Below are 144179 nucleotides of genomic sequence, written 5' to 3' on the forward strand. Positions count from 1 at the left end.
ATTATGCATGGATGGCCACCAAAAAAGTCTAGCAATGGCTTTCCATGTAGCAGTAACACCAGGATGACCATATAATATGGACTCATAAAATTCCTGTAACACCTGCAATCTTAGGTACACAGGCACATTAATTTGGACCCTGGGGAAGCAGAAGGAGTCAATGACTGGACTTTACGAATCTCCTTTTCCAATTCCAAGGTTACCATAGAAACCACAATACCCTGAGGAATAATGAAGGATGGAAGTTCTGGAGGAGAAATTAATTCTAAACTATGAGATAATGCATCAGCTTTCACATTCTTATACCCTGGCCTGAATGTAATAGAAAAATTAAATCAAGAGAAAAACAAGGACCATCTGGCCTGTCTTGAAGTTAACCTTTTAGCCGATTCAATGTAAGCTGAATTCTTGTGATCAGTGATCACCATAACTGGATGAACCGCCCCCTCCAAAAAATGCCTCCATTCCTCAAAGGCCAAGTAACTACAGATTCAATAAAGGACACACAAAAATTTAGTAATTAAATAATTATTATCAAAGGAAGGGGGGAACCTCTCCCTAGTAGACCCTAATGTGTCCCTTCCTGACCGCGGAGGTTGGCACCCTAGTTGTTGACGATGTGGCGCCCCCGCTCAACGTCGGTAGCCCTAAAAACCCTAGATCACCCTAGCAAAACAAAAAAGGGGATACACAGAAAAACACACTCAAACAGATAAACCCGAAAAAAACCTTAATGGGTAGACATGAATACGTCCTTATACAAGGAAAGTGCTGAAGTGCTGTAAACTTATCTCGTAAACAAAAAAGGCTCAAAGAAATAGAAAAAATGCAGCTATAGATAACTTATCTCGTAATTAAAAATACATAAGCTGCAAAAAAAGAAACACAGTCCATGCAGTACATAAACCTTATCTCGTAGCAAAAAATATATCTACTGCAGAGGGACATATACCAATAATATTACCTAAAAAAAAGACTACAATAATAGGTTAAATAACCAACAGCATTAGCAGCAACACTTCTACCGTATAGTTGTAGACCAACAAATGCAGAAAAAACAATCCATAAATAGAGGACCTATTAGTCCATCAAAAAGCACATTTCAATCAGAATTAAATGAATGGCAAGTCATGGCACTATAGATCTACCATCGAGCACAATGGCCCATTATCACCCAGCAATTAGCCTTTTATTTTTCAGTATTATTTAATAAAGGTTTATTTTTAGGGCTCCCTTTCTTCTTTCTTGGTTTTGAAAAAAATTTTTTTGGTCCCTATATATATTTATTCAGAGGTTTTTCTATAACTACAGATTCCCAACATCATAATTTCTCTCTGCCGGTGAAAACTTTTTTAGAAAAAAAAACAACACATGGATGCAGGTTAGTCAGAGTTTTAGGCCCCTGCGATAAGACTGCCCCCACCTCGATCTCTGAAACATCTACCTCCACAATGAACGGTTCTTGGAGATCAGGTTGGATCAGAATGGTTGCAGATGTAAAACAATCTTCAGAAAGCCCTGATAGCACCTAAAGACCAAACCTTGAGATTCGTCCCCTTTCGAGTAAGGTCAATAAAGTGCTTTAGCAATCTGCGTAAACCCCTTGATACATTTTCTATAATAGTTGGCAAATTCCAGAAAATCAATTAGGGCCTGCATCTTCCCAGGGTCCATCTTAAACTCTTTTGCTGACAAGATAAATCCCAAGAAAGAGATTTCCTGAACAGAAAAAAACACATTTCTCTAATTTAGCACACAAAGAGTTCTTCCTCAATCTCTGTAACACAACAAGGACATGTTCCTGGTGAGTGTCCAAATCTGGTGAGAAAATTAGAATGTCATCAAGGTAAATCACAACATATTTTCCAATGCAATCAGAGAAAATATCATTCATAAAATTTGGAAACACAGCAGGTGCATTAGATAATCCAAAAGGCATGACAAGGTTTTCAAAAAGACCCTCAGATGTTAAAAACACTGTTTTCCATTCATCACCCTTCCGGATGAGTATCAAATTGTAGGCCCCTCTAAGATCAAGTTTAGAAATCACTGTGGCCCCCAAAAGCTGATTATATAGGTCGGGGTGAGTGCAAGTGTGTAAGTATTTTTAACTGTGATCTTGTTTAGTTCTCGTAAATCAAGGCAAGGACGGAGACCCTCATCTTTTTTTTAACAAAGAAAAATCCAGCCGCTACAGGGGAGGAGGAAGTAAGAATATGACCATTTTGTAAACTTTCATTAACATATTCTTTCCATTCAGACCCCACAAATTGTAAAGGCAAGCTTTTGTCAATTTGGCGCTAGGAATAAGATCAATAGCACAATCATAGGGACGATGGGGAGGTAGTATCTCCGCCTCTTTCTCCAACAACACATCCTCAAAGTCCTTCAGGTACCCCTCCAGACTAGCAAAGCATATCTGTACGTTTTTTAGACATTTCAATTAGGGCTCCATTTCACAATCTCCTTCTGACACCAATCAATAACAGGATTGTGAATCTGCAACCATTGAAATCCCAGTACCAATCCAGCAGGTAAATTATAAAAACCATGTATAATGGGGCTGTGAAAACATCATACCATGTATGTGGAGGCTGTGAGAATATCAAACTGTATAAAGGGAGCCGTGGTGGACATCATATCCTGTAAAAGGGCTGTGGGAATGTCATTCCACATATGGGTAAATTAAAAATGTGTCATAGTATGTGTCCCTCTTTATAATTTTTTTTTTTTAAGGTGGCAGGTATGATGATGTTCCTATGCATCTCCACAGCACTGGTATGGGGATCGCTTCACTGCAGGCCAGCACTGAGACCATGTTAAACAGTTGAATGAATTTACTATCCTATAAGCTGCTATCAGTGAAATTATGGGAATGTCTTAGAGATCTATGTCTGTATGTATATGTACTTAATAAAGTATTACAATTAATTGTCTTTTTGTCTTTATTTTGGCAGATACCTTTCTGGCTTCTCTGCAGGACTTCTCTGTCACTTCCAAATTCAAAATCAATTATAAGATGTGTTGCACTTTTTTTATATTGAAGAACATGGCAAAAATAAATATATATGCAAATATATGGCATGCACATGATTGAAACTTCTTAAAATCTAAAGCAGTACAACACTAGTCTGGATGTCTCTGTGAAATTGTTGCAGTTCCAGTTTTGATAAATTTTTGGATCACTTTTACTATAGATGAATAAAGCTATCTTCACTTATGACATTTCTCTTCCATGTGGTGCCATTGCTGACAGCGTGAAATGGGAAGGGGTTTTCACTGTCAAGTAACACACATTTACTGTCAACTACTTGACACCTGTTGATTGTTAATGAATAATTAGGCTTAAATGTGGTTGAATTCTTATTCATTGGAATTTTGTAGTCCTCCAGATACTATGGTTTCCAACTGATGTCTTTCCTCTGACACTCCAAAGATGTACTGGCAGGAAATTTAAATTGTGAGCCCCAATGGAAGCAGTGATGATTATGTCTGTAAAGCATTGTGCAATATGATGACGCTATAATAAAAATAAATACTGGAAATTATTGTTGGAAGCAATTATTGCAACCTGTATGTTATCAGTTTATTTAAATTGTTAGTTACAATTAATTGTCAATTTACACTGGACAATAATTGTCAGTCTGTTTAACGCTTATTTCACACACAGCGATTATGCTGCGTCATTTTAGTGTACATCGCTTAATCTTGCAGGGAAACATTGATTTCTCTGCAAAAGTAAGACAAGATATAGGGTTAATCTGCAGGTTAACTGTGCTGCAACGGCACTGAGAGCCCCACTACCAGGAGGAAATTAATTTTACTCACCTCAGCAGCAATCAGCTTCCAGTCATAAGGGCGGAGCCTGCATGGTTTCAGCCACTGCTCAGTATACAATGAGCGGCGGCTGTAACAGCTCCCCCATCGCTAACTGAAAGCAATCACAGCATTAGAGTTGGCTGCCAGTCAATGCAGAGACATGGTTACAGCTGCGGTGATTGAAATTGTGCCAGCGCTACACCTATGACTGGAAGCCGAATGTCATCGGGGTGATAAAGTTCATTGGTACTGCACGGTGTCAGAACCTACAGATTAACCTACAAGTGCTTCTGACAAACTTAGAATATCATCAAAAAGTTAATTTATTTCAGTTCTTCAATACAAAAAGTGAAACTCATATATTATATACCGTTGTGCTCAAAAGTTTACATATCCCGGCAGAATTTTTGCTTTCTTGGTCTTTTTTCAGAGAATATGAATGATAACACCAAAACATTTTCTCCACTCATGGTTAGTGGTTGGGTGAAGCCATTTATTGTCAAACTACTGTGTTTTCTCTTTTTAAATCATAAAGACAACCCAAAACATCCTAATGCTAACATGCACAGAAGTGGACACAAATGGTTTGACTGACTACTAAAGGCAACATTCTTACCTGTGACCTGTTTGATTTTAATCAGTGTGTGTGTATAAAAGCAGAGTGAGTTTCTGGGATGCAGACAGACTCTTGCATCTTTCATCCAGCCACTGACGTTTCTGGATTGTGAGTCATGGGGAAAGTTTTGATGTTATTCATATTCTCTGAAAAAAAGCCAAGAAAGCAAAAATTCTGCCAGGGTATGTAAACTTTTAAGCTCAAAAGTAGAGTCATTACAAACAGAGTGATCTATTTCAAGTGTTTATTTCTGTTAATGTTGATGATTATGGCTTACAGCCAATGAAAACCCAAAAGTCATTATCTCAGTAAATTAGAATACTTTATAACACCAACTTGAAAAATTATTTTAAAATCCAAAATGTTGGCCTACTGAAATGTATGTTCAGTAAATGCACTCAATATTTGGTCGTGGCTCCTTTGGCATCAATTACTGCATCAATGCGGTGTGGCATGGAGGCGATCAGCGTATGGCACTGCTAAGGTGTTATGGAAGACCAGGTTACTTTGCTAGCAGCCTTTAACTCATCTGCATTGCTGGGTCTAGTATCTCTCATTTTCCTCTTGACAATACCCCATAGATTATCTATGGGGTTAAGATCAGGAGAGTTTGCTGGGCAATCAAGCAGAGTGATACTGTTGTTTTTAAACCAGGTTTTGGTACTTTTAGCATTGTGGAGAGGTGCCAAGTCCTACTCGAGAATGAAATTTCCATCTCCAAAAAAGCTTATCAGCAGAGGGAAGCATGAATTGCTCTAAAATTTTCTGGTAGACGGCTGCTCTGATTTTGGTCTTGATAAAACACAGTGGACCGAAAATCACTGATTGGGAAACTTCACTCTAGACCCCGATTGTGTGCCTTTCCAATCTTCCTTCAGGCTCTGGGACCTTGATTTCCAAATGAAATGCAAAATGTACTTCCTCTGGTACTGGAACTTCCCATGGTGGAAGTTGCAAACTACAACGTCTTAGCAGCATTACACACACTTTTTCCTTTCACTAAACTTTCCATTAATATGCTTGGATACAGCACTCTGTGAACAGCCAGTTTTTTTAGCAATAACCTTTTGTGCCAATGACTGCCTTCTGGACATCTGTCAAGTCAGTAGTCTTCCCCATGATTGTGGAGTCTACTGAAGCAGACAAAGGGACCTTTTAAATGTTTAGGAAGCATTTGCAGGTGTTTTTAATTTATTTACTCACTTATATAGCGCCATTAATTCCACAGTGCTTTACATACACTATTGGCACTGTCCCCATTGGGGCTCAGAATCTAGATTCCCTGTCAGTATGTCTTTGGAGTGTGGGTGGAAACCGGAGAACCCAGAAGAAACTCACATAAACCCGGGGAGAACATACAAACTCCTTGCAGGTGTTGTCCTTGATGGGATTTGAACCCAGGACCCCAGCGCTGCAAGGCTGCAGTGCTAACCACTGAGCCACATTGCTGCCCTTATTCTAATTTACTGAGATAATGACTTTTGGTTTTCATTGTCTGTAGTGTTGAGCATTCCGATACCTCAAGTATCGGGTATCGGCCGATATTCGCTGTATCGGAATTCCGATACTTAGTTCCGATACATTTTTCATATCGAATACCGGAATCGGAAGTTCCCATAATGCTATGAGCCCGCTCGATTTGATTCAGCCAATGGGAATCCTCAGAAGTGTGGGCACATCCTGATAGGCATGTAGGCATGTTAACTATTGGCATTGGCTGCTGAAATGATGTCATGATGCACTATAAAAGCCTCCGCCGCCATTTCTGTTCACTCTGCTGTGAATTCAGTTAGGGACAGGCTGCTGTTGAAGACTGTGAGGGACAGTTAGAAATAGCGATTCTCCAAAAAATATTGTGCTTTACCCAGGCTACATAAACCACCACTGTAGCTTTCTGTTGCCTAGCAGCAGTGTTCACAGCTGTCTGCAAGGGCTGTGTGAGTGCAGCTCACGCTGTGTAGTGGATCCTTCAGCCACATCTGGTTGTAGGCCGCCCAGCGTGCATCACTGCTGCCTCATACATATTTTTCTTTTCTAGCTGCTTATTTTTCATAAATTCTATCTAGTGTGCTTCCATCTGTATCCATATACGTTGGTTGCAAACACTAGTAGTAGACAGCGGAGCCTTTCTGCAGCCTTTCAGTGCTGGTGCCCACTTAGCTGCACTGTTCACGGCTGTCTGAGAGGTCTCTGACTGTGTGTCAGTGCAGCTCACGCTGAGTAGTGTGTCCTGCAGCTACGTCTGGTTGTAGACCGCTCAGCGTGCGCCACTGCCTCACACATTTTTCTTTTATTGCAGCTCCTTTTTTTTTCTCCTATTAGTGTGCATCCATCCGTATCCATCTACATTGGTTGGTTGCAAACACTATATAGGAGTAGATAGAAGAGCCTTTTTTTCTGGCTTGTGCCCTTCAGCTGCAGCCAGATTAGTATTACCCAATTTTTTTGGAGCCTCATCTTTCGCATTGTAGGTTACCTGCCTGCATTGTAATAGCTCCAAATCTTTGGTCACATCCTTTTAGTTTTTTTTAAAAAAGAAACAAAATAAAGTTCAACAAACACTACATTTGACAGTTGTGTAGGCCACATTAGCTCATATTAAAGTGTAGTCCACACACACACTTCATAAAATTAGTGTTTCTTATACCTGTTACCAGCTGTTCAGGAATAAGCACACTAAGCCCCCCCTTTGTACTTTTCTGCCTATCTTTATCAGTCTAGCAAGATGAAGAAGGCAGGGAGTAAGGCACGTGGGCGTGGAGTTTCAGCAGGGAGAGGACGTGCGGATCCTGCAGGGAGAGGACGTGGGGATTCTGCAGGGAGAGGATGTGGGGATTCTGTGCCTGCTCTGGCACCAGTGAGTCAGCATCCCCCAGTTTTACCAGGCAACAGTCCTTTATGCGCAGCTTTGTAGGACCTCTCCGTACCCCACTGCTGCGGGAGGAACAAATTGAAGCCGTTGTTGGATGGATGGCAGCTAACGCATCGACTTCAATGACTTCCACGTCCTCTCAAGGCCAGAGCACCGAAAAGCAACCATCTGTCTCTTCACCACCTGCCAAAGTGCCTAGGCAGTCAGAGAGCCCTGGACAGGAGCCATCACAGTCTCTACTTCTGTTCTCTGAATCTGTTGGCTTGGAAAGAGGGGGCCAGCCAAGCAGCATTCAAGAATGTGAAGAAGAGGGAGTATGCAGTGATGCGCAACTTCTTTGTCCCTCGGAATCTGAAGAGGCGGGTGGGCCAGTGCCTATGGTCAGCACACCTCAGTACGCATCAGATGATGACGAGACTCAGTTACCACTTTCTGGTGCGTACGGTGCTGGCGAGACTACCCAGGAGAAGCAGGTGTTTGAAGAGGGGAGTGTAGATGATGAGGTCCTTGACCCATCATGGCGTGAGGAACAGGAAGGTGGTGGGAGCAGCTCTGAGGAAGAGATTCCCCGAACGGCCAAAACAGGAGGGAGAGGGAGAGGGCGGACTTGGTTGCCTGTAGCCTCCACTTTGGCACCTGGTAGGAGCATTCCTCTTTCAAAAGGCAAAACGGGCGCTCCAAAGACTTGCAGTGCATGGTCCTTTTTTGACACAGCTGCAGATGACATTTGCTTTGTCAAATGCAAGCTGTGTCATCAGAAAGTCAAAAGAGGGAAAAATGTCAGCAACCTCAATACCACAAATATGTGGAAACATGTGCGGACCAAGCACGAGGTGGAGTTACACAGACACACAAGACGTAGGCCAACGTACAGCACCACCTACCACCTCTTCAGCTCGTGTTGGGGCCTCTTCCTCTAGCTCACACACAGCTGGTTCGGCTTCCTCACAGGATCGCCAAGGAAGAACCTCTGGCAATGTTGTCTGGAGACCCAGTAAACTTCCACCCACAGCACCACGTTCCCAGTCCTCTTCACACTCCCAGGCCACTCTACAGCCAGCGGTAGCACAGGCATGGGATAAAAGGCGGCCATACTCGGCAAACCATCCCCGAGCACAGGCTCTGAATGCTGGCATTGCCAAGCTACTGGCACTTGAAATGCTCTCATTCAGGCTGGTGGAGACTGACACCTTCCGGAACTTGATGGCATTGGCAGTCCCACAATACACCGTGCCGAGCCGCTTTTATTTCAGCAGGTGATGCGTCCCTGCCCTGCCAAAACATGTGGAGGGAAAAATACAACATGCGCTACTAAATGCCGTCAGCAGCAAGGTCCACCTGACCACCGATGTGTGGACCAGTAACCATGGACAGGGACGATACCTTTCCCTCACTGCCAATTGGGTCAATGTTGTGGAGCTGGGGGTACAGATATGGAGAGTGGCGCTGTACATGTTCTGCCAACTCCACGGATTGCAGGAATCCAGTCTGTACACATTGACTCCTCCTCCTACTCAAGTTCCTCAGAAACAGTGCAACAGGAGCCTGCTATGACCGATATGAGCACAGCCGTGGCCAAACGTCAACAAGCCGTACTCAAATTAATTTCTTTGGGGAATAGAAGCCACACAGCGCAGGAGCTCTGGAATGCCATCAAGCAGGAGAGCGACGTGTGGTTTCTGCCAGCGAATCTCTAGCCGGGCTTGGCAGTGTGTGACAATGGCGGAAATCTGGTGGCAGCTCTTGGCCTAGGCAACCTCACTCACATCTCATGTCTGGCACATGTGCTCAACTTGGTCGTGCAGAGCTTTCTGAGGGACTATCCGGATCTTGATGCACTACTGCACAAGGTCCGCATAGAGTGCGCTCACTTGCAGCGTTCCAGCACGCAAGATCGCGCCTTGCTGTTCTGCAGCGCCGATTACGCCTTCCGGAACATCGCATCATATGTGACCTACCCACCAGGTGGAATTCAACGTTACATATGTTGGAGCGGTTGTGTGAGCAGCAGGCAGCAGTCATGGAGTACCAGCTGCATCAGGCGCAAACAAGTCACACTGTGCGCCGGTCACACTTCAGCACCACTGAGTGGGCCTCTATGAAGGACCTCTGCCTCGTTTTGCGTGCCTTTGATGATTCCACGTGGATGGCGAGTGCAGATGATGCACTAGTCAGCATGACTGTCCCCCTTATCTGCCTGCTACAAAAAACACTGCAAGCACTAAGGGGGGAGGTTTTGGAAGAGGTGGAGGATGAGGAGTCCCAAATGCCATCTGCTTCTGGACAGTCTGCGCTACGTGGTTCCTCACAAAGGCCTAGGCAGGGGACACTTTGTGAGGAGGAGGAGGAGTCGATGGAGGAGGAAGACATCTCTCCAGAGGAGGGAGGTACACAATCCTCTAGTCAGTATGTACAGCGAGGGTTGGGTGATGCAGAGCAGGCAGAGATGACGCATCAAGCAGGGGACAGCGTTTCTTTGGCAGTTGGGAGTCTGCAGCACATGGTTGATTTCATGCTGCAGTGCCTGAGAAACGACCGCCGCATCGATCACATTCTCAACACGACTGAATATTGGGTGTACACCCTCCTAGATCCTCGCTACGGGACAACTTACAAAGCCTCATACCACCGTTGACCCGGGAGTGTAAACTGCGAGAGTACCAAGACACACTGGTGCAGTCCATCATGTTTTCCATTCCACCCGACAGCAGTGGTGCTAGTGCTTTACAAAGCAGCTCTGTGCATCGAAGCAGTGGTGGAAACTTGGCACAAAGAGGGAGCAGAGGCAGCGCCTCAGCACAAGGCAAGACAACTATGGCCCAAATGTGGCAAAGTTTTGTGTGTCCGCCACAATTGTCTACACCATCACTGACGGCTCCAGTCAGCAGGAGGCAACGTTTCCGTCAGATGGTGACAGACTACATGTCTTGCCCTGTGACTGTACTCCCAGATGGCTCTTCCCCCTTCAAGTTTTGGGTCTCTAAGCTGGATACATGGCCAGAGCTTAGCCAGTATGCATTGGAGGTGCTGGCTTGCCCTGCTGCCAGTGTATTATCGGAATGCGTCTTTAGTGCCGCAGGTGGTGTACTAACAGACCGTCGCACGCGACTATCTTCCGATGACGTTGACCAGCTTACTTTTCTGAAAATGAACAAGGCCTGGATCTTGCCAGAATTTGCCAGTCCTCTTCCCGAATAAATAATTGGTTGGCAACAGTATCCAGGTCTCCTGTTGTGTTCATGTTTCTACCACCTGAACTATAATCCCTGGGCTTCAACACAGCCAGTTGTCGCTCAGAAGTGTCGTCTGCACAGAGAAAAACACACAAGCTCCTGTGTTAGTGGGGTTCAGTAATGCCAGCTGCTCCCCTGCTGTGTGGACGGCAAAGTCTCCTGCTCCATCCACATTCAAACTACTACTGATTTTTAACTGTGCTCCACTTAGGCCTGTGGCTCCACTGTCTCTAGTTTTTCCCCTGGCCTCCAACCCCGCCAGTTGCTGCTCTGAAGTGGCATCTGCACAATCCACACTTGTTCCTGTGTTACTGGGGCTCAGTCACGTCAGTTGATCCCCTGATGTGTGTCCGGCAATGTCTCCTGCTCTGTCCACATTCTCATTACTAGTAGTGTGAATGAGGACAGAGCAGGAGACCTTGCCGGACACACATCAGGGGATCAACTCACGTGACAGAGCCCCAGTTACACAGGAACAAGTGTGGATTGTGCAGACGCCACTTCAGAGCTGTAACTGGCGGGGTTGGAGGCCAGGGGAAATACTAGAGACAGTGGAGCCAGAGGCCATAGTGGAGCGCGATTACAATCAGTAGTAGTCTACAACCTATATAAAACCTGCTGCAAGTTCGCCTACTGCCTGCTGCATGCTTCATCCTGGGCTCCAACAACGCCAGTTGGTGTTCAGAAGTGCCGTCTTCACAGAGAAAAACACACAAGCTCCTGTGTTAGTGGGGTTCAGTAATGTCAGCTGTTCCCCTGCTGTGTGGACGGCAATGTCTCCTGCTGCCTCCACATGCCAAAAACATCAGGCCTCAGCCTGCTCAATGCTTCATCCTGGGCTCCTACAACTCCAGTTGGTGTTCAGAAGTGCCGTCTTCACAGAGAAAAATACACTAGATCCTGTGTTAGTGGGGTTCAGTAATGTCTGCTGTTCCCCTGCTGTGTAGACGGCAATGTCTCCTGCTGCCTCCACATGCCAAAAACATCAGGCCTCAGCCTGCTCCATGCTTCATCCTGGGCTCCAACAACGCCAGTTGATGTTCAGAAGTGCCGTCTTCACAGAGAAAAACACACTAGCTTCTGTGTTAGTGGGGTTCAGTAACATCAGCTGTTCCCCTGCTGTGTGGACGGCAATTTCTCCTGCTGCCTCCACATGCCAAAAACATCAGGCCTCAGAATGCTCAATGCTTCATCCTGGGCTCCTACAACGCCAGTTGGTGTTCAGAAGTGCCATCTTCACAGAGAAAAACACACTAGATCCTGTGTTAGTGGGGTTCAGTAATGTCAGCTGTTCCCCTGCTGTGTAGACGACAAAGTCTCCTGCTGCCTCCACATTCACAAACCATCAGGCCCCAGCCTGCTCCATGCTTGATCTTGGGCTCCAACAACGCCAGTTGGTGTTCAGAAGTGCCATCTTCACAGAGAAAAACACACAAGCTCCTGTGTTAGTGAGGTTCAGTAATGTCTGCTGTTCCCCTGCTGTCTAGACGGCAATGTCTCCTGCTGCCTCCCAAATCACACGACATCTTATTTTCTACTTGCTCCAAGTTGGCCTCAGCCAGCTCGGTGATTGATCCTGGGCTTCAACACAGCCAGTTGTTGCTTGGAAGTGCCATCCGAACAGATAGAAACACTCGCTCCGGCGTCAGTGGGGTTCAGTAACGCCAGCTGCTCCCCTGCTGTGTGGATGGCAAAGTCTCCTGCTGCCTACACAGTCACTACTACTACTGATTTTTAACCATGCTCCATTTAGGCCTCTGGCTCCACTGTCTCTAGTATTTCCCCTGGCCTCCAACCCCGCCAGCTGCTGCTCTGAAGTGGCGTCTGCACAATCCACACTTGTTCCTGGGTTACAGGGGCTCTGTCACGTCAGTGGATCCCCTGATGTGTGTCCGGCAAGGTCTCCTGCTCTGTCCACATTCCCATTACTAGTAGTGGAAATGTGGACAGAGCAGGAGACCTTGCCGGACACACATCAGGGGATCCACTGACGTGACAGAGCCCCTGTAACCCAGGAACAAGTGTGGATTGTGCAGACGCCACTTCAGAGCAGCAGCTGGCGGGGTTGGAGACCAGGGGAAATACTAGAGACAGTAGAGCCAGAGGCCTAAGTGGAGCACGGTTACAATCAGTAGTAGTGTACAACCGATCTAAAACTTGCTCCAAGTAGGCCTCAGCCTGCTCCGTGATTGATCCTGGGTCCAACATCGCCAGTTGCTGCTCAGAAGTGTCTTTGGCACGGGTACCCCCTCCTGCCCAGCCTGGTTACAGCGCGCCTGCTTTTTCCGGGTAGTGTCAGGCTGGTTCCGTAGTGCCAATAGGACAAGCACCCCCTGTTGGATTGTGGGTTTCGGTAACTGCGTCCTGCTCACGGCCTTGCAACTTTGTTGATTAGGGGTACCTTGTGCTACCCATCCGGGTTCCAGCACCGTCAGCTGGTTCTCGGCAGAGCCCTTGGCCTAGGTGCCTCCTTCTCGGTATCCGAGTTCCAGCAACGTCTGCTGGTCCTTGGTAGTGCTTTGTAGCACAGGTACCTCGTGCTTATTAACCGTGTTCCAGCACCGTCAGCTGGTCCACGGTTGTGCCATTGGCTCTTATTCCTTCTGCTACCCATCCGGGTTCCAGCACCGTCAGCTGGTTCTCGGAAGTGTCTTTGACACGGGCACTCCCTCCCGCCCAGCCTGGTTCCAGCACGCCTGCTGTTTCCGGGTAGTGTCAACATCACTTTGCCACCAATACGTTGTCCTGTCGTGTTGCCGTGGGGTTAGCCGAGCCTATGGTGCCCGCAGTTTAGGTGCTTCCTATGTGGGCTGCGGGTTCTGGTACTAAAGGCTGGTTCCGTAGTGCCAATAGGACAAGCACCTCCTGTAGGACTGTGGGTTTCGGTAACTGCGGCGGGCTCACGCCCTTGCAACTTTGTCTTTTTCATGGGTACCTTCTGCTACCCATCTGGGTTCCAGCACCGTCAGCTGGCTCTCAGCAGTGCCTTTGGCCTAGGTGCCTCCTTCTTGGTATCCGAGTTCCAGCAACGTCTGCTGGTCCTTGGTAGTGCTTTCTAGCACAGGTACCTCCTGCTTAGTAACCGTGTTCCAGCACCGTCAGCTGGTCCACGGTTGTGCCATTGGCTCTTGTTCCTTCTGCTGCCCCTCCGGGTTCCAGCACCGTCAGCTGGTTCTCGGAAGTGTCTTTGGCATAGGCACTCCCTCCTGCCCAGCCTGGTTCAAGCACGCCTGCTGTTTCCGGGTAGTGTCAACGTCACTTTGCCACCAATACGTTGTCCTGTCGTGTTGTCGTCGGGTTAGCCGAGTCTATGGTGCCTGCAGTTTTGGTGCTTCCTATGTGGGCTGCGGGTTCTGGTAATAAAGGCTGGTTTCATAGTGCCAATAGGACAAGCACCCCCTGTTGGACTGTGGGTTTCGGTAACTGTGTCCTGCTCGCGGCCTTGCAACTTTGTTGATTATGGGTACCTTGTGCTACCCATACGGGTTCCAGCACCGTCAGCTGGTTCTCAGCAGAGCCTTTGGCCTAGTTGCCTCCTTCTTGGTATCCGAGTTCCAGCAACGTCTGCTTGTCCTTGGTAGTGCTTTCTAGCATAGGTACCTCCTGCTTAGTAACCGTGTTCCAGCACCGTCAGCTGTACTATGGTTGTGCCATTGGCTGTTGTTCCTTCTGCTGCCACTCTGGGTTCAAGCACCGTCAGCTGGTTCTCGGTAGTTCCATTGACTCTTGTAGCTTCTGCTACCCATCCGGGTTCCAGCACCGTCAGCTGGTTCTCGGAAGTGTCTTTGACACGGGCACTCCCTCCTGCCCAGCCTGGTTCCAGCACGCCTGCTGTTTCCGGGTAGTGTCAACATCACTTTGCCACCAATACGTTGTCCTGTCGTGTTGCCGTCGGGTTAGCCGAGTCTATGGTGCCTGTAGTTTCATGCTTCCTATGTGGGCTGCGGGTTCTGGTAATAAAGGCTGGTTCCGTAGTGCCAATAGGACAAGCACCCCCTGTTGGATTGTGGGTTTCGGTAACTACGTCCTGCTCACGGCCTTGCAACTTTGTTGATTAGGGGTACCTTGTGCTACCCATCCGGGTTCCAGCACCGTCAGCTGGTTCTCGGCAGAGCCCTTGGCCTAGGTGCCTCCTTCTCGGTATCCGAGTTCCAGCAACGTCTGCTGGTCCTTGGTAGTGCTTTGTAGCACAGGTACCTCGTGCTTATTAACCGTGTTCCAGCACCGTCAGCTGGTCCACGGTTGTGCCATTGGCTCTTATTCCTTCTGCTACCCATCCGGGTTCCAGCACCGTCAGCTGGTTCTCGGAAGTGTCTTTGACACGGGCACTCCCTCCCGCCCAGCCTGGTTCCAGCACGCCTGCTGTTTCCGGGTAGTGTCAACATCACTTTGCCACCAATACGTTGTCCTGTCGTGTTGCCGTCGGGTTAGCCGAGTCTATGGTGCCTGTAGTTTCATGCTTCCTATGTGGGCTGCGGGTTCTGGTAATAAAGGCTGGTTCCGTAGTGCCAATAGGACAAGCACCCCCTGTTGGATTGTGGGTTTCGGTAACTGCGTCCTGCTCACGGCCTTGCAACTTTGTTGATTAGGGGTACCTTGTGCTACTCATCCGGGTTCCAGCACCGTCAGCTGGTTCTCGGCAGAGCCCTTGGCCTAGGTGCCTCCTTCTCGGTATCCGAGTTCCAGCAACGTCTGCTGGTCCTTGATAGTGCTTTGTAGCACAGGTACCTCGTGCTTATTAACCGTGTTCCAGCACCGTCAGCTGGTCCACGGTTGTGCCATTGGCTCTTATTCCTTCTGCTACCCATCCGGGTTCCAGCACCGTCAGCTGGTTCTCGGAAGTGTCTTTGACACGGGCACTCCCTCCCGCCCAGCCTGGTTCCAGCACGCCTGCTGTTTCCGGGTAGTGTCAACATCACTTTGCCACCAATACGTTGTCCTGTCGTGTTGCCGTCGGGTTAGCCGAGTCTATGGTGCCTGTAGTTTCATGCTTCCTATGTGGGCTGCGGGTTCTGGTAATAAAGGCTGGTTCCGTAGTGCCAATAGGACAAGCACCCCCTGTTGGATTGTGGGTTTCGGTAACTGCGTCCTGCTCACGGCCTTGCAACTTTGTTGATTAGGGGTACCTTGTGCTACTCATCCGGGTTCCAGCACCGTCAGCTGGTTCTCGGCAGAGCCCTTGGCCTAGGTGCCTCCTTCTCGGTATCCGAGTTCCAGCAACGTCTGCTGGTCCTTGATAGTGCTTTGTAGCACAGGTACCTCGTGCTTATCAACCGTGTTCCAGCACCATCAGCTGGTCCACGGTTGTGCCATTGGCTCTTATTCCTTCTGCTACCCATCCGGGTTCCAGCACCGTCAGCTGGTTCTCAGCAGAGCCCTTGGCCTAGGTGCCTCCTTCTCGGTATCTGAGTTCCAGCAACGTCTGCTGTTTCCGGGTAGTGTCAACGACACTTTGCCACCAATACGTTGTCCTGTCGTGTTGCCGTCGGGTTAGCCGAGTCTATGGTGCCTGCAGTTTCGGTGCTTCCTATGTGGGCTGCGGGTTCTGGTAATAAAGGCTGGTTCCGTAGTGCCAATAGGACAAGCACCCCCTGTTGGACTGTGGGTTTCGGTAACTGCATCCTGCTCGCGGCCTTGGAACTTTGTTGATTATGGGTACCTTGTGCTACCCATCCGGGTTCCAGCACCGTCAGCTGGTTCTCGGCAGAGCCCTTGGCCTAGGTGCCTCCTTCTCGGTATCCGAGTTCCAGCAACGTCTGCTGGTCCTTGGTTGTGCTTTGTAGCACAGGTACCTCCTGCTTAGTAACCGTGTTCCAGCACCGTCAGCTGGTCCCAGGTTGTGCCATTGGCTCTTGTTCCTTCTGCTGCCCCTACAGGTTCCAGCACCATCAGCTGGTCCTCGCTAGTTTCATTTGCTCTTGCAGCTTCTGCTACCCATCCGGGTTCCAGCACCGTCAGCTGGTTCTCGGCAGAGCCTTTGGCCTAGGTGCCTCCTTCTCGGTATCCGAGTTCCAGCAACATCTGCTGGTCCTTGGTAGTGCTTTGTAGCACAGGTACCTCCTGCTTAGTAACCGTGTTCCAGCACCGTCAGCTGGTCCATGGTTGTGCCATTGGCTCTTGTTCCTTCTGCTGCCCCTCCGGGTTCCAGCACCATCATCTGGTCCTCGCTAGTTTCATTTGCTCTTGCAGCTTCTGCTACCCATCCGGGTTCCAGCACCGTCAGCTGGTTCTCGGCAGTGCCTTTGGCCTAGGTGCCTCCTTCTTGGTATCCGAGTTCCAGCAACGTCTGCTGGTCCTTGGTAGTGCTTTGTAGCACAGGTACCTCCTGCTTAGTAACCTTGTTCCTGAACCGTCAGCTGGTCCACGGTTGTGCCATTGGCTCTTGTTCCTTCTGCTGCCCCTCTGGGTTCCAGCAACGTCAGCTGGTCCTCGCTAGTTCCATTTGCTATTGTTCCTTCTGCTACCCATCCGGGTTCCAGTACTGTCAGCTGGTTCTCGGCAGTTCCTCAGCCTTCTTGTACCTTCTGCTACTTTTCCAAGTTCAAGCTTGTGGAATAGTTTTTTGATTCTCACTCTGGATCTCCCTGACGATGACCCTGAAGACGATGTTCCTGAAGACCACACCGAAGAAGACCAAAAAGATGACCCTCAAGAAGATGACCAAGAGGACAAAGAACATGAAGACAACCACCAAGATGCAGAACAACAAGAGACAGAAGACCAAGAAGCAGAAAAACCAAAAGCAGAAGAACATTAAGCATAAGACTAAAAATAAGAGCAAATGATATTATCTAAATTATAAGCAGAATACACTAAGCAGTGTATGGGGGTGAGTCCATTCCTCCTCATGGTGCCCCTGGAAAATGCCTGCTGCTGCAGGCCAAACTGAACGCGGACAAATCCTGTTGTAAATCTTTTGTGACAGGCAGAACGAAAGGTGTAATCTTCAAACTTTTGTAGATAACAACTACAGGAATACCTGTCACAAATAAGGATATGATGAAGAAGAAGAATAGGAAGAAGATGAAGAAGTAGAATATGAAGAAGAATTATAGCTGAATAAGAAGAATATGAAGAATGTAAAAAAAAAATTATAGGAAGAAGGTGAAGAAGAAGATGAATAAGGTGAAGAAGAAGTTGATGAAAAAGATGCTGCTGCTGAGGATGATGAAGGAGAAAGTGTGGGAGAAGTAAAAAAGAAGGTGAAGAGCATGGAAGTAGTGAAACATACATATGTGACAAAATATAAAAGAGGTTAACATAGTCAATATCTTTGTAACTCCAACCGTCTTTAAAATTAAAAAATTATTACTGCTATTCCATTTGATTGGGCTAAAGCTCTATGGCTTTAATGTCTCCTACACCTCCCACAATACATTCTACATTATTCTTTGTTGTTTTTCTTCATGTAGAATTAACCTACAAGGAAAGAAAGGGGTTTTTTCAATTCCGATATTTCTGTTCCATTGACTTGAACGGGACTTCCGGGATCGGAATCGGCGATACCCCATATTTTTTTTAGATCGGCCTATCCAATCCGATCCGATATTTTTCAATATCGGGTGGTATCGCTCAACACTAATTGTCTGTAAGCCATAATCATCGACATTTACAGAAATAAACACTTGAACTAGATCACGCTGTTTGTAATGACTCTACAGTATATAATATATGAGTTTCAATTTTTGTATTAAAGAATTGAAATAAATTAAAGGGAATCTGTCACCCCTTTATTCGAATATGAGCTGCCGGCACCACCATCAGGGGCTTATCTACAGTATTCTGTAATGCTGCAGATAGGCCCCCGATGTAACCTGAAAGATAAGAAAAAAGTTAAATTATACTCACCCCGGCGTCCATTCCGGTCCGACGTCATCATCCGATTCGGCGCCTCCCATCTTCATACGTTGCAGTCCTCTTCTTTCCTTCCTGTTGTGGCTCCTGAGCAGGTGCACTGCTCTACCCTGTTGAGGGCAGAGCAGAGTCCTGCAGTGTGCAGGTGCCGGTAGAGGTCCTGACGTTGGTGCCGGCAGCTCATATTCGAAAAAAGGGCTGACAGATTCCCTTTAACTTTGTGATGATATTCTAATTTTGTGAGAAGCGCTTGTATTTCTGCAGGTTAATAGTTTTAGTTTACATGAAAGGTTCCCTTTAAATGGAATATGTCATTAGAAAATAGCCTATTGTTTAGATCATATTTTTGTGTTAAAGGGAATCTGTCACCTGGTTTTGGCAGGCTATTTAAATTAGGTCTGTCCAGTCCAATGGGCGGTGTTTCCAATCTTTGCTGCCTCCCCATCCTTGGCCGCCGTCCGCAGTTTTTTCATGAATAGGAGTAGGTGTCTGCCATATTTCGTGCGTGCGCTAAGCATTCTTGGCTCGCGCACGCGCAGTATGCTTTGCCCAACTGCGGGCAAAGCCGAAAAGCCTTACTGCGCATACGCCGGTTAACTAAACCCCGGAAGTATTTTGCTGTGTTCCGGGGCCTAGTTAACCGACACATGCGCAGTAAGGCTTTTCGGCTTTGCCTGCAGTTGGGCAAAGCATACTGCGCGTGCCAAGAATGCTTAGCGCACATGCGAAAGATGGCGGACACCTACTATTCATGAAAAAACTGCGGATGGCGGCCAAGGATGGGGAGGCAGCAAAGATCGGAAACACCGCCCATTGGACCGGGCAGACCTCATTTAAATAGCCCACCAAAACCAAGTGACAGATTCCCTTTAAATGTATTTCTTTTAGCTTTACAACGTTTACAACAACAGTTAAGTTCATGTATTTATTAGCCGCTTTGTACTGACGCATCATGTGTGTATATGTTCATATATTGGCCACATAGTGAATTTGTGCATCTGTAAATTAATTTAATACTAAAGGTGTGTGGGCCCTGTTTTTTTATTATTTTTTTTCTACATTTCACAATACTGTGTCTTAAAATTATAAAAATAAAATCTTGGAACTTAACTTTCACAGTAGCCATTGTTTTTTTTTTTTTTTTTAGACTTTAACCCCTTCATGACTCAGCCTATTTTGACTTTAATGAGCTGGCCATTTTTTGCAATTCTGACCAGTGTCCCTTTATGAGGTAATAACTCAGGAATGCTTGTGATAGTTTATCACAGTGATCAAAATGAATGAATCTGCAGCCGGCAGATTCCGGAAGGGGCGCACTGTGCATGCGCCCACCATTTTGGAAGATGGCGGCGCCCATAATTCGGGATGGCGGGACACCGGGATGGCCAGAGGGACATAGGAGGTACCGGGGGGTGAGGGGGGATCAGAAGGTGGGGGGAGCGGAGGGAAGGGGAGAGGGAGCAGATGATGGTAGCGGCGGCCGGTCAGTGGCATCAGTCGCTGGGGGTCTGATCGGTGTCTCCAGCCATGGCCGATGCTACTGCAGCATCAGCCATGGCTGGATTGTAATATTTCACCCAATTTCTTTGGTGAAATATTACAATTCGCTGATTGGCTGTTTCACTTTTAACAGCTAAACAGAGCAATCGTAGCCATGGTGGGGCTAATCCACCCAATCTGGTGTGAAGTTCAAAGGGTCCTGTGTGTGCATGTCGGGTGACCTTTCAGTGACCTCGGTCACCCGACCCGCAGGGGGGCTATTAATTCATGACGCCACATAGGCGTCATGGGTCGGATTGGTACCGACTTTCATAACGCCTACGTGGCGTCAAAGGTTGGGAAGGGGTTAAAGAAGCACACCTAATATCCAAATTTGCATCATCTTAATATTGCAATCATGTATTATATGGCACTGTGTATTTAGAACTGCTCATTTTGCCTTTCTAACCAGCTAAATCTTTTTTGTCTGCTCTATGTTGAAGCAAGAAGTCTCTTGTCCCTGCAGAAATCATTCCCTTTGCAACTCCTGACCCAGATGCTTCCTCCAGCCCGTCTGCCAAATACTTTTTCAGTTCCTTATGACTCATACAGGGAAAATTTACTGCCTGTTTCTACATGTAGCTTAGAAGAATTCAGCTAGTTATTTTTCATTCACGTGATGTCATAGACCTATTAGAAAAGAGAACAATTAGCTGGGTAGAAAGGCAAAATGCGCAATTGTAAGTACACAGTGCTGTATAATATGATTGCAACATATTGGGATAAACATTTTGCTTCAAGGTTCTAAAGCTTCAGAAAACAACACATTTACATAGCCACAATCATTGGATCACAACCATTTATTTGGTATTGAAAACTCAGATGAGCTTGTGCAAAGTTCATTTTGAAGGGCTGTGAAGCAGGGTCAGGTATGACATTGGATATTGTGATTGGTGGAGCCTTGTTATTAGCTGTATATAGAGGTGTTACCTGTAAATCTAATCCTGTCAATGGTAATAAACAACCTGCTACAAAATCTTATTAAAAAGTATGAATCTAAAAAAAGTCATAGTGGCCAGTATGGAAATTTCAGGATTACTAATTTTATTTTTATTAAAGATCATAATATGGATGAAAACATTTTCTGATTAAACATTTCCTTTAAAAATCATTGTTCTCCTGATGCGCTTGTATAACAGGAGAAAGTGGACCACAAAATATGTTGCACAATTGCTACTGAGTACATCAATACCTCATATGTAGTTGAAAACAACTTTTGAGGCACAGTGCAAAGCTCAGAAAGGAAGGAGCGCAATACGTAGTGCAAATTTAGTGAAATGGTTTGCCTTTGCCATGCCACATTGGCAGTGCCCCTGAGGTGTCAGAAGAGCAGAATGCCTCTATAATTGACCCTATTTTACAAACATCACCTCTCAATTAATTAATCTATGGGTGCAGTGATCATATTGACAAAACAAGTGTGTCAGAGTTTTATACCATTGGGCAGTGAAGAAAAAATATCTATAATTTTACCACAAAAATTGTGCTTTAGCCCCATAATTTACATTGTCACACAGGAAAATGGGTAAAAACAGCACCAAAATTTGTCACATATTTGTTTCTGCTGAATGTGACAATAGCACATATGTAGCTGCACAGTACTGCTCGGGACGTAAGGAGCACTATTGGACAAGAAATCATAGAATAGTTTGCATACAACATATACAGAGCCCTCTAAATGCTAGAAGATCAGAATCATCCTCAAGTGACCCCATTTTGAAAATTACACCACTCTGGGAATTTTTCTACAGATGCAGTGAGGATATTGACTCATGGGTGTTTGCCAGAAACAAGCAGCAGTGAATGATGTAGAGTGGAAACTGTAGTGCCTGCACGTTGCAGTGCCCGTACCTAGTAGTGCTCAGCTTGTGCTTCTGAAGACTTGGACCCCATAAATTAATTTCATCGCTACAGAAATGCCAGACAGGGGTGCTAACGCGACTCAGAACGGAGGGGGCATTTGAGTTTTCGAGCATAGAATTCACTGGCTGTCTTTTGGGGACGAGGAGCCATAACACTTTTTCAGAGCCTTTATGCTACCAGTAACATGGAAGCCCCCTTTATTTTGATTGACGGGTGATGGACCTGAGTGGGGACTTGCTTTTTTTGTGAAATGAGTTGAAGCTTTTATTGCGAACATTTTACATAACATTTAGATAGATCACATTTATCCTTTGCTCTACAATGAGAATGTACATCAGGTTTTCCATCTAAATCTCCAAGGGACGTGATTCAAATGAAACCCCCAAGGGATCCATTCACTATAATGAGGCAGCAGTTACTCTGGACTCCATCTGTCCTCTGTTCAGCGGTGTCCTTCTTTTCAGAGGTGCAGAAAACCGTGGACAACCATACTTTTAAAAAGACGGGCATTCCCGGATTATAGGCCAGGCAAAGTTCACAGTGTTTCCATCTGCCTCATTATAGGGAATCTTCTGCCAGGGGTTGACTGCATCATGTAATTCAGAAACACACAGAAACCTCGATGTAAGCGTTCAGTATAGAACGCAGGATAAAAGTTAGCCAAGCCTTATTGCGATCTTTGTGAAGCAGAGTAAACAAATCAACAGCAGATGAAATGTGTGTTCTATTTATTTTTTTATGACTTCCTCAATTCGTCTAAGTGTTTGGATGACTATTCTTAGGGTTGGTGCGATTACAGCAATTCCAGGTTTATTTTTTTTATGTTTGGTTATTATCACCCACTAAAAACGCCTTTTTTTTTTTGCAAAACAGCTTTTGCGTCGTCATATTTTGAAAGCTACAATTTTGCTATATTTCTGCTGAAAGTAATATTAGGGATTGTTTTTTGAGGTACTTATTGACGTTTTGATTGGTACCATTTTCGGGCACATCAGATTTTTTGATCGCTTTCTAGTCTAATTTTTGGGAGGCAGAATGAGGAAAAACCAGCAATTCAGGAATTATTTTTTTAAATGCCGTTCACAGTGTTGTAATTATGCTAAGAATGCTTTATTTTTCAGATTAGTACGATTATGACGATACCACACTTTTATCATTTATGTTTTGATGCTTTTACCCACAAAAAACTATTCTAGGCCTCTTTCACATGTCCTGGTAATGAAAAAAAAACAGTATCGGAGATATCAGTGGCCATGTGTGGCAACCGTATCAGTATCACACTTATCGGTGCCTAGGAAGCAGCGATACTGTTAGCACTGTTCCCCAGCGCCGGGTGATGAAGACAGCTCACATCATTCTACCCTGCTTGCACTGCAATCAGCATTAGCAAAGGAGAATGTTGAGAGTTGTATTAAACTGATAACAATTAGAGCAGACAGCAGCAGTTGGGAGTATTCATCAGCCGCCGCCTGCCCTATAAAGAAATAATTAAAACAAATAAAGTGGGGCTCCCCTGTATTTTTGATAACCAGCCAGAGAAAACTGACAGGTGTGGGCTGCAACCCTCAGCTGTAGCAAGGTTGGTCAACAAGAATAGAAGTCCCCATGCTGTATTTTTAATTAATTAAATAATTTCAAAAATGGCTTGGGGCCCACCCACATTTTTTGACAACCATCCAAGCTAAAGCAGACAGCTGGGGCCTGGTATTCTCAGGCTGGTAAGGAGCCATTGATATTGCCCCCCCCCAGCCTAAAAATAGCAGGCGGAAATGATACGCCAATTGTGTCACTTTGCCTGGTTCTTCCCACTTGCCCTGTGGTGGTGGCAAGTGGGGTTCATACCTGTGGGGTTGAGGTCACCTTTGTATTATCTGGTGACATCAAGCTCACAGCTTAGCAATGGAGAGGCGTCTATAAGTCACCTATCCATTACTAATCCTATAGTTATATTGTAAATAAATACACAGCAAACAAAGTCATTTATTTGAAATGAAAACAAAACACACATCCTTTTTTTATTTAAAAATAATAAACAGTTAGGATATGTGCACACGATTAAAAATTGCTGCGGGTTTGACGCTGCGTACTTATGCAGTGTCTAACCCGCACCGGCCAGATGTTACAGCATAGTGGATGGGAGACTGACATGCGGAGTCTTTCCACACTGCAGTATGTCAATTTCTCTTGTGGATTCACCTTCGTTCAATAGACGGCAGCGCTTTGAACACAGCGAACATGCTCGGAGTCCAAAGTGCTGTCACTTCCGGATTGTGAGCACCAGGCCTTATACTCGCCTAACACCCATTACATTGAAGCACTCGTCTACTGTAAAACAAAAATAAAAAACAACCATATTGCTCACCTGTCTGTCGTTCTGTTCCACGCCTTAATCCATGTCTGGAAATAGTTTTCAACCAGGACAGCGCAAAGATGCGACTGTGTAGGCTAAGAATCACTGATGAATGAGTTGCTGTGAGCACAGCCTCAGTGAGCAGCGGTGACCTCAGGATTACCGTGGGTCACTGAGGCTGCGTTCCCAGCTGGGTTGAACTGTAGTGACCTCAGCAATGTGACGAAAAAGTCAGTGGAGACAGGTCACTAGGAGAAATTTCTCCTTCTGTTCTTGCAAAGGGGTCTTTTTCAGACTGTGTCCAGCAGCCGTCATTATGTAATAGTATATGATCTCTGCTGCATCCGTTATGCAAGACTAATTTACTCAGAATTTTTTGCAGGCTATAAAGTGCATGGGTTGTCATATAAAGATGACTTTACAATAAATTGGTTGTTGTCTCCTGTTGAATTTCTGCATTTTGACATCTGTACCTATTTTATTCTGTGCTTGTGGTTGATGCCTCAGACTGCCAATTGACTTTCAAATGGGAGAGCAGTCTAAAGGTACTGTCACACTAAGCGATATCGCTAGCAATATCGCTATAACTTGTGACGTTATAGCGATATTGCTAGCGACATGGCTGTGTCTGATACTTACCTACGACCCGCTCCTCCGCTGGTTATCGCTGATCGCGCGAGAACGTTCAGGACCGCTTCTCGTCTTCAGCTTCCTGCGTCGCTTCCTGTGGAGAGACGAGCGACGAGCGTGGAGCCGGGCGGGAGGATGCAGGATCGCCTAGTGTGACAGGTAAGTAGCAACCCCCGTCCCCAGCGATGTCGCTGGTGAGATCTGCCTGTGTGGCAGCTCACTAGCGACCACTTAGCGATGTACCAGCGATCCTGACTGCGTCATATCGCTGCTCGGGATCGCTGGTACATCGCTAAGTGTGACAGTACCTTTAGGCTTTGTTCATACTATCAGTATTTGGTCAGTATTTCACATCAGTATTTGTAAGCCAAAACCAGAAGTGGGTGAAAAATTCAGAAGTGGTGACATGTTTCTTTTATAGTTTTCCTCTGATTGTTCTTCTCCTGGTTTTGACTTAAATACTGATGTAAAATACTGATAGTGTGAAAGTAGCCTTATACTGCTATTGGCAGCCAATTCGTATAGTATTAGCTTATGCAGGATGGCATTGATGTTGCACTAACTTAATCTTATTTTTAAAGCTGAGCATTTAAACCTTTCTGTGTATATGAGATTAGATACTATAATTGTATAGTGTATAATATATGGAGCTGTAATGATCTGATCATCTACACAAACAAGTAAGCATAAGCCAGCTCTACTGCATTCTTTGTTAATTACTTAAGTTGTTTGCATAGGCAGAACACCACTTCAGTTTTAATAACAATAAGGGGTTTATATTTTAAGGAACATCATTTTTTTGTAGTTTGGAGTTTACCAAAGATATTTATATCATATTATAAATAAAATATGACAACACATTCATTAAATTATTTTCTTTTGAAATGAGCAATATGTTCAAGAGAGGGTTCAGATACTGGAAATGAAAAGCGGTTTTAAAATGATCGCTGATTTAAACAATTTTTCATCCTTGTGTGGGATAAAACTTTCAAAAGTGTCAAGCAGTAACATATACGCTACTAAAGGTAGTATACATGCATAGGGTTATAGACATTCATCAAAACTTTTACGCAAGATCTGTAGTAAAGTTGAAAAATGCAGACACAAATTGAGGCTGTGCTAAAATTTAGCATTTTTTGGCACTCACATAATTTTCACCCATCTCCAAAAGATTGGGTTCCTAGCACTTCATCCTGCCCCCACATCCAAGAGTGGCATGAAGATCGCCGGTCTCGATGAATCAGGGCCATAGTCGGTTGATCCAAGAATGTGTGTTGTTGGAGATGGTGGTCAACTTTCCTATTTGTATAAGCACCTTAACCCCTTTACCCCCAAGGGTGGATTGCACATTCATGACCAGGCCAATTTTTACAATTCTGACCACTGTCCCTTTATGAGGTAATAACTCTGAAATGCTTCCATGGATCCCACTGATTCTGACAGTGTTTTCTCGTGAAATATTGTCCTTCATGTTAGTGCTAAAATTTCATTCATATAACTTGCGTTTATTTGTGAAAAAAACAGAAATTTGCTTAAAATTTCGCAATTTTCCAACTTTGAATTTTTATGCCCTTAAATCACAGATATGGCACACAAAAAAACAAGTAACATTTCACATATGTTTACTTTACATCAGCACAATTTTGTAACCAAAATTTTTTTTGTTAGGAAGTTATAAGGGTTAAAAGTTGACCAGTGATTTCTCATTTCTGCAACACCATTTTATTTTTACGGACCACATCACATTTGAAGTCACTTTGAAGGGGTCTGTATGATATAAAATACCCAAAAGTGACACCATTCTAAAAACTGCAACCCTCAAGGTACTCAAAACCACATTCAAGAAGTTTATTAACCCTTCAGGTGCTTCACAGGAATTTTTTGAATGTTTAAAAAAAATGAACATTTAACTTTTTTTTCACAAAAAAAATACTTCAGGTTCAATTTTCTTTATTTTACCAAGGGTAACAGGAGAAATTGGACTGCAAAAGTTGTTGTGCAATTTCTCCTGAGTATGTGATACCTGAAATGTGGGGGGGAACAACTGTTTTGGCGCATGGCAGAGCTCAGAAGGGAAGGAGCGCCGTTTGACTTTTTCAATGCAAAATTGGCTGGAATTCAGATCGGACGCCATGTCATGTTTGGAGAGCCCCTGATGTGCCTAAACAGTGGAAACCCCCCACAAGTGACCCCATTTTGGAAACTAGACCCCCCAAGGAACTTATCAAGCTATGTGGTGAGGACTTTGAACCCACAAGGGCATCACAGAAGTTTATAACGTACAGCCGTACCATTAAAAAATCATATTTTCTCCACAAAAATGATCTTTTCACCCCCAATTTTTATTTTCCCAAGGGTAACAGGACCCTAAAAGTTATTGTGCAATTTGTCCTGAGTACGCCGATACCCTGTATGTGGGTGTAAACGACTATTTGGGCACATGGCAGAGCACGGAAGGGAAGCAGCACCATTTGACTTTTTTGGCTGGATTTGAGATCGGACACCATGTTGCGTTTGGAAAGCCCCTGATGTGCCAAAACAGTGGAAACCCCCCACAAATGACACCATTTTGGAAACTAGACCCCCCCAAGGAACTTATCTAGAAGTGTGGTGAGCACTTTGAACCCTCAAGGGCTTCACAGAAGTTTATAACGGCCGGGCGTGAAAATAAAAAAATCATTTTTTCCACAAACATGATTTTAGTCCCCAATTTTTTTATTTGCCCAAGGGTAACACGAGAAATTGGATCCCAAAAATTGTTGTACAATTTGTCCTGAGTACGCTGATACCCCATATGTTGGAAAAAACTACCGTATGGTCACACTTCGGGGCTCGGAAGGGAAGGGTGTCATTTTGCCTTTGGGGAGCCCCTGATGTACCTAAACAGTGGAAAACCCCACAAGTGACCCCATTTTGGAAACTAGACCCCCTAAGGAACTTATCTAGATGTGTGGTGAGCACTTTGAACTCCCCAGTGCTCCACAGATGTTTATAATGCTCGGGCGTGAAAATAAAAAAATCATTTTTTCCACAAACATGATCTTTTAGTCCCCAATTTTTTTTTATTTTCCCAAGGGTAACAGGAGAAATTGGACCCCAAAAGTTGTTTTGCAATTTGTCCTGAGTAGGCTGATACCCCATATGTGGGGGTAAAACACTGTTTGGGTGCATGGCAGAGCTTGGAAGAGAAGGAGCACCATTTGACTTTTTCAACGCAGAATTGGCTGGAATTGAGATAAGATGCCATGTTGCGTTTGGAGAGCACCTGATGTGCCCAAACAGTTGAACCCCCCCAATTCTAACTCCAACTCTAACCCCAACACCCCCCTAACCCTAATCTCAGTCCTAACCCTAGCACTAACCCGAATGGGAAAATGGAAATAAATACATTTTTTATATTTTATTATTTTTCCAAGGGGGTGATAAAGGGGGGTTTGATTTACTATTTGTGACGGGTTTTTATATTTGGCAGCTGTCGCACGCTAAAAGACGCTTTTTAATGTAAAAAGTTTTTGCATCACCACATTTTGAGAGCTATAATTTTTCCATATTTTGACCCACCGAGTCATGTGAGGTCTTATATTTTTCAGGATGAGTTAACGTTTTTATTGGTACCATTTTCGGGCATGTGACTTTTTTTGTTCACTTTTTATTTCGATTTTTGGGATGCAGAATGGACAAAAAAACAGCATTTCAAGAAATTCTTTTGGGGGGTGCGTTTACACCGTTTCGCGTGCGGTAAAATTGATAAAGCAGTTTTATTCTTCGGGTCAGTACGATACCTCATTTATGTCATTTTTTTATGTTTTGGCGCTTTTATTCACTGAAAACAATTTTATATAAAAAATAATTATTTTTACAATAGCTTTATTCTGCGAGCTATAACTTTTTTATTTTTTCGCTGATGATGCTGTATGGCAGCTCATTTTTTGCGGGACAAGATGACGTTTTCAGCGGTACCATCGTTATTTATATCTTTTTTTTTGATTGCGCGTTATTGCACTTTTTGTTCGGTGGTATGATAATAAAGCATTATTTCTTGCTTTGTTTTTTTTATTTTTTAAGGGGTTCGCTAAAGGGGTTAACTAATGGGACAGTTTTATAGGGCTGGTCGTTACGGATGCGGCAATACTAAATATGTGTACTTGTATTGTTTTTTTATTTCCAAAAAAATGAATTTATTAGAGAACATTTTTTTTTTAATTTATTAGCGATTTTTTATAAATTATTTTTACTCTTTTATTTTTTTAAAGACTTTATTATACTGTCCCAGGGGGGATATCACTCTCATGTGACAGATCGCTGACCTGTCACATCACAGATCGCTGTGACAGATCAGCAATCTGTCACAGGCAGTGCTGGAGGCTTCCTCATGCCGACGCTTTGCAGGCATTAGGAAGCCGGCTCCCTGCAGGCCCCCGCCGCCATATTGGAAGGAGACCCCCGGAGCAGCGCTGCACATTGCGATGCTCCGGGTGGCTCAGGGAAGCACAGAGGGAGCCCCCTCCCTGCCGATGCTTTCCTAAACCCCAAGTACACTGCGATCGTGTTTGATCACAGTGTGTCAGGGGTTAACGTGTCGGGGTGGTCCGTGACCGCCCCTGACACATAGTGCCGGGTGTCAGCTGAGATAATCAGCGCTAGACGTACTATCCCGTCCATGGGCATAAGGGCCCAGGTCCCAGGTCCCATGGACGGGATAGTACGTCTCATGTCAGAAAGGGGTTAAGATGCACAATTCAAGAGGCAAAGGAGTTTTGGTCTTAAAGGGAACCTGTCCCCAGGTTTGGCCAATAAGAGTTACGGCCATCGCCTTTCATGGCTTATCTACAGCATTCTATAATGCTGTAGGATAAGGCCTCTTTCACACTTCAGTTATTTGCATCAATTAAAATCCGCCAAAAAGGCAGACAAGCGGATCCGTTCTCAACTGATGTGAACGGATGGCACTGGATCCGTTTTTAGACGGATCCTGAAAATGAGGAAATTTAAAGGAACCGCTGGCGAGAGAATTTTTTTTTTTTGTCCGGCACCCAGACAGATTTTGGGGTTAATTCAGTGTCTGGAGGATCCGCCGGCCAAAAAAACGTTGCAAGCTCCATTTGGAAATCTTTGAGGATGTTGACGGACACTAACATTGTGGCGGATCCTCAAAAAAACGGATGCAACGGACGGCAATCAGTCAGGATCCGCAAATAATGAAAGTCAATGGGGAAAAAAACGGATCCGCAAAGAAAAATGGCGGATCCGTTTTTTTTCAAAATTGGCAGATCTTGACTGATTGTCAAAAACGGAAGTGTGAAAGAGGCCTAAGCCTCCGATCCGACCTGTAAGGCCTCTTTCACACTTCTGTTTTTTACAATCAGTCACAATCCGCCAGGTTTTGAAAAAAACGGATCCTCAATTTTTTTTTGAGGATCCGTTTTTTTCCCCATTGACTTGCATTACTGGCGGATTGTGACGGATTGCTGTCCGTTGCATCCGTTTTTTGTGAGGATCCGCCAAAAGTTGCTGTCCGTCACCATCCTCAAAGATTTCAAAACGGAGCTTGTAACGTTTTTTTCTCTGGCGGATCCTCCAGACACTCATTTAACCCGAAATTCTTTCTGGGTGCCGGACAAAAAAAAAAAAATTCTCTCTCTCTTCTCTCTCCCCTTCCCGGCCAGCGTTTCCTTTAAATTTCCTCATTTTCAGGATCCGTCTAAAAACGGATCCTGTGCCATCCGTTCACATCAGTTAAGAATGGATCCGCTTGTCTGACTTTTTGGCGGATTTGAACTGATGCAAAAAACTGAAGTGTGAAAGAGGCCTAAGAGAAGAAAACTAACTTATTCTCACTTGCAGGGTGGTCCGGTCCGAGGGGTGTCGCTCTTCTGGGTCCGGCGCCTCCCATCTTCTTGCAGTGCCGTCCCCTTTCTTGGTCTGTGTGGATGCGTCCCTGCATTATCCTGTCTCCCCGGCATCGTACACCTGCGCAGGCGTGCTTATTTGCCCCCTTGAGGGCAAAGTCCTGCAGTGCGCAGGCGAAGAGCCTCTCTGACCTTTCCCGTCGCCTGCGCACCGTCCTTAACAGGGCAGATAAGTATGCCAGTGCAGGAGCGCAATGGCCAGCAGATTGTGTGGATGATGCAGGGAGGCGTCATCCATATGACGCAAGCAGAACGGCTTCGCAAGAAGATGGGAGGCGCCGGAATAATTAGATCAACACCCCTTGGACCAGACCGTCCCGCAGGTGAGTATAATAAAAGGTATTTTTCAGTTCTTCCTGATCGGTTTGGGGGCAGATATACAGGATTATAAAATGGTGTACATAAGCCCTGAAAGGCCGTGGCTGTAACTCGTATCGGTGACAGGTTCACTTTAAGACACCTATACACATTAAAGTCAGAGGGATCAGGCAACAATCTAATGTTTACCGAGGCCTCCAAACTTCTCCCTGGCATATGTGTTTGGGGGAGGGGGCAGGGAAAGGAACCGGCCTGTTGAATATCAAAAGCCGATCCTTTTGTTCTGCACCCAAATAAGATGCTGCCGGAAAAGTCTGGAAAAGGCTCTCCCATAGACATCACAAGAATGTTCAACCAAGCCAAGGGCTCCACATTTTCTTTGCACCAACTTTGAAAATATTTCCCTAATTATTTTTACTATTCATATGATTTCTGAATAGAAGATCCAGCCTCTTGCATGTCAAAGTCATAACTTCACAGAAATGTTTTACAATGGTCATTAGTTGTTCACTGAGAATAGGAAAGACAAGAACTAAGGCATGCTCTTTACTCAATGAGCAATAGTTTTGATAACAGAATATTGATCAGCTAGATGTAATTCAGCTGTTAAAAGGGAATGTGTCTTCAGAAAATTATCTACTGTTTAAATCAGGTTTCTATGTGAATTTTTTTTTTTTTGGCAATTTTTTTCGCCATATCACAATTTTTTATTAAAAAGAAAAAATGTGAAATCTTCCTAAGCTCACACTGACACTTTCTTAAATGGCCTGTCACACTAAGCGATATCGCTAGCAATATCGCTATAACGCCACTGGATTTTGTGACGGTATATCGATATTGCTAGCGATATTGCTATGTCTGATACTTACCTCCGACCGGCTCCCACGCTGGTTATCGCTGATCGTGTGAGAACGTCCTGGGCCGTTTCTCGTCGTCAGGTTCCTGTGGCGCCGACGAGCGACGCGTGGACGCGGGCAGGAGGACGTCATGATCGCCTCGTCTGACAGGTAAGTAACGACCCCCGACCGCTGCTATGTCGCTGGTGAGATCTGCCTGTGTGGCAGCTCACTAGCGACCACTTAGCGATGCACCAGCGATCCTGACCGCGGCATATCGCTGGTCGGGATCGCTGGTGCATCACTAAGTGTGACAGTACCTTTACACTCAAACCTTCTGTGGTTTCAGGAAATTCAAAAAGTACATTAATCACAATGAACAGACACTGACCTCATCTTTTGTATTGAAACATCTACTGAGAATATGCAAAAGTCACTGTGAAGGAAGAGGGAGAAGGGTCAGGTGTGACATCTATTTAGAATGGTGAATCCTGTGTTATCAGCTGTGTACAGAGATGATACCTACCTGTGCTAAGAAAACTGCTGTCATCTCTTCCTGAAAGGAAGCAAGAGTCTAAAAATGATCCCCAGTGTCAAGAGTGAAAATCAAATGATTACTAATTACTTTTAACTCCTTAATGACCAGAGGTATTTCAGCTTTTCCATTTTCATTTTTTACTCCCCTTCTTCCCAGAGCCATAACTTTTTTATTTTTGGGTCAAAATGGCCATGTGAGGGCTTGTTTTTTTGTGGGACAACTTGTACTTTTGAACAACACCATTTGGTGTTGCAGTGAAATTGCAAAAAAATGCAATTCCAAAGCTGGTTAATTTACAAATTTGGTTAAAAAAAAAAAAAGAAAAACAGCGCCATTTTCCGAGACCTGTAGCTTCTCCATTTTTCCTCATCTAGGGTTGGGCAACTGCTTATTTTTTGAGTGCCAAGCTGACATTTTTATTGGTACCATTTTGGTGTAGATACGATCTTTTGATCGCTTGTTATTGCATTTTATTGCAATGTAGCGTAGATCAAAAAACAGAATTCTGACGTTTTGAATTTTTTTTCTCACCACGCCGTTTAGCGATCGGGTTAATTTTTTTTATATTGATAGATCAGGTGGATTCTGAAAGCAGAGATACCAAATGTGTATTTTTTATGGTTTTATTTTGAATGGGGCAAAAGAGGGTGTGATTTGAACTTTTTTTTATATTTTTAAAAACTTTTTTTTAATTTTTTGCATGCTCCAATAGTCTTTATGGGAGATTAGAAGCTGCAGTACTTCGATCGCCTCTGTTACACACAGGCGATGATCAGATCACACTTACCCCCTTGTACAAAGCTCACGCAAAACGCGCGTCGGGGACCTTCACACTTACAGGTCATATGCTCTATCTTTACTTTACCTTTCTAGGTTCTTTATTACTAAACTCATGTGCAATTTGTTCTGCATATCCCAGTTGGATATGCATACAGTCATCTACCTCTCAGCCCACCTTTTCACACCTAGTTATGTATGGTAGTGACAAGTAGTATTTCACCAGTGCTCGAGTTGTTGTAATCATATTTCTAGCCCTGTCCACCCACTGCTTGGTGGAATTATTTTAAATTTTATATTATAGTAAGAGGGCTACACATTGGTGACTTTTTGGCCGTATCACTTATAAATTCTTTGAATCTCTGCTGCATAATTGTTTACAGGTGATGTGCATAGTGTCAGCACTGAGTATATCATTTATATAGTGCATACGTACTCTGTAGTGTGATATTGGATACTCATCTCCTTTTATCTTATATATGTCTTGTCTTTGTGTCTTTTGCATTGATTAAATAAAACGCTAGTATTTTATGGCTATATGCGTCCGCAATTCTTTTTTGATGATAGTTGTGTTGGAAGAGCCACTTTTCTAGGCCTAATTTGTTTGAATAATTGATGATCAGATCTCACCTGTGTGTAGCAAAAATGCTCACTTGCTATGAGTGCCGACCAAAGGGTGGTGCTCATAACAATCCGGCAATGACAACAATAGAGGTCTGCTGGAGACCTCTGGTTGTCATGCCAACCTATCGGAACCCCGCAATCATGTGACACTGTCACCGATGGGTGGGATTAGCAACGCGCTTCCGGTAAAGCTCGAGTTAAGTGCTGCTGTCAGAAATTGACAGTGGCATTTAATTAGTTAGCAGCCGAGGGTGGATTGCGATTCCACCTGCAGCTGTTGAGGACACATGTCAACTGTATAGATCAGCTAGCATGTGTCCAGAAAGGTGCAGGCTGAGCACCGGAGCCCACACCAAACAGGGGGAGTCTGACATCAGTGTACTATTACTTCATATGTACAACCTTTTGTTATTTGGGTGTCAAAAAAATAAGCCTTCCAAACTGTGAGATGCCTGAATGTAGATGGCCTCCGTTAACTGTGTATATGGAAATAAGTTTTGCAAATTAGACTTAATTGTGTCTAGTCATCTCCTAGCATGAAATGTTCTAAAATTATATCTATATTTTTTTTTTATCTATTGTACGGAAGAAAAAATGGTAAATTTTTTTCAACTGGAACAATGTCAAAGATGCATCTGTATGTAGATATTGCTGTCAAAAAGTTGCTATGAAGCCTCCCCGATTCTTGGTCAAAATGTCCACCTTGTGGGTGGTCAGTGCGGTGATCACCTGTGGTCAATAGCTCAGTCCAATCTTCACGATGCTTTTACACAGACAGAAAAGTAAGAGAGCCATTGTGTAGACCAGCCAATACGTTGCAGTTTCTTTTCACCAGCACTGGACACGTCCTTTTTCACATTCGGAAGGGATATTAACAGAGCAGAGTGAGGGTGGGGGTTATAATGGCGATTCCAATTAAAAAACTATTTTGCATGATCAGACATGAATATTCACACGGAGGAAAATTATAATATTTGATGAAAAGCAAATATATTTATTATGCACTTTCATATACATAGGAGTCTTTTGTAGAATATCATACAAGGAATAAAATAAAAAGAAATTTACAATGTTTAATTCAATTTACATAGGATATTTACATTCAAAAACAGAAAATTGTAAAATAAATGTTTTTTTCCATAACAATGGAGCAAAATACATTTGCATAGCAGTGTAAATGATTTGTAAAGTAACATATAGGCAAATGAAATACTGCCGAGTTTAGAAAGCAAAACCACCGATAATAAAGCACATTGGCCGACAGGAAACAATGGATTACATGGAAAGGTCTCAGGTATTTGATTTATTTCCGCTGATACAACTTTCATGAACTTAAATAAAAATTCTAGTGGTTTTACCAATTTAAAATAAAATTTTTAAAAGGGGTGTAGAAAAAAACCCAGCAGATTGGGGTCAGCTAGGTTGTGTGATCATTTACAAGAATGGACTTTAGACTACAGCCCAGTGCAGCATTGTTGCTCTACACTGCGACTATTCCATGTGGGTAAGGCTAGTTTCATACTAGCGTTTTTGAGCGCAGCGACGGCCTGCGCACGGCCGCCGCTAAGCCCCGCCCCTGCCGCGCCTCCGCCTACCGGCGCATGACGCTGCATGCGCCCTGCGTCCCCTATCTTTATCACTGGGGGCGCAGGCCGTGCGCAGTATGCGTTTGGCGGCGCATGCGCTTTTGACGGTGCGCCGGCGCAACCAAACTGCAGCAGGTTGCGTTTGGCGCAGGTCAGCGCACCGTCAAAAGGACGCATGCGCCGCCAGACGCATACTGCGCACGGCCTGCGCCCCCAGTGATAAAGATAGGGGACGCAGGGCGCATGCAGCGTCATGCGCCGGTAGGCTGAGCTACCGGTGGAGGCGGGGCTTAGCGGCGGCCGTGCGCAGGCCGTCGCTGCGCTCAAAAACGCTAGTGTGAAACTAGCCTAAGGGTGCTTTCACATTTACGGACACACTTGGTGACCCCGTCGGGGCATGCGGCTGAACCTCCCCACAATATGGGATTCAGATGTATGCGCAGATGGGGCCATAGCCTGTAATGCAATCGGTAGAGTGAATGTGCGGGGAGCCGTGCATCATTTTCGGGATTGTACGCCTGCAGAAGGTGGACACTTAGATGCAGTCTACTATGTCTGAGTGGTGACTTCCCGTAGGCACACCCCCAAATATGATGCACGCCATAGTGCACGTACTCCCTGCTGGCACCATTACTGCTCATAACCTTCAGACATATGTCCCAATGGGGCCACTGAGCGTGTCCCAAAACGCAATGTGAAAGCACCCTTACCCTGCTTTATATTGCAAGTTATGTCCTACTGGGGAGAAAAACAAAAACTGTGGGGGGGGGGGGGGACTAGAAAACTTATAATCACAAGCTACCAATTTGCTGATAAAAGAAAAATGTTTACGTATTACAAGGCCAGACAGAAATAAAATAAATATTTGATAAAAATCAAAAGGTCAGCAAAAATTGGCAACTTTTCGTGAACGTAAAATGACTTACCAGACCGGTGACTGAGCAGTACAGGAAAGCCGACTGTACTTCCTTTTTATGACTTAATTAGCCATTAGCATTCTTAAGGCTACTAGTTAAGAACTTGTTTTTAATTATTAAGTATATGTCCCACGGGGACAAGAATATTCCAAACTTTGATAACACGTTGCAGTTCCTCAGCAGAGGCGTCACTATTAGATTATTATTACCTTCGAGCGCTGCATGGAAAATAAATATGCATCAATATTACGATGCAGAATCCTATAGTGGATTCAGCTCATACATTTGTATCTGTCCGTGGTGACATCAACAGGCAAATATGGAGTCCTTCCGCTAACTGGACAAAGACAACATAACTGGTTACAAAGTTTCTTTAAATAAGCATCAAGAACATTAACACCAGAAAAATACTTAACACTGAAATCGTCAGTGGTGGATAAATACGGATTGAAGGAAAGTTGAGCTTAATACATTCAACTCCACAGCAAAGGGCTGGGGGATGGGCAGCGCTTGACGCCGACTGTGCAGGGCATGTCTGGGCAAGACGCAGGTTGCTAATTACATCTTGGAGGTAAATACTGCAGAAAAATAGGCTTTTTTCATTTACAAGTCTTGCCTGCTTTGCACAGGCTATATTTTCAGACGCTGTCAGGACTGGACATCTTTCAGCTGAACGGGAGAAACAAGACAAGTGGGGGTGGGAGAGGGGAGTCATACAGTTCATGGCAGGACATGCATATTTATTAGGTTTCACTTCCATCTGAAAAGCGGAAATTCTTTTAAATGGGAAACAAAGGGTTTTAGGTGCAGTTACAAAGTGCATTTCTGTGCACAGAACATCGAACATTTGTACAATTGCGGAGCCTACAGGTAGGCACAATAAAGCAATTTTTCAGTCTATTACACTTCAGATGTTATGGGAGCCAAGAGCGATGGCTTAGCCGTTCTCGGTGCCTTCTTTTCTCGAGTAAGCTATAGGATTGTGCTTTTTTTAACCTGTAAAATAAAAATATGTATTTAGAAAGCCAATCTAAACCCCAGAAAGTAACTGGTTGCTGACTGGCAATAATGGAAGGGTGAAAAGTCCACTCATTATAATAGTCCTGCACGGTAAACTTTTGGCCTTTAGCGAGTTGCATTTTAACATGATGCATGAAATCTACATGGGGTTAAACAATTGAATACAAACACATGGGCCATGCACACAGTGAACAAGTCTGTAGGACAGTGTTCACACCACCAAAAGACAAACACAGAAAAACACAGTATAACAAGCGTATAAAAATACTCTGTAGTAAAAAGATAACAAAACAGGATATTTGGTTGATACTTTTTTGCAAAAAATGCATACTAAGCCGCTCTACTTGGTAGAGAAGCTTAGTATACATTTTTTTTAAAAAAAGGAACCAACCAAATACCGATTTGTTATCTTTTTACTAGCGCTTGCTATACTGTGTTTTTCTGTGTTTCAGTCACGGGGTTAAACAAGTCCATGCTATTTTACAAATATCTCCTAGTTAGGGCGCAGGCAGTTAGACCGCCGTATAAATCTGACTGATATGGGACCGTGGTGCACGGACTGGCCACTGACAAGTCCATGCATTGTAGTCCAAACTGTGTCCAAAATTATACGGCGTTCTGACTTCACCCTTACATAGAACAACAAAAGAAGAAATAAAAAGAAGACCCAGCAACAGTTCCCCAAGGGCTTGGAGCCGTAAAGAATAACAAGTGATACTTACTGGCATCTACCGTCAGTTGGCTGCAGGGGTCAGGTGACTTGATCAGAGTGTCATTATAAAAACATCTGATGATGCGCTGCTCAAGTCATCTGACCACTGCAGCCAATCATAGGACTCAGCAGTCCTGCTGCTGGTGAACAGTGATGTCTTCTCTTCCTGCGTCAGCAAAGACCAAGGATTCTCCCTGCGTTGGATCCAGGTAGGTGTTGCATGAGTATCACAGTTTGCTGGGTTTTTTTACATAGTAACATAGTTTTGAAGGCTGAAGGAAGACTTTATGTCCATCTAGTTCAGCCTATTTTTAGTGCAGCTGTTCTGCATTGCTGATCCTGGGGAAGGCAAAAAACCCACAGAGTAGAAGCTCGTTTTCTCCATAGGGAAAAAAATTCCTTCCCCTAAGCTGGGTCAATCATCTACCTATAATATTATGTAATTCGTAACCTTATATACTGTTACTCACAAGAAAAGCATCCATTCCTTTCTTAAATTCATTCAGTGAGTTGGCCATCACCACTTCCTCAGGAAGAGAATTCCAGAACCTCACTGCTCTTACCGTGAAGAACCCTCTTCTTACAGCTCTAAGTCACTGGGAACTGTTGGTTTTGCCTGGAAAACCCCTTTCAGGATTATGTATACAAGCTGATTATTGGCTCATGTAAATATGCCACTGATTAGTTAATTTATGCCAGCATGAGAATCATCCTTGTTGACAGTACATCATCCAGTGTAAACAGGGGATGTGTTGCTGACAATATGCATGCTGTATAGGGACAGACTGGTCATATTAACAGTTTGTATTGGCCCCATTGATCGCACCATTAAACAAGCACTGATTGGTGTAACTTTAAACATCACTGCTGTGCCTATGCTACCCTGCTCCTCTGCAGGTCTTTGTTTTTCTGGCTCTAATTATGACACATCAACATGACATTTGACCACTGCAGCTAATCACTGCCCACCCACAGTGGTGACGTATCATCACCACTCTTCCCAGTGATTGGAAGTGCAGCAGTCATGCATTGACAAGCTAAATTATCCCTGGAGTCTGGCAACCAGAAATGAGTTAGCCTGGGATTGACAGTAACTGGTAAAGAATTGCTCCTTTTGGTTATGGTATCAAATTTTTAGCGCTTTGTAAAAAAAAAAAAAAAAAAAAAAAATGTTTTCGATTCGTTAACTCTTTAATTGTTGGGGAAAAAATAAGAACAATGTCAAAAATTCCAACTATGGAAATTCTTGTAATTGCGTTTTCTACACATTGATGTAAGCATTATAGGGGTATTCCCATCTCCAAGATCCCAGTATTATCCCAGTATTAGTTGTAATAATAATAGTATTAGCAAATACCCATAATTCGAATTTATTATAGTTTTTCTGATTTGCTGTGTCCCTTTCCTCATGTACAGGTATTGCAAGACCTTAGGTATCCATGGTTACAACCACCGATATAGTGAAAGCTACTTAACTAGCTGCTAGTGGTCGTAACTAGTGATGAGCGAACGTGCTCTGATAACGCAAGTGTTGCGGCTCTTTAACAGCCATGAAGCATGCACCCGCAGGGACTAGTAATAACCATGGATACCTAAGGTCCTGCAATGCCTGCATATGAGGAATGAGACATGGCAAATCAGAAAAACTATACTACATTTCTGATTGAAGGTATTTGCTAATATTACTATTATTACACCTACTACATATTGGGATAGCCTCTTGGAGACTGGAATATCCCTTTAATTCCCGGATTTTAGTTATTTCCCAAGCGTAAACATGCACTTTTTGTGGCCTATTACAGATCTAGCAAATCCCCAAAGAGGCAACATTCTGAAAATATTGAGGTCAGTTTATTACAATATTTAAGTTTACACTGCAAACCAGAAACATTTCATTTTTTTAATGGCTTGATGGGCACTAAAACTAATAAGGCTCACTGGAGATGGGCAGCAAGACAGAGTAAACGTTTCGTTTTTGAGCAGAACTGAATGTTAGGATGTCGAATCCCTTAATTTTTGGGGGGAAATATATAACTCACCAGAACAATGTTTTCTAGCAATATTTCCGACCACTGTGTATCTGGTGTACACACACATTAGTTTTACTACCATATGTAGCGCCATTAATTCCATAGCGCTTTACAGACATTATCACCACTGTCCCCATTGGGGCTCACAATCTAAATTCCCTATCAGTATGTCAGTGTGGGAGGAAACCCAAGCAAACTACGGGGAGAACAATGTCTCTGCAGATGTCGTCTTTGGCGGGACTGGAATCAGTGCATTTTACGTCCAGCGTGCAGTTACTTTTGGAGAAAGTAAAAACTGAGCTGCCCATATGTGGCCACGTCACCATTTACAGAGTCGGTCTCAAAAACAGAGGTAGATCAAAGAGGTAGGAAATGCATCTATCAGACATTTATGGAATCCCCTGTGGATTATGACATAGATGACTGAAATTGTAATATTCCTTTAAGTAAACTGGTGAAATTATGAAAAGTAAAGTTAGGCCACGATTAATTAAGACTGGTGTTGTAAATGCCAGTCTGAATAAAGGGGCATTGCAGAGTAAGAGGAGTCAGAATCATTAAAGGGGTTTTCTCACGGGCAAAAGTTGATTTTACTCAATGGATATTGGAATTATAATAATTTCCACAATTTGATGGGTTTTAAATAAAATGTTCCTGTGCTGAGATAATCTTATAAATGTGCCCCTGTTGTGTACTGTGTAATGGCTGTGTCTGACTGTGCAGGAACATGGTCTGATCATACCACAGCTCCTGGGCGGGGGACACAACAGAGAGGATACAGACATTACAGCAGAAGTAAAACATTGCTTAAAAACAGGCAGGGAAATGTTTTGCCTCACAAAAAGAATAAGCTGCGATTCCAGGCTGTAATGTCTGTATACTCTCTTTTCCTTCCTCCCCTGCCCAGGAGCTGGAGTATGATCAGCCCACATTCCTGCATGGTCAGACACAGCCATTACACAGCACAAGGACACATTTATAAGATTATCTCAGCACAGGAACATTTTATTTAAAACACATCCAGTTGTGGAAATTATTATTCCAAGAGCTATTGATTAAAATAAAGTTTTGTTCACGGTAAAACCCCGTAAAAAGCGCAAGCCCCTTAATGGATCAAGCGCATCAAATTCAATGGCATAGGTAAAGGGGAAAAGGAAAATAGTCAGCTCACCAGTATTCTGCAGGTTTCTCTGAGCACGCACGGAGCCGCCTTGATCAGAGGCGTGGTTCACAATGAAAAATGGAAGAGGAAAAAAAATCTCCAGCGTGTAATCCAATAAAATCAATTCTTTTATTCAAGACATTTTACATGTATCAAAAATACAAATGAACAAAGGAAAGGAAGGATGGGGTCCCCCAAACAAATTGCGCGCATTTCCTTGTGCCTCGCCAGGGACTGGAGTAAGACCTCTGACTTGTATTTCACATCTAGTAATGAATTCACTGGCCAGGAACTGCCTTTCTCACATCCCAGCTCAGCCCATTTTGACAAACCAGGCATGAAAACAATTTTTAAAAAAATTGTGCAATTTCATGTTGCGCAATTTTTTCACTTTTAAACGTGTTTTGCGCCAGAAAACGGGCATAAAACACTAACGTATTTGCTCCTTAGTGATCAAAAGGAAAACCCCAAAATAAAGGACTTTTTGGTAGCAGTTCTTCTGAAAGGACCGTTTTAGAGACTGAAACTAGACATCAATACAGACAGTTCTAGGGTGTATGCTAATGAGTACATGCTGCGTTCGGTGGGCACATCCGCATACAACGCATGTCACTGCGTACACAATGTTAAATTTTTAGGTACGCAAGACGCATGCGGATCTTGAGGAAAGAAGTACGCAGGCCTACGCTGCGTACACAAACACTAATGTGAAACCAGCCTTAAACAGTTGCCTAGCAAGGTATATGGTATAGGGTAAACTACATTTTGTCACTATTCATTTAGGGAAATTAGTGTCTATAGGGTTCTGTACAGCATAGCTTATTTAGTGTTTTAAAACACAAGTAGTATTTTTAAGCCAAATATGGCTTCTTATCACTGGCATTTAAGTAGAGAACTCTTTATTGTTTAAAGGTTATATTCATAAAAAGGGAGTGTCAGTCTAAACTAACAGTGTAATTTGAACAGTCTTGTAGGTGATATATCGCCTTATAAAATTGCATCTTTAATGTTCTAATCATTGCCTACATTATGCAGAAATTAAACAACAAATATGCTAATTGTGGTGCCCACTGCACCCTTGGTGCGATGAAGAGGCTCAGTGCACTGACTATTGTTGCCACCCCTAGCTCTCATTGGTGACATTTTTCTAATAGGTATACGGGTTCATATCCCACAAAGGCCACCATCTGTAAGGAATTTGTATGTTCTCCCCGTGTTTGCGTAGGTTTCCTCAGGGTTCTCTGCTTACCACCCACTCCATAGACAAACAGATAGGAGTTTAGATTGTTAGCCCCATTGGGGACAGTGCCAATAATGTCTTTTAAAGCGCTGTGGAATTAATGGCGCTATACGAGTGAGTAAAATAAATAAATATAGCAAAAAGATATTCGTTATCTACTAGATTCTGTCAAGATTTCAGCTACCATCAATCACACCTTGTCGTAGCAGTAGTAGTAGGACGGGCTATGTAAAGCATGAGACACAGGTCACGACATAGGACTCTACAGTGTCGTGACCTGTCAGGCAGAGTGAATACTCAATCCTCTGTTCAGTCAACCTGACAGGACGCTGAGTGGAGACAGACTAAAGGAGAAGATAACTTGCTTATTTAGCACTGAGAATAAACATCCATCTCAGTTAGCCTGACCCTCTGTCTAGTGCTTCATGTAGTCCCTCCTTCTGCATGTCATGGTAGTTGACATGTATAAAATCCTGACAGAGTGCAGTAGATTAGCAATAATGTATGCTTTAATAAAAAGGTATTTAGAAAAAATGTTTTATATTTAAAAGTGTATTTATTTTATTACATTTCTTGGAGAACCTCTTAATGACTAGCAATGTACATGCATGCTGGTCCACGGCGCGCGTTCAGGAGCCAACCACACACAATTCACAGCAAATAATGGTTGTTTTTCAGCCATCACCTGCCTATAAGTGACGCTAGTCATACTGAGCTCCGCCCACAGCTATCAACCCATTAAATGCTGCTGTCATTCTCAGTGGGAGGGGGTTAAATTATTCTTTGTGACTGCTGGGGTAGCTCTAGTAGCCGTTCATACAAGTATGTTATCTGCTAAAGTAATGCTGTATTATCATCGAGTAATCGAGTGTGATCTAACAAAACATAAAAATAATTATCCCAATTGGCATAAAATACTGGAGAAAAAAAAAAGAAAGACCATAAGTCCATTTTTTTGATTGTCAGAACTGCGCTATTAAAAAACCCCCCAACAAAAAACGCATTCATTAATAAGCAATCAAAATGTTGTACCTATCCTATAGTGGTATGAATAAAAACACCAGGTCGTCTCGCAAAAAAACAAGCCCTCATATAGCTCCAACCACAAAATTAAACCGTTACCAGCGTCAGAATATAGTGACACAACCATGTATCTGGCAATGGCTGCACAATTTCAACCATACTTGTTTCATTCTGAAATGCTGTGGCGTTTCACAGAAAAACATGGTTTAATAGCAACTAGGATCCTTGATGAATGGGAGCCTAGACAGAGTGGTAGGTCCCCGGCAGCTTCTCCCTGTCTGTGTGCATAAAAGGAGAGACCCTCAAAGGCAGTGGGCGAGGAGAAGGTGCCAGGACCCGCCTAACAGACCAGTCTCTCATGTGGTCCCCGGGAGCTATATACTAGGTTTTTCCTCTTAAACATTGTATTTTTCAGCGTTACACATACAGTATATGGCAGAAATAATACAGTCAGTGACTGATACAATGCTGCTGTGGATTGGGTAGCATGTGCCGGCTATGAGGTTCCCATTCGAAGAATAAACTGCAGTAAATGAGGGTACAGTTATTGTGGGCAGTAATGATGAGGCAGAGTATTCACAAGTGCCTTGTTTGATTGCTCTATGCTGCACATTAGCCCCAAATATAGGTAAAATCTGGTGACATCTGCTATGGGCTGCACTTCCAATTTTTGTTTGCAATAGTTTTTATCAGGACTCGTGAAGCTTGCATTTTCGCAAACTATGGGCACAAAAACATAACAATTTTGCACCAAGAACTTACCATTTATAGTGGCGTTTCCTTTTTGTAATTAAAGCTAGGGTCTGTTCCATCAATCTGAAGCTTCAGAGACTGTTTAAGGCCTAACTCTGTTTCTGTTGAAGGGTAGCCATCCAAAACTTCCAGATGTCCTCGACCTTGTACTGAACGTGGCACAGAGACTCTACCAAGGAAAACCTGGTTTCCTTGAAGGTGATAATTGGGATTGGTCATAATTCCATTTCTTTTCTTCTGTTCTGCACTCTGCTGTTGAATAAGGAACTGCTGTTGAGAACGACCAACTTCCTGCTGCACTGAGGTAATTTGAAGTTTTGATGTGTCTTCAGGGATTTGTTTTAGAGGTACATTCATACTAGTTACTGAACTTGGACCGTGCACTCGTTTGTCAAACTGAGTCATTTCATATTCTAATACCTTAGACTGAGAACAGCTGCTTTGCTTGCACTTCTTTGACACAGAATTAGATTTATTTGAAGTTTCTGCCTTGCCTCCTTTACTTGTTTTTGTTGACTTTAAACTAGGCTTGACATGGCTCCATTCAAATTCACTTGTGGGAGAATTATTCTGCCCGACAGAGTGGGTTGTTGAAGAAGGAGATACTATCGACTGTCTACTTCTACTCCGTGGAAGTGAATGTTGTTGAATCTGCTCTGTAAAAGAAAGGCAATGGAAACTATCAATAGGCACAGTTTGAGCAGTTGCTGTAGAAGAGGTTGTTCGAAGAGAAGAGTTTTTAGAACTTTTTAGCGAATTATTCGATAGTGATGACTTGTGTCTGTCAACAGTAGAATCCGGAGATTCTGAAGGAGAACTAAACGCATGAGATGGACCATTGCATAAGCCTCGCATGGTAGGATGTAAATCCCCTCCTCCGGTGCTGGATGAGCTATTGGATTTTATTGTTAAAGACTGCACTTTTGTAGATAACGGGTTTAAGGCTTTTTGCTCCATTGTGTGAACAGGAGATGGGTTGCATCCATTCAGAGTTGAGGCTCCATATTTTTCAAGCAATTTAATTATTTGTGAATGTCCATTTTTAGCTGCAACGCGCATGGCAGTTCTTCCAAACTGATCTGCGTGGTTGGGGTCAGCACCATGTTCTAACAAAACTTGAACAGCATCAGTATGCCCTTCCTGGGCTGCAATGCAAAGTGCAGTGGCTCCTTGGTTACATGCATGGTCAACAAGGGCACCGTGTTCAATTAACAGCTGAACAACTTTAACATGACCTTGCCAAGCAGCAGACTGTAAGGCTGAGCGTTTTTCATTGTCTGAAGCATTGACATCAGCTCTGTAGGTGATAAGGGACTGAACCATCTCTAAATGTCCCTGCCAGCAGGAAACATGTAAAGCTGTCCTTCCTTCAGCATCACTAGCTTCTACATTTGCGCTATTCTCTAAAAAATATTCAGCCATCGTCAACTGATTTTCCAGTGATAATATATAAAGTGTTGGTCTTCCATCAGCATCTTTGGCATTTATGTCTGCACCATGACTTAGAAGTAACTCTGCTATGTCTCTATGTCCTTCAAGTGATGCAACACGCAAAGCATTTTGGCCATCATATCCCTTCTGATCAACTGGAGATTTATTTTCTAAAAGAATTTGCACACAGTCATAATGACCTTCCTGCGCAGCCAGTACTAAGGGGACTCGACCATCATTGTCAATTTCATTTGTTCGAGCACCTTGTTCGATCAATGCTTCACATATCAACCGGTGACCTTCAAATGCAGCCATGTGTAGCGGAGTCCATCCACCGCCATCCCTATGGTTTTCATCTAGGCCTCTATCCAAAAGTGTCCTCACAACTTCAACATTTCCTTGAGCAGAAGATATGCTAAGAACAGTTCTACCTTCACTATCAATGCTATCGATTGCAGCACCCCAAAATAGTAAAGTGTTTACTACAGAAGCATGCCCCATAGAGGCTGCTGCAAGAAGAGGGGTACGGCTATTTTTGTCCGTATGATCAACATCTGCACCACCTTCTAAGAGTAAGTCAACAACATCTACATGTCCCTCATAAGCAGCCACAAGTAATGGAGTCATTAGGTCTTTATCACAATGATCCACTTCTGCTCCCCGTTCAATTAAGAGACTCACTACTGATGCATGACCCTTGCTTGCAGGAACACACAGTGCAGCTACTGATAAAGCAGTTCGTCCATCCACGTCTTCGTGGTCAACTTCTGCACCATGATTTAAAAGATGCTCCACAATTTCTCTATGACCCATGTATGCTGCGGCAATCAAAGCAGTTCTTCCTTCATTGTCAGCTTTATTAACCTCCGCTCCATGCTGTAGCAAATTCAGTACAATATCTTCATGTCCCCCCCAAGATGCTGCCCTTAAAGCTGTTCGACTATCTGCATCTGCACAATCCACTTTTGCTCCAGCATACAATAGTGCAGAAACAACTTCAGTGTGCCCGCCCCAAGCGGCAGATCTTAGAGCTGTCCATCCGTCATGATCACAATGGTTTATATTTGCACCGCATCCAATTAAACAATTTACAACCTTTACATGACCTTGACGAGCAGCTAGAGTAAGTGCTGTTTGTCCATTGGCATCTTCTATTTCAAGATCAGATCCTCTTGAAACGAGTAAGTTGACGACATCAAGATTACCGCTATACGCTGCATTGGCCAACAAGGTTCTTCCATTGGAATCACACTGGTTAACAGAAGCTCCGTTATCTAGTAGAGTTCGGATGGAATCTTCTCTTTCCAAGGCCTGTCGTACAATGCAACAAGTTCTATCGTCTTCACTATCAACATGTGCACCTGCCTTGACCAACAATTGTAGCACCTCTTGTTCCTTTGGTATTACAGTACACAAAGAGTCTTTAACACAAGTCCCATTCCAGATCATCCATAATGCCAATTCAGAGTTTGTTAACTGTAAGTTTGAATGTATGAGATGTAATCCGAACTCTTGAACTTCTACTGGAGTTAGTTCTTTTGCTCGGCATGTGTAACTCATTGCAAGCATTCGATGTCCCTCAGCTGCATTACATAAGTATTTTTGAGTGCAGTGCTTTACATCAAGCAACCATTCAGCAAAACTGTAATGGAAGAGAATTTTAGTGTTTCCTAGTCCATCTACAAGGACTTTAGATAATACATCTAATTTACGTTGAAAATCTTCCATGGTCAATGACATGTTTTTGGTCCATACTGCGTGGAAAAGTTCAGTGGTTGTTAAAGGCCTACATGCAGCCAGAATCACATTTAAGAACGGTTGGACCTTCGCAAACTGTTTTCTTACAAATAGGCGCTGACAGAGCCAGAGGTATAAGCCATTTAAAGTTCCAGGGATGTCACGAATTTCACGAAGCATAATAAAATTCTCTACAACGCCATCCAATACACGTTCCAGGTAAAGAAAGCACCCGCTGCTTTTTATGTGTAGTTGATTTAACATTTCTGCAGTTTCCTTAGTTAAATGTTGCCTTAAAGCTTCTTCTTGGTCTAAACGATGCAGTATATATTGCTGTACATCTTTAACTATGTACGCTTTTCGGAGATCATCCAGACTTATCTTCCGAAAACCTGCAATTTAAAAAAATAAATAATTATAGTCTTAATCTTAGGAAGACAGTACACACAATGCAATTATCTAAAGCAATGCAATGCTATGTATATTTGGCAAAGGATGTGTGAACATAGTCAATTGGTGTCTATTTTTACTAAAAAAAAAAAAATAGATATGTGAATGCCTTTGTCTTACTAAGGAAAAGTTATTCCAATTTCAACAACATTCCAGCATGATTTTAGACAAAGAGCCCCCTCCGAACTTCCTATGTTTATTTTTTACATAACATTCCTTTTCTTGTAGATTTTCCTCATTGTAGTAAAAAACACAATTAAAAGGAATATACAAGTGTTTAACTACAATGACAATAACTTTATACTAATGTTATGTTAATACTAACTAACAAAGCTGAATAAAAGAAAATAAACTAACTGCAGAATAAATACTCAGCACTTGCATTCACGTTGTCACAGATCCCTGATTGGAGCAGACTGGGAAAAGACTTCTGTTAAAGCAACACGCTGTAAAGTTAGACTTAAAGCCGACCACAAGCATATTATAGGCGCAAACCTGGGCTTGACCACAAGTCATAAAGATCTTGAGTGAGACAGCCCAATGATCTGTTCACAGTGCCAATCTGGCTTCTATTTTTAAAGGGTATGTTAAGGACTGATAATTACTGACCTAACCCTATGTGGACATCAATGTGAGGTCAGTGGGAGTTCTATGCAGTCCCATACATTGCTTATTGTCCGCAGCCAAGAATTGCGCTTCACCCACTCAAGTGAAAGAGGGAAAGAGCAGTACTGGGCCCACTAAGCAAGAATGAGAATGTTGAGTTCCACCTTGTACAATTTTGCTGCCAAAGCAAATTTCAGCTAATCAGAGGGAGTAAATGCTGTCGGAGCTCCAGGTATTTCATATTTATGATCGAACCTATAGATAGGTCTTCAACAGGTCGGTGATGGACAACCCCATTATTTCAGTCATGACCTGCACAGGAAGTCCGTGCTAGATGGATCCCTGATATAATGTAGGTGAGCTGACTTTATTTTGCTTTTCTACTAGATGACAGAGGCGAGTGATCCGTTTTTCAAAAGGATCCCAACAAATCTTACCACGCCCTACTGACTTATAATAAAATCTGTACATATTCTGTTGGCGTTCCAGTAGCTTTAATGGCAAAACGACCATGTTAGTCTTTGCTATTCTTGCCCTCATGTACCCAATAAAAAAAGTAAAATAAAATATAGTGTGCATATAGCTTAAGTCCACCAAGCCTCATTTCGGAGCATAATATTTTGCATTCAGTAAGTACTGAAAATTTGTGAGCACTTTACAAGCTTTTATAACTTTTCAGATAAGCAGCCCAGCATTTTCAGGTAATTTTCAATTATATTTGTTTTCATTATTTTTCATCAAATGGCTTTTTATGCGTTCATGATTTGCCTTTTCCTCCAGAACAAATTAAAATTCTATAAGGCAACATATTAAGATTCATTTAATTTATATAAAAGTCGCCTATAAAAGCATTCACCTCCCTTGGACCTTTTTAAGTTTTATTGAGTAGCAACAATGACTAACAGGAGCTTTCATGAGGGTTTTTTTTTTTTTAACAAAAGATCAAAAGAAAAATAGCCTCTAACGTGAATATAAAAACCAAAGTGATATTCATTGACAACAATTAAGAAACACAAAACAAGGTAATGAACAACTATTTAAACCCACCCCTCCCAAATCAAGATTTATTAGAGGCATCTAACGCAGTAGTGTCTACTTTACAGGAAATCTCTACTTTTAACATAAACTAGCTAAGAGGCTGCAGACTGTCCCTACAAGCAAACTTGTGGTCAAAAATGAGCTGGACAATCAAGGTTCACAGATCACTGATGGAAACCATAGCAGAAAGCTACACCATGATGAGGATTTAGGCTCTTCCTTTCACAGTTAATGGAATATCCAAATTATTTGCAGTTTACTGTGAAAATGTCTCAAATATGAGAACTATCAAGAAGGCCACAATGAAACCCTACAAGATGAACATACAAATTTATGTAATAATCATGGAGGGGTTCAAAAGAGTGAACTAAGGAGCCTTCGATAATCGGGTACTCACACTAGAGAATTAGTGTACCTGTCTCAACAGAAGCAAGCCACGCTATCGGTAAACACCATGTCCCTTCCTCAAGTATGAGAATCTTCATTACGTCACGCAACAAACTAATAAGGCAATAACCCCTTTGACAGTCTGATATATAACCTACAATGTTTGTTTTTTCAGGGAAAAGAGTTGATATTGACATCTTATATTACACATTATCTTAAAAGGGGTTATGCAAAATCTAAAAAAAAAAAAAATTCTTGAGAGCCTGATGAACCAAATTAAAGATCTACGGTAATTATAATCCACTTGTTGACAATTCTTCTGGGACTTTTGGCTTGCAGGTGTGCCAAAACGTCAGCAAACTTAGAAGTTCTCCCATTAGCGCTCCTTTGCTTGATAGCCACACCAATAACATATCTGTTCCGATAGCCTGTCTGGATATCCTACTACACCTGTTGGATCTCTGGCCAAACACATGTGCAATGTAGGCAAATTACTGTAGCTTGCCCAAGTACGTGCCACCGTTAGCGAGTACAACAGGCACAGAATCACATATCTACAAACAGCACAGAATATATATGAAATAATAAGGGCTGGGATCACATGAGTTAACAGATAGAAAACAAATTGGTAGGAATCTTTTAATCACATTATATTCTAGAAGTGCTCTGGAATACCTAAGTAGTCTTTATAATGCCAAAATCTTCAGCCAGAAAAAAAACCCTTTAAAAAGTAAAACTTTTACCTGTTTTAATTAGCAAATTAAATTTTCAGTTTTGTAATGAAAACACATATTAAAAGAATTATGCCATCTTCTTATGCCAACTTGAAATAAGAGTTATTGGACAAAAACAGAAAAAAAAAAAAAGTGGTGAAAGTGGTGATTTACTGTTCCAAAGCATCAGTTTTGCAGCCTGGGATTTGTGGTCACAGTACATTACATAGTATATCTCATGTACACACTGGTGAGAATTTGTGTTTTTTCAAATTCTATCACATTTCTATAATATGTCCCACGGTGTAATATCTGGTTCTAGGGCGTTCACCGGTTACAACTACCCCAGGCTACCAGTGCATCTCCTTTTCACTACTGGTAGGATGACTCAATACCTCTTATCCATGCTGCAATGTCCCATAAGAAACATACAGAGATGAAACCCACATTGCACAGCGACCCCCTGCACCACCTAGGAAATACCCTCAAACGCGTGATCTGGGGAATGCAGGGTGAAGTAGCAGAGGGAGGGAGGATACCCTCACCAGCAGTACAAAGGGGCGTCCTTTTCTATTATTTATTAATATAGATAACGTCAACATCCACTTATGTAAGTTGCAGCTATGTACTGAGCAAGAACAAGAGGCCGCTTGTGCCGTCATGGCTCCCAATACGCTGTATTTACAGTCAGGCATGGTGACAACAGGAATTGTGCAGGCTTCACAGCAGTCACAGATGTGTCTCTTCACGCTAAGACAGCAAAAAAATGAAGTTACTGTGCCAGCTGGTTTTTGATCTCAGCAGCCACATCAAAGAGGCTTCAGAGAAATTCCTGTTGTTGAATGTCAATTTACACATCACCAAATCCTGAGCCTCTATTAAATGACAAATTGTATGCATTGAAAGGATGCTCTGTCCCTTCATAGTATATGAAAAGTTAAAGACTGAGCAGGTACCGTAAGTTACAACTGGCAGACTACATGACAGCCACAATATTGCCCACAAACAGTTCACATGCCATGCTAATAGAGAAGTGGAAACGCGCCAGATGTACGCCGACTGTGGAGTCTGTGGTCATTTATGGTGGAGTTGGTAAAAAATGGTCTGACTTCACATGCAAAAATATATACAGTAATCGGGTACAATAGTTCAGTGCAGGGTGTGCTGTCAATTTTTTCATAGGGATTTGGGAAAGTTATAAAATGTCCTAAAAATGTGTGTTCTGTTCCTGATCTAAGGATCTCGGCTTTTAGTGGAGATGAATCTGTGCTGCACTTTATGAACATGCTCAGTAGTGACCAGTGCTGTGGGGTCATAGTAGAGATGAATCTGTGCTGCACTTTATGTACATGCTCAGTAGTGAGGCAGTGCTGTGGAGATGAATCTGTGCTGCTCTTTATGTACATGCTCAGTAGTGAGGCAGTGCTGTGGAGTTGTAGTAGAGATGAATCTGTGCTGCACTTTATGTACATGCTCAGTAGTGAGGCAGTGCTGTGGAGTTGTAGTAGAGATGAATCTGTGCTGCACGTTATGTACATACTCAGTAGTGGGGCAGTGCTGTGGAGTTGTAGTAGAGATGAATCTGTGCTGCACTTTATGTACATGCTCAGTAGTGAGGCAGTGCTGTGGAGTTGTAGTAGAGATGAATCTGTGCTGCACTTTATGTACATGCTCATTAGTGAGGCAGTGCTGTGGAGTTGTAGTAGAGATGAATCTGTGCTGCACTTTATGTACATGCTCAGTAGTGAGGCAGTGCTGTGGAGTTGTAGTAGAGATGAATCTGTGCTGCACTTTATGTACATGCTCAGTAGTGAGGCAGTGCTGTGGAGTTGTAGTAGAGATGAATCTGTGCTGCACTTTATGTACATGCTCAGTAGTGAGGCAGTGCTGTGGAGATGAATCTGTGCTGTACTTTATGTACATGCTCAGTAGTGAGGCAGTGCTGTGGGGTTGTAGTGGAGATGAATCTGTGCTGCACTTTATCTACATGCTCAGTAGTGAGGCAGTGCTGTGGAGATGAATCTGTGCTGCACTTTATGTACATGCTCAGTAGTGAGGCAGTGCTGTGGAGTTGTAGTAGAGATGAATCTGTGCTGCACTTTATGTACATGCTCAGTAGTGAGGCAGTGCTGTGGAGTTGTAGTGGAGATGAATCTGTGCTGCACTTTATGTACATGCTCAGTAGTGAGGCAGTGCTGTGGGGTTGTAGTGGAGATGAATCTGTGCTGCACTTTATGCACATGCTCAGTAGTGAGGCAGTGCTGTGGGGTTGTAGTGGAGATGAATCTGTGCTGCACTTTATGCACATGCTCAGTAGTGAGACCGTGCTGTGGAGTTGTAGTAGAGATGAATCTGTGCTGCACTTTATGTACATGCTCAGTAGTGAGGCAGTGCTGTGGAGATGAATCTGTGCTGCACTTTATGTACATGCTCAGTAGTGAGGCTGTGCTGTGGAGTCGTAGTGGAGATGAATCTGTGCCGCACTTTATGTACATGCTCAGTAGTGAGGCAGTGCTGTGGAGATGAATCTGTGCTGCACTTTATGTACATGCTCAGTAGTGAGGCAGTGCTGTGGGGTCATAGTGGAGATGAATCTGTGCTGCACTTTATGCACATGCTCAGTAGTGAGGCAGTGCTGTGGGGTTGTAGTGGAGATGAATCTGTGCTGCACTTTATGCACATGCTCAGTAGTGAGACCGTGCTGTGGAGTTGTAGTGGAGATGAATCTGTGCTGCACTTTATGCACATGCTCAGTAGTGAGGCAGTGCTGTGGAGTTGTAGTGGAGATGAATCTGTGCTGCACTTTATGTACATGCTCAGTAGTGAGGCAGTGCTGTGGAGTTGTAGTGGAGATGAATCTGTGCTGCACTTTATGTACATGCTCAGTAGTGAGGCAGTGCTGTGGGGTTGTAGTGGAGATGAATCTGTGCTGTACTTTATGCACATGCTCAGTAGTGAGACCGTGCTGTGGAGTTGTAGTAGAGATGAATCTGTGCTGCACTTTATGTACATGCTTAGTAGTGAGGCAATGCTGTGGGGTTGTAGTAGAGATGAATCTGTGCTGCACTTTATGTACATGCTCAGTAGTGAGGCAGTGCTGTGGGGTTGTAGTAGAGATGAATCTGTGCTGCACTTTATGTACATGCTCAGTAGTGAGGCAGTGCTGTGGGGTTGTAGTAGAGATGAATCTGTGCTGCACTTTATGTACATGCTCAGTAGTGAGGCAGTATTGTGGGGTTGTAGTGGAGATGAAACTGTGCTTATATGCTGCAGTGCAGAGTGAACCAAATGATACCCCAAATCATTATTAGTGCTTACAGCGGACCGACGCACTTGTAGGAAACTTAAACCTACAGACTAGTTTTTGCAACCAGATGCAGCTGGTATTAATCTCAAGTGCACCTAAAAAGTGGCAACATGCTAATATTGTACTAGCTACACAGCAGAGTAGGTACTGCTACAACCAGGGCAGTGGAGTCGGTAAGCCAAACAGCCAACTCCTCAATTTCCCTGACTCAGACTCCATGACTATGTACATGCTCAGTAGTGAGTCTAAGTGCAGCACAGATTCATCTCAACTAAAAGCGGAGATCGTTAGATCAGAGTCAGAACTGACATTAAGGCCGGGGTCACACTTGCAAGTGTGATGCGAGAAACTAGCACGAGTCTCTCGTATCAATACCCGGCGGCGGAGTGTGTGGCTGCATTGAAATACAAGCATAGAAATAATAGTTGTTTCTACCAAATTTTGGATTATCTTTCCACCACTTAAATAAAAAAAAGAACCTAGACATGTTTGGCGTCTATGAACTCGTCATGACCTGGAGAATCATAGTGGCAGGTCAGTTAGAGCATTTAGTAAACATGGTAAAAAAACAAAAAAAAACAAAAAAAAAAACAAAACTGTAATTGCACTTTTTTGCAATTTCACAGCACTTGAAATCTTTTCCCGTTTTCCAGTACACAATGTTAAAACCAATGGTCTTGTTCAAAATAACAACTCCTTACACAAAAAAACAAGCCCTCACATGGCCAATTTGACATAAAAATATAAGAAGTTATGGCTCTGGGAAGAAGGGGAGAAAAAAATGAAAATGCAAAAATGGAAATACCTTTGGTCCTGAAAGGGTTCATACCATCAGGTACGTGCTCTGCAGAAGCAACAATTCGTATAGTATGCACCCCATGAGTTATGTAAAGCTCCCATATCACAGCATGCATAATCCTGCATAGGATCAAACAGTTGGTCTCCAGGCTAGGAGCTCCTTCATGGATGGCCCACTCTGACTCTCCTAAGAGGACATATCACACAATGCACACACTACATAGGTTAATGAGTAAGCGCCTTATCATAGACCCAGAGCAGTAGGGCTTTTTAAATGCCACTTTCTTTGAAACCTGTGGTCCTTGTGCAGCACAACAGATCTTTTTCTGAAGAGAATGTCACACCTGGCCTCAGAAAGGTCTAGGTAAGCATTTATTCCAAGAGAAAACTAAGAAAACAGAAAAGCCTCGCACCTGGCCAACACCTGTTGTCTACACCGTTACCTCGACAACCTCCACAAAACCCAAAACTCTGCATATGACTAAACAGTACGGCATTGCCACTAGAATCCTTTTAGACAATCCTGTTGGATTAGATTTCACAATGTTATTTTTAACAAGTTCTAAAATAGACAGATGTAAAAATTAGGGACTGTACTCACGAGACTAAGCGGACGTGAAAAAACTCCACAAAAAGTATATACTCAGCCTGCATTCACTTTGAAAGACTGGCCCAAATATAATTAAGAAATTACAGATTTGCATATATCAGTAGCATATGATTTTATATGAACCTTCAGAATATACTATTTTAAAGGGAACCTATTGGCTGATTCACAATGGCAGCATAAGGGCTCTTTCAGACGTCCGCGATCATCTGTCCGATCTTGGATCACAATACAAGGCCTGACCGCGCAGCTCCTGAACCGAGCGCCTCATAGAAATATATGAATTCGTCATTCTCGGGTCAGGAGATGCTCTGCCAGTCCACACATTGTGTTCCAAGATTGGACAGATGATCACGGACATCTGAAAACGCCCCAAACTGCACGATAGAACCAGATATATTCATTATGTCAATTACCGGCATCAGCACTGGGTAGAACAAGCCACTGGTGGTGTCGGACAAGTCCAGTCTAAGGCCAGATCTTCTCTTTGAGACACTGGATCATTTTACACAGATACATACCTGGCTGCTATCGTGAAGCCAGACTGATCCATGCTGCCCGTAATTTGGCAGCATGAATCAATTGACATGTTCCCTTTAAGGAAGGCAACCCTTCCACTTCCTCTCTGGCTGATCAGAAACCTCAGTCAACAATATATCTATCTGCACTAACACAGGAGTGAGTGAGGTGGGTCTTGCAGCCGCAGTTACTTGCCTTCTCTGTGAGACTGCATGCTGTGAGAGGGAGGAGAGAGCAGAAGGATTAGTCTAAATTGTTAAGCTTAACACCAGATTTATTTTCCTTTTCAATTTTTATATTATGTAAGCCATAGAACACAAAAAGGTGAAACATTGATGGAAATGTAGCCGTGTTTAGGACAGACAATGGCTGACTGCTAACATTATAAACTGCCTACTTGATACATTGTTACCACAAGGATCTCGCCACTGAGGAAAAGTCGCTCTTCCAGCTTTACCTTTTATGCAATGTTTTCAAAGTTCAATGTACAATCACAGGCATAGCAATGTCTGGGAGACGTACACTGGGGTACCAAGCCCTGCTAAATTTATGAACAGACCAGCAAGGAAGCGACACAGTGAATTAGAATTGGGAAATATTCCCCCTTTTAGGCTATGTTCACACGTTGCCTTTTGCTGCGTTTTTTCCGCTCAGGCAAAACCTGATCTCTTGGCAGTAAAGAAGCAGCTTTAAAAAGCAGGTAGTGCTGAGTTTTTGCTGCATTTTTACTGTTGCTTGTGCATGCTGATAACGTTTAGTGCCTCCCCAAAATAAAGATGATGCAACTTCCTTAGGGTATGTTTCCAGGTAGCGGAAACATTCAGTATTTGCTGCGGACTGAACGCTGCGTACAGCTGCAGCGCTAAATCCGCAGTGCGCAGGCGTCGGGAGAGGTCTGGCGCCTGCGCACTGCAGAATTCTCAACAGGGCAGAGCAATGTGCCTGCGCCGGAGCCATTTCAGGACGGGAGAAGAGGACGTCATCGCATGAAGAAGGGAGGCGCCGGACCAGACCGCAACACCCATCGGACCGGACCGCCCACCTCGGTGAGTATAATATAACGTGTTTTTCTTCTCTTTCAGGTTACATCGGAGGCTTATCTACAGCATTACAGAATGCTATAGATAAGCCCCCGAAGTCTATGCCGGCAGCTAATAGGGGAAAAAAAGGGTGACAGATTCCCTTTAATACTTTGTAGAGAATCCTTTGCAGGCAATGACTGCCTGAAGTCTGGAAGCCATGATTGTCACCAAAGGTTGGTTTCCTCCTTTGTGATGCTTTGCCAGGATTTCACTGCAGCTGACTTCAGTTGTAACTTGTTTGTAAGTCTTTGTGCCTTAAGTTTTGTCTTAACCCCTTAGTACCAGGCCAAATTTTTCGGATCTGACCAGTGTCACTTTATGTGGTAATAACTCTAGAATGCTTCAACAGATCTCATTGATTTTGAGACTGTTTTTTCGTGGCATACAGTAGTTTATGCTAATAGTAAATGTATGTATATTCTATGTTGAATAAAAATATCCGAAATGTGTCAAAAAGTTCCCAATATTAGCAATTTTCAAACTTTGAATGATTATCCCTTTAATCCAGACAGTCCACATAAATTAGTAATTAAATAGCATTTCCCTCAAGTCTGCTTTATATCGGCACTATTTTTAAAATATCCTTTTAATTTGTTAGGATGTTAGGTTTAAAACTGTTGCAGAAATTTTTCATGAAAATTTACAAAACTTACTTTTTTAGGGACCTATTCAGTTTTGAAGTGACTGGCAGACCTATATGTTGAAAAATTTTCAAAAGTGAGACCATTGTAAAAACAGCACCCCTCAGCGTATTCAAAACTGCTGTCAGGTACATTATTAACCATTCGGATGCTCTTTAGCAATTAGTACAATGTGACATAACAGGAAGCAAAAATTTTATTTTTATCACCTAAATGTTGCTAACTTCTGAACAGGCCGCTATAGCTGGCAGGCTCTAAGGCCATTATTTTGCCATGAATTGCCATGGCAAACATCAGGACCACAGAATCGTGATCTCTGGGCGCTGATGGGGTTAAAGAGAGCCCCCACACAGTGTTAACTATTTATATGCTGCAGTCACTATTGACAGCTGCATTTAAGGGGTTAAAAAGCCATGGTAGGTGACAACACCAAGGCTGATACAGCAAGGTGTCAGCTATAGTGTACAGTCGACAGTTGAAGCATTTTCACCAGTTGGGATGCTTGTGTCTGATATCTGAGGTCAGTAAAAAGACTTATTGGTGGTCACTAGGTGATTAAGCATGTGAAATGCTGCTCGAGATCGGGTTCAGATCTGGTGATTGACTGTCAGTGCAGAATATTCTACTTCTATGCCTTGAAAAAAAAAAAGCTGCTGTATGTGTTCGGTCATTGTCTATGTGTACGTGAAGTGTCGTCCAATCAACCTTGCTGCATTTGGTTGAATCTGAGCAGAAAGTATCGCCCTGTACACGTCACAATTCATCCGGCTCCTTCATTGGAAGCCATGATTGCCCATGCCATCACATTGCCTCCACCATGTTTTACAGAGGATGTGGTCTGCTTCGGATCAGGAGCTGTTCCAAGTCTTCTCTATAGTTTCTTCTTATAGTCATTCTATAGGTTGATCTTAGTTTCATCTGCACAAAGAATGCTTTTCCAGAACTGGGCTGGCTTCCTTTAGATGTTTTTTTGGCAAAGTCTAATATGGCCTTTTTATTTGGTTTGCACCTTGTGGTGAACCATCTTGCTCTCATGAACTCTTCTCTTACCATCCAGGCCTTTAGGAGTTCCCAAGCTCACCAGTGACCTCTATTTTTGCAGAATGTACCATACGGTTATTTTGTGAACTCTCAACTCTTCTGCTCTCTCTCTGAAGGATTTCTTTTTTTTTTCAGCTTAATGATGGTCTGTTTCTATTCCATTGAGAGGTCCTTTGACAACATATTGTGAGTTCAGGGCAACAACTTTCAAATGCAAATGCTACACCTGGAATCAACTCCAGACCTTTTACCTGCTTAATTAGTGATGGATTATTGAGAGCCCATGCAGCCTGTTAAAGAGCTTTTGCGATTAACTGTCCAATTACTTTAGGTTCTTTTAAAAAAAAAGGCAGCTACATATTAAAGAGCGGTAAACCCTTCCTAAACACTTACTCCAACTATGATGTACATACCCTCAAATTAAAGCTTAAAGTCTGCAGTTTGAGTAGATATTGATTATATAATTTCACGTGCACACGTTGAGCATTTTGTGAGTTTTTTACCTCAGTATTTGTAATCCAAAACCCGGACTGGATAAAAAAAAAAAATGCAGACGTGGTGCACATGTTGCCATTACAGTTTTCCTCTGACTGCTCCTGATTTTGGCTTAAAAATACTGGCGATAAAAAACCAAAATACTCAACATGTGCACGTGGCCTAACTATCTTGAATATGTTTTGATAAACAGTTAAATGCCAAAACTTGTGTCACTGTCTAAATACTTCTGGATTGAACTGTATATAAAATCACACCTTTCACAATGATGGACACAACTCTCCTGCTCCACCCTCATGCTCCGTGACCTCTGCACACGTCACCCAGCATGCCCACAATACAAGAGGGACAGTAATGACACGTGGCAGATTTACAGCAGCTTTTAATACAAGTATTATCCACATAAATTGCTACGAAAATCAGTGATACGCTCTGTTCTGAATGTCTTAAGTAAACCTTGAAGTCTGCATTTTTTCAGTGTCCTTCTGATAGATGAAGAATCAAATGTACACAACAGATTTATAGTGGTTGCAGAAGAGCAAAAGTGATGACCACATGGTTAAACAGGGATCCCAACAATCAGACCTATAACAGCCTACATAGAGTACTGAAAGTTAAAACTCATGAGCTAGAAAACTGCATTATTTATCACTTACTGTGAACTTTGGTAAAGGCGATCAATATATGCAGGGCGATTACACCTTTAAGAGTTATCTAATGCCAAGTTAACAGCTGTTTCTCATTACCACAGAGGCCTTTGTCTAAGCTTTCTTGGAACAAGCCAGACATTAATCATTAGAAGCATTCCACTTGGACTAACCCTTTCCTCTTCATTTCTTGGAATCCTAAACAGCAGCTCATCCTGCGCCCAACATGAAAACCTGATCCGCAAACAATTAGTTCTCCTTTCTAAGCACAAGTCTATTTTTGAAAAATACCCATTACTGTCAATAGGAATGTTCAGTAGACCTCATGCAATGAGGATTTCTACATCTAACTTGTGAATAACCATTGAAAGTAATTATACTGCAGTCAAAATATCGCTACATGTCAAGAGTTGCGACCAAGGCATCGAATGAAGAGTACTCCTTCCTCTTTTTAGCTTCTCTTAGGCACAACAATTATACACTGCTCAAAAAAAAATAAAAATAAATAAAGGGAACACTAAAATACCACATCCTAGATATCTCTGAATAAAATATTCCAGTTGAAAATTTTTATTCATTGCATAGTGGAATGTGTTCAGAACATTAAAACATAAGAATTATCAATGTAAATCAAAATTAATATCCCATGGAGGTCTGGATTTGGAATGATACTCAAAATCAAAGTGGAAAATCAAATTACAGGCTGATCCAACTTCAGTGGAAATGCCTCACAATAAGGAAAAGATGGTCAATCTAGTATGTGGCCTCCACGTGCCTGTATGACCTTCCTACAACGCCTGGGCATGCTCCTGATGAGTCGGCAGATGGTCTGCTGAAGGATCTCCTCCCAGACCTGGACTAAAGCATCCGCCAACTCCTGGGCAGTCTGTGGCGCAACGTGACATTGGTGGATGGAGTGAGATATGATGTCCCAGATGTGCTCAATCGGATTCAGGTTTGGGGAATGGGCGGGCCAGACCATAGCTTCAATGCGTTGATCTTGCAGGAACTGCTGACACTCCAGCCACATGAGGTCTGGCATTGTCCTGCATTAGGAGGAACTCAGGGCCAACCGCACCAGCATATGGTCTCACAAGGGGTCTGGGGATCTCATCTTGGTACCTAATGGCACTCAGGCTACCTCTGGCAAGCACATGGAGTGTGCGGCCCTCCAAGCAGATCACTTTTCACGGCGTTTTCAGACTCTGTCACATGTGCTCAGTGTGAACCTGCTTTCATCTGTGAAGAGCACAGAGCGTCAGTGGCGAATTTGCCAATCCTGGTGTTCTGTGGCAAATGCCAAGCATCCTGCACGGTGTTGGGCTGTGAGCACAACCCCCATCTGAGGACGTCGGGTCCTCAGACCATCCTCATGGAGTCGGTTTCTCACCGTTTGTGCAGACACATGCACATTTGTGGCCTGCTGGAGGTCATTTTGCAGGGCTCTGGCAGTGCTGCTCCTTGCACAAAGGCTGAGGAAGCTATCCTGGTGCTGGGTTGTTGCCCTCCTACGGCCCCCTCCACGTCTCCTGGTGTACTGGCCTGTCTCCTGGTAGCGCCTCCAGCCTCTGGACACTACGCTGACAGACACAGCAAACCTTCACAGATCACATCGATGTGCGATCCTGGATGAGCTGCACTAAATGAGCCACTTGTGTGGGTTGTAGAGTCCTTCTCATGCTACCACAAGTGTGAAAGCACAACCAACAATGAAAAGTGACCAAAACATCAGCCAGAAAGCATTGGTAATGAGGTGCGGTCCCCACCTGTAGAACCACTCTGTTATTGAGTGGGTCTTGATAATTGCCAATAATTTCCATCTGTTGTCTATTCCATTTGCACAACAGCATATGAAATTGATTGTCAATCAGTGTTCTTTCTTAAGTAGACAGTTTGATTTCACACAAGATTGATTTACTTGGAGTTATATTCTGTTGTTTAAGTGTTCCCTTTATTTTTTTGAGTAGTGTATTTTTATCAAAGCAGCAAGCTGTTATAGCCCTGTTCACTAAAAACCTTGTCTTCACACAGAATCTGTCACCAGGTATTTGCTGCCCCATCTAAAAGTAGTAGAGCTCCAGGTTCTTGCTTTTGTTTTGATTTTGATTCATGCTTTAATTTTGATAAAATCACTATTCCCTTCTACTGCAGCTCTGCTTGTCCTCTCAATGGAGAGCTCCTGCTATAACGTCCCTGACATTTCTAAGCTCCAAATATACTCGACCCACTAACTGATACACAACTTTCTCAGTATACACAATGCAAGCAGAAAGCAGTCAATTACTGTATTAGGAAGAGTTAGGAAGGGCTCATCATTGAGAAGACTAGCATTGTTGCAGCAGAAATTAGGGCAAGAAGGCCAATAAGTGACATACACCGTGGGAAGAAGGATCTCTCTTCCTATATATTTTATGATGCCCACAGATTGGAAAGCATAAACCTGGTGACTAAACAGTCCTTTAAGGATACTTTGACATAAATTTTTCTACTGCTTATCTTTACCAAATATGAAGGAAATTGTGCATGTTTTTCATTAGGATTTTGTTAGGCTATTTTCACACTTTCGTTTTTTTGCGCTGCGTTTTTTTCCTATACTTAACATGGGTGCGCAGTCATGCGTTTGTAAGCGCATGCGTTTCTTTCTAGTGTGCGCCCGGGCGCACAAAATGCATCTTGTTGCATTTTTTGTGCATCCGACCTGTCTCAAAAAAACGCATGTGCACGCAATGCGCACAAAATTCACCCAAAACCTATTAATGTCTATGGGAGAGACCATGCGCAAAAAACAAGAAAACGCATTAAAAACAGCATGATGCGTTTTTATGAGCGTTTGCACTGCGCACGCAGCGCAAAAAAACGCAAGTGTGAAAGTAGCCTTACAGGTTTCCCTGAATGCACTACAAAGGGGAAAATTCACAGTGAAGATCAGCAGAAAACAATATACGGTAGATTTGTAATCAATGCAGCATGTCAATTACAGCACAGAATTTCTTCACAGTGTGGATGGAATGTTATTTTATACACTGTACTGCCACTGTAAGACAGTAAAACTGCAAATTTTCTTAAAATGTACAAAATATCAGTCATATGTACATACACTGCTCAAAAAATAAAGGGAACACTTAAACAACAGAATATAACTCCAAGTAAATCAAACTTCTGTGAAATCAAACTGTCCACTTAGGAAGCAACACTGATTGACAATCAATTTCACATGCAGATATGCAAATGGAATAGACAACAGATGGAAATTATTGGCAATTATCAAGACACCCTCAATAAAGGAGTTGTTCTACAGGTGGGGACCACAGACCACATCTCATTACCAATGCTTTCGGGCTGATGTTTTGGTCACTTTTGACTGTTGGTTGTGCTTTCAAACTCGTGGTAGCATGAGACAGACTCTACAACCCACACAAGTGGCTCAGGTAGTGCAGCTCATCCAGGATGGCACATCAATGTGAGCTGTGGCAAGGTTTGCTGTGTCTGTCAGCGTAGTGTCCAGAGGCTGGAGGCACTACCAGGAGACAGACCAGTACACCAGGAGATGTGGAGGGGGCTGTAGGAGGGCAACAACCCAGCAGCAGGACCGCTACTTCCACCTTTGTGCAAGGAGGAACAGGAGGAGCACTGATAGAGCCCTGCAAAATGACCTCCAGCAGGCCACAAATGTGCATGTGTCTGCACTAACCGTTAGAAACCGACTCCATGAGGATGGTCTGAGGGCCCGATGTCCACCGATGGGGGTTGTGCTCACAGCCCAACACCATGCAGGACGCTTGGCATTTGCCACAGAACACCAGGATTGGCAAATTCGCCACTGGTGCCCTGTGCTCTTCACAGATGAAAGCAGGTTCACACTGAGCACGTGACAGAGTCTAGAGACACAGTGAGAGCGATCTGCTGCCAGCAACATCCTTCAGCATGACTGGTTTGGCAGTGGGTCAGTAATGGTGTGGTGAGGCATTTCTTTGGAGGGCTGCACAGCCAGAGGTAGCCTGACTACCATTAGGCACCAAGATGAGATCCTCAGACCTCTTGTGAAACCATATGCTGGTGCGGTTGTCCCTGGGTTCCTACTAATGCAGGACAATGCCAGACCTCACATGGCTGGAGTATGTCAGCAGTTTCTGTAAGATGAAGGCATTGAAGCTATGGACTGGCCCGCCCGTTCCCCAGACCTGAATCCGATGAGCATATCTGGGACATCATGTCTAGCTCCATCCACCAACGTCACGTTGCACCTGACTGTCCAGGACTCGGCGGATGTTTTAGTCCAGGTCAGGCAGATCTCCCAGTAGACCATCCGCACCTCATCAGAAGCATGCCCAGGCGTTGTACAGAAGGGAGGTCATACAGGCACGTGGAGGCCACACACAATACTGAGCCTCATTTTGTCTTGTTTTAAGGACATTATAGTCCACTTTAATTTTGTGTGCGACTCCAAATCCAGGCCTCCATTGGTTAATAAATTTCATTCCCATTGATGATTTGTGTGTGATTTTGTTGTCAGCACATTCAACTTTGTTGAACAAAGTATTCAACGAGAATATTTCATTCATTCAGATCTAGGATGTGTTATTTGAGTGCTTCCTTTATTTTTTTGAGCAGTGTATATTTATCGCAAACGTAGTTGATATCGTTGACCAATTTAAAAGGGTTGACCATGTTTCTCTATTCCTGGTGACAGGTTCCTAATCACAAAACACTTAGCTGGTCATGTAAATAAGATGTAAACAAGAAGTCTCTTTGATTTTGGTACAGTATATAAGTTACTTATATGACCTTTTCTTTCTAAGCCTAGAAAATTCTTTAATCTTGAGGCATTATAGAAATATATTAAGTTCCCAAATAACACTCCGCAACATTGAAACTGCAACATCAAGAAGGAAATTGAGGAATACTGGAAATCTCAGGATCAATAGACATCTTGATAATATGCAAGTGATGAAAAAATGGAAACAGTTTTCAAAACATCTAATTTATTTAGTATCAAGGTCGATCACCATGGGCAGAAATGCACATGCGTGCACACACACACTCTTACAAGCCTCTGCATGCTATCAATTAGTTTATTAAGGGTTATCTGAGGAATGTAATGCCATGCTGAATGCACACGGACATGCAAATCATTAAAGGGAACCTGTCAGGTCCCCCATGCCCTTCGACCCAGCAGCATTCACCTATGTATGAGTAATTTCCCTGCCTAACCAATCTTGTATAATGTTATTACGTGACAACAAGGTATAAAAAAGCATTTATAATGTCTCCGTTTGCTATGCTAATGAGGGCCTTGACTAGTCCATGGGGTAATAGTTTCCCCAGACTAGTCAGCCCTCTTTCCATGTTATGATGATGACGCTCGTGCAAATTACCAATGATGCAAATTTAGCGCATGCGCACTGCTCATTCCGACAACATGACTGCGTCTCTGAAACCGGGGGTACACTGTGCATGATCGAAAGCTACCTTCTAAACTTCCGGACATTCCCAGTGCTCGCCTATGAATCCGGGAAGCGTACCCCCGGCTTCAGAGACACAGTGATGCTGCTGGAATGAGCAGCACGCATGTGCCAGACTTGAAACACCAGTGATGATGTCACTCGTGAAAATTATCTTATCATACCCGCAGAGGCGTGATAACATGGAAAAAGGGTAACTAGTCTGGGGCAACTAATGCCCCATCGACTAGTCAAATCCCTCCATTAGCATTATAAATGGGGACATCATAAACGCTTATATTTATACCTTGTTTTCACTCAAAGTTATACAGGGTTGGTTAGGTAAGGAATTTGCTCATACAAAGGAGAATGCTGCTGGATTGGAGGGAATGGGGGACCCGACAGTTTCCCTTTAAGATGCACTGTTGACAGCTGCCTGTGCAATTGTTGACCAATCAAGTCTGAAACGAGTGCTAAAACCACTGTAGATTTCACTGCAAAAACTTTGAGGCAGATAAGACAAGTTAGTTTTTCCTGCATAACATCTATAAGAATATAGAAGGAAGGATAATCACACTTGGCACAGCATGTTGGTACTGGTTCTAGTTGCAAATATGATGCTGAATCATGCATCATGGAATTGATAGAGCACAGAGGGGAAAAAAAGCAATCTAACATTCAAGGTGAAGACTATACAGAAGCAAGGAAGAGGATTGACAAGAGGGAAGTAAGAACAATATATGTAATACAGATTTTATAATATATACATAGAAGTAATATATATTTTATACATATACAGTACAGACCAAAAGTTTGGACACACCTTCTCATTCAAAGAGTTTTCTTTATTTTCATGACTATGAAAATTCTAGATTCACTCTGAAGGCATCAAAATTATGAATTAACACATGTGGAATTATATAATTAACAAAAAAGTGTGAAACAACTGAAAATACTGTATGTCTTATATTCTAGGTTCTTCAAAGTAGCCACCTTTTGCTTTGATTACTGCTTTGCACACTCTTGGCATTCTCTTGATGAGCTTCAAGAGGTAGTCACCGGAAATGGTTTTCACTTCACAGTTGTGCCCTGTCAGGTTTAATAAGTGGGATCTCTTGCCTTATAAATGGGTTAGGACCATCAGTTGTGTTGTGCAGAAGTCTGGTGGATACATAGCTGATAGTCCTACTGAACAGACTGTTAGAATTTGCATTATGGCAAGAAAAAAACAGATAAGTACACACACACACACAGGGGTTGGACAAAATAATGGAAACACCTAACGTTTTGGCATCATAATCTTCGAACATGTTATAAACATGCAAACCGTGACATATGGTAATGTTTTGTAGTTGATTATTTGTGTTATATGATATGTGTATGTAAATTAACTGTTTGTTTTGCAGAATTGTAAGAACATTGATGAGAACCTGATACCAATGGCAGACCTCTCGGATTTTCAAAGAGGCCAAATCGTTGGTGCTCGTATGGCAGGCGCTAGTGTAACAGAAAGTGCCCGGATGCTTGGCGTGTCAAGAGGTACTGTCTCCAAAGTAATGCGTTTGAAAGAGAAGGAAAAACGTCCGCAGCAAAGCACAGGTCCGGCCGAAAGTCGAAGTTGACTGAGAGAGACCGTCTGACTCTAAAGCGTATTGTGGGAGAGGATCGCAAGCCCACGGCTCTGAAAATCACTGCTGAGCTCAATGAACACCTACAGAACCCAGTTTCCACGAAATCTGTTCGTTGGGAGCTGCACAAATCTGGATTCCACGGAAGAGCTGAAATTAGAAAACCGCTGCTCTCAATGACAAATGTTTCCAAGCGTTTAGAGTGGTGTAGAAACCTCCAGAATTGGTCCCTCGAGCAGTGGAAACATGTGATATTCTCAGACGAATCATCTTTTACCCTATTTCCGACCTCCGGCCGAGTGTACGTTTGGAGACAGCCGAAAGAAGCATTCCATCCAGACTGCCTTCTCCCAACCGTAAAACATGGTGGAGGTTCTGTGATGATCTGGGGTGCTATTTTTTGGAGATCCTCCGGGCCAATGATATCCCTTCATGGAAGAATTAACAGCCAAGATTATTTAGGCATTTTGGCCGACCAAGTGCATCCTATGGTTCAAGCACTGTTCCCGGAGGGGAACGCCATCTTTCAGGATGATAATGCACCAATTCATACAGCTAGAATCGTTAAAGCATGGCACGAGGAACATTCTAATGAAGTTGAGCATCTCATCTGGTCCCCACAATCCCCAGACCTCAACATTACTGAGCATTTATGGTCGATTTTAGAGATTCAAGTTAGAAGTCGATTTCCGCCGCCATCGTCGCTCAAAGAACTGGAGGGTGTTTTAACTGAAGAATGGGCTAAAATTCCTTTGGAAACAATTCACACCTTGTATAAATCCATACAAAATATATATATATATATATATATATATATATATATATATATGCACATCATGACAATTAGATGGGAAATAAAGAAATAAAAAAAAAGTGCTGAACTAATTCTTTAAGTTGAGCATCTTCAGTATGCGCCCCCATCCTGTTTTCACATCCTCCACTGTACTTACAGATAAAAACATCCTGTGACAGATTTAGGGTATTTTTCCATGCGGCGTATTGGCAGTGCTTTGGACGCAGGTCCGTCCAAAGCGCTGTCGGATTTTGTACGTGCAGTGATTCCTCATGTATACATAGAACAGCGCTATTTATCTTGCGGAGACTTAGTGTCTCTGCAAGATAAATAGACATGCTGAGGTCCGTGCACGCATAGTGGAGAGGAGATTTCATAAAATCCCCTCCACTATGCTGTAACATCTGGACGTTGCGGCCAATCCGCAGCGTTTACTGACCGTGAAAACATACCCTTACAGATCTAGGATTTCCCATGAGTGCCTCTAGACTACGCCTTTATGTAAACTTTGGAGAAAATATCTGGGTACGTCTAATATTAAAAGCGCTCAAATCTTGGTAAAAGGAACATTATCAGTGGGAGGCATGGTGGCTCAGTGGATAGCACTGCAGCCTTGCAGCGCTGGAGTCCTGGGTTCAAATCCCACCAAGGAAAACTGGGTGAGTTTGTATGTTCTCCCCGTGTTTGCCTGGGTTTGGTTTCCTCCCACACTCCAAAAAACATACTGATATGGAATCTAGATTGTGAGCTTCATCGGGTACAGTGATGATAACTTATGCAAACTGTAATGCGCTGCAGAATATGTTAGCGTTATATAAAAAGATTATTATTATTATCAGAACTCTGCATGAACAGAACTCAAGATGCGCTCTTACAAAATGCTACATCGACTTACTTCCTTCAGCTCAATTAGGTTTCATTCATATATGGCAGGACCAGGACTCTCAGCTCGCCAAGCAGTCACCCACCTCTCTCCATCGAACTACCGTATATACTCGTGTATAAGCCGACCTGCGTATAAGCCGACCCCCTAATTTTGCCACAAAAAACTGGGAAAACGTATTGACTTGTGTATAAGCAGAGGGTGGTGCTGCACAAGGGTTAATGGTTGTCCAAAAAGATTCTCCAAGGATAAATACCCCCATATATTGCTGCACAAGGGTTAATGGTGTCCCAAGTAGAAGCTCCATACATATATACCCCCATATGCTGCACAAGGGTTAATGGTGGCCCAAGTAGAAGCTCCATAGAAAAAATACCCCCCCACATGCTGCACAAGGGTTAATGGTGTCCCAAGTAGAAGCTCCATACATATATACCCCCATATGCTGCACAAGGGTTAATGGTGGCCCAAGTAGAAGCTCCATAGAAAAAATACCCCCCCCCCATATGCTGCTGACGCTGCTGCTATAAAAAAAAAAAAAAAAAAAAAAAAAAAAAAAAGACATACTAACCTCTCAGTCGCTGGGGGCCAGGTGCCGGTGTCGCCGCTGGGTCAGGCCCCTGGCACTGGCTATATTTACCGTTCCCGGTTCCATCGCTGTTACCCGGGTCCTGTGCAGTGACGATAGTAGAGGGCGCGCACTGACTACGTCATTGTGCCCTCCGCTAAGTCACAACCAGAGGACCCGGAGACAGCGATGGAAAGGGGAGCAGTAAGTATTGCTCTACTACCCCGTCAGGCTTACCAGCCCCCTCCTGGCTCCCGGTCTCTTCAGCCCAGAGCCCCTGCTTCCAGCATGATGTCGGCGTCCCAGGCTGTTCCTGCATTCAGCGGTCACGTGGTACTGCTCATTAAATATGCGCATATTCATGAGTTTGATGAGCAGTACCACGTGACCGCTCAATGCAGGAACAGCAGGGACACAGATCATGGGGGCTGCAGAGACCATGCCAGGAGGGGGGGGGGGGGGAGTATGGTCTCTGACACCCCCCACCCCCCCGCCGACCCCCGTATATATAAGCCGAGAGGGAGACTTTCAGCCCAAAAAAATGGGCTGAAAATCTTGGCTTATACACGAGTATATACGGTATATGAAAAATGGAGTGGACATGAACTGGAGCTTCGCTTAACTCCCGTCCTCCCCACAGGTGACGGTCTCAGAAGGACTTCTATTTCTCAAGTATTTACTGGCGATCTTATGCATTTGGCATAAATGCTTGAGATTATTAACCCCTCCATGATTGATGACTTATATTAACGCCATCGGCCGTGTCACTGAATTTGATGCAGACTCTGGCGCTGAAACGCATCTTTCCCTGCAATTGATGGCTGATTTAATCATCTATCAAGTGCCTCTAACAGCTGCGGGTGGATTCTAGATTCACCAGCGTCTGTTAACCAGTTAAATGTCGCTGTCAACCACTGGCAGCAGCATTTAACATGCGTCGGCAAGAAGCGCGTCACAAACTCCGCCCATTGGCGCCCTGTGATCACGTGGTAAGGGCGCCTATGGGCGGAGTTTGTGACGCACATTCGGCCAGCGCGTGTTAAATGCCACTATCAGTGGATTGACTGTGACATTTAACTGGTTACCAGCCGTTAGAGGCACTTGATAGCTGATTAAGCCATTATGTCTTGATGGCCGATTAAATAGGTTGTCTGCAGAAGACCCCGTGCATGTCATCATGATGCTCCTGTATAGGCCAGGTCCTGGCTGTAGTTCAAAAGAGATTGTGATTTTTGCTATACATGGCAATGCTGAAGCACTGCTATGAATAGCACAGATATCTCCCAAATGGGTTATTAAATAAAGTAAAAAAGTTAAAAAAAAAAAAAAAAAAAAAAAATACATATATGGTATTGCTGCATTCAGAAACGTTCGATCAAAATAAAAAGTGAATTAATCCAATCGGTAAACAACGTAGAAAAAAAATCAATACGCCGGAATTCCATAATTATGCAATAAGAGGCAATCAAACCATTGTATCCATCACAAAATAGCACAAATAAAAACCTCAGTTCAGGTCGTAAATAAAAAATAAGACCTCACCCAGCCCCCCAGATCCCGAAAAATGGAAACGGTACAGGTCTCGGAAAATGGCAATAAACGCAAAACGTTTTTTCATACGAATTTTTTTTTCACCACTTAAATAAGAACTAGCCTACACAAGTTCGGCATCGCCACACTCATACTGACCTGGAGAATCATATTGCCAAGTCAGCTTTTCCATTTAGTGAACATAGTAAATAAAAAAAAAATAATTATGCAATTGCACTTTTTTTTGCAATTTCACCACACTATTTTTTTCTCGTTTTCCAGAACACTGTGGTGAACTCAATAGTGCCATTCAGAAGTACTACTTGTCCCACAAAAGACAAGACCTAAAACGTTTACATTGATGGAAAAATAAAAAAAAATTAAAAAGTTAGGTCTCTTGGAAGAAAGGGAGGAGAAAACAACCAAAAAAAAAAAAAAAAACCGGGTGAAGGAGTTAGCTACTGCTTTTGAAAATATTACACAGCCTTACTGGCTAAATTACTTAGATTTACTGGGCCCATATCTGCTTGTATAAAGACTGTATATTTAAGGAGTCAGTCCTATGTACTGCTGATGCATAAAACTTGGGATTCATGAAAGCTTACTGAGAAATCCCCTTTAGGCTATGGGCCTATGTAGCGTTTTAAACCGGACACTCAAAACCGGACTCCTTCCCAGAAAACGCGCGTTTTTTTCCCCGCGCAATTTTTCCACGATTATGTTCGCGTTTTTGCCGCGATTTTCGCATGCGGAATTCAAGCATTTTCCAAGCGATTTGAAGCATCGCTTGGAAAGTGATTGACAGGTTGGTCACACTCGTCAAACATAGTGTTTGACGAGTGTCACCAGGTTTTTTACTATTGAGGCCGCCTATGCGGCATCAATAGTAAAAGATAGAATGTTAACTGATAAAAAAAAAATAAAAAAATCGGGGTATATTTACTTTCCGACGTCCCGCGCAGCCTCAGCGACGCTCCCGTTCCCAGCGATGCCTTGCGAGACCTGTGATGACGTTGGTCTCGCGTTGCTATGGCGATCTCACGAGACCGCTAGAGTAACGCGAGACTACGTCATCACAGGTCCTTGCCGCAAGGCATTACTGGGAACGCTGAGGCCCGGGAAGGCTGCGCGTGATGCCGGAAGGTAAATATACCCCGATTTGTTATTTTTTATTCTTTTTTTTTTACAGGGGTATGGTACCCAGGACCTGGAGGACAGTCTCCTCTCCTCCACACCGTGGGTACCAACCGCACATGAGACGCTTAACTTCCCGCTTGGTGGGCATAGCCACATGCGGGAAGTAAGCGATTCTCATGCATTCCTATGGGTAAGGAATCGCGGCAATTCTTTGCGATACCGCAGAAAGAATGAGCATGCTGCGATTTTTTCCGCGATGCGATTCCGCTGCAGAAAAAAGCGCAGCATTAGTACAGCATGTGCAGAATGCCATAGGAATGCATGGGGGCGTTCTGTACGAGTTTTTTAAACGTTTTCGCACCGAAAAAAATCGCTGCAAAAACGCTTAAAAAACGCATAGTGGGCACACAGCCTTAATCTACGAACACAGGATGTTCAGTGAGATCGCCATAATAAAACCGCTGTCCTTATATACTAATAGCACTAATCATATGCCAGTAAAGTAGGCCATGTTATATCGGCAGTACCCAGTAAGCTGTAATGTGCACATGACAGCTTGTAAGGGTTGCACTTACACCAGTTCCTAAATAATTACAACCAGATGCATCTATGTTTTATGAGAATTGTCAAAGTTTTTTTTTTACTTTCCATCCAAAGGCCCCAAATGACAAACTTCCAAGTCACTCACAGAAAAAGTCTAGGATGTTACGAAGACCAACGAATCAGGTCATCGCTATACTTGGCCAAGAAAATGTGTCTTATGTGAAAAAAAACAAGCAGTATGTGGCAAATTTCACTCATTATAATAGGATTATCATTACTTTAAGGGTTCACTCACACAAGCAGATAATCGTTCCAAGGATAGAAGATGAGATCGTAACTCACAACGAGCAAATAATGTCAGACATTAGTGTTTACACAGGACTAGAACCGTGACTGAAATGGTGGAATAGCTACAGATAATCTGAAGGGTAGGTGTCTTCAACACTCAAATCTCATATGTGATAGTAATTATTTCAAACTAGATGGTGGCCCGATTCTAACGCATCAGGTATTCTAGAATATATATGCAGTTTATTTTTGAAGATTTAATAATAATGCAATAATGCACCCCCCAATCCTGATATGTATGGTTCTCTCACCCCCAATCCTGATATGCATGCTACCCCTCAACCCCCAACCCTGGTATGCATGGTCCCCTGACCCCCCCAAACCTGGAATGCATGGTCCCCTCACCCCCCAATCCTGGTATGCATGGTCCCCTCACCCCCTTATCCTGGTATGCATGGTCCCCTCACCCCCTTATCCTGGTATGCATGGTATCCTCACCCCCCTTTCCTGGTATGCATGGTCCCCTCACCCCCCTTTCCTGATATGCATGGTCCCCTCACCCCCCAATCCTGGTATGCATGGTCCTCTTACCCCCCTTTTGGGGTATGCATGTTCCCCTCACCCCCCAGTCCTGGAATGCATTGTCCTCTCACCCCCAATCCTGATATGCATGGTCCCCTCACCCCCCTTTCCTGGTATGCATGGTCCCGTCACCCCCCTTTCTTGGTATGCATGGTCCCCCTCACCCCCCTTTCGTGGTATACATGGTCCCCTCACCCCCCTATCCTGGTATGCTTGGTCCCCTCACCTGGTATGCATGGTCCCCTCACCCCCCTTTCTTTGTATGCATGGTCCCCTCACCCCCCTATCCTGGTATGCATGGTCCCCTCACCCCCCAATCCTGGTATGCATGGTCCCCTCACCCCCCAATCCTGGTATGCATGGTCCCCTCACCCCCCAATCCTGGTATGTATGGTCCCCTCACCCCCCAATCCTGGTATGCATGGTCCCCTAATCCCCCAATCCTGGTATGCATGGTCCCCTCACCCCCCTTTCCTGGTATGCATGGTCCCATCACCCCCCTATCCTGGTATGCATGGTCCCCTCACTCCCCAATCCTGGTATGCATGGTCCCCTCACCCCCCAATCCTGGTATGCATGGTCCCCTCACCCCCCAATCCTGGTATGTATGGTCCCCTCACCCCCCAATCCTGGTATGCATGGTCCCCTAACCCCCCAATCCTGGTATGCATGGTCCCCTCACCCCCCAATCCTGGTATGCATGGTCCCCTCACCCCCCAATCCTGGTATGCATGGTCCCCTCACCCCCCAATCCTGGTATGCATGGTCCCCTCACCCCCCAATCCTGGTATGCATGGTCCCCTCACCCCCCAATCCTGGTATGCATGGTCCCCTCACCCCCCAATCCTGGTATGCATGGTCCCCTCACCCCCCAATCCTGGTATGTATGGTCCCCTCACCCCCCAATCCTGGTATGTATGGTCCCCTCACCCCCCAATCCTGGTATGCATGGTCCCCTAATCCCCCAATCCTGGTATGCATGGTCCCCTCACCCCCCAATCCTGGTATGCATGGTCCCCTCACCCCCCAATCCTGGTATGCATGGTCCCCTCACCCCCCTTTCCTGGTATGCATGGTCCCCTCACCCCCCTTTCCGTGTAGCCGCGACCAATCAGCGTCGCGGCCCTGTACAAAAATATTAAAAAAAAAAAAAAAAAAAAAAAAGTTATTTTCACCTTCCGACAGCCTCCTGTCTTCTTTCCACGCGCCCGGCCTCGCGTTCCCAGTAATGCTTTGCGGCTTAGACCGCTGATGACGTCGGTCTTCTTTCTCGTTCTCGCGGAAGTGACGTCGGTCTTCTTTCTCGCTCTCGCAAGTGACGTCATCAGCGGTCTAAGCCGCAAAGCATTACTGGGAACGCGAGGCCGGGCGCGTGGAAAGAAGTCAGGAGGCCGTTGGAAGGTGAGAATAACTTTTTTTTATTTTAATTCTCTTTTTTACAGATTAAGGCCTGCGCTTGCCGCTGATTGGTCGCGGCCGCTACAAACAGATGCATCTGTCACTGATTGGTCGCCGCCGCCAGTCCGCAACCAATCAGCTGCCCGCTATTTCGGTTACAGACAGACACGATAGGGCGTTTAGATATATAGATGCATGAACTCATAAAACAATGTACAAACATTTCCATTGATACTACATTAAGAAAATATATTAAGAAACCTTTTTCGCCAATTACGAAAATGTACTTGCTCCAGTGCTCCAACTGCTATTGAACCGTTGCCTTGGAACACAGTCAACCCTATTTAAGGGAATCTCTACTCATCCTTTTCATCAGTCAAGCCTTGAATGAGCGATCAATCTCCATTTATATTACACAATCTTCTATAATAAAAAGATAATTTTTTCACCCGCTTAAACAATTTCATGCATGCTGAACGAGCGATTTGGACAAATCATTCAGTCGCTCAACGTATTCACATTACACATTGCGGACGATGGGTCATTACCACGGGAACAGAATCTGATAGATTTATCAACCAATGGTGTGTCATATTTTTTCACTCAGAATTTGACACGAAATTTGCATGTGTAGTGCCACTGGCATACAACATTTATGTGCATATGCCAAATTTGCAGTAAAAAAATTATCTGTTTGAATCCACTACTAGGATAACCCCTTTTTGATCCAAATGTTTGGCCCTCATAACATAATATACTCACCTCGTGTGCCGGCGCCGTTTCTGCGGTGTCGGGGCTCCGGTGCTGCTGCTGTGACACCGGCGCCCATTCAGAGCCGGCGTCACGGTACCCGCCTTCGGACAAATAGGACATGAAGACGAAGTCCGGGCTGCAGCTGATCTCGGACTTCCTCTTCATACGCCATTTGACATGAGAAGGGGACAGTGACGCCAGCGCTGATTGGCAACACTGTAGGAACAGCGCCAGCATGGGAGGTGAACATAAGCTTTATTATTTTATGGGGGTATGAAAAGCTGTCTAAGTAGTGGACAACATATTTAATGCGTTCACATCAGCTAATCATACAGTTCATTTTGACCAGATTCAAAACTTCCATATTTCCGAGTGTCATAATATGAAACCCCCTTCTCACCATTGATTTCGCCATCGGCCCTTCTAGTTTTCTATGCACATGTAAGCTTTATGGCTACTTTAAGCACTTTCATTCCTTCACATAATGGCAGAGTGACCTTTGGCCACCAAAGAGAGCAGCCAGCAAAGCATGGCCTCAGGCAGTTTCATAAATAGCAAAGGGGTCTTTCAGTGAACTCTGGGGCCCGCTTTGTTAAACTTACATAGTTAACATAACTCTGCAAAACCCATAAATTAGCTTGTTGCTTACAGGCTGGGACAATAAAGCAAGCGATTTTAATAGCCATTAAAGTAAGAAAAGTCTGACGCGATTAAAAAATGAAAGGCCATGATAAAACATGTGACCGGTTTGCTGGAATTTATCTTAAGGTAACTTTACCACACACATAAAAGTTACTCCAGAGGAACCAGGACTATCGGGAAGTAGAAGAAAGTGGCTTCCAAGAAACCCTGGCTGTTCTGATAGTAACTAGATATTAACCCATTAAAGAATTGCATCCCTTATTTACAATATTATATATGTGACAAGGCATCATCTTGACAAATTTTGTTTGTGAGGAAACATGGAACCTAGCAGCCTGGAAATGAAGAAGAAAAGCATGGCTACTTTCATCCACAGCTTTAGCAGGTCACAGATTAGAATGAAATGTCTTGGACATCTCCTTAAATACGTACCTGTAAACATTTTAGTGACTGTTCTGCTCTGTTTGCGGGCCGAACAAATAAGAAGCAGCCATGGTGGAAAGAACTCATGGTGAGTTGCTAGAAGATCAGCAATGGTTCCAGATAAGCCAGATGGTCGGAGTTCTCCTTCTGTAACATTGCATCCTTCATCAACTGAATCAACCACCAGTAGAAGGCTTTGAGGAGGAGCATTCAAGGCCAGAAGAGGGAGGAGAACACATCTGTGAATATAAAGAATATTACTCTATACCAGTCTCCAAAAACCTTTGTCCTCACTTCAACCAAATGTTATTAAGCAAGTGAAAAAGCTCTGATCCTTAGCAGAGAATGTTGAATTACCTGCATATTTTCAACCTTTTCAAAAGGCTGAATAAAATTTACAAGGGAGAGAAAAAGCTGTTGACTGACACTTCTGGTGGTGGCATATCGCCTGGTAAAACTAGTGGATCAGGAATGCTGAAATCCAACTGCTCAATCATTCTATTCCACACGTCAGAGGGAGGTGGTCACAACACAAAAAGACATTAGATAGTGGTTCCACCAAAATCAGTAGGTTCAGATTACATTTAAAGAGTATGGTCACCTTAAAACTAATAATAAAGAGTAATTCCTTCTACAAGTGTGGATTCATACCATTGCTGGATTAATGGGTGGGGGTCTGACCGCTAGAACCTGTACCAATCGGTAGAACTAGGAATTTTTAACCCCGATCAGGCATTTTGATTCCCATTAGAGTGGAGAAGCAGTACGCATGATTAGCAGAGGTTACATTCATCCTTTTTCTGCCATAAAAAGCGCTTGGCAGGACCATAAGGAAAGTCGACCATGCCCACTGCTGCTCCATACTAATGGGGATAAGAATGCACTGTTCTAACAATCAGTGCAGGCCCCAGGAGTTGTAACTCCACTAATAAATAAGTTATAATCTATTATATGGATAGGCGATAAAGGAATTGTGAAAACAAGTTAAAAATATATATTAGGGCAAAGAAGAATAAGGCATGATGGATTTTAACATGCCCAACTCTGTTCACACAGGAGATAAGCTACTGCTAGCAGTTTTTATTGGCAGCTTACGTCCCTCCTCCCACTGATACACAAGCTAGCTCCGCCAAGCGCACAGGTGCATTACAGTCATCTAATAAAGGTGCGAGAGCGAAGATAGGTGTATGGGCATCATTAGCCAAAGGTACATAAGGCAAGTATAATAGTCTCTCAGCCAGTAAGCCTCAGTCTTGTTCCAGAACATAAACCTCAGTATGTGAAATTTCACAAGTCTAATCAGTAGAAAACTAGGCACAGCTATACAATCAGCAAATTCCTCTTATTACCATGAAAAAAATTGGAAAACGCTAACTGGAAAAAGACATTGTCTGGTGAGTCATCAAAATGTGGTGAATTACTCCTTAATACAGTTTATAAAAGATTAAAATTGGTTATAGAGCTTAAGACATATGTAAAAGTATTTGGGGTGATTATGAGCAAGCTTTGTGTCCTCGTTGAAACTTCCTTTCATTTTACTAACTGTGTGTTATATAGACGCTCATGCTCAGATCGGGCAGCATTTAGCAGGTTTTTTTCTGGTTTGCCATTTTGTAAAGTTGCAAGTCCAAGAATATAATGGGGGAGCCAATGCACTTATTTTTCAAAAAAATTTACCAAAGTGAATTACATACCGTACTTTATGACTTCAACGTATCCCAATAAGCAGCAAATGAATGAAAAACAAAAATCAGACAAAAATTTTCTTCACCTTTTGCCAGGTGTCTGTACTTAAATAACAGTATTCTTTTTTATTAATCAGCCATGTAATTGGATATATCAAGAGCTGCTTTCAAAGAGAAGATTAAAAGGTACTTCACACATAGCGAGATCGTTAGCGAGATCGCTGAAACATTACAGGTTTTGTGACGCAACAGCGACCCCGCCAGCGATCTCGCTACATGTGACACATAGCGGCGACCGGCTCCCCGCTGCAATATCGCTGATCATGCTCGAATGTCCTAGGCCATTTTTTGATCGTTGGTTTCCCGCTGGCCAGCATGCATTGCTGTGTTTGACGCCATAACAACGACGAGCAACCTTGTTGGCGACTCAGAACTCAGGAACGCAGGCATGATTTTGCTTTGTCTTTTCAATGCCCCCTCAGCTCCGATTGGTGGTCTCAAATTAGGATCTTCGTAGCGTTTCCTTTTATAGGTCAGCTATCAATTATATGCAATCATAACATTTAACATGTACAGTTATAATAATCACGTGTCCCCGTGTCAGTGACTGTGGATCCACGAATAAATAGCGCACTAGCGACTCAGACAGGGACGCTGAAGCAAACCACGTAGTGATAGCGCAGTAGTGGCCACCAATCGGAGCAGAGGGGCGTGGAAAAGGCAATGCTGAAAGCGCGCCTATCGAGGTCTGAGTCATCAGAATAGCTGCTGCATGACAAGGTCCCAACGACCGCCGAGGTCGTTAAACGGATCGCCGTATCGCTGCGTCGTTGAGTAGATCTGCCTGTTTGACAGCTTACTAGCGACCATGTAGCAACGTACCAGTGATCCTTACCAGGTCGTATCATTGTCAGGATCACTGGAGCGTCGCTATATGAAATGGGACCCTTACTCTACTAGAGGAAGACACAGCTGCTTGCAAAGTGTTAATCAGTTTCCCAGCATAGAAGCAGGAAGTCTCACAAATCAGTCTATATGTTGAGACAACAATGAGCCAACTTCTGTTAACTCCAATCTTCTTTTCTTAAAGGTCCAAAAGCTATAAAAAAAAAAAAAAAAAAAAAAAAAAAAAAAAAATCAAGCTAGATAGGAAAATTTTCCGTAATGATACATTTGCGCCATTTTTTATATTTTGGTCTCCTTTAACTATGACGTAGCCTACGAAGTGATAGGTCCTCTTTAAATAAATGCTTAGAATAAACACTTTCAGTTAATAAAATGAATATGATCAGTGAACTGAACTGTACCAGCCCGACCCCCTGCGATGTGGTGGGTGGACACCCATTAAGTTGTCAATTGGAATACTTTTTATGAAAGAAATGATCAGCTTCCTTTAAGGCTATGTGCACACGTAGTTTTTTGGGTGTGCGGATTTTGGAGATAAAACCGCAGGTAAATCCGCAGGACAAAAGTCCTGTGGTTTATCTGCGGTTTTGCACCTCATAATGGATGAGGTGTAAAACTGCAGCGTTTCTGCACCAAACAATTGACATGCTGCGGATTGTAAACCGCAGCAAAACCTCGCGGAAAAATCCACAGCATGTGCACTGTCTTTTTTTTTCCATTGGAAATAAAAGGTACTGTACAACAGAATCTGCTGCGTTTCCGCAGAGCCAAAACCGCTGCGGAAACGCAGCAGATTTCACTGCGTGTGCACATACCCTAACACCAAAAGGATTACAGGGTCAATATGATCGCTTTAATTGCAGCGTGGCATACAAAATGCTCCAGACTAAAACAATTAACTTGGAGACACCTGAACTGGAAAAAATGAGAAGCTAATTTTATTTTAGGTGAAAAATGTAAATACGGTAAATATATAATTAATGCAAGACTCACAGAGTGCAGAAAATGTTTTAGAATTCTGGCCTATATACACCTTGTATATAGAGTCCTGACGCTCTGGTATTGCTCCAATATTCATCTTTGCCTTCACGCTATGTCACTCTAATATTTTCTGTTATACCCTATTTAACCTGTTACCCCATTTGTCCTCCTATTTCTCACCACGATTCATCACTCCCTGTCAAGCTCAGGTACTTTACATCACCTGCGTTCTTTCCCTATCACTCTATGTCACTTCCTTGCACACTCTTATTACCCCCATCATATCAACACGACCTGGGCAAAGGCAGAGCAAGCATTACCGTGGGCACCAGAAGCATTAGGGTGTGTGCACACGCTGCGGATCTGAAATTCAGTCTAAAATGGATATGTCGCACAATTGGTGCAAACAGAAGCAAAGAGAACTCAGATTTTTTTCATGGGATACATTTGGGTTCCGTCTTTCATTGTAAAAACCGATACACATCAGAATCCAGACGGGCTCCATTTAATCAACAGGATCCCAAAGCTTCTACTTTTTTCAATTGTGCAACACATCAGTTTTTGGCATTAATTTCGTTTTCATGTTCCTAAAAATAAAACAAATGGAATGTCCAAACTCAAGTGTGGATATAGCCTCACAGAAATACACCACACAACCCAAGCGCATTTTACACAAATGAACCAAGCTGAATACAGAGATCAAGTACAAAATCAGGTTAACCCACTGCTATACGAGTGTCTTTTGTGAAACTAAACCTCTCAGTAAGGCTGGGCTCACACGTAGCAGAACTCTCGTGGAAATTACCGCGAGAATTCTGGAATTCCATTCCACGGGAAAATCGCATTTTAAATTCCCGCGATTTTCCCGCGGAAAAACTAGCATTTTGCATGCGTAATTAGCTTGCAGAATTGCTAGCGTTTTCCAAGCGATCAGGAGCATCGCTTGGAGAACTGATTGACAGGTTGGTCACACTCGTCAAACATAGTATTTGACGAGTGTGACCAACCTTTTACTATTGAGGCCGCCTATGCAGCCTCAATAGTAAAAGATAGAATGAAAAAAATAATAAAAAAAAATATTTTGTTATTCTCACCTTCCGACGTCCCGCTCAGCCTTCCCGCCTCTCTCCCTGCTCCCGGTCCCAGTAATCCTTTGCGACAATTACCGTGATGACGTCTGTTCTCGCGAGATCGCGACGTCTCGCGGTCATTCGCTAAGACGTCGCGCGAATGACCGCGAGACTTCGCGATCCCACGAGAACGGACGTCATCGCTCGCAAAGGCTTACTGGGACCGGGAGCGTGGAGAGAGGCGGGAAGGCTGAGCGGGACGTCGGAAGGTGAGAATAACAATATTTTTTATTTTAAATTCTATTTTTTACAGGGATATGGTGCCCAAAGCCCGGAGGACAGTCTCCTCTCCTCCGGACCGTGGGTACCATCCGCAAATGTTCTGCTTACTTTTCGCATGGTGTGCACAGCCACATGCGGAAAGTAAGCAGAACAATGCATTCCTATGGGTGCTGGATCGCAGCGATTCTGCAAAATTAACGAGCATACTGCGTTTTATATCGCGAAGCGATTCCGCCACGGTAAAAACCGCAGCATTAGCACAGCATTGCGGAATCCCATAGGAATGCATGGGATGCTTATTTTTTGCGTTTTCGCGGCAAAATCGCACGGTTAAAACCGCCGCGGAAACGCAAAAAAAAAACGCCACGTGTGAACTCAGCCTAAAACTAAGTGTGCGATCACACAATGCATTCGTATGAAGGATTCATGATGCATCTTTTGCAACACGGCTCCAAAATTATATTAAAAAAGCAAATACTGTGATTTTCCAATATTGTGGGAGAAAAACATGCAACGCAAATACATGGTTTGACTGTAATCTAACAGCGTTAAAGAAAAACAGTTGTTTCTCAAGCAACAATTGTGTCACCCATCATAACTATAGAGCAAACAAGTGACTGTAGCACTGATAAAAAACTCAAATGCAAAAAAATATCATTTGCATTTTGCGTTATCCTCTCTGCTTGGAATCATTCTCTTCCTTTCATTTCTATCAATGACAGACTATAATAACTGAGCACAAGAATTCTCAAATTCCCAATTAAATACAAATGTGCCCTGAATAAATAAATCACAATGAGCCCACTGAATTTTATACTAGCAAAGTGCACATGAATAAAAAAAAAAAAAAAAAAAAAAAACATGTTCCACACTATGGTATATGAATTCTGAAAGCTAGACTATGCTGATGCTTTATGTACACTAACGTTATACCAACCGAAAGCTGGATTCACAGCTACACTGTTTAGTACTGCAGTATGATGTCCACCATGCTACTGCACATGTGCTACAACAGAAGAGAACAGTAATCCCTTTGTCGGTGCTTTCTGTATCTGAGGCAATGTACAATCCATTAACTCAGACAAATGAAAATCAGAGAAAGAGGCATTAGAGGTGAAACATGGTGAGAAATGTAAGATACAAATCATATGACAGCTAGAATAACATTACTTCTCTGGCAAACATACAACTCTGTCAAAAATTAAGATCACTGCACAGTTTTATAAAAATCAGCTTCCCTTCATGTCTGACAGCCATTCCATTCCAGTGTCAGTTGAATTCCAACCAGAGTACACCTCATTCTACTTAATGTGCTTCTGATTAGGTGATCACCTGAGCCAAATCTTATTTAACAAAGGAAAGTATAAAAAAAACCCTGCTGTGGTGTTCACAATCCTCTTGCAATAGGACAAGCTGGATGGCAAAACAAGTGCTAGTAATATCTCTAAAGTAATAGGAAAGAAAAAATAACTTTTAACCATGCCAAAGGAGTTGAAAAGTCTTGAGTGAGGAAAAGAAGGGCTCAATTCTGGCTTTACTAGCAGAGGGATACAGTGCGCGTCATGTTGCCTCCATCCTTAAAATTTCTAAGATGGCAGTCCATTACAACAAGGTAAAGCAGCAGACATTGGGGACAACAAAGCTACAGACCGGCAGAGGGCAAAAATGACTCTCCACTGACCGGGATGACCGTCATCTTATTCGAATGTCACTCAGAAACCGCAGGATGACATCAAGTGACCTACAAAAGGAATGGCAAATTGCAGCTGGGGTGAAGTGCACGACAAAACAGTTCGTAACAGGCTCCTAGAGGCAGGGCTCAAGTCATGTAAAGCTAGAAAAAAGCCTTTCATCAATGAGAAGCAAAGGAGAGCAGGCTGAAGTTTGCCAAAGACAATAAGGATTGGACCATAGAGGACTGGAGTAAGGTAATCTTCTCTGATGAGTCTAATTTTCACCTTTGCCCAACATCTGGTCGTCTAATGGTTAGACTGAGACCTGGAGAGGTGTACAAGCCACATTGTCTTGCACCCACTGTGAAATTTGGTGATGCTTCAGCAAGGCTGGAATTGGGCAGGTTAATCTTTGTGAAGGATGTATGAATCAAGCCGAATACAAGGTTATCCTGGAAAAACAGTTGATTTCTTCTGCTCAGGCAATGTTCCCCAACTCGGAGGACCGGCTTTTCCAGCAGGACAATGCGCCATGCCACACAGCTAGGTCAATCAATGTGTGGATGAAGGACCACAACATCAAATCCCTGTCATGGCCAGCCCAATCTCCAGACCTGAAACCCATTGAAAACCTCTGGACTGTAATCAAGCAGAAGGTGGATAGTCACAAGCCATCAAACATAAAAAAAACTGTTTACATCTTTGTACCAGAAGTGGCATAAGGTCACCCAAAAGCAGTGTGAAAGACTGGTGGAAAGCATGCAAAGACACATGAAAGCTGTGATTAAAAATCATGGTTATTCCACAAAATATTGATTTATGAACTCTTCCTGAGTTAAAACATTAGTATTGTTGTTCTAAATGATTATGAACTTGTTTTCTTAGCATTATTTGAGGTCTGCAAGCACTGCATTTTTTTGGTATTCTGACCATTTCTCATTTACGGAAAATAAATACAAAATTTAGTGCTTTGAAATTCGAAGACATGATGTCAGTAGTTTATAGAATAAAAGAGCAATTTACATTTTACTCAAAAATATATCTGTAAAGAGAAAAATCAGACAAACTGGAAATTTTGCAGTGGTCTCTTAATTTTTGCCAGAGCTGTATCTGGATTACTTATTTTGAAAAGTCACTTGAACCGACAATTACTCTTAAGACAGAAAGGCAACATGTGTGATGAGGGCAGTAATTGGTGGGGGTGGAGGCTGGCTGCAAGGGATCTGTAAGGGAATGTTCCAGTGGAAAAAAGCTCGCTTTCCATAGGATACAAGAGAATTTCCAGATTAGTAGGGTTTCGACTGCAAAAATCTCCACAAATTGCTAAATTCAATAGCAAATGAATGTAGTAGTGGTTGAGTGTGAGAACTGCTGCTCCATTCAAATGGACAGAAATCCCCCATTCTAGCGATCAGTGTCGATCGATTGTCCTTGTAATTTCCCCTTACCAGAAAATCCTTTTAAGGGAGACAAAATTAGGAGTATTTTTTTTCTTTTCATTTTTATGGCAGATTGGTTACAGTAGATAAATGGGGGTCTCAAATACAACATTTCCAGATCTAGAAGTAAGGATATTTAAATGATTTCTCTGGACATCTTCTTAAAGGCGTCTTCAGTAACAATTATGGTTTTGGCATGAAAACATGTAAACAATCTACATATCACCTCCTAGCACTGAATTGCCTTGTAAGCGCATCACGTTCTTGGGTCAGGAGCAGGATGATAACTGCAAAGTTCCTGGTGGTGATTTTTCTACCCGGTGTCCATTGCGACCTCACAAAATGACAGATATACAGTGCATATAAAAAGTCTACACGACCCAGGTTGACATTCCAAATTTGTCATTTAAAAAAAAAACACATACCAAAAAGAGAAATTTCAGATCTTTCTCTATCTTTAACGTCACTTATAAACTGTACAATTCAAATGAAATGAAATATTTTTGTGTGGAAAGAGAAAAATAAAGAACTAAAATAATTAGGTTGCATAAATATGCACAGTTTTAAAGTAACTTTGTTGATGCTAACACCCTCGCACCTCTCCAGTCCATCCTTAACTCTGCCGCCCGACTAATTCATCATTCTCCTCACTACTCCTCCGCTTCTCCCCTCTGCAAATCTCTTCACTGGATCCCATTCCCTCAGTGTATCCAGTTCAAATTACTAATACTGACCTACAAGGCCATCTACAACCTGTCTCCCCCATGTCTCTGAACTAATCTCCCAATACCTTCCCTCACGTAATCTCCGATCCTCCAAAGACCTCCTTCTCTCCTCCACACTTATTCGCTCCTCACCCAACCGCCTCCAAGACTTCTCCCGAATAGCCCCTATTCTCTGGAATTCTTTGCCCCAACAAGTCCGACTATCAACCACATTTGGATCCTTCAGACGGAACCTGAAAACCCACCTCTTCAAGAAAGCCTACAGCCTGCAATGACCCCGGTACCTCCTTCTCTCTCACCACTACCGGTGATATCACCTCAACCAACACCGGAGCTGCTGCAACCCACCAACCTACTGTCTTTCCCCACCATCCTGTAGCATATAAGCCCGAAAGGGCAGGGTCCTCTCTCCACTCTGTATCAGTCTGTCATTGTTAGTTTGTTTACTGTAAGTGATATCTGTAATTTGTATGTAACCCCTTCTCATGTACAGCACCATGGAATCAATGGTGCTATATAAATAATAATAATAATGTACCCTTTGAATTTATGACCGTGTTCGTCTTTTTGGATAAGAATCCATCAGCATGGCACATTTGGAATTTGCAATATTTGCCCATTCTTCCTTGCAGTAGTGCTCCAGATTTGTCAGATTGTGAGGGCATTGCCTGCATACAGCCCACCTCAGGTCACCCCACAGGTTTTCAAGTGGATTCATGGCTCTTATTGGGCCATACTAAAACTTTGATCTTCTGGTGAGGCCAGTATTTTGTTGATTTGGAGATATACTTAGGATCGCTGTTATCCTGAAATGTTAAATTCCTTTTCATCTTTAGCTTTTTTGTACAGGCCTGAAGTTAAAGCCGCCAAATATAAGCAAAGCATAAGGCTACATCCAACATGCTTCACTGTGGGCAGGATGCTCTTTTTGTGAACTGCACTGTTTGCTTTGCACCAAACATATTTTTTTGGGGAAATATGGCCAAAAAGTTCAACCATGGTCTCATCAGATCACAAGTTTTCCCACATTATTGTTTCAGACATGATGTAGGTTTCCATCTTGCAACCCTGGGTGATATTGAAAGGTACAAAAAGTTCTAAAATTATTCTTCTTGGTATCATTTATTTACGTGACAAAAAAAACTTAGATGTTAACAGGGGTGTTTAGACTTTTATATCCACTATGCAGCACCTTTATTTAGTAATTAGGTATGATCGGATCACTAAATAAAGTGGTCACAATGATTTACACAGTCTATAATATAATACATTTGTGATCTCACAATAGGCACAAACAAACATAAGCAGAGTGCTTCGCCCATCCCCTGTCCACAATCCAGGTCAGTGCTCTCTGGCCGTGGACAGGAGTTGAGCGAATTTCCTTACCCTCTTTGATCCCAAACTTAGATTAGAACTAGGCGGGCTGGAGTGACGTCACTTGTGTGCCGCACATATGACGTCAAACCAGACTGGTGAATGAAACGCCGTGCTGGGGGTGCCCAGAAATTAAGAAAATGTGTGCAGTTTCTATCCACGGACAGAGAGCAGTAACCTGGACCCTGGCTACACAAATTGATCCATTCTAGGCACCAGGTATCAACATTCCACTCCGTGCCCTGCAGGCATTTTCAGCTCCCTCCTGGAAGTAAAGATCAGAATCAAGAATTCCCAGCAAACAGTCATCTGTGAAGGTTTTAAAAATTTGGCTTACTCTTTGTTTCTGGGAAAGTTGAGAAACAATGCAATGGTCGCCATTACAAAGGGGTTGTCATTTAGTTTTCCTACAGTCCAACACAGCAATTCTGACACAACAATGGATTTAGTAGTCTATGCCAGGGCAAATATTACATTTAAGACTGGTACCGTGACCGCATAAGCAGGCACACAAATTAACTAAGATTACTTGGGGCTTTCTTTCCAAAGGTTCTCTACCGATGAATATCACTTTCTTTTTTTATTCAATTTCTACGACTTCCCAAAAGTCCATAATGTTTGATAATCCAGTACTTATCAGGTCAGCAGCCAGACACTACGTCACGTCTATAGCAGATTTTACCCTTCTGCACTCTAAAAACACTGGCGTTTTCCAGAGAACGTAACGCATTATTTGTCCTTGAGCTAAATGCTTCCCGACAGCTCTACCTTGGTGAGAAGGAAAATCCAACGTACTGGGACTCGGAAATGGCCATATGAGTTTCCATTGCAGTCAACCAACATACAGTCTTATCACCTAAATTCAGATTTCCAAACTGTTAGAAACAGACTAGAGTTCAGTTCTGATCAGATATTCAGATTAGCCAAGCTTGCAGTGGAAATTTCCAGCCTGGGATATGAGTGCACTGTATGCATAGGAATAGGAAGCCTCCTGCAGAACTGTATACAAAAACAATTGTACGCACAAAGGTCGAGAACAGCGGCCGCGTCTCAAAGCCATTCTTGTCACTGCTGAATATCATATACAGGTTACTATGGCTAAATCTACCTCAATACTAAACCACACTGCGAGATGCACAAAGCACAGACAAAACTGCCCCACGCAGTGAAAGGCGCCTTGTTTTCATGCCGAGCTTTTAAAGACTTTGAAAAATTCACGGGGGCTGTAGATGTCACTCGCTTTTATCACTGCGTTTCTATTAATCTCAGGTCACAGACAATAATAGGACCTTGAGACTTGCTTATAAATAACGTGGAACAATTAATTTATGGCAATGTAGAAATACTCAGACCGTCCCAAAAACAACCCGGAGATATACCCGCATTTTAAATATTTTATTGAAATAGCCACTGTCATTTTGACCAACTTTATAAAAAAAATAAAATAGAAATACAATAATATCTCTTGAGAAAAAAAAAGCCTCTTTCTCCACTTAAGGGCCAGTTTCCCCCTTTCCTCTATTTCAAAAATCTGTGTTGAGTGAGGGGCCAGACTTTCAGCTCACTGAGGGACCAGGTTATAAGTTGATGATTGAAACCTATGGAGAGGGGGTGATGAGCATGCTGCTAGGGGCAGGCAAAGGTAGAGCGACATACAGAAACATTTAACAGAAAGAAGCAGAAGTGCCTATCATATCACAGAGCTAGATTCACAGCTACACTGCTCACTACTGATGTATAATGCACTGCACACTGCTGCTTCTGAAAAATAAGAGCAGGATCTCCTTTCTGGGTGCTGGAAATGTGATAGCAGCTGGTCTCCACCCACTAGATCAGAGAGAATTCAAGATAGAGTCACCAGGGGGTGAAAAGGGGAAGGGGTTCTATTTCTCGTGTGCACATATGACAGCTTATTCTGGAAAGTCACTAAATGCCAAAGGTGTGCTTTAGATTACGGAAATTAGATCTGAAATACAACTACAATAGTACCATTTGTTTATAGTCAAGCATCTGCATTATGTATACATGTGGCAACCAAAACAAGCTGCAAAAACAAGTTGAGAATTCATTGCATTGAAAACATCAAGAAGCAAGTACTTTCTAAATATTCCATTACTGTGGAATTTGTGAGCCAGCCACACCACTCAAGAGCCTGAACCGTGCTGTCAGGTTCATTGGCCCTGCTGCAATGCAAAGTTTTCCATCATTATTATTATTATTATTATTATTATTATTAAAATATAACCAAAAAGTTGTCAGCAGAGAATTTCTGGCCAACATAAATCACATATAGTCTTTATATTCTTCAATAACCTAAGGTTTATGGGAGTTTTCTCGTGTCACCCAGTGGGACATGTAGGTGAATGATGATCAGTTGTGACAGACATCACCAGTAGAGATGGGCGAACCCAAACAGAAATGTTCGGCGTTTGAAATGGAAAGTCACTGTTAGGTCTTGCATAGAGATGGGCGAACCCAAAGCAGTAAAGTTCGGTGTCCATATCGAACACCTACAGTTTGGGCACGGACTTCACCAGGAAGTCCGTGATACTGTTCGGGTTCAGCTGCCCGAACACCGGATGTTTGTCGTGCTGTCATGTGCATGGCAGCGTGGCAAACACATGCTTCTGACCAGCGTCAAAATCATCACTACTGGTCAGAAAGCCGCGGTTCCCACACTGTTAAAAGACAGCGTGAGCACTCAGCTGTGATTGGAGACAAAGTTTACCTCCGGTCACCGGTGTCTGCTGAAGGGACAACAGCTCCCATGATCTGACACCTGCTGCCGCTAATAACAGCGAGAGCAGGAGCGGATGATGGGTGTATTCATTAGCCAGCTCTTGTGCTGTAAATAATTTTTTAAAAAAATGGCGTGGGGTTCCCTGTATTTTTGATAACCAGCCACACAAAACTCACAGACACCTATCCATTACTAATCCTATAGTTATATTGTAAATAAAGACAGCCAGAAAAAAGTCCTTTATCTAATATATAAAGCTCAATGTGGGTGTGTATGTATGTATGTATGTATGGATGGATGGGGGGGGGGGGTGTGTGTGTGTGTGTGTGTGTGTGTGTGTGTGTGTGTGTGTGTGTGTGTGTGTGTGTGTGTGTGTGTCCAGGATTGGCATTTGCACCGTCGCAGCTACAGCCAAAAAATTTGGCACAGTCACACGTCTGGACCCCGAGAGCGTCATAAGCTATGTTGTGAGGTGAAATTTTAATCCCGCGCGTTCCAATTCACCGAACAATTTTGCCCATATCTACATAATGGGGAAAAAGTGTATGTATTGGCATCTGCACCGTCGTAGCTACAGCCACAGCTGTCTGAATCCTGTTCATATTAGACACTGTTCACATGTTCAGGTTTTTAATACATTAGATAGGGACTGCTTCAATAGGGGTTACCTTGACGTGGTGGAGCAGCTTGGTGTACATTTTTTTGCGCAAGAAAACGTATCTACTATATACCCTGTATTTGTTATCCAGCACTTGCTGATTACTGCCATTTTTTATTGCAGAGTATTTTTGCAAATCTGTCATTCTGTGTTTCCTTGTATCATAATGGGGAAAAAGTGTATGTATTGGCATCTGCACCGTCGTAGCTACAGCCACAAAATTTTGCAAAGTCACATGTCTGGACCCAGAGAGCGTCATAGGCTATGTTGTGAGGCAAAATTTTAACCCCAAACAATTTTGCCCCATCTACATAATGGGGAAAAAGTGAAAGGAAAAGTGTTGGAGGCAAATTGACAGCTGCCAGATGTGAACAAGGGGGACTTAAAGAATGAGAGCGATGGCGCCAAACAGTATATACCATACAGTTGCTAAGGTGGGGCCCTGACATGGGATACTCACCACACACGGGGATATGAACACACACACAAAATGCGCCACACACTACCACGTGCTTCCACACATATACCACCCTCAGCACACATTTCACCACACATACACCAACCTCGCCACATAAAAGTCGAAACACAAAAGTCGCCACTCAAAACTCGCCACACTGTCCCAGAGCTGTTTAAAAGATGAAAAATGAGCGGTGATTGGTTGCTATCAGCAACAGTTTTCTTTGTAGACAGTTGTGGTAACTGAGGCCTATTATTCCTATAATTTCTATGGTGTTATCGTCCTTCTATAAAGCTCGAAATAACACAATTTAATACCATGCCAACCGAGACCACCCTCTGACACAGACTGCAGGGGGAGCCCAGTATCACACAGGATAGGATTAGATACCCGGCTCAGCAGTCAGTATCACATAGGATAGGATTAGATACACAGCTCAGCAGTCAGTATCACACAGGATAGGATTACATACGCAGCTCAGCCCACAGTATCACACAATAGGATTAGATACACGGCTCAGCAGTCAGTATCACACAGGATAGGATTAGATGCACGGTTTTTATGTGAAATATAATCATTATAATTTGTTATAACTAACCACAATTGGTTACTATGCCCAGGCAACGCCAGGCTCTTCAGCTAGTTTTAAATAAAACACACTTTTTTATTTAAAAATAAGCACGGTTATACTCCCCTAACACCTAATTCCACCGCAGCCCTCGATCTTCTGTAATAAACCGAAAATAAAAAAGCAACAATATCCCTCACCTACCCGTTGTTCTGTCCCACGTCGTAATCCATGACTGGGGAAAAAAGTTTTCAACCTGGATGTTTGCCAAGATGCGACCGTCCAAGCTGAGAACCACTGGTGACTGAACTGCTGCGAGCGCAGCCTCAGCGACCGGCGGTGACGTCATTGAGGTTACTGACGGTCACTGAGGCTGCACTCCCTGCCGGGGTGAACTGCCATGATCTCGGTGAGATCCCCGCTAGCACTGAGAAAAACTCTCAAGGTGTTAGCCCAACACACAGGCTCTCCATGCATGTGCTGTGACTGACACAGCCGCGACACATGCAGCTGCGGCACCGATCAGATCAGCAGGCACACTCCATGTATCTGGGTTTCCTCTGAAGCTTATCTGGTAACTGCTATAGTTTGCCGAATAAGCAGGGACCCAATCAAATTCGCTCAAGTCTTGAACGCCGAACACGGACTTTCTGCCGAAGTCCAGTACAGTATTCGGGATAAGTCGGTGGTGACAGAGAGAGAGGAAGAGGGAAAGAAAATATTTTTCTTTTCTTAGCAGGTCGGGTATCCATTATTTTCAATGGTGTTCAGGCTCTGGTGGAAATGTGGGTACTGTTCTGGCACCCAAACCAAATTTTGTGTAGTACGGCTCAGGTACCAGAACACAAACTTCCACCGGTCAGCCCATCCCTAGTAAACCAAGTTTGACCATTTTGTTCAACCGAAAGATAACATAACTCGGCTGCTTCAGTATCTCCAACAACCCCAATATGAAAAAAGTTGGGATGCAGTGTTAAATGGAAAGAAAACAAGAGTGCAGTGATTTGGAAACCTTTTGTATACATATTTTATTCACAACATAACACAGAAGGTGAATTTTTTACATTTTTCCATTTTGCTTAAAAACAAATATGAAACGTGTTAAGAACCTGAGTGCAGCAACACATCAAAAAAAAAAAAGTTGGGACAGGGCCGTGTCTACAATTGTGTAGCATTTCCTCTTCTTTTTAAAACATCTGCAGACATCTGGGAAGTGAGGAGACCAATAGCTGGAGTTTTAGGAGAGGAATGTTGTCCCATTCTTGTCGGATATGGGATTTTAGCTGCTCAACAGTTCTGGTACTTCTGCGCTGGATTTTTTGTTCCATGTTTTCTTTTGTATTGGTGATAGGTCTGGACTGAGTGTGGCCAGTTCTTCTCCCAAACTCTTCTTCTGTGAAGCCATGATGTTGTGATGGATACAGTATGGGATTTTGCGTTGTCTTGCTGAAATATGCATGGCTTTTGCTTACAGACATTGTGTGAATGGGAACATATATTATTCTAAAATCTTTATATATACTTGATGTGCCTCAAGATGTGTAAGCTGCCTATGCCATAGGAAAGAGGTTAATGCAGTGCCACCTAAGGACCATTCGATCAAAAGCATCAAATAATGACTGCCAGCCTTGTCCACATGGATGTCTCCAGAATCTCTGACTCTTAATGATACTATGTTTTGTATTTGGTGGTATTTTCAAAGACTTTGTAATTTTATATTGAGGGACATTTTTCTGAAATTCTTCCACAATTTTTATGACACCGTTATTTGATGAACCTCTGACCATCTTTGCTTGTGAGACTTGGCCTCTCCAACATGCTCTTTTTTATTAATTTAATTCATTTCATTAATGTTAATTAATTGGACCATTGAAAATCAAACTCAGGTTTTTTTTGCCCATTAGTAGCACTTACTTTTTCTGCATTTGGTTAACCTTATCCCAACTTTTTCTTGAGATGCGCTGCTGACATCAATTTCTAAAGGAGTTAAATGTTTTCAAATGAAATGGAAAAATGTCTGACGTTCAACTTTTGATCTGTGTCCTATACTCTGCTGTGAATAAAACATGTAAAAAAGAGATTTTTAAGTCATTGCACAGTTTTCTGAGCATTTTACACAGCACCCCAACTTTTTGGGAATTGGGGTTGCATATGAAATGGCAAGTCTATATCCTCTGCACCACAATAGTTCTCAGTAGTGTCTGGCGTATCCTGCTCTAGTAAGTGTATGAGACCCGAGAAGCAATGTTTGCCGCACACGCACAAGCCTTGATGACATGGGTATTTGGAGTAAGTCACTAGCGAGAAAAGCCCTTTTGTGGCAATTTGTGGGGATAAAACCGAACGACAGGTTCCTTCCAGTTAGTCTTTGCATATCAGGAGGCTCTTCTGCAGACTTCAAACTCTGGTGCCATGATGATGAGCTACAAAAAAAAACTACAGTAAAATAACGATCTTCACCAAGTCTAAAATCAATTACGTGCATCTCAATAATCAACAGGGATCAGGTAGAAAAACAGAAGACTACACATATTAAAAGGCAAACCGTCAGGCACATGGTTTATCTTGGGCATCAGCCAACTGGAATATCCTGTTCCTGTCTGCTCTATATAGTTAATATTTGGAACATAACATATGCCAGACATGCCCTGCTGCTATTTTTAATGTAACATACTTTGCAATTTCTAAAAAAAAAAACAACAAAACATTTATATAGGGAATAGGATAGGCCGAAAGATAGGGATGATCACTACTGGGGATCCGAACTCTGGGAAATTAGGGGTCTTGAATGGAGTGTAAATACACATGCTAGACTATCGCTTACTTTACTGTTTATGGGACAGTTCGAAAATAGCCACGCATTGTGCTATGCTTTGTCAGTCCCATAGACAATGAATGAAGAAGAGGTCGAGCATGGGCACCCTCGCCCCATTCTCAAAGCTTCCTGTGGAACTACGGAAATTTCAGGCATTTTCGAGATCCTAGGTTCAGCTTATGATTAGACAGGGTGGCAAGACGACACCTGTGCGTCACGACAGGCCTGGACTACGGTTGCCCAAAACATCTCTAGTATTAGTCAGCTGCAACTGGAAGGACTTATTATAACACCCTTTCTAGCAAAATGTAACTGTACATCAAGATTGCAGGTGATTTACTGCAATGGGAAGTGCAGTCACGTTGGAGACATGGTACGGGCACAGTTTTTGCCACCGCAGTAGGAGCCGCCTATTATAGACTGCGTCATGTTCTGAGATCACACAGTGCCGCTAATCTCAGCACTTCAACTCCTCATATGCTGCCGTCAGTACTGACAGCGGCATGGAGGAATCTGACAAAGGGAAATCAATCCCTTTGTTAAACCATCGGCACTCCCATGACGTGATGCCGGTAAGTGAGGGTTGTCTGTGCAGACCTGCATACTGCTGGCATGATTTTTATATCTGTTAACTCCTCTATATAACTGCTTAAGTACTTTAATTTTTGTATGGAGGCACGAGGCAGACTCCCTTTAATGGGTTAAGCAGGCCCTCTGCATTCTACTGTTTCTTTGTAATCCTTTTAGAAATGTATTACCAAATGGGTGAGCATTACCAACACTGTTAAAGTGGGGACGACAGATCCAGAATTAAAGGACAAAACCCCTTTGTCAATGGAAATAAAAACATCCAATTGTCAGTGGTTTAAAATAATTCAGTCCAAATTATACATAGGATAGGGGATAACTTCTAAATTGTTGGGGGGGAGAAGTCTTGCAAGAGGTCACAGAGAATGGAGTGGAGGTGAACAGGCTTGAGCTCTGCTCCTTTCAGACAGGAGATCTGCAGAGCTCTGGTCTCAAGAATAATGGAGGTTCTAGTGGTCAGATCGCCAGTGATGAATAAGTTATCTGTTATCCTATGGATAGTGGAAAACATATTCTTTGTGTAGGTCATGCATTTAGGACAGGGAGCAAAGTCAAGACACTAAAGGCCCCTTTACATTTAGCGATGCACCAGCGATCCCGACCACGATATGACTCGGTCAGGATCGCTGGTGCATCACTAAATGGTCGCTAGTGAGCTGTCATACAGGCAGATCTCACAGCGATGCAGCAGCGGTCAGCGGTCGTACTTACGTTTCAGACGCGGCGACGGTGTCAGTCTTTCGCCTGCATCCATGGCTCGCTAGTCGGCGCAAGCAGGAGGCTGACGACGAGAAATGGACCAGGCCAATCTCGCGCGATCAGCGATAACCAGCGGGGGAGCCGGTTGGAGGTAAGTATCACATGTAGCAATATCGCTAGCAATATCGCTGCTGCGTCACAAAATCGGTGATGCTTTAGCGATATTGCTAGCGATTTCGCTATGTGTAAAGCCCCCTTTATAGTAGTTTTAGTCACTACAGTAAGGCTATGTGCCCACATTGCAGAAATGCTGCGGAAATGTCCGCAGCATTTCCGCAACTCCCCGCCGCGGTAAAACGCAGGCGGAATTCGCCTGCATTTTCCCACAAAACCCAAGCGCTATGCAAGCATTTTTAGCCTGCAGAATGCTTGCGCTTTTCCAAGCGATTTGAAGCATCGCTTGGAAAAGTGATTGACAGGTTGGTCACACTTGTCAAGCATAGTGCTTAACAAGTGGGACCAACTTTTTACTATTGATGCTGCCTATGCAACATCAATAGTAAAAGATAGGATGTTAAAAATAATAAAAAAAAAATAAAAATATGGATATACTCACCTTCTGTCGGCCCCTGATCTCCTCAGCGGCGCTCCCTGTCCGGTCCATTTCCAGGCGTGCTTTGCGAGAATGACCTTTGTGACGTCTTGCAACCGCGACGTCACAAAGATCATTTTGTCGCAAAGCATGCCTGGAAAGCACCGCTGAGGGCCGGGAGGACTCCGGGGGGCCGACAGAGGGTAAGTATATCTCTATTTTTTCTTTTAATACTATTTTTAAAAGAAATATGGTACGGAGGGCATGGAGAAGAGTCTCCTCTCCTCCAGACCCTGGGCACCATCCTCACTTTACGCATGGTGGGCATAGTCACATGTGTAAAGTGAGCGTTTCAATGCAATCCTATGGCGGCGGAATCGCCGCGATTCCGCAAAACTAATGGACATGGGATTTTTCCACAATGCGATTCCGCAGCGGAAAAATCTGCAGCATTGGCACAGCAACTGCGGAATCCCATAGGATTGCTTGGGATGCGTTTTAACTAGTGTTTTTTAAGTGTTTCCGCTGCGGCCTTGCTACTGCGGAAACGCTTAAAAAACGCAACGTGGGCACACAGCCTAACAGGTTTTTGTTTTGACCTCAGCTAAAAATGTCAACCAAATTTAATCTAGGAAGAGTTAAAATATTGTATCTAGGTTGATATTTTACAGAAAAGCCATTACAGATAGGCCCAAATTATATATCATTGTCTTTAGTATATGACCAATAGATAAAACAATTCCTATTTGGTTCCTAATGGTAATTGTTTAATACCTACCTGTGGTGAACATATAACCTCCCCCATCACTACAATAAGTACGCCTGAGAAGAAAATTTACCAAACCCACTGATATTGGCAGGACTAGTCACCTGTCTGATGTATATGGTGGCCTCCTGAATCTCCCCCAATGAGAAAACCTCAGGGCAGAGAAGGAACCGACCTGTTGGATTTCCAAGGACCAATTATTTTTTTCTCCCGGAGATCAGGTAGCAGCGCTCTCATAGATAATAAAGGTGCGATCGGTCAAGTTCCTGTGTGTGGGATGGTCGGGGGAGACAGGTTGATCAACAAATATCTAATGAGTGTGGGGGCCTTAGCTAACATGGATAACCACTGCAGTGAGTTGTGGAGGCAGACCAAGAGTAATATGAATATTCATATTGGAGCAGGATGCTGCGGGCATTGCTATACAATGATAGACAGCCCCTGTTCAGAAGCTTTATAGGTGCATGGAGGCAGCGATCCAAAGACAAAATTGGTCAATGTACTGAGCGTCAGTGGTGTTTTAAGGAGAACCTGTCACCATGATTTTGCAGTCCAATCAGCAGGCATCATGTTATACAGCAGAAGCCCTAAGACTTGTCCAGACGGTAGTCCCATCACTGACACACAGCTTCCTTTGTATGACACACTGATAGGACCACCCACTGGACCACAAAGATATAAATAATTAAAACATGTAATGTTGAATCTTATTTTCCTCAAAATTATATATTGATTCGCTCCGCTCCCCTGCTTTCTAACATGGTGCCCGCAGATCACTGGGGCCAGCTGTCAGACTGAGGAAGATGACAGCAGACAAACTCAGCGACTGACTGCAGCGATCCCACGCTGCAGAAGCGATGTCACTGCCGCAGCCATGTCAGGCAGGGGCAGATGAAGAAGCGGGGACCAAGTCTGATTGTATCAATTTTTACACAGAAAATACCTGTGGCATAAAAAAAGTTAAATGAGGACAATCCCTTTAACGTGGAATATAAGTGTTCACTAAAATAGACAGGAGAGGCGACAGCCCCCTTTTAGAGCATGTTGTTCAGAATAAAAATACCGGTGTCATCTGTCAGGGCCACACCAACCTACTGACTTTATAACAGCGACTGATGTGTTAAGACACTATATAAAGACAAGGATTAGCATGGCTGCATGGAGCAGTCCCTCTAGCCACAGGACAATCTCCGTTAGGCTCGGATCACATACATGTTCGGAAATGCGGAATCACTCAGTCATAGGAGTAGAACAATGAGACAGGTAGGAGTGGCGGATCAGTCAGATGGCATAGCCATGGCACCCAAAATGGCGGAAAACGGATCCACCTGTGTACGGACATCAACGTGTGCCGAGAGAGAATTTTTCAGCTGCCAGAACAGAGCTTAGGGTTAAATTTGCGGCTGAGTGAAGTCCTTCGGGCATGCGCAATGAGAAATGCGGATCCGGCCGCCCGAAAAAACGTTGTATTGTCCGTCCAGGCATGTTGTCGGACGCCAAAATTTTGGCGGATCCGCAAAAAAACGGATCCAATGGATGACCATCCGTCAAGATCCGCCGGTAATGCAACTCAATGGGAAAAAAAAAAAAAGGATCTGCCAAGCAAAATGGCGGATCCGTTTTTTGGGCAAAACGGCGGATTTTGACTGATGGTAACAGACGGATGTGTGATACAGGCCTAACCAGGTCCGCCATGTTTTATCGCGATGTTCGTTTTTGCACCCAGAAAATACAATGGAATCTGCAACACAGAAGTGAACACAACCTAAAATATAAAATTGCTCTGCTGCTACTAAAACCCTGCACCAGGAAGACGAAGCATGGAAATCTATAAATGACCATTACACATGCATGTCACAGAAACACGGCTACAGGTGTAACTGGCAGTGACTACTAATGTCAACCTGTCATCTCCCTTCAATTAGAATCTATAATTTATGGTTACATCAAATTCCCATACTAAGTCTATGCCATACATACTGTACATAATCATTAGTGGTCAGCGGGTGGCAGAAACTGGAGGGTGGTCCCAACCCAGCAAGATACCACTCACTTCAAAGTAGATGTGTGCAGGTAAATGAGGCAGGAACACTGAAAGCCTACCACATAGCTGGAGGAGGTGCGGAGACTGATAATTATTGGAGGATATTCCCTTCTTTCTGTTTCCCCGAGACACAAATATGACCGTCTCAATGGTTATGACCGGCATACTATAGTATTGTGGGCCATTGCAGCCCTTAAGATAAGGGTCTCTACTTTGGAAGAATATGCAAAACAAAATCATATTTTTGTACAAAATGTAGCCACCTCCACAGACTGAAATAGGAATATGTGCTAAATAAAGAGGAGGCCGACATAGTAGCTGGGGTCCAACATTTCCGCTCTTTGTGAAGGGTCATTTAGGGCGGTGCTGATCCCTCCATTTCACTGGATGGGTCCCGATTATAACGTTCGCCATCCCGTACCCCGGGAGAGGCTATTACAGCTCATAAAAGCTGCAAACATATGCAATAAAGGAAATAAAATAGCTTAAATTAATTATCCTTGTTCTAAATGTGAATTTTAGAACTGCACTGACTCAGCAAAGCTTCACTAATTAAAGTCACTTTTGTCTGCCAGGTGCCCATTCCAGAACGAGATGTGGCCGCTGCCATACTTGGGGTTTCATGCCCTTATGGCTCTGTCAGCAGTGATACTGCCAGAGTAGCTGTGGTGCTAAGCATTATGTACAGGACAGTATCTGTGGTTATGCGGCTTACAAGCAATGTAAGGTAAGGTAGTTTTACATCTACATCCTTCGTCACCAGATAGGTCGCAGACAGTACTGAGAGCTTGTGACCGTTACCTCAGACTTCTAATCAGTCAGCAGTTACAGTCACAAGATGGCAGCTGAAGAGAGACTGCCAAGAACAATACTGAGATCAGGGAACTTACAGTAGTAGCAGCACTCAAGTCAAAAAATAGACGCTGGAGTGGTGCTTCAAGGGTGTCCAGCGATTGGCAGCTGAGCTGCAGTGTGTTAGGTCCTGTGGTGCTCCGGTCGACACAGGATCGGGGAAGGGTGATGGGTGTCGGACCGCCACTGATGGGACGTTGTCAACCTATGCTAAGGTTAGGCCATCAATATCCAAGTCGAGGACAGCCCCTTTAATAAAAGGTAGCAGGTTCTTACCAGTACCAACTATTGCGCAAAACAACTCGGCAGCAATAGAAGTTTTAGGGCAAATCATGAGAAGTAAATGTTTTTTTGATTACCTAGAATTATGAGAATAGTCACTTTAGGTCTTCCCTTTAAACGGCAATTCTGAAATATTCATCATGGATAGCAGGTAGAACAACTTCTCTATAGGACTGTCCTGATCAGAGCTACTTTGTCGTGGTGGGATGGCTTTTATGCTATTTTTGGATCCAAAAAATGTACTACTAAAAAATCTGTGTTATTTAAATGCACTTTTAGCTTTTTATTTACTTAGATACAGCAGGGTTTTTGCTCACTTTTTCTCTTGTAGGTTTTATAATCATGGATGGCAGGTAGGACAACTTCTCTGGGGCTGTAATGGCCAGAACTGTGACAATGTACAGCTGATCTCTATGGTGGTTGCATACCTTTAACAGAGAGGACATTGAGGTTGTAGTGTGGTAACGGACATTACAACTTCCTTACATACTGTGCATGCATTTAGCAATGTAGAAAGCGGGGGTGTGTGTAATGCTGTAAATGGACTTTCCTTCGGCTGCAGTCACACATCCGCGTGTCGTCCGTTTCTCTGTCAAACAGCATGCAGGCCCATAGTGTTTCATTGACTACACACATCAGTTTAGAAAACGGATCTGGAGACTCGGCGTATGTCCTGTCATCTGCTAAGCGGATCAGACTCAGCCATTATTCTATGGGGATGGGTTAAAAACAGATGACAAGCAGAAAACATACTTTACACTTCTGTTTTCCTTCACATCGGTTTTTATCGGCTCCCTTGCCAAGAGTAGGCAAAAAAAAAAAAAAAAAAAAAGGCAAAACCAATGACGAGAGGAAAAAATGGATGTGTGAATGTGGTCTTACCACTAAGCCAAAGACTCATCTTTAGGCCGGGGTCACAACTGCGAGAAACTCGCATCTCAATACCCAGCACTGCCGCCAGCACTCGGGACTGGAGCGCTCAGCTGCATAGAAATACTGTACATGCAGCCTCACACTCTGGTCCCGAGTGCTGGTGGCAGTGCCGGGTATTGAGATGCGAGGCTCATGTGAGTTTCTCGCAAGTGTGACCCCGGCCTTAAAGTACAACTCAAGCGGATTTAATTATTGCAGCGCTGGAGGACCACTTTTGTGCGCCTCTTTTTTGAAAGTACTATCTATTTATTCCCACATTATTACAAGCTGTATGCTATCTTTGTGGTTTGTCCTGATGAAGAGGCATGTTCACCTCGAAACGCGTCCACAGATAAAACCGTATATGGTCTCCTACTGTATTTTGGATCCTCGGCAGCACGGGTTTCTTATCCACTTCCATCTCCAAGTTTGTAACGAGTAATGACACTTTTAGAGCTCGCTCACACCACCACTTTATCGAACAGAGTGTGATCAGACAAAACATCGGATTGCACTTGGACCAATGTTAGTTTATTGGGCCGTGCACATGTCAGATTTTTTTTTTTTACTCTGACTGCACTCGCATGTCATCCAAGAACAGTCTCAAATCATTAGACTGCCCTTGGATGACATCTGAGTGCAGTCCAATTTTGGCTCACTGACACAATGGAGAACATGGAGAAATTTTGTTCTCCATCTACTCCTCACAGTGTGCTATGGTTCTCTTATCCGAGGGAATCGGATTAAACTGTGCCGATATTCTGATCATTAGTGTCATTTGCATAATTGTGATCAGAGTTTGATTATTACTGTCATTTGCATAATTGACCCAACTCTTTCATGAGAGAATCTACGGCCATGTGACCCTAGTGTTAGGCTGGTCGATTATAGGAAATGAGTGTTCCCAGGACCACTAGTGCCTAATGAAAATTGGCCAAATTAAATAGGCTGCCAGATCACCCAACAAATAAGCAAAAAGGATATTTGTCATGCAAAATATTTAGTCCTGCTTAAAAAAAAAATAAAAATGTTCCTGTGTAACTAGATTATATGTTGGCGATCATATGATATTCTATGTGCACAGAACGATCGCATTAACGATTGTTCTGCGCACACGGAAGTGTAATCGGCCAGTCTAAACAGACTGGCTACATGCAGCCTACGAATACTGTACTGTAGCCATCGGTACCACAACCCGAGGGCATATTGTGCTACCAGGAGGGATAGCTGTATGGAGACAATGAAGGCTGTCATTGCTTATGAACTGTATTGAAGGAAAAAAAATTTTATGACTTGGGAAATATTGGACGTATGTAATACTCCAAAATAATAGTAAAACAGCTGCAGAAGTTCCTAGGGACTAAAATCTATGGAGCAGTCTAAACAGAGAGGTTGGCTACAGGTACTATTTTTGGGGGCTGTTTTTGATCGACAGCCATAGAAGTTCAAAATGTGTGACTGCGGGTAAAAGTCAATATGGCTCTTGAATTGTCCAACTAGCCCTTGGGAACCAGCCGTGAAGGCCTACCACATAGTTCACTGTTGTCACCTTGCAGCCAATCTAACCTGCTTTTATAGTAAAAAAAAAAAAAATAAAAAAAAAAGTGCATTAATAGGCAATAAAACACATACTTAATTGCAAATCCACATATTAAGTCAATCTATGGTGCAGATTATCTCTGCAGCGTGAGGATGAACTTTTAGGAAATGTCATCCCCAATTCTGCTACTAATCAATACCCAGTGGATTTTCTGGAGTAAAATCTGCTGTATACCCACTGACAGACTGCACAGTATAGAAATTGGAAGGTCGCCAATACTGTACCTCTTGAAGGCCTCTGATGGATTTCGTTCACATTCTCCAGGCTGTAAAAGTTTTTGGACTGAGGGCTCCCTCAATTTATCCTCAAATCCTGGCATGAGCCCGCCTCGACAAATCTGCTCAACCAGTGCCCTGATGAAGTTTCCCACACAAAGTGTGTCGGAGTCTTGTGCCTTGCAAAAATGGCAGGCCAAGACCTGGCGGTGCAAGCCCCTTTGTAAACCGGCAGGTGAACTCGGCCACAGCAATTCTGTACAAAGAGCTGTTTTCCCACTGCCGGGGCCGCCAACAAAGAGTAATCCCCAGGCGGTGCCCTTGCCGGCGCTGCCTCCGTTGCTGCCGGAGTTTGCCACCAGAGACAGTTTGCTTGCTGTGCTTGAGGTGCAGGTTGTCTTCTCCTGCAGACAGTGCTGGAGCTTGTGGAAGATCCATTCCCTGCAGTAGAACGGTTTCCCCTGCAGCAAACTGGTCTGAGCCATTGCAGCTATTGGTCGGGAATCGGAGCTCTCACACCAAAGCGTGTTACTTTAGGAGAAGAAACCTCGGGGCGAAAACTAGAGCGGAATTCCCGTAGTGACATATCCCAAACAAGACAGGACAGTGGAATGCAGGGCAATTCAATGGTTCCAGTAAATGTCACCGCGCAGAGAGAGGTCGCTCACAATTCTCCACGCTTCTTCCTCCATCTTACTAAGGAGCACTGAGAAGAGCGCTGGTCAGAGTTCTGCGCACATCCAACAGTAATACTTTTCAGATGGCTCACAAAGTCAAGCTCTCTCATCATCACTGCATCTGGACTTCATAGAACGGAGCATTCCTTATGGACAAGGAGGACACAATACATCTGGAGAAAGGGAGGGAGAAAAGACAGCCGTTATTACGGACTACCGCCAACCGCTCATCACATGCTACGCTTCATACACAAGCAGCCTTGCCATAACGTTACTTCAAAAAGTACAAAGGCAGAGTGTACTCGGACATAGTCAGATCCCCATAAAAAGCAGTGGAAGTAGAACAAAACATACATTATAACACAGTCTATGAGACCATATGATAGGAATCTAGTGAAAAAATTTTTTTTTACAAGTGTTTACATGGCTGTCATTGCAGCAAAAATAAGAGTTTTCTGGGACATATTCATAACCCCTCCTAGGACTATAGGATTGAGGGGTGACAAACACACGGTGCCCAAATTGATTATCTGAATTCTGCTCCAGCAGCAGCAGATGTAAGCAATGAAAGTAGCCGAACACCGCAGGTTCATAGATTGCAGTACATGGCAGAGAGCAACAAACAATCAGTCTCCCATTCAGCTGATCAGAGAGGGTGGTCATCTATGTGTTACAGTAGTTTGAGGCAACCCCTTTGTCGTCAACCAGAATTATCTCCAGGAGCGTACCACTGCCCTGCATCGCGATTTCCTGCCTCACATTTTAGTTGCTGGCTCAAACTATGTGCTTTCCAAACCTAGAAGCGAAGGCAGCATCACAGGATAGCAGTGACACACATCGGCTGCATCCAGCGATCCACCGAGCATTAGAGCAGAGATTACCAGCTCTCTAGAAAGGATCTGGTTAGTGCTGTGCTCCTCGTCTCGGAGACTGTCTACATCTGATACAGGCATTAGAGCAGAGATTACCAGCTCTCTAGAAAAGACCTTGTTAGTGCTGTGCTCCTCGTCTCGGAGACTGTCTACATCTGATACAGGCATTAGAGCAGAGATTACCAGCTCTCTAGAAAGGATCTGGTTAGTGCTGTGCTCCTCGTCTCGGAGACTGTCTACATCTGATACAGGCATTAGAGCAGAGATTACCAGCTCTCTAGAAAAGACCTTGTTAGTGCTGTGCTCCTCGTCTCGGAGACTGTCTACATCTGATACAGGCATTAGAGCAGAGATTACCAGCTCTCTAGAAAGGATCTGGTTAGTGCTGTGCTCCTCGTCTCGGAGACTGTCTACATCTGATACAGGCATTAGAGCAGAGATTACCAGCTCTCTAGAAAGGATCTGGTTAGTGCTGTGCTCCTCGTCTCGGAGACTGTCTACATCTGATACAGGCATTAGGGCAGCAATTACCAGCTCTCTAGAAAAGGTCTCATTCTTGCTGTGCTCCTTGTCTCGGAGACCGTCCTCATCTAATACATTGCAGTGGTAGCCAGTGACCAAGCAATAAACCATAAAATTAATAATACCTTAGTTCTTGATTGGTTGGTTTTACAAGCACTTTGTAATTTTAACCATTTATGAAGTTGAGCAAATCCCTTTAAGGCTCTGCTCACATAATACGTACATTAATAACAAGAGCCACAACAGAAATGATGTTTGCTTTTAAAGGGAATCTGCCAGCAGATTTTGCTATATAATCTGAGAGCAGAGACATTGATTACAGTGTTCTGTCAATTACTTGGCTGTGTTTTTCTGTTTCAATAGAATCAGTGTTTTATTAGAAGGAGATTATCACTTGAGGAGCACTCCCTTTGTGCCTCCTAGTCCGCCACAACCCCAGCACTGATTAGCAGGTCTGTCACTATACAATGTACACAGAGGGCTGTGGTGTGGACGGCATTATACACATAACAACTGAGCTCTGCTAGATCTGCAGCAGAGAAAACTAACTACAGTATCATAAATGCACCCAGTAAACTAAGTGAGACATTGCTGGAATCAGGATCTCTGTCTCTACTACTGATGAGCGAACATGCTCAGATAAGGTGTGATTTGAGCATGCTCTTGCGCGTGCTCAAATAATATGTTCGAGTCCCCGTGGTTGCGTGTCTCGCGGCTGTTTGACAGCTACAACCCATGCATGGATTACCTGTTTGTTAGGGAATCCCTGCACGTGTTGCGGCTGTCGAACAGCCCCGAGACATGCAGCCGCGGGGACTCGAACATATTATTCAAGCACGGAGAAGGCACTCTGTCAGCACCCGACCATACTCGGATAACGCATTATCTGATCACGTTCCCTCATCACTAGTCCCTACAACGTACTGTCCTCAGACCACAAAGCAAACAAATGCTGAGAGATTCCTTCTAGGGTAGGTGCAGTCAGTAGGTAAACGCTGCGGGCTGGATGCTGCGTTCTAGTGCAGTGTCCAACCCACAGCGGTCAGATGTTACAGACGCCCGCGGCTCACCTGCGGAGACGGACATGCGACGGGTCTTTCCAGACCACAGAATGTCCATTATTTCTGCAAGATAAATTTCACTCGTACAATGTATAGGATGCGGTGGTTCTGCACGGTTCAATAAACACATGCAGATTCACCAGCGTTCAATAGCGGCAGTGCTTTGGACACAGCGGACATGTGCTGCGGGCAAAGCGCTGCCTACTACTGAACGTCTGCACATACCCTTAATGTTCTAACAAAAGTATTGTAAATGTGGCTGAAGAAAGTAAAGGAAATAAAGAAACATCGCAATACACTCCCCTTATGGATCCGGTACATCGTATGATGTCAGAAGTTCACAGTGATGTAACTGAATCCACCAATAGGAGCATGCCACGATTACATCACTAGTTTCTACTATCTACATACGCCCAACACAGGGAAGACTGAAGAGAGACAGCACCACTACTATGGGCTTCTATAAAAGTGCATACCAATCTCAGAAAACTCAGGGGTCAGAGGAACAATTTTTTCTGTGTTTTTCAAGCCTTATAGATGGAATGACCAAAAAAAAAACATACCCACAGCATGTCACATTGTTTGTCACAAACCAAAACACTTTGGGAAAATGTATTTAAAGTGGTAACAGCATGAGTCAAAAAGACTTGGGTATACAAATAGATCACAGACTGCACATGAGTCAACAGTGTGATGCAGCAGCAAAAAAGGCAAACTGTTCTAGGATGTATGACGAGAAGCATAGAGTCTAGATCACGTGAAGTAATTATCCCCCTCTACTCCCTCTTGGTCAGGCCTCATCTGGAATACTGTGTCCAGCTCTGGACACCACATTTTAAGGAAGACATTGAAAAACTGGATCAGTTCAGAGAAGAGCTACCAGGATGGTGAGCTGACTGCAAAGTATGTCCTACAAGGAACGGTTAAACGATCTGGGAATGTTTAGGTTGTAAAAAAGAAGGTTAAGAGGAGACTTAATAGCTGTCTACAAATATCTGAAGGGCTGTCACAGTGTAGAGGGATCAGCCTTATTCTCATTTGCACATGGAGAAGCAATGGAATGAAACTGATAGGGAGAAGATACAGACTAGATAAAAAAAAAAAAAAAAAATGTTGACAGTGAGGGTGTCAATGAGTGGAACAGGCTGCCATGAGAGGTGGTAAGTTCTCCTTCAATGGAAGACTTCAAACAGAGGCTGGACAGACATCGGTCTCAGATGGTTTAGTGACTCCGGCATTGAGCGGGGGGTTGGACCAGATGACCCAGGAGGTCCCTTCCACCGCTAACATTCTATGATCTATGCACCAACTTTAAGGGTATGTTTCCAAGTTCAGCATTGGCAGCGTTTTGGAAGCAGCTCCGCCTAAAGCGCAGCCAGCTTTTGTACGCACTATGATTCCGCATGTGTTCATTGAACACATGCGGAATCACCACATCCTATACATAGACTGTAATATATGTTGTGGAGACTGAGCGTCTCCACAAGATAAATAGACATGCTGCAGCAGCATGTCCGTTTACGCGGGTCTGCCACATGCGTCTTTGAACGCATAGTGGAGATGGGATTTCATAAAATCCCCTCCACTATGCTGTAACATCTGGCGGCTGTACGCAGCGTCCAATCCGCAGCGTTTCCTAACCGTGGAAACATACCCTAAGCCAACGTAAAATGTAGCAAATTTATTAGAGGGGTCATAATAAATTTGGAGGTGACGGCTATTTTGCATCTGTATAAAGGTCCAGGAAGTACTTAAAGGCAACATCACCAGAATTTTTCTAACTCTTATGAGACCACCATTATGGTCGAGCAGAAACCTTGATTACAGTGATGTATCACTTATTGGGCTGCTTGCTGAAGTTCTTTAGTGTGAGGGTCACAGTTGTGGGGTCAACAGTATACCCTGTGGTAGTCCTGCATCATCAGGGGGCCCCACCCTACAGATCGCGGATAATTCCATGTATCAGAACACTAGCGTACCTTATATTTTCATCATAGATAATAAGACACGTGCAATGACCTTCTTATACAATTATAGAGAAAGAGAGCCAGCCATAACATTCGCAAGCACTTGGATGATGATGGCTCTACATTGTGATATGTGCCCAGGCATCAGACAAGGCTTCCCCATGCAGCCCGCCACTGGTCGCGTCACTCCATAAAACGGCCCACCTAATTACAGACAGGGGTTACGTGTAAAATGTCGGACAAGAGGGCGGAATAATGTCCATAGCAACCAAACACTGGCGAAATTCTTCTGGAAATTAGGACAACTGTCAAATGCCCAGCATGCCACTGCTGCACGCGGCCCTATAAGCGAGCCATCAGTGTGCATTCTCCCCTATAACATTGAGTATGCCGCACAGATATCACTGCCGGCATCTCGGGGGAAAGGTTTTCCAGTTGAACTCAAACCAACAGCGGATTTCAATAGGAAAAATCTTGTCAGCCCTCCACGCTTCAGACAGGTCAATAATGGGAAGGAAGCGGCCTTATTACTGGCACTTTATGGGGGGGCAGTGATTTCACTCAAAAACGTTACTTTATTGGGAATCCTAGGTATGCTGTGTGTCAGATTACGGATTCCTTTTAACTTGTGAAAAGGCAGCTGGGATCTGGTGGGCCACTATCTACACGTGCCCTTTATGAAGAGATCCATGCACACAGACATATTTAGCGCAAAGCTGCTGGCACTTTCTTAAATAAAGAAATCTCTATGTGGTGAGAAGTCAGTAGCATCATGCGGGAGGACAGCAGATCCCAGCATTGCTAGCATACATGCTAAGTGACCGCTGACACGCTGCTCATTCATATCAGGCTGGCATGCAACACCAGAGCCGGATACCGACCCTGGTGCCAGCACACGACATACATATATCCTGTGCTCTCATGTGTCAGTACAAGCCCCGACCGGAAGGATAGGACATTAGGATCAGGTGCACATTCTGCCTGGCAGCACCCTTGTCTGTGTGTCCCCCAGCACTCCTGCCTGGCAGCACCCTCGTCTGTGTGTCCCCCAGCGCTCCTGTCTGGCAGCACCCTCATCCGTGTGTCCCCCAGCGCTCCTGCCCGGCAGCACCCTCATCCGTGTGTCCCCCAGCGCTCCTGCCCGGCAGCACCCTCATCCGTGTGTCCCCCAGCGCTCCTGCCCGGCAGCACCCTCATCCGTGTGTCCCCCAGCGCTCCTGCCATGCAGCACCCTCATCCGTGTGTCCCCCAGCGCTCCTGCCAGGCAGCACCCTCATCCGTGAGTCCCCCAGCGCTCCTGCCAGGCAGCACCCTCATCCGTGAGTCCCCCAGCGCTCCTGCCAGGCAGCACCCTCATCCGTGAGTCCCCCAGCGCTCCTGCCAGGCAGCACCCTCATCCGTGAGTCCCCCAGCGCTCCTGCCAGGCAGCACCCTCATCCGTGAGTCCCCCAGCGCTCCTGCCAGGCAGCACCCTCATCCGTGTGTCCCCCAGGGCTCCTGCCAGGCAGCACCCTCATCCGTGTGTCCCCCAGGGCTCCTGCCAGGCAGCACCCTCATCCGTGTGTCCCTCAGCGCTCCTGCCAGGCAGCACCCTCATCCGTGTGTCCCCCAGCGCTCCTGCCAGGCAGCACCCTCATCCGTGTGTCCCCCAGCGCTCCTGCCAGGCAGCACCCTCATCCGTGTGTCCCCCCGCGCTCCTGCCAGGCAGCACCCTCATCTGTGTGTCCCCCAGCGCTCCTGTCTGGCATCACCAACCAGTGTGTCCCCCAGCGCTCCTGCCAGGCAGCACCCTCATCTGTGTGTCTCCCAGCGCTCCTGCCGGGCAGCACCCTCGCCTGTGTGTCCCCCAGCGCTCCTGCCGGGCAGCACCCTCATCTGTGTATCCCCCAGCGCTCCTGCCTGGCATCATCCTCCAGTGTGTCCCCCAGCGCTCCTGTCTGGCAGCACCCTCGTCTGTGTATCCCCCAGCGCTCCAGCCTGGCATCACCCTCCTCTGTGTGTCCCCCAGCGCTCCAGCCTGGCATCACCCTCCTCCGTGTCTCCAGCCTGGCATCACCCTCCTCCGTGTCTCCAGCCTGGCATCACCCTCCTCCGTGTCTCCAGCCTGGCATCACCCTCCTCCGTGTCTCCAGCCTGGCATCACCCTCCTCCGTGTCTCCAGCCTGGCATCACCCTCCTCCGTGTCTCCAGCCTGGCATCACCCTCCTCCGTGTCTCCAGCCTGGCATCACCCTCCTCCGTGTCTCCAGCCTGGCATCACCCTCCTCCGTGTCTCCAGCCTGGCATCACCCTCCTCTGTGTCTCCAGCCTGGCATCACTCTCCTCTGTGTCTCCAGCCTGGCATCACTCTCCTCTGTGTCTCCAGCCTGGCATCACCCTCCTCTGTGTCTCCAGCCTGGCATCACTCTCCTCTGTGTCTCCAGCCTGGCATCACCCTCCTCTGTGTCTCCAGCCTGGCATCACCCATGCTCAGCAGCAGCGGTGGCAGCGCTCAGAGGCTGGTCACACAGATGCAGGCACAGCCCTGTGACAGATGCCCCCTCACCCCTAGGGGGAAAGTACTAAGAGTTCTCGGAAAACTTGCAGCAGCGCGAGCTGCATACGGAGTGGTGGGTGAGTGGCACATGTGTGGGCACAGGCGGAGGGATGTGGCAGCAGCTGGGAGCAGCCCTGCCAGTGGTGGACGTGGTCTGCTGGCCATTTATGACCCTCTTCCTCCCCCTTTCCTGTGTGAGCAGCTCCAGTCATCCGTGTCTGGCCGCGCAGCCCCACGTCCACAGCACACAGTGCCAGCAGTGCGGGCGGCTCTGCCGCTCGGTGCCAGGGCGCAGTCACCCAGTCTCCGGTGCCCCGCGCACCACTAGTGACAGCACACTCGGCCGTGCCCCGGGGCAGCTCCCCACATACCGGCCGCCGGTCCCAGCGCTCCTCTCCCCGGGGTGCTCGCTCTTTGTTTCCCCTCTTTCTCGGGTTCACAGTCTGGCTGTGCAGCGGCCGCTCCTCCCAGAGAGCCGGGGGTCTCCGCCTCCAAACAGCAGGAGGGGAACACGGCCATACAACTAGCTGGAAGCTGAGGACACTCTGCCCGTGGCCGCACCCACCCGCTGACGTCACGACTCCCAGCCACATTCCCGTCCCCACTGTCTGGACAGCGGCCAGCGACTCCTCGGTGCATCATGGGAGTTGTAGTTCGTCGCGTCACGTGACCCGGCGTCCTGGTGTAACCCCCTCTGTGGTGGCTGCACGGCAAGTTTGGGTCTCACTGGGGACAGAGCTAGCAGGGGGCTCACTGGGTAAGGAAGGGGAGGGAGGGAATGTATATACACAGTGTAGCTTCATATACAGTATATGTAGGGCCTGATTGATCTGCTGCCTTGTGACGCCGCTTTCCGGGGTTCGCTGAGGTATTTTGGGGCACAGTTACCTGAATGGCGCAGGCATCATTGCGCAGTATGAAAGTGGCCTTTATTTTTGTTGGTTTTTGCTTGTTCCACAAGAGTAGTTGCAGTTTTAGCCGCGCTCTGCAGGCACTTGGGGAAAGTTACAGATTTCTGAAAATTCACAAATGAGGAGTCGGCCAGAATGTAGAAAGGCCAAGCTCCGCCACCATGACGACCTGAAAGGTAAACCGCAGACGAACACATAAAAAATGACCTTAAAAGGGATCTGTCACCCCATTTTTCGAGTATCAGCTGCCGGTACCGCCATCAGGGGCTTATCTACAGCATTCTGTAATGCTGTAGATAAGCCCCTGATGTAACCTGAAAGATAAGAAAAACACGTTAGATTATACTCACCCAGGGGAGGTCCAGGTCCGGTCTTGGTCCAATGGATGTTGCAGTCCGGTCCGGCGCCTCCCATCGTCTAACAATGCCGTCCTCTTTTTTGCTTCCCATTGTGGCTCCTGCGCAGGCGCACTGCTCTGCCCTGCTGAGGGCAGAGCAGAGACCTACAGTGCGCCTGCGCAGGAGCCACAATGGGAAGCAAAAAAGAGGACGGCATCGTTAGACGATGGGAGGCGCCGGACCGGACTGCAACATCCATCGGTCCAAAACCAGACCCGGACCACCCCTGGGTGAGTATAATCTTTTTTCTTATCTTTCAGGTTACATCAGGGGCTTATCTACAGCATTACAGAATGCTGTAGATAAGCCCCTGATGGCGGTACCGGCAGCTGATACTCGAAAAATGGGGTGACAGATTCCCTTTAAAGACGCAAAACCCTAAAAACGCAACAAAAACTAGGCATAAATGCGTCGGGTGTATAAAGTATTACTTTCAAGCCTCGCTCACACTGACGTATAACACGTCCTCGCCGATGCCTTATCAGATAGTGTTCTGTCCCCACTTAATGGCGATTAAAGGTATGTAGACATGTAAGTGAGAGAAGTTCCTACCTTTGTGTATCCAATAAGCGAGGCAGACATGACCCTTAGCAGCTTCTCAGATAAGCATACACGCGTTGTGATGAAGAACAATGTTGGTTTATTCCGTAGATAACGATTCAAACATTACACTGAGTCTCTTGCATGGAGCTTGTCTCTGGAGTCGCTACTTGCGGGTCAAAAGACTTTGCTTCCTCAGCTCATGAGGGAGAACAGTTCTCTCAGGTAAGATGTCTGCCGATGACTGAGCAAACAGGAAGAGAAGAGGCTGAAGAGAAGCCCCTCCCCATAGGCTGAACAAGGAAAGACCGAGGAACTAAATGGTCTGGCCAGTAGATGGCAGCAGAGACAAGCGAAAAAACATAAATACATTTCTTTAACTAGAAACATGCATGGAACAGCACACTCCCCGTCTGGAATTCACTATGGGGATTCCACTATTGTCCATAATAATAATAAACCTAAAAGAAAGGGCATGTTAAATGCAACAATTAAAGTTCAAAAAATCAGAAAAAACGGCCAAACTTCGGGTGCAGAACGCTCATCCCGTAGTGGCGCTCTCGATAGGCAGTAAGAGGACGAGTTCATGGATTGGCCTCGCAAAGATCTTCGTCTCACCCTTCCTAAAGACCCTCAGCTCCACCTTCCGCACGTTGCTGTCCTGGCTAGGCAGTGTCCTGGTAACAAGTCCCAGAGGCCAGTCAGTCCTTTCAGTGGTCTGGTCTTTCATGAGGACCAGATCTCCTTCCTTGATATTCGGCTTGGGATGTCGCCACTTCCTTCTCCCTTGAAGAATGGTAAGGTATTCCTTCCTCCATCGGTTCCAGAAGTAGTCGGCCAAATATTGGACTCGTTTCCAGTGTCTTTGGTAGGTGTTGGCATGAGTGAAGTCTCCGCTGGGAATTACCGCGTTGTCGATCTTCTGAGTAAGAAGGATGTTGGGAGTCAACATGGTTGGTACCTCTGGATCCATTGACACCGGCACAAGGGGTCTCGAGTTGATGATGGCTGAGACTTCGGCTAAAAGAGTCACTAGAGTCTCGTGCGTGAGTCTCGAGGAGTTGACGTCCTTTAGCATGGAGTTCAGGATGTTGCGTGAGATTCCGATCATCCTCTCCCAGGAGCCTCCCATGTGAGAACTGTGAGGAGAATTGAAGATCCAGGTGCAACCCTTGTCTGCCAGCTGGTCTTGGATTGGCTTGGTGTCGATGTTCAGCTCTCTACATGCACCGACGAAGTTGCTGCCGCGGTCGGACCTCAGCTGCTTTACTGGTCCTCTGATGGCGAGGAATCTTCTCAAGGCGTTAATCAGGCAGGAGGTATCCATGGACTCTAACACCTCGGATGCTCAAGCAGGTGAATAGCACAGCCCACCGCTTACTGTCCGCACGGCTGCTACGAGTTCTGCGTGTGGATACCATCCATGGTCCGAAAACGTCTAGGCCCACATAGGTGAAAGGTGGTTCCATGGAAAGTCTATCTGTAGGTAGGTCGGCCATTTGTTGGCACAGTTGCTTTCCTCTCACTTTGCGACAGTGCACACAATCGTGAAGTATTTGTGCTACACGTCTCTTCATCCCGACAATCCAGAGGCCTGCAGACCGTAGAGTGCCCTCTGTAATTTGCCTGCCTTGGTGTTCAGCCCTTTCATGATGATGACGGATCAGTAAGACTGTAACGTGGTGTTTGTTGGGAATGATGAGAGGATTTTGCTCTGCGACACCGAAACGAGCCTGGCTTAAACGACCGCCAACCCTCAGTAAGCCGAAGCTGTCCATTACTGGGTTTAAATTGGCGAGGGGGCTTCTTAATGGAATCTGCTGTTTGTTATTTAAGCACTTCCATTCGGTGGCGAATTCGCTCTGTTGGAGGTGGCGTATAATGAGGGACTCACTACGGGAGATGTCCTCAGCAGAAAGAGGTCTGTGGCATACATGCCAGCGATGACAGTCCTTGTCTTTAAAGTCTGCACGATAACATCTGGCGATGTGCACTAACCTGGCAACAGTCCTGACGAGTCTTAACCAGCTGGAGAAACGTTCAAAACGTTGGCAGCCGAGGTAGGATGTTTTCTCAGCACTGGTGGTCAGGGTATGGACCTCAGTTCGGACATCTGGATCGTTGTCTGGATCTAGGATGCTGAAGTCTTCCTGGACACCTTCTTCTGACCGTCTCAGCAGGAACTCTGGACCTGTAAGCCAAGAAGAGTTAACGAAAGAAGATATAGACATGGGTCTGGTTGCAAGATCTGCTGGATTCAGCTCCGATGGTACGTAACGCCATTGTTCCGGTTTGGAGGATCTCCTGATCCTTTCGATGCGGTTACTGACATACACGTAGAATCGTCTCGATGTATTGTAGATGTAACCCAAAACGACCTTGCTGTCGGTGTAGAATTGGACCTCATCTATTTCGATACACAGTTCTTGTAGTATGAAGTCAGCAATTTCCACTGCCAAGACGGCTCCACAGAGTTCGAGTCTGGGGATGGTGTGGTCGGGCTTCGGGGCTAGCTTCGCCTTGCCGAACACCAATCCGACGTAGCTTTGCCCGCTGGCGTCCATCACCTTCAGGTATGCAACCGCCGCTATGGCTTCTGTGGAGGCGTCTGAAAAGACGTGGAGTTCTTTCCTTCCGCTAGAGGCAAGGGAGATTTTGGTGTAGCATCTCGGGATGTGAATATTGTTCAATCCGCACAACGACTGTTTCCAAGTTTCCCATTTTTTCTCTTTGTCGGAGGGGAGCGGGGTATCCCAATCCTTGACAGTTTCAGATAGTTGTCTCAACAAGGATTTGCCTTGTATGGTGATGGGCGCCACGAACCCCAGCGGGTCAAATAAGCTGTTCACTATGGAGAGGACACCACGTTTTGTGAACGGTTTGTCCGAGCAATTCACTTGAAACCCGAAGGAGTCGGCTGCGAGATCCCATCTGATGCCTAGGCTCCTCTGCACGGGTGAGCTGTCTAGCCCCAAGTCAATGTCCTTGAATCCAGGGGCGTGATCACCCGAATCAAAGGCTCTCATTACGGTCGGGCTGTTTGAAGCGATTTTATGAAGCCTGAGCCTTGCCTGGGCCAGCATACCTTGGGTCCTTTTGAGCAAATCAATGGCTGCTTCTTCAGTGGGCAGTGATTTGAGCCCGTCGTCTACATAGAAGTCTCTTTCAACGAAGTCTCTTGCGTCTGTGCCATACTCAGACTCTCCCTCTGCTGCGGTCCTTCGGAGACCGTAGGTTGCTACTGCGGGTGAAGGGCTGTTCCCGAAGACGTGGACTCTCATTCGGTATTCCACCATCTCTTTGTTGGTGTCGTTGTCCTTGAACCACAGGAATCTGAGGAAGTTCCGGTGGTCCTCCCTGACTAGGAAACAGTGGAACATCTGTTCGATATCGGCAGTGATGGCGACGAGTTCTTTCCTGAACCTCAGCAACACTCCTACTAAGTTGTTCGTCAGGTTGGGACCTGTGAGGAGGACATCGTTGAGTGATACGCCTCCATGTTTGGCGCTGGAGTCAAAGACAACCCTGATTTGGTTCGGTTTCCGTGGGTGGTAGACACCAAATGAAGGCAGATACCAGCACTCTTCGTTCTTCTTCACGGGAGGAGCGGGTTCCGCGTGGTTGTTGCGAAATATTCTGTCCATAAAGGCGACAATATGCTCCCTCATTTCAGGTTTGTGGTTCATTGAACGTTGAAGAGAGTTGAATCTGTTCTGAGCTTGGTCTCGGTTGTTTGGCAGTCTTACCCTGGTGGATCGGAAGGGTAATGGAGAGACCCAGTGGTCGGTTTTGTCCTTAGAGAACTCACGGTCCATTATGTCGATGAATTCTCTGTCCTCCACTGACAAGGCTACTTTATCGTCGTCCTTGGTGATGTGAAAGACTGATCTTCCCAAGTTGTCGGTACGCAGAGAAGAAGCGATGTCAGGCAGCTGTATTGAGTCTGGGGGCTTCTCTTTCACTTCATAGTGATGAGGACATGGCCTTAGGCAGGTTGTGCGTCCGTCTCCATGGACGTAGGTCCTGAAGGAGTCGATTTCTGATCGATCAACGCACACGTTTCCTATGACTACCCATCCGAGGTCCAGTCTCTGGGCGTATGGTGCGTAGTCAGGTCCGTTGCACTGTTGTCGCACCTTGTGTACCCTCAGGTTGTCTCTGCCGAGCAGGAGTAGAATCTCCGCGTTGTTGTCCATAGGTGGGATGACGCTTGCGAGGTGCTTCAGGTGCGGCTGATGAAGTACAGCTTCTGGGGTAGGAATTTCACTCCTATGGCTGGGTATTTGGTTACATTCAACTAGCGTTGGCAGAGGTATTTCAGTCTTCCCGTTGATAGGAGAAGCGATGAATCCCTGGGCTCTTCTGCCGCTAGTCTCTATGCGGCCTGAGCAGGTGTTCAAGGTGTAGGGCTCTGATGGTCCACTAATTCCGAAGGCTTCAAAGAATTTGGCTCCTGCCAGGGACCGGTTGCTTTAGTCGTCTATGATGGCATACACCTTCATTGCCTTTTCTGGATGTCCTTCGGGGTAAACCTTGATGAGGCATATTCGGGCGCAACATTTCTCCATGCGGCCCTCTCCACATACTTCTGAGCATGAGCAGGAGACAGTTGTGGCGGTGTCGGTCTGATTCTGTGGCTCCCCGCCATGACTTGGAGCGGGAGCAGTGGTGACTGCAGCCGGTGTGTCTCTAGCTATTCGGGTTGAGTGCATGGCTGAAACATGCTTTTCGCTGTGGCACTCCCCACACTTGACTGTGGATTTGCAGTCCTTGGCCATGTGCTCAAGTGATGCGCAGCATTTGAAGCAAACCCCGAGCTCTGTGAGGATCTCCTTGCGCTCCTGTAGGGTTTTGGATCTAAACCCTTTGCACTTGGTCAACGAGTGTGGCTTCTTGTGGATGGGACATTCACGATTAAAGGATTTATCTCGTGTTGAGACGATGTTCTGTTCGTCTGTGGGCATTGCAGGTGACGGTAGCTCGGTCTTCCTAACGCTCACAGCTCTCTTAGTGTCTCTGCGTTTGTATGTGGTGTTTTCATACCTTGGCGCAGGAGTTGGTGCGGCTGTCGAAGCGTTGGACTCTAGGAAGTCGAGGCTGGGGTCATTCCTCATCTGGGCCTGTTCATCGATGAACCTGCAGAAGTGGATGAATGGAGGGAAGGTAACGTCGTTCACTCCTTTGTATCTTGATACTGACATTGCCCACTTTTCCTGCAGGCTGTATGGCAGCTTCACCACGATCGGGTTTACTCCATGGGCTGAATCCAGATAGCACAGCCCAGACAGACGAGGGTCTCTTTTGGCGAGCTCCAGCTCCATTAGCAGGTCACTTAGGTCTTGCAGCTTGTGGACGTCTTTAAGGTTGATCTTTTGGAAATCCTGCAGTCTCTTGAATAGGGCTTTCTCTATTGCCTCTGCGCTGCCAAAGGTGCGTTCCAGCCTTTGCCATGCGGCAGCGAGACCTGCTTCTGCTTGTCCCACGTGGACCGCTCTGAGGCTCCTGACGCGGGTTGAAGAGCTTGGACCTAACCACTTTATCAGGAGGTCAAGTTCCTGTTCTTCAGTTAGGTTGAGATTGGCGATGGCTGCCTTAAAGGTTGCTTTCCAGGCCCTGTAGCTCTCTGCACGATCATCAAACTTCGTAAGACTGGTGTTGATTAGCTCTCTGCTCACCATGAACCTGGCGAACTCGGACATATCCGACTTCTCACCACTCGTTGCCACGACGACTCGTGATGCCCCTGGGGCGTATGGGCCGCCTGGTGTGAATGGATGAGCTGTTCCCGGATAGAATGATGTTGCTGCAGGGTTGAGCTGTGGTTTAGCCCTTGAAGAATCTGACGAATACCGCTTGAGCTGTAAAGGTGGGTCAGGAAACACTTGGTTGCCATCTTGTGGTGACTGTGTTTGAGAAGGTATCTCTGGGAGTACGTTGGAGGTTTTGGTGTCGTCGACTTGGACGGTACTGTAGACCGGGGTTGCTACAGGTAGCTGGTTTAGTACATAGTCTTTCGTGCGATTGACTGGATCGTCTGATTCCAGTGGTGGCAAGTTAGCTGCATCAGGACCTTGGATCAACGCCTGCTCAAGTAGTCTCACTTTAGCTAGTGCGACCTCCTCTTCCATCTGTGACCGAAGAATCTTCAGCTGAGCCTCCGCTTCTGCTTCTGCTCTCTTGGCTTCCACTTCTGCCCTTTTTGCTTCCACTTCTGCCCTTTTTGCTTCCATGTCTGCTTCTGCCCTTTTTGCCTCTGCCTTAGCTTCTCTCTCAGTGAAAGAACGTCTCACTCTGGATTCCTCTGCCTTTATGCGGGCCTCTAGTATCCTGTCGCTCATGGTTGAACTTCTTGAGGACGATGCCCTGGATGACCGAGAGGAACGTTTAGATGAGGTCGATCGGTGTGACCTGGTTTCTTGCAGGTGAGAGATACGGTGTTCAGCCTTGTTTATGGCATGTTGGACCTTGGCGTCTCTCTCCTTGTCCGTCTCTAGCACCTCACTGAGGTCTGGAAGAGCTTCATCAGAATTAAAATCTTTTAGAAGAGCGATGTACTTTGCTGATAGTCTCTTGTACCTTTCACGGGCGGTGTTCAGCCGCTCCATGATGGATTGCAAGCTTGCGGCGTTGCCTGATGAGGATTCGAGTCTTGACATATAAGAGGTGACGCATTCCCACTGTTCTTCCAGGTGATCACATAGCTCATCTTTCATATTGTGATAGTTTTCAAGCACCTTTATAGTTGGTTTGGCAGAACGTTTTGGTCTGGTGACTTGGTCTGCTTGAGATGTGGGGTCTGCCTCCTGGGCTTCATCGTGGACGGTATCAGGTTGTATTTGCACTGTTTCATCAGTAGGGACCTGTCCGAGGTCTTTTTCGGCCATTTTGAATAAAGGTGTACTGTCTCTTTAAAAAATTCAACTTTTGAATCGGGGTCCGAAAATCGCTGTGCGGCACTGCGGGTGGTCCCGGATGAGATTCCCAGAGTGGCTTTGGCGAAACTTGGGGGTTCGCGGATCGCTGATGCGCGGTAATGAGGTATGGAGTACTGCAGGCCTTTAGGAGCGATGTGGCCAGAAGGAAACAGCAGGTGCATAGACAGTCCTCATTAACAGTACGAGCAGAGTTATTCCAAGATGTGGCAGGTGGTGGAGCTACTTCTAGGCTTGTCCAGACGTGCACTGCTGCAGGCAGACTGGTGTGCGAGGCTTGTTGCTGGGCAGATTACACATAGGGAGACGGGGCAGATGGAGATCTGTAGCTGGGGTGCTGGGCTATAAGGAGGTTTTCTAGCTGCTTATGAGCTTTAAAAGTAGTCTTCTGACTTGTATGGGCCGACAAGCTAGTCTTTTGACTGTTCTGTCCCCACTTAATGGCGATTAAAGGTATGCAGACATGTAAGTGAGAGAAGTTCCTACCTTTGTGTATCCAATAAGCGAGGCAGACATGACCCTTAGCAGCTTCTCAGATAAGCATACACGCGTTGTGATGAAGAACAATGTTGGTTTATTCCGTAGATAACGATTCAAACATTACACTGAGTCTCTTGCATGGAGCTTGTCTCTGGAGTCGCTACTTGCGGGTCAAAAGAGTTTGCTTCCTCAGCTCATGAGGGAGAACAGTTCTCTCAGGTAAGATGTCTGCCGATGACTGAGCAAACAGGAAGAGAAGAGGCTGAAGAGAAGCCCCTCCCCATAGGCTGAACAAGGAAAGACCAAGGAACTAAATGGTCTGGCCAGTAGATGGCAGCAGAGACAAGCGAAAAAACATAAATACATTTCTTTAACTAGAAACATGCATGGAACAGCACAGATAGCGCTAGGCCCAATGTTATACTCTGGGGCAGTGTAAGTCTGCGATTGTTCTCTCACGCCTATTCAGCTTGGAAAAACCCTCACACCGTGCTGTGAGTACATCTGAGGATCAGACCACACGTACAAGTCTATAGGTGCATGTGAACCATCAGACTGCACTCGGATGTCATTAGAGAGGCCTGGCGCCTGCACACTGCATTACTTTGCTCTGCACTCAACTGGGCAGAGAAGTAAGCCTGCGAAGTAGCGCTATGGCCCCAGAGCAATGAAGCAAACAGGAGGACGGCGTCGCATGAAAATGGGAGGCTCCGGTCCTGTGACGCCCATCATACCAGACCGCCCCCCGGGTGAGTATAATAAAACCTGTTTTTCTTCTCTTTCTGGTCGGATCAGGGGCTTATCTACAGCATTCTGTAATGCTGTAGATAAGCCCCGAAAGGAGGTGGCCGCAGCTCAGAACGTAAAATCAAGGTGACAGAATCCCTTTAAAGGGAACCTGTCACCCCCCCAGGGCATTTTTAACTAAAAGAGCCACCTTCAGCAGCACTAAGGCTGCACTCTGTGAAGGTGGTTCTTCCGTTTCTAACCCCCAGTAACGCCGAAATATTAACTTTTATAAATAAGTCCTTATACCTGTAATGTGTCCCATAGATATGGAGTCTCCCCCTGAAGCAGCCGCCTCCCTGCCGTCAATCATGTCTCTGTAGCGTCTGGGCATCGCCCTCCCATAGCCGTCCATTGTGCCCCTGCTCTGCTGTCTGTGCCCCGCCTCTCATAGCCGTCCATCATGCCTCTGTGCTGCCGTCTGTATCCCGCCTCCCATAGCCGTCCATTATGCCCCTGTGCTGCCATCTGTGCCCCGCCTCACATAGCCGTCCATCATGCCCCTGCTCTGCCGTCTGTGCCCCACCTCTCATAGCCGTCCATCATGCCCCTGGGCTGCCGTCTGTGTCCTGCCTCCCATAGCCATCCATCATGCCCCTGTGCTGCCATCTGTGCCCCGCCTCACATAGCCGTCCATCATGCCCCTGCTCTGCCGTCTGTGTCCCGCCTCCCATAGCCGTCCATCATGCCCCAGTGCTGCCGTCTGTGCCCCGCCTCCCATAGCCATCCATCATGCCCCTGTGCTTCTGTCTGGGCCCCGCCTCCCATAGCCGTCCATCATGCCCCTGCTCTGCTTCTGTTCCCCGCCACCTTCTGTCTCCTATGCCGGCGCCTGCTCTGTGAAAACATTTCTCGGGCATGCGCAGTGTGCGCCGCCCGTGAACTGACATCAGGCGATCATGCCTGCGTGTTGTGGAGGCCCCAGATTCCCAGCCCCACAGTGTGAATACATCATAACATACACGCTGCAGGGCAGGATATGGGGCCTCCACAGCACGCAGGCGTGATCGCCTGATGTCAGTTCACGGGCAGCTCGCACTGCGCATGCCCGAGAACTGTTTTCACAGAGCAGGCGCCGGCATAGGAGACAGAAGGAGGCGGGGAACAGAAGCAAGCAGGGGCATGATGGACGGCTATAGGAGGCGGGGCACACTCGGCAGCACAGGGGCATGATGGACGGCTATGGGAGGCGGGGCACAGATGGCAGAGCAAGGGCATGATGGACAGCTATGGGAGGTGGGGCACAGACGGCAGCACAGGCATGATGGACGATTATGGAAGGGCGATGCCCAGACGCTACAGAGATATGATTGACGGTGGGGAGGCGGCTGCTTCAGGGGGAGACTCCATACCTATGGGACTCAATACAGGTATGGGGACCTATTTATAAAAGTTAATATTTCGGCGTTACTGGGGGTCAGAAACGGAAGAGCCACCTTCACAGAATGCAGCCTTAGTGCTGCTGAAGGTGGCTCTTTTAGTTAAAACCGCCCAGAGGGGGTGAAAGGATCCCTTTAAATTGATAGGACTTGATTTGTAAAGGCACACACCTGTCTATATAAGACCTCTCAGTGCATGTCAGACCAAATGAGAATCATAAGGAAAAAGGAACTGGCCAAGGAGCCAGAATTGTGGCAAGGCACACATCTGGCCAAGGTTACAAAAGAATTTCTGCAGTACTAAAGGTTCCTAAGAGCACAGTGGCCTCCATAATCCTTAAAAGAAATAAATTTGGGACCACCAAAAAGGGTGGATTTGATTTAAATCTAACTGATTTAAATCACGATTTAAATCACGATTTAAATCACTAGTCAGTAAGGCTTGATTTAAATCAGTGATTTAAATCAAAGTTTCTACCTAAACTAGTTCTTGCTACTTTAACATGCAAGTAGATGAAGATTTTTAGAATCACTTTTTATATTACTTTTTTCTCCCCAGTTTAATGGGTTAATCATTCATATTTGGACACCACTGTTCTGTTGTACTTAGGAAGGAGAAAAATAATCCTGACCTTAACCCCTTCACTACCAAGGGTGGTTTGCACGTTAACTCCCGGGCCAATTTTTACAATTCTGACCACTGTACCTTTATGAGGTCATAACTCTGGAACGCTTCCATGGATCCCGGTGATTCTGACAATGTTTTCTCGTGACATATTGTACTTCATGTTAGTGGTAAAATTGCATTCAAATAACTTGCGTTTATTTGTGAAAAAAACGGAAATTTGGCGAAAATTTTGAAAATTTTGCAATTTTCAAACTTTGAATTTTTATGCCCTTAAATCACAGCGATACGGCACACAAAAAATTTAATACATAACATTTCCCACATGTTTACTTTACATCAGCACAATTTTGTAACCAAAATTTTTTTTTGTTAGGAAGTTATAAGGGTTAAAAATTGACCAGCGATTTCTCATTTTTGCAACACCATTTTATTTTTAGGGACCACTTCACATTTGAAGCCACTTTGAGGGGTCTATATGATAGAAAATACCCAAAAGTGACACCATTCTAAAAACTGCACCCCTTAAGATGCTTAAAACCACATTCAAGAAGTTTATTAACCCTTTAGGTGCGTCACAGGAATTTTTTGAATATTAAAAAAAAAATGAACATTTAACTTTTTTTTCACAAAAAAAATACTTCAGGTTCAATTTTCTTTATTTTACCAAGGGTAACAGGAGAAATTGGACTGCAAAAGTTATTGTGCAATTTGTCCTGAGTACGCTGATACCTGATATGTGGGGGGGAACCACTGTTTCGGCGCATGGCAGACCTCAGTAGGGAAGGAGCGCCGTTTGACTTTTTCAATGCAAAATTGGCTGGAATTCAGATCGGACGCCATGTCGCGTTTGGAGAGCCCCTGATGTACCTAAACAGTGGAAACCCCCCAAGTGACCCCATTTTGGAAACTAGACCCCCCAAGGAACTTATCTAGATATGTGGTGAGAACTTTTAACCCACAAGGGCTTCACAGAAGTTTATAACGTACAGCGGTACAATTAAAAAATCATATTTTTTCCACAAAAATGATCTTTTCACCCCCAATTTTTATTTTTCCAAGGGTAACAGGACCCTAAAAGTTATTGTGCAATTTGTCCTGAGTAAGCTGATACCCCATATGTGGGTGTAAATGACTATTTGGGCGCATAGCAGAGCTCGGAAGGGAAGCAGCGCCATTTGACGTTTTTGGCTAGATTTGAGATCGGACACCATGTCGCGATTGGAAAACCCCTGATGTACCAAAACAGTGGAAACCCCCCACAAATGACACCATTTTGGAATCTAGACCCCCCAAGGAACTTATCTAGATGTGTGGTGAGAACTGTGAACCCCCAAGGGCTTCACAGAAGTTTATAACGTACAGCAGTACAATTAAAAAGTCATATTTTTTCCACAAAAATGATGTTTTCACCCTCAATTCTTATTTTTCCAAAAGTAACAGGACCCTAAAAGATATTGTGCAATTTATCCTGAGTACGCTGATACCCCACATGTGGGTGTAAACCACTATTTGGGCGCATGGCAGAGCTCGGAAGGGAAGCAGCGCCATTTGACGTTTTTGGCTGGAATTGAGATCGGACACCATGTCGCGTTAGGAAAGCCCCTGATGTACCAAAACAGTAGAAACCCCCCACAAATGACACCATTTTGGAAACTAGACCCCCCAAGAAACTTATCTAGATGTGTGGTGAGCACTTTGAACCCCCCAGTGCTTCACTGAAGTTTATAACGTCCGGGCGTGAAAATAAAAAAATCGTATTTTTTCCACAAACATCATCTTTTAGTCCCCATTTTTTTATTTTCCCAAGGGTAACAGGAGAAATTGGACCCCAAAAGTTGTTGTCCAATTTGTCCTGAGTACGCTGACACCCCATATGTGGGAGAAAACTACTGTATGCGGACACGTCGGGGCTCGGAAGGGAAGTAGTGACGTTTTGGAATGCAGACTTTGATGGAATGGTCTGTGGGTGTCATGTTGCCTTTGGAGAGCCCCTAATGTACCTAAACAGTGGAAACCCCCCACAAATGATCCCATTTTGGAAACTAGACCCCCTGAGGAACTTATCTAGATGTGTGGTGAGCACTTTGAACCCCCAAGGGCTTCACAGAAGTTTATAATGCCCAGGCATGAAAATAAAAAAATCGTATTTTTTCCACAAACATGATCAATTAGTCCCCAATTTTTTTATTTTCCCAAGGGTAACAGGAGAAATTGGACCCCAAAAGTTGTTGTCCAATTTGTCCTGAGTACGCTGATACCTCATATGTGGGAGAAAACTACTGTATGGGCACACATCAGGGCTCGGAAGGGAAGTAGTGACGTTTTGGAATGCAGACTTTGATGGCATGGTCTGCGGGTGTCATGTGCTTTTGGAGAGCCCCTGATGTACCTAAACTATTGAAACTCCCCACAAGTGACCCCATTTTGGAAACTAGACCCCCCACGGAGCTTATCTAGATGTGTGGAGAGCACTTTGAACCCCCAAGTGCTTCACAGAAGTTTATAACGCCTGGGCGTGAAAATAAAAAAAACATTTTTTTCCGCAAAATTATATTTTTGCCCCCAATTTTTTATTTTCCTAAGGGTAACAGGAGAAATTGGACCCCAAAAGTTGTTTTGAAATTTGTCCTGAGTAGGCTGATACCTTACATGTGGGGGTAAAACACTGTTTGGGCGCATGGCAGAGCTTGGAAGGGAAGGAGCACCATTTGACTTTTTCAACGCAGAATTGGCTGGAATTGAGATCAGACGCCATGTTGCCTTTGGAGAGCACCTGATGTGCCCAAACAGTGGAAACCCCCCAATTATAACTCCCACCCTAACCTCAACACACCCCTAACCCTAATCTGAGCCCTAGCCCTAACCCTAGCCCTAACCCTAGCCCTAACCCTAACCCTACCCTAACCCTAGCGGGAAAATGGAAATAAATACATTTTCTTTTAGTTTTATTATTTTTCCCTAACTAAGGGGGTGATAACGGGGGGTTTGATTTACGATTTATGGCGGTTTTTATGTTTGGCCGCTGTCGCACGCTAAAAGACGCTTTTTATTGTAAAAATAGTTTTTGCATCACCACATATTGTGAGCTATAATTTTTCCGTATTTTGACCCACCGAGTCATGTGAGGTCTTATTTTTTGTGGGACGAGTTGACGTTTTTATTGGTACCATTTTCGGGCACGTGAAATTTTTTGATCGCTTTTTATTTCGATTTTTGGGACGCAGAATGAACAAAAACCAGCGTTTCATGAATTTCTTTTGGGGGGTGCGTTTACACCGTTCCGCGTGCGGTAAAATTGATAAAGCGTTTTTATTCTTCGGGTCAGTACGGTTACAGCGATACCTCATTTAGGTCGTTTTTTATGTTTTGTCGGTTTTTTTGCAATGAAAACAATTTTATATAAAAAATAATTATTTTTGTATCGCTTTATTCTGCGAGCTATAACTTTTTTATTTTTTTGCGGATGATGCTGTATGGTGGCTCGTTTTTTGCGGGACAAGATGACGTTTTCAGCGGTACCATGGATATTCATATGCGTCTTTTTGATTGCGTGTTATTGCACTTTTTGTTCGGTGGTATGATAATAAATCATTATTTTTTGCTTTGTTTTTTATTTTTATTTTTTAAGGGGTTCGCTAAAGGGGTTAACTAATGGGACAGTTTTATAGGGCAGGTCATTATGGACGCGGCGATACCAAATATGTGTACTTTTATTGTTTTTGTTTTTTTTTATTTTGAAAAAATGGATTTATTGGGGAATATTACTAATTTATTTAGCGATTTTTTTAAAATTATTTTTAACACTTTTTTTTTTTTTTTTTTTTTTTACTTTATTACCTTGTCCCAGGGGGGACATCACTGTCCTGTGACAGATCGCTGATCTGTCACATCACAGATCACTGTGACAGATCAGCGATCTGTCACAGGCACTGCTGCAGACTTCCTCATGCCTGCGCTTTGCAGGCAGTGAGGAAGTCAGCTCCCTGCAGGCCCCCGTCGCCATCTTGGATCCGGGGGCCTGTAGGGAAAGAGCCCCCCGCAGCAGCGCTGCACATTGCGCTGCCGTGGGGGGCTCAGGGAAGCACGGAGGGAGCCCCTCCCTGCCGATGCTTCCCTTTAACCCCGGTACACCGCGATCGCATTTGATCACGGTGTGCAAGGGGTTAACGTGTCTGGGGCGGTCCGTGACCGCCCCTGACACATTGTGCCGGGTGTCAGCTATGATAATTAGCTGACACCCGGCCGCGATCAGCGGCGCTCACCACGTGGGCGCCGCTGATCGCTGGGACGTAATATTCCGTCCATGGTAGTTAGGTCCAGGGTCACATGGACGGAATATTACGTCCTTTGTAGGTAAGGGGTTAATAACAATTTAAATAGATTTATTCAACTGAAACAATAACAACATTACAGCATAAGTTATTTGCTTAAACAAACATCCATGTTTGTTAACTAATTTGGCTAAACAAAATATATATATATTTTAAGAAACTTAGACTGTCAGCCCAGCCGACACATGAAAAACTTAAATACTACTGTCCCTGCTGTCCTCTGTAGCTCACTTGTCGTCATCTTCATCATCATCTTCTTCTTTGTTCCTATTCATAATCTGGAAAAGAAAAACAAGCTTTCCTGCTTTATTGGGTCCTAACCGATTTCTCAATTTAGAATGAATGAGTCCAAAGGAAGAGAATATTCTTTCAACGCCTGCAGAAGAAGCTGCTGCTGTTAAAAGTGAAATCATTACTTGAACAGTCTCTAAATCCAAGCGCTCAAGTGACTTCCACCAGTTTACTGGTGTGACCTTCCTTAAAATATCTTCAGCAAACATATATTTCTTGAATGGTTCCCCCTTAGCTCTGAAGTTTATTATAGTTGGCATTAAAGATGGATGATTGCTGGATACCCATGTCATAGCTAACTCCTCTTCCTCAGCACTTAGGTTTTGACCCTGATATTGGATATTGACAATATTTGCCAAAAAATGAGCTGGAGTCAGTGCTTGTCCCATTCGTTTGTTTACTGCTTGTAATTTAATTCTGTCCATGTGTAGTTCTGTTTTTAAGTGTTCACTCAGTTCCTTCCAAATTTCAACAGCATCCGCAATAAAACAGCTATTTTTCTGTATTTTGTTTAAAGCTTGAGAGATGGGTTTCAGGAAGCTCAGCATATGTTCAACATTTCTCTTAAGCCCAATGTTGAGGATTTTGTCCGTGACAGTGCCATCTATTTTATCTCGATTTTCTTCACAAAGTGTCATCAGAATAGGCCAGTTTTTGATATACTGCTCAAAACAGTCCACCACAGAGTTCCATCTAACATCTTGTGGGAGCGTTAGCTTGGTTCCACCCATCCTTTTCAGAGCTGCTGCAGCAAAATGATTATTACGGAAGTATTTAGCAATTTCAACAACATTAGCCTTTATTTCTGGAACACTTAAGTCTTTGGCTAAGAGGTGCAGCAAATGAGCACTGCAACCATATGTTATTAGCAGCTTTGTATTCCCTCCCTGCTCTTCTAAATCTCTTCTCATCTTGGATACGTTTGCAGCATTGTCAGTGACCAAACTGCGTACTAGACATTTGAATTTTTGTTCACATGTTGTTATAGCTTTAACTGCCACTTCTTGTAAGTGTGTGTGCTGTGTGTGCATTTCCTGACGTATCAGTTGTTTGTGCAAGGAAGACTTTACCTTCTTCTGTTGTTATACAAGCACATACAATAGGATCATTGTGGACATTACTCCACCCATCAATACTTAGGTTAACAATTTTACCCTCCAGAGCTGTTGCACATTGCTCCATTTCTCTGTCATACACTTGATCCAGCAGTTTCCCTGCAACATCAGCTCTGCTGGGTGGACTGTATCCTGGTCTCAGTGACTGAACCATATTAATGAAATGTGGGTTCTCAGTCAGATGGAAAGAAGAGTTCGTTGCATAAATAAACTGGGCAATTTTTTCATCAATCAACTCTTTTTCTAATCTGCTAGTTCTTATCACAAACCTATCTATGGTGGTTCCAGGAGGTAAAGGTTTTTTCTTCCTTTTGGGTGATGGTGATATGTGGCTGTGGGTGTCTGATGATGATGATGATGCTGCTGCTGCTAATGAAGCACTATCCTGGATGGATAACTCTGAAACTGTAGAACAGGATGATGGTGATCTTGGAGGTGGATAGTTTCCAGAATCCATGAATTCCCCTAAACAAAAAAAGTCAATGCTGTTATTTTATTGTTTATACAATTTCTGCTTATTGTACACAACACATCACTGCCCCTGCCCCAAAAGGAATATTTGTTTTTCTTCATAACTGTACCAAATGACAGTAACATGCAGTAATAATAAGAAATATAATTTTTCTCACACATGACAGTTCAGTCTTTAGAAATAGGATTCAATAAAAATGTTTACCAACCTGAAGATCCTGCCTGTTCAGAAGTGTTTCTTTGGTCATCTTCATCACCGCACTTCTCACGATGTTGCCTCATTCGCACCACCAGGCCTTGCATCTCTTTGTTGCATCGTTTGCATTTTGCACGCATGCCTGCCTTACCGATAGGCGAAGGAGCTTCATTAAAATATTCCCAAACTGGGTCTCTTTTACGGCCTGCTGCCATTATAAGGAAAGAATGTAATAAACCTCAGATCGTACACACAAACAGATCCAGACTTGTCTGTCTGTGGCTATGCTGCAGTATTGTGCTCAAAGTTTCACTTTCATTTTCTTGTCTGCTTACCCTTCCTCCTCCTCACACTTAGATTCACATTCTTCTTGTGTTGTGCAGATCTATTCCACTCCAAACAATCAGAAACATATTGTCTAACTTCTTGGACTTGGCACTGAAGGGGTTGATTCTGTATTCATAGGTTTGTAGAACAATAGGATTAAGGTCTTTTTCTCAACTCTGTTCATGTTGTAACATTTTTGCCTTGAAGAAGAGGCTGGGACCTCTGCGGAGTCAAATTCAGTTTTGAGAACTGCGTAAGTAAAGCGAGCGTCTGTGATAATATAGGAGAGAAACCGCCCACTAATCCTACAGAAACCTCTGGAAGAGCATGGCATTGTGAATGTTACACATATACAGCCTTTATTCTACTGAGTTAAACAACTCAGCTTTATCTCATGATGGAAGAACCTTTGGATGGTAAAATATTTTCCTCAAAAAGCAGTTTATTGAAAAAAATCCGATTTAAATCAAAAAAATCCGATTTTTTTTAAAAAAAACATTGATTTTTATCCACCCTGCCACCAAAAGTCTTTCTAGAACTGGCCGTCCAGTCAAACTAAGTAATCGTTGGAGAAGAGCTATGGTGAGAGAGGTAAAAAAGAACCCCAAGATCATGTGGCTGAGCTCCACAGATGCAGTACAGAGATGGGAGAAAGTTCCACAAAGTCACCTATCACTGCAGCCCTCCACCAGTCGGGCCTTTATGGCAGAGTGGCCAGACGGAAGCCTCACCTCAGTGCTAGACATACAGCTCTGGCATAAATTAAGAGACCACAACATCAAAATCCTGTCATGGGCAACCCATTCTCCAGACCTGAACCCCATTGAAAACCTCTGGAATGGAATAGAGAGGATGATGGACAGTCACAAGCCATCAAACAAAGAAGAACTGCTTATATTTTTGCACCAGAATCAGTGTGAAAGACTGGTGGAAAGCATGCCAAGACACATGAAAGCTGTTTTTAAATTTCATGGTTATTCCACAAAATATTGATTTCAGAACTCTTCCTGAGTTAAAACATTAATATTGTTGCTTCTAAATGATTATGAACTTGTTTTCTTTGCATTATTTGAGGTCTGAAAACGCTTTTATTTTAAATTTTGACCATTTTTCTTTGTCAGAAAAAAAATACAAAATGTATTGCTTGGAAATTCGGTGACATGTTGTCAGAAGTTTATAGACTAAGAGAACAATTTACATTTTACTCAAAAATATACCTATAAAGAGAAAAATCAGACAAACTGAACATTTAGTGGTTTCTTAATTTTTGCCAGAGCTGTATGAAAGCCCACATAGAGTTTACTAAAAAAACATATGAAGGACTCTCAGACTATGAGAAATAAGTTTCTTTGATCTGATGAGGCGAAGATAGAACTATTTGGTGATAATTCTAAGTGGTATGTGTGGAGAAAACCAGGCACTGCTCATCACCTGCCCAATACAATCCCAACAGTGAAACGTGGTGGCAGCATCATGCTATGGGGTTGTTTTTCAGCTGCAGGCACAGGCGACTGGTTGCAATTGTAGGAAACATGAATGCGGCCAAGTACAGAGATATCCTGGATGAAAACCTCTTCCAGAGTGCTCTGGACCTCAGACTTGGCCAAAGGTTCACCTTCCAACAAGACAATGACCCTAAGCACACAGCTAAAATAACAAAGGAGTGACTTCAGAACAACTCTGTGACCATTCTTGACTGGCCCAGCCAGAGCCCAAACCTAAACCCAATTAAGCATCTCTGGAGAGACCTGAAAATGGCTGTCCACCAATGTTCACCATCCAACCTGACGGAACTGGAGAGGATCTGCAAGGAAGAATGGCAGAGGATTCCCAAATCCAGGTGTGAAAAACTTGTTGCATCATTCCCAAGAAGACTCACGGCTGTACTAGCTCAAAAGGGTGCTTCTACTCAACACTGAGCAAAGGGTCTGAATACTTATGACCATGTGATATTTCAGTTTTTCTTTTTTAATAAATTTGCAAAATGTCTACATTTCTGTTTTTTTTTATTTCAATCAAGATGGGGTGCAGAGTGTACATTAATTTGAAAAAATGAACTTTTTTAAATTTACCAAATGGCTGCAATGAAACAGAATGAACAAATTAAAGGGGTCTGAATACTTTCAGTACCCACTGTAGATGCAGATTAAGATGCACAGCTTCAAAAGCCATTGGTGTAAAATTGCAGTGACCTTTGCGCAACCCAAACTACATATATTCCTATAAGGGATGTTCGCCTTTAATGAAATATATTGACATGACATTAAAATGACATTTGCTGCTATTAATATCTCATCATTTAATGGGAAAGTACCATGAGCAGCCCAGCCATTTGTTATACATGCCTGTCTGTCCCATGTGAATAGATGCTGAATAATTGCCTGGATCATACATGCAAATAATGACATTTACATCATGTGAACAGATTGTGTGCATACATAACCGAGAGCTGGAGAAGGAGTCGGCAAAAATTTCACTATTTGACTGCTAATGCTGTAATTACTGCATAAATTCAATGGATCATCCTACAAAAGTGACACAGCAGAAGATGCCAAGCATGAGGAACCTGAATGATGCTGCTTCTGTTAAACCTAATGTAGTACATGGTGGGGTTTGTGCTCCATATAGGCAACCTCTCCTGCTCTAACGGTGCCCATGGAGGGCCCTTGCTATGGGTGAGTCAGACTCCATCCCCATAGTTGTCTGCACTCATCTTCATCACATTGCCCCGTGGGTCACAGAGTCCAGTTGTTTATGGCAGATTTAATCTGGAATCAACCTGAAAAAGTGCTAAAAATAATAAAATATATGCACAGCAATATCAAAACGATTTGCTGTGCACATGTATATTTTGTCACTTCTTTTAACTGCTTCAGGTTTCGAAAGCCGTGAAGCAGCTAAAACAAATGACCTGACCATTCATCAGGCAGCTTCCACCTGGAAGCAGCCTTTATTTTATACAGCTCTGGCAAAAATTAAGAGACCACTTTCAAATGTTCAGTTTGTCTGATTTTTCTCTTTGTAGGTATATATTTTAGTAAAATGTAAATTGTTCTTTTAGTCTATAAACATGTGACAACATGTCTTGGAATATCCAAGCAATTTTGTATTTTTTTGCTGACAAAGAAAAATGGTCAAAATTAAAAAAAAAAAACCCAGTGCTTTCAAACCTCAAATAATGCAAAAAAAAACAAGTTCATAATCATTTGGAAACAACAATACTAATGTTTTAACTCAGGAAGAGTTCAGAAATCAATATTTTGTGTAATAACCATGATTTTTAAAAACAGCTTTCATGCGTCTTGGCATGCTTGCCACCAGTCTTTCACACTGCTTCTGGCACAAAAATTTAAGCAGTTCTTCTTTGTTTGATGACTTGTGACTATCCATCATCCTCTTGATTGCATTCCAGAGGTTTTCAATTGGGTTCTGGTCTGGAGAATGGGCTGCCCATGACAGGGATTTGATGTGGTGGTCTCTTTTTTCCAGAGCTGTATATACACCTGTGCTTGCTGGTTGGAGGACTACAAATTCCAAGAATTCTAAGCGAGGCTGCTGAGCGGAGCGAGGACTGAATTTTAAGTGCAGGGCTGCACATAAGTGTATAGTTAAGCACAATTTCATAGTTTGTGATGACTGTGTAATTGTTTTATTTGTTTGGGGAATTTGTGTTTGGGGGAGTGTTACAGCTTGTTTTCTTTTTTTTAAAAGGAATCTTGTGATTGGTCTATGTGATCAAGTGTCTGTAGTTTAAGAGCTTCTAGAAGCCACACCTGTGCTTGATGGTTGGAGGACTACAATTTCCAAGAATTATAAGCGAGGCTGCTCTGCGGAGCGAGGGCTGCATTTTCAGTGCATAGTTAAACATAATATCATAGTTAATAGCATAGTTTGGTGTTTTCCTTACTAGTTTTCATTGTTTTCTGCTTTTATCTGTACTGTTTATCCCCATTAGTAAGTGCTCCATTGACAATGCTACCAGTTGTGCATCTTGTGAGATGTATGCATGCCTTGAACAGTCTTTTGAAAGTAAGTATATCTGTACTCAATGTCACCAGGTTACTTGTTTGGAAGCCCAGGTAATGGATCTAAATGTCCAGCTTGCAACACTCAGGAGCATTACAAACCTAGAGAAAAGTTTAGAGATCATTAAGCATGCGCTGGCTTGGGCCAGTGATATGGAGGAGGGTGTAGGTGGGGAGGATCAGGGTCACGGTTCCACCCCTCAGTGTGTCTGGGATGCAGTTTCTGACAGCTCGGCTGTCCAATCTGGTACAGTGGCGTGCTGAAGCTGTAAGTACTTTGACAACTTGGCCATACAATCTGATACAGGGGCATCCTGAGCTATTAGTGTGTTGATTGACAGCTCACTATCCAATCTGTGGCTGAGAGGCATCGGCTGTCTCCATGTGTTCACTATCCCAGGTGATTGTCATGCTACTTAACTGAGCTGCTTCTCCCAGATCTCTGCCAGATGTACATTCTGCTTGTGAGGTTTGTGCTCCTGTGTCTTGAATTCTTTATGCTTGATCTTTTGTTGCCTGACCTTGGACTTCGTTCTGACCATCCAACTGTTTAACCCCTTCTGCTCTGATCCGTTATCCTCCTGGTATTCTGACCTCGGAACGTTACCTGACCATGCTTTTGTCTCTTTCTTCTGTTTGACGTACTCTCCTGGCTTCTGACCTTGGACTCCTTGGTCATTCTGACTGACGGCTTGGCTGTGAGAAGTGAATTGCGTCACAATCAGGACCCAGAAGTAGGGAGCTGGGAAACAGAAGAAGGGGTAGGGGGAAAAGTATCAGGGAGCGAAGTCCTGATCTGTAACAACCAAGTAAATATGCCTGATTTGCTGATATTAGGAATGCAGTCCCAGGGCTGGGATTATAACAACATTGCTCCTAGGAACCAGAAAAACAACTGTTGTAGGAAGGAGGCAGACAGGAGCGCAGCAAAGAACAGATGGTGGTAGGGGATTCTATAATTAGGGTGACAGACAGGCATCTGCTGCCGAGATCGTGAGTTCCGGGTCCTCAGGTTTTACATATTGGGGATCGGATAGACAGATTGCGGTGTGGGGCTGTGGAAAACCCAGCAGTCATGGTACACATTGATACTAATGACAAAGTTGGAGGGAGGTGGAAGGTCCTTAAAAACCATTACAGGAAACTAGGAGAGGAGCTGAAGGCCTGGACCTCAAAGGTGGTGTGTTCATAAATACTGCGAGCGCCACGAGCGTCACTAAAAAGACAGCGGGAGCTTAAGGAGATAAATAAGTGGCTTAGACATTGGTGCAGTAAGGAAGTGTTTGGGTTCATGGAGAGCTGGTCCAACTTCTGTTGGCAAAAGACTATAGAAGTACGGAAGGGACTTGCTGCACCTCAATGGGGAAGGTGCAGCTGTGCTTTGGGTAAAGAATGCTCATACAGATGAAAGAGCTTTTAATCTAGGATCTGGGGGAGTGTAGTTGTGCTAAAAAGGGGATTGATATAGTAGACAGGGAGTGAGACACTAAGGGTTAATTAGGACTTGGGGGCTAGGATATATTCAAAAAAAGTGGGGAGCTGAGTAGGAGTAAGGCTACTTTCACACTTGCGTTTTTTTGCTGCACGTTTTTTGCGCACACAAACGCATGAAAAAACGCATCATGCGTTTTTTTGCGAGTTTTGGTGCGTTTTTTTAAAAACGCATGCTTTTTTTGCGCATAACAATGCGCACGTATGCGCACCCATAGACTATAATGGGTGTTTTGCTGTAAATAAAAACGCGTTGCGTGCGCATGCGTTTTTTAGGGGCGAGTCGGATGCACAAAAAATGCAACAGGATGCATTTTGTGCGCCCGAGCGCACACTACAAAAAAGCATGCAAACGCATGTGTATGCGCACCTATGCACACCCATGTTAAAGTATAGGAAAAAAAGCATGCTTTTTTTGCGCTAAAAAAACGCAAAAAAAGCAAGTGTGAAACCAGCCTAATAAATGTACCAATAGTTTAAATATCTGCAGGCAAATGCAAGAAGTCTTGTAAACAAAATGAATAAATAGACTCTTATGTCAGCCACAGATTACGATGTAGTGGGCATCACTGAAACCTGGCTGGACAAAAGTCATGACTGGGTGTCAAAACGTAGAAGGTTACACTATGTTTAGAAAGAATAGGAAAGACAAAAAAAGTTGGAGGGGTGTGATTTTTTTTTGTTTATTAAATCTAACTTAATACCTCAATGACAATGGGGGGGAGCTGTAACAATGTAGAGTCAGTGTGGGTAAATGTACAATAATGGAAAGCTGATAAGTTGAGTTTGCTATAAGCCTTCGAATATAGCTGAACAGGTAGAGGGTGAAATGCTACAACAAATTAAAAAAGCAGCAATTAATAATAGGGTCCTAATTTTGGAGATTTTAACTACCCAGACATTCAATGGGACATAGAATCTTCTGGTTGTGCTAAAAGCTGCAAATGCTTATCCACAGTTCAGGAAAATTACCTCTCAGCTGGTAGATGAACCAACCAGAGGAGGTAATCTGCTGTATTTTGTCCAGTCAAATAGACCAGATAGAATTTCAGATCTACAGGTCAGGGAACATTTAGGATGCAGTGACTATAATATAGAAAGTTTCAATGTAATTTTCAATCAAACATTCAAAAGGGGAAATGCAAACGCCTGGAACTTTAGGAAAGTTGATTCCAACAAATTAAGGGACGAGCGTATGTAGAGGTCAGCCAGGGCAGTAGTCGTGGCTGAGCTTAAAAGGCTTTGTATGCCCTGGCCTCTATGTACATAAAAATCACGTTTCCCTTTCAGTTTTCTTCTGCATTCTCGGCGCCGTCAGGGTTCTTCCTTTTCTCTCTAAGGTCACCTTTGGCCCTTTGTGTAATAACAGACATAGTCCGCTTGTAACTTGAAACACAAAACTTTTCTTTCAGGAATTCATAGGGCATCCAAACTTAACACAGCATTCACAGCAAAATTCACATTATACGTCACTTCAGCTTTCCCTTCTCTGCTCTCCCTGTCACATGGCTCGAGATCGGGTCATACTGTGCTGTACGTTTTCCCGGCGTCGTCCCTGTGCAGCTTTGCCTGTTGTGGGGGTTCCATCAGCCTCCGGTTTGCCCCGGTTCTGAGGGCATCAGCCCACGCAAAGATCTGCCACAAGATGAGTGACCCGCCCGTCTATCCTGCCGTGTCCTCTGTAGTCTTTCGCTCTTTGCAGCTCCTGGCGCTGTCTATGTAGTTCCGCATGTTCTGGATGCCTGGGCACTCAGGAAACGTTATGGGGTCTTTACTGCTGCTCGGGCCTTTGCCCATCCGAGCTCTATGGGCGCTCTCGCCCTTCTGAGACTAATCAGGAAGCTCACTTCTAACCAAAGTGACCCCTCCTACATTTAACTATTTACACTATTGTTAAAGCTTTATCCTATATTATGCTATCTCCATCTAATGATCCAAAACTAATATTACACTTTCCTGTACAAAACATATATTACAACATAGTTACACGTACAAACGACATTACGGAGCAACAGAATATATGTATGCAGCTGCATAATGTACACCTGTTAAACACAGTATAAAATACACGCCCTAGCGCTATTACGCAGCAATGATATATATAAGTGTACACTATTATTATTATTATTATAGCGCCATTTATTCCATGGTGCTTTACATGTGAGGAGGGGTATACATAATACATACAAGTACAGTAATCTTAAACAATACAAGTCACAACTGGTACAGGATTAGAGAGGACCCTGCTCACAATCTACAATGGGATGGGTGAGGTTACAGTAGGCGAGGGTAGAGCTGGTCGTGCAGCGGTATGGTGGATCGGTGGTTACTGCAAGTTGTAGGCTTGTCGGAAGAGGTAGGTCTTCAAGTTCTTTTTGAAGGTTTCCATGGTAGGCGAGAGTCTGATGTGGTAGAGAGTTCCAGAGTAGAGGGGATGCGCGGGAGAAATCTTGTATGCGATTGTGGGAAGAGGAGATAAGAGGGGAGTACAGAAGGAGATCTTGTGAGGATCGGAGGTTTCGTGCAGGTAAGTACCGGGAGACTAGGTCACAGATGTACGGAGGACTCAGGTTGTGGATGGCTTTGTATGTCATGGTTATGGTTTTGAACTGGAGTCTTTGGGTAATGGGGAGCCAGTGCAGGGATTGACAGAGGGGAGAGGCCGGGGAATAGCGGTGGGACAGGTGGATTAGTCGGGCAGCAGAGTTAAGAATAGATTGGAGGGGTGCGAGAGTGTTAGAGGAGAGGCCACATAGTAGGAGGTTGCAGTAGTCAAGGCGGGAGATGATGAGGGCATTGACTAGGGTTTTTGCAGATTCTTGGTTGAGGAATGTACGGATCCGTGAAATATTTTTGAGTTGAAGTCGGCAGGAAGCGGAAAGGGCTTGGATATGTGGTTTGAAGGAGAGATCAGTGTCAAGGATAACCCCGAGGCAGCGAGCTTGTGGGACTGGAGAGAGTGGGCAGCCTTTTACTTTAATGGATAGGTCTGTTGGGGGGGTCACATGAGATGGGCGAAAGATGATTAATTCTGTTTTGTCCATATTAAGTTTTAGAAATCTAGCGGAGAAGAAGGATGAAATAGCAGACAGACATTGAGGGATTCTGTTTAGTAGGGAGGTGATATCTGGTCCAGAGATGTAGATCTGTGTGTCATCAGCATAGAGATGATACTGAAAGCCATGAGATTCTATGAGCTGTCTGAGGCCGAAGGTGTAAACGGAGAAGAGCAGGGGCACTAGGACTGAACCTTGCGGGACTCCGACGGATAGGGGACGCGGTGAGGAGGTGGTGTGCGAATGGGAGACTGTTATGAGTTCATTTTCCCCTTCACCGTCGATGTCTGATGAACTCCCTCTTCTGGTGAAGGAAGGTAGTGAGGCTGATTACCAGACACCTGATCTGGTAGATGATGACTGGGTAACAGGAAATTCTGACTGGATATAAGGCAGCCGACGCCCTTCTGAGTCGCTGGTGATTTCTCTGCTGGATTCTTGGAGACCAGTCTGATTCCTGCTTCCCAAAGATAAGTTTTTGCTCTGCTAGTGAACTTATTAGTTTTGTTTTGTTTACCTTGTTTTTTGGAGTTCAGCCATCCCCGGTCGAGGGTGTGCTGAGTTCCATTTTTGTCTCTGATCAGTTTGTCTCTTTGCTCTGTCTTCAGAATTTACCTGAGTGCTGATATAGTCTTTTGAAGTCCTAGCGACTTCAGGGCCTGTTTTTCCTATCAGACGGTTGGGACTTTTTTGGTAGGGTTTTTTACGGATTGCAGACAGCAGCTTTTCTATCCTGTCCTTTTTAGTTAGCTTGGGCCCCATCGTTTGCTCAACCTATCTTTCTATCTGTGTTAGTGTTTTCATCTTGCTTCACCGTCATTATATGTTTGGGGCTGCCTATTGCTTTGGGGCCTGCTCTGGGGCAGTTTAGATTTCCCCTTTCTTTCTTTAGGCCTATTTAGTTCTCTGGCTGTGATCGAGGGGTCTAGGGCATCGTAGGAACCCCCCACGGCTACTGTTAGTTGTTGTGGATAGGATCAGGGGTCTGCAATCCGATAGCTACCAACCTCTCCGGTTTTCTGGACTTAGCTTGTATTTTTGTTTTTTTCCTCCTTCGGTGACTCATTCATAACAGGAGACGCTGAATGTCCGGTCTGCTAGGTGTGACGCAATCCAAGATAGGGCCAAGTCTGTGATACCAAGCGATGAGATGGTCTGTAGTAGTAATAGGGAATGGTCCACTGTGTCAAAGGCAGAGGACAGGTCCAGGAGGAGGAGGACAGAGTAGTGTCGCTTGGCCTTGGCGGCTAGTAGGTCATTGGTGACCTTAGGGCAGTTTCAGTGGAGTGGTGTGGCCGAAAGCCAGATTGCAAGTGGTCAAGAAGGGAGGATAGTTCAAGATGGATACTATATACACTTTACACCGGGACATGCTTAGGGGTTCAGGACGGCTACTATGACCCCCTTACACTTAATCGAGTAGACTCAGACCATGTCATGATAACTAGGGATACTGTAGTGAATTCTCTTGATCTGACTTCTGAGTCAGGGCTCCCTCTGGTGGTTACTGCGGGTAGTGGAGCTGGCCGGGTTGACAGAAGTCTGCCACCTGACGACGATGATTGGAAATCAGGGGTTACTGACTGGGAGGATATAAGTGAGCAGGCGTCCCTCAGATGCTGCTCTTGATTGTTTCTTCCTGTGCATTTTGAGGCCTGCTGTCTCCTGCCTGATCCTGCATTTTTCAGTTAAGTTGTTCATTTGCTAATCCTTTGCATCTGATCTTGTTTTGTCTCTTTCTGCTTTGCTGTGAGGGTTCAGCATGCTCCCTGCTGGGGCAGTGCTGGACCCCGCTCCATATGTTACAGCTTTTGTCAGTTTGTTCAGTCCCCTGTTATATTAGTCTCTTTTGCTTTGCTGCCAGTTCACACCAGAATGCTGATATAGTGGGGGAGAGATTGTGAGACCTCAGTGTTTTTGTACATCAGATGTGTTGGATTTTATTAGGTTTTTTGCGTGATTGCAGACAGTGTCTTTCCTTTCCTATCGTATCTAGATAGTTTGGACCCCATCATTTGCGCAGTCTATTTTCTGCCTGTGTTTGTGCCACATCTTGTCTCACCGACATATGTTTGGGGGCTATCTATTTCTTTGGGGTTCTACTCCGTGGCAGTTTAGATTTACCTTTCTTCCTTTAAGCTTAATTAGTTCTCCGGCTGCGCCGAGACGTCTAGGGCATCGTAGGTACGCCCCACGGCTACTGCTAGTTGTGTTGTTAGGACTAGGAGTCTGCAATCCGCTGAGTTACCAACCTTTCTGGTTTCCTGGCGGCCTAGCCTATTCCTGCTATCCTCGGTGACCTATTCATAACAGGATACCGAACATAAATGGGACATGTTTAAGAAAATACTAAAAGAATCCTGTAGAAAACTTATACCCTGTGGTAATAAAATGTCCAGGAATGAAATAAGACAGTGCAAAGTTTAATAAGACAAAACCAAAGGGTATTCAAAATCTTGAAGCAAAGAATACAGAAATGGCATTTCAGGAGTATAAACATCTCAATTAGAAAGGTAAAAAAGAAATCAAGCTAGCAAAGTTATCTACAAAGACATAAATAGCCTGTGACACTAAAATACAACCGCAAATTTTTTATGAATACATTGGTTCCAAAAAGAGAAAAATGGATGTTATAGCCCTTTAAAAGATGATAATAGCAAGATAATTGTAGAGGACAAAGAAAAGGCTGAGATATTAAACATGCACTTTTCATACTTGTTCAACAATGAACTGTCTTTCAAGGGATCTTTCAATAAGGCAAAAATCAAAGTTTACCACCTGATATAACTAGTTTAACACAAGAAGTACGCCTGCAGACATTGACAGTCCCCTGGCCCAGATGTCATTCACCCACGGATACTGAGAGAATTGAGCTCAGTAATTGACAAACCAATGTATCTCATATTCTTAGACATTCTTTTAATAGGGTTGGTGCCACCGGATTGGATGATGGCTGACATGGTACTGATATTTAAGAAAGGTAAAAAGGTTGATCCAGGCAACTAACATTCGGTAAGCCCGACAACAGTAGTGTGAAAAGTTTGAGAGCATTATAAGAGATATGCATAAATATATTGCAGAGAAAATTATAATAACTGACAATCAGCACGGATTCATGAAAGATAAGTCGTGTCTAACCAACATGTTGGACTTCTATGAGGAGGTAAGTGCAAATCTGAAACTTTCTAATGCAGCTGATGTGATTTATCTGGACTTTGCAAAGGCATTTGATACTGTACCAGATAGCAGCCTTAGGCTGGGTCACACTTGTGAGAAACACAAGTCTCGCATCTCAATACCCGGCACTGCCGCCGACACTTGGGACCGGAGTTTGCGGCTGCATGTATTTCTATGCAGATGAGCGCTCCGGTTCCGAGTGCCAGCGGCAATGCCGGGTATTGAGACGCGAGACTTGTGCAATTAGTGTAACCCCGGCCTTAGGGCTCATTTCCACTTGCGATTAAATCAGACGAATGTAATCCGATTAAAGGGAATCTGTCACCCTTTTTTGAGATATCATGTAATGATATCATTCAATTCTGTGTCACATAAGGATTCTCTTAGTACTTTTGAGTGATAGAATATCAAAAATAAGATCCAGAAAATCACATTGTGTAAATTATATAAATTTGCAAATCACATTGTATAAATTATATAAATTTGCAATGAGAAATAAGTATTTGATCCCTCTGGCAAACAAGACTTAATACTTGGTGACAAAACCCTTGTTGACAAGCACAGCAGTCAGACATTTTTTGTAGTTGGTGATGACGTTTGCGCACATATAAGGAGTAATTTTGGTCCACTCCTCTTTGCATAATACTCAGTTTCTTCCTGAAAATGATTGCAAACACAAATTCTTTGGTATTATCTTCATTTAATTTGTCTTAAATGAAAAAACACAAAAAGAATTGTCCTAAAACCAAATTGGATATAATTCCACACCAAACATAAAAAAGAGGGTGGACAAAAGTATTGGCACTGTTCGAAAAATCATGTGATGCTTCTCTAATTTGTGTAATTAGCAACACCTGTAACTTACCTGTGGCACCTAACAGGTATTGGCAATAACTAAATCACACTTGCAGCCAGTTGACATGGATTAAAGTTGTACCACCTTGAGCATGGAGAAAAGAAAGAAGACCAAAGAACTGTCTGAGGACTTGAGAAACCAAATTGTGAGGAAGCATGAGCAATCTCAAGGCTACAAGTCCATCTCCAAAGACCAGAATGTTCCTGTGTCTAACCTGCGCAGTGTCATCAAGAAGTTTAAAGCCCATGGCACTGTGGGTAACCTCCCTAGATGTGAACGGAAAAGAAAAATTGACAAGAGATTTCAATGCAAGATTGTGCGGATGTTGGATAAAGAACCTCGACTAACATCCAAACAAGTTCAAGCTGCCGTGCAGTCCGAGGGTACAACAGTGTCAACCCGTACTATCCATCGGTGTCTGAATGAAAAGGGTCTGTATGGTAGGAGACCCAGGAAGACCCCACTTCTTACCCCGAGACATAAAAAAGTCAGGCTGGAGTTTGCCAAAACTTACCTGAAAAAGCCTAAAACATTTTGGAAGAATGTTCTCTGGTCAGATGAGACAGAAGTAGAGCTTTTTGGGCAAAGGCATCAACATAGAGTTTACAGGAGAAGAAAAGAGGCATTCAAAGAAAAGAACACTGTCCCTACAGTCAAACATGGCGGAGGTTCCCTGATGTTTTGGGGTTGCTTTGCTGCTTCTGGCACTGGACTGCTTGACCGTGTGCATGGCATTATGAAGTCTGAAGACTACCAACAAATTTTGCAGCATAATGTAGGGCCCAGTGTGAGAAAGCTGGGTCTCCCTCAGAGGTCATAGGTCTTCCAGCAGGACAATGACCCAAAACACACTTCAAAAAGCACTAGAAAATGGTTTGAGAGAAAGCACTGGAGACTTCTAAGGTGGCCAGCAATGAGTCCAGACCTGAATCCCATAGAACACCTGTGGAGAGATCTAAAAATGGCAATTTGGAGAAGGCACCCTTCAAATATCAGGGACCTGGAGCAGTTTGCCAAAGAAGAATGGTCTAAAATTCCAGCAGAGCATTGTAAGAAACTCATTGATGGTTACCGGAAGCAGTTGGTCGCAGTTATTTTGGCTAAAGGTTGTGCAACCAAGTATTAGGCTGAGGGTGCCAATACTTTTGTCTGGTCCATTTTTGGAGTTTTGTGTGAAATGATCAATGTTTTGCTTTTTGCTTCATTCTCTTTTGTATTTTTTCATTTAAGACAAATTAAATGAAGATAATAATACCAAAGAATTTGTGTTTGCAATAATTTTCAGGAAGAAACGGAGTATTATCTGACAGAATTGCAGGGGTGTCAATACTTTTGGCCACAACTGTATGTGTGTGTCATTAAGAATATTTTGTTTGAAAATGATGTGTAAATGGCTTATAGAATTGCTCATGCTAAAATCGCATTGCAATCGGAGAGCAATCGCACTGCATTTGGATGTAAATCAAATTCTAGGTGTGAGAAATCGGATTGTGCATACATGAACAACGCATGACACTTGCATTACACTCGATCAACTTTGCAGGAAGAAAATTGGACTGATTTTAAAATCGCTAGTGACTCCAGCTTAAGGCCGGGGTCACACTTGCGAGTGTGATGGGAGAAACTCACACGAGTCTCTCGCACCACTCCATAGATAATGGGGTTAATTTCAGTCAACTTTGCTGGCCAATCAAGCACATTGATACTGCTGTTTTTTAATACAGGTATTGGTACTTTTGGCAGTGTGGACAGGTGCCAAGTCCTGCTGGAGAGTGAAATTTCCATCTCCAAAAAGCTTGTCGGCAGAGGGAAGCATGATGTGCTCTAAAATTTCCTGGTAGATGGCTGCGCTGACTTTGGTCTTGATAAAACACAGTGGACCTACACCAGCAGATGACATGGGTTCCCAGACATCACTGATTATGGAAATTTCACACTAGACCTTGGATTGTGTGCCTCTCCTCTCTTCCTTCGGACTCTGGAACTTTGATTTCCAAATAAAATGCAAAATTTTCCGCATATATTCGTGTATAAGCAGAGATATTCAGCCCATTTTTGGGGGCTGAAAGTCCCTCTCTCGGCTTATACGTGAGTCATATACTGGGGGTCAATGGGGGAGCGGAGGTGTCTGATCATACCCCCTCCTGGCGCGGTCTCTGCAGCCCCGCCACTTCTCCCAGGTCTCAGGCTCCTTCCTGCAGCGGTCACGTGGTACTGCTCATTAAAGTCATGTATATGCGCATATAAGTATATGCTATATTTACCGATCCCTGGACCGTCGCTGCGCGCTGCTCTGCTGTCTTCCGTCCTCTGTGATGTTCAGGTCAGAGGTCGCTGTGACGTACTTAGTGCGCGACGCTCCCCCTCTGCCTGCACGTCACTAACAGAGCGACCCGGCAGACACAGGGGCGCGCAGCGATGGACGGAAGATCGGTAAGTATCGCCAGTGCCAGGGTCCTGAGCCAGCGGTGACTCCGGCACCTGGCCCCCGCGACGGAGAGGTGAGTATTTCTTTTTTTCTATTTGCAGTGGCAGCTGCAGCAGCATATGGGGGTATGCTATGGAGCATCTTATGGGGGCAGCATATGGGGTATACTATGGAGCACCTTATGGGGGCAGCATATGGGGGTATACTATGGAGCACCTTATGGGGCAGCATATGTGGGTATACTATGGAGCACCTTATGGGGCAGCGTATGGGGATATACTATGGCGCACCTTATGGGGCAGCATATGGGGGTATACTATGGAGCACCTTATGGGGCAGCATATGGGGGGATTCTATGGGGCAACTTATGGGGGAGATTCTATGAAGCACCATATGGGGGGTATACTATGGAGCACCTTATGGGGCAGCATATGGGTGGTATACTATGGAGCACCTTATGGAGCACCTTATGGGG

General features: G+C 44.2%; 1 protein-coding gene across 4 annotated transcripts; it reads right to left on the reverse strand.

The window, feature by feature from the left end:
- Positions 1-35685: 35685 nt before the first annotated feature.
- On the reverse strand, positions 35686-110453 carry ANKRD50 (ankyrin repeat domain containing 50). Of its 4 annotated transcripts, XM_073572040.1 has the most exons (5): positions 110258-110401; positions 102262-103102; positions 76339-76568; positions 44231-47781; positions 35686-37277 (listed from the first exon to the last, which is right to left on the reverse strand). In XM_073572040.1, the coding sequence occupies exons 2-4, from the start codon at positions 102735-102737 to the stop codon at positions 44234-44236; spliced, it is 4254 nt and encodes a 1417-aa protein (XP_073428141.1). In that variant the 5' UTR covers positions 102738-103102; positions 110258-110401; the 3' UTR covers positions 35686-37277; positions 44231-44233. The 4 variants fall into 4 exon arrangements, with proteins under 4 accessions (XP_073428141.1, XP_073428143.1, XP_073428144.1 ...); XM_073572041.1 differs by lacking the exon at positions 35686-37277 and having other exon boundaries at positions 44229-47781; XM_073572042.1 differs by lacking the exons at positions 76339-76568; positions 102262-103102 and having other exon boundaries at positions 110258-110453.
- Between the last annotated feature and the right edge of the window lie 33726 nt (positions 110454-144179).

This window comes from Dendrobates tinctorius, unplaced genomic scaffold (assembly GCF_039654945.1).
Source record: "Dendrobates tinctorius isolate UK_male_01 unplaced genomic scaffold, ASM3965494v1 ptg000030l, whole genome shotgun sequence".
Lineage (NCBI taxonomy): Eukaryota > Metazoa > Chordata > Amphibia > Anura > Dendrobatidae > Dendrobates > Dendrobates tinctorius.

Excerpts from the sequence above, each read along its gene's own strand:
- ANKRD50 (XM_073572040.1), bottom strand. The coding sequence starts at position 102,737 with ATGGCTCAGACCAGTTTGCTGCAGGGGAAACCGTTCTACTGCAGGGAA. Across the intron at positions 76,569-102,261 it reads CCATCAGAGGCCTTCAAGAG|ATGTGTTCTCCTCCCTCTTC; the intron begins GTACAGTATTGG and ends TTATATTCACAG. Across the intron at positions 47,782-76,338 it reads AGTCACTAAAATGTTTACAG|GTTTTCGGAAGATAAGTCTG; the intron begins GTACGTATTTAA and ends TTTAAATTGCAG.